The sequence below is a fragment of the Mya arenaria genome, chromosome 16 (assembly GCF_026914265.1).
Source record: "Mya arenaria isolate MELC-2E11 chromosome 16, ASM2691426v1".
Taxonomy (NCBI): domain Eukaryota; kingdom Metazoa; phylum Mollusca; class Bivalvia; order Myida; family Myidae; genus Mya; species Mya arenaria.
Genome location: NC_069137.1, coordinates 50228982 through 50363467, shown reverse-complemented (window position 1 = coordinate 50363467; position 134486 = coordinate 50228982). Strand labels below are relative to the sequence as shown.

At 35.0% G+C, this 134486-nt stretch overlaps 4 protein-coding genes and 1 long non-coding RNA gene across 7 annotated transcripts; all 5 read left to right on the top strand.

The window, feature by feature from the left end:
• Positions 1 to 23725: 23725 nt before the first annotated feature.
• LOC128221167 (uncharacterized) lies at positions 23726 to 40164 on the top strand. Its single transcript, XM_052929642.1, has 15 exons — positions 23726 to 24845; positions 25040 to 25152; positions 28656 to 28811; positions 29737 to 30102; positions 30273 to 30315; positions 31911 to 31982; positions 32613 to 32783; positions 33280 to 33519; positions 33792 to 34055; positions 34434 to 34564; positions 34996 to 35105; positions 35647 to 35776; positions 36472 to 36624; positions 37031 to 37150; positions 37792 to 40164. Exons 1-15 carry the CDS (start codon positions 24410 to 24412, stop codon positions 38293 to 38295), a joined length of 3009 nt encoding a protein of 1002 aa, XP_052785602.1. The 5' UTR covers positions 23726 to 24409; the 3' UTR covers positions 38296 to 40164.
• A 7367-nt stretch (positions 40165 to 47531) lies between these two features.
• LOC128221146 (uncharacterized) lies at positions 47532 to 77774 on the top strand. Its single transcript, XM_052929603.1, has 41 exons — positions 47532 to 48903; positions 49295 to 49407; positions 50046 to 50201; positions 51263 to 51628; positions 51952 to 51994; positions 52295 to 52366; positions 53910 to 54080; positions 54529 to 54768; positions 55042 to 55299; positions 55455 to 55508; positions 55745 to 55801; positions 56079 to 56132; positions 56340 to 56498; positions 57155 to 57317; positions 57504 to 57681; positions 58039 to 58149; positions 58618 to 58782; positions 59269 to 59468; positions 59863 to 60009; positions 60474 to 60629; positions 60880 to 61108; positions 61262 to 61372; positions 62192 to 62319; positions 63177 to 63389; positions 63547 to 63702; positions 63979 to 64064; positions 64408 to 64526; positions 65388 to 65681; positions 65927 to 66037; positions 66400 to 66475; positions 66910 to 67105; positions 67470 to 67605; positions 67918 to 68184; positions 68831 to 69118; positions 69305 to 69367; positions 69724 to 69789; positions 70981 to 71046; positions 71164 to 71232; positions 71673 to 71738; positions 71871 to 72282; positions 74495 to 77774. Exons 1-41 carry the CDS (start codon positions 48465 to 48467, stop codon positions 74680 to 74682), a joined length of 6642 nt encoding a protein of 2213 aa, XP_052785563.1. The 5' UTR covers positions 47532 to 48464; the 3' UTR covers positions 74683 to 77774.
• Positions 77775 to 92152: 14378 nt separating this feature from the next.
• On the top strand, positions 92153 to 101052 carry LOC128221767 (uncharacterized). The gene is made up of 13 exons (XM_052930369.1): positions 92153 to 93528; positions 93970 to 94082; positions 94724 to 94879; positions 95963 to 96328; positions 96653 to 96695; positions 96996 to 97067; positions 98590 to 98760; positions 99214 to 99453; positions 99727 to 99984; positions 100140 to 100193; positions 100430 to 100486; positions 100761 to 100814; positions 101027 to 101052. The coding sequence occupies exons 1-13, from the start codon at positions 93090 to 93092 to the stop codon at positions 101050 to 101052; spliced, it is 2049 nt and encodes a 682-aa protein (XP_052786329.1). The 5' UTR covers positions 92153 to 93089.
• A 1184-nt stretch (positions 101053 to 102236) lies between these two features.
• Positions 102237 to 125506, top strand: LOC128222189 (probable helicase with zinc finger domain). Of its 3 annotated transcripts, XM_052931088.1 has the most exons (26): positions 102237 to 102407; positions 102766 to 102876; positions 103349 to 103513; positions 103995 to 104194; positions 104589 to 104735; positions 105199 to 105354; positions 105605 to 105833; positions 105987 to 106097; positions 106917 to 107044; positions 107728 to 107940; positions 108146 to 108301; positions 108588 to 108673; positions 108928 to 109046; positions 116888 to 117181; positions 117433 to 117543; positions 117920 to 117995; positions 118294 to 118489; positions 118859 to 118994; positions 119291 to 119536; positions 120174 to 120461; positions 120644 to 120706; positions 121195 to 121260; positions 121371 to 121460; positions 122027 to 122092; positions 122478 to 122988; positions 123450 to 125506. In XM_052931088.1, the coding sequence occupies exons 1-26, from the start codon at positions 102366 to 102368 to the stop codon at positions 123656 to 123658; spliced, it is 4215 nt and encodes a 1404-aa protein (XP_052787048.1). In that variant the 5' UTR covers positions 102237 to 102365; the 3' UTR covers positions 123659 to 125506. The 3 variants fall into 3 exon arrangements, with proteins under 3 accessions (XP_052787048.1, XP_052787049.1, XP_052787050.1); XM_052931089.1 differs by lacking the exon at positions 121371 to 121460; XM_052931090.1 differs by lacking the exons at positions 102237 to 102407; positions 102766 to 102876; positions 103349 to 103513; positions 103995 to 104194 and having other exon boundaries at positions 104693 to 104735; positions 105199 to 105265.
• LOC128222190 (uncharacterized) lies at positions 111264 to 115844 on the top strand. The gene is made up of 2 exons (XR_008259096.1): positions 111264 to 111889; positions 112115 to 115844. It is a non-coding gene; the product is annotated as an uncharacterized LOC128222190 (long non-coding RNA).
• Positions 125507 to 134486: the final 8980 nt, after the last annotated feature.

Here is a 134486-nt window from a genome sequence, read left to right as displayed (position 1 = left end):
CAGTAAAAAGAAATGTGTTCAGTTAAGGCTTTACTTCGCTTTTTATCTTGCTTTCAGTGATTTTTGAAATTATCTTTGTATTATGTGTTATTATTGGTTATGCAGTTTGTGTGATAAACTTGTGACACTTGATAATAGTAACGGTGTTGAAGCATAAGTTGAATTGATTATGTACACTCCGATTGGGTCGTTTTATCCTAGATTTGTAGGAGCGGTTGTGTACCTAGGAGGTGAATTTAACCCAGCGGTAGAACTTCTGTTGAACTCTCTTAGGTACAAAATTGCTCCTAGGATTTTCGAAGAAACAACCCTGCAAGGAATATTCTGTCTGTAAGGAATATTCCGTCATTTATTTTACATATAATAAACAGTCATCGAAATTAGTCTTTTGGATAAACAAGCCCAAATTTATACACTTCTGCTTGGCTTAATTTTTTTTAACAAGCCCTGCTGTATAAAACCCAGAATTCGAGCAAGCCACTGAATTTGCCCAGTGAATTAAACGGTAAGCAATACCGTTTCAAACCGTACCAAAATTACATGGGGTCACAAGGCATCACAATTTCACATTATTGACAGTCACTGAATAAAATAAAAAGACCTTCTTGTACATTTGAAACCCTTGGAAAGAAACCACTAAAATTGGAAGCATTTTGATTACTAGATAAATTGAATAATTTATTTACACATATGTATGCGTTTGTCATGTATATCAGCCATGTGGTATTGTCACAGGTTCATTACATAAACTTCATACAAACTATGTGCAATTCTGACTAATTTGAAACAAGTCATGTATTTCTTAGCATTGCATTTAGCTAGTGTTTCAAATATATTCATTTTGTTATAGAATCTTAAAGAATTATAAATGATTAAATCAGTATGTTATGTGTGACATAATTTGTTTTTCATCAGCCAGAAGGGCTTATCAGCATATTAAATCAGTATGTTATGTGTGACATAATTTGTTCTTGATTGGCCAGAAGGGCTTATCAGCATATTAAATCAGTATGTTATGTGTGACATAATTTGTTCTTTATTGGCCAGAAGGGCTTATCAGCATATTAAATCAGTATGTTATGTGTGACATAATTTGTTCTTTATTGGCCAGAAGGGCTTATCAGCGTATTAAATAAGAATGCTGATACACTCTTCTGGCTTTTAATGTCTAACGGACAAATTGTATTGTTAATGGAGTTTTCAAATCAGATGACATTATGGATGCGTGTTGACAGAATGGTTCACACATTTTGTTATATCCATATATGACGTAGTTTCATTTCATTGTCCATTGTTTTCAGATTTTCAACAGCGTTTGTTAGGATGAGTTAAATTTTTAAGTTGTGAATTAAATGTGGCACTGCGTAAAATGGTTTGTTTTGTTACGGTCTTAAGCGCATAATAACGATGATACAGATCTATGGCATCATTTGCTCCCAGGAATCAACAATTATCAGAAATATTGTTTTATTTTACAAGTGAACATGCACATTTTATTTATATACTTTACTTATTAAGTTTATTCTGATATATTTGTATTATTTCTTGATTTCAACATTTGTTGTGATTTTGAATGGTAACAGAATAAATTTTAAGAAATTCAAATTAATGATTACATGATGTATTATAACGGCACTCAATATTTCCGATGGGCTTAGTTAAATATTTATTATTGTTAACTTTTGAAAGTAAAGATGAAATCCAAAGATGTTCTGAAGATCCATTTGTTTATCAATTGTTTCTTCCATTCATAAGCTATGTGTATTTAGCTTGTTCAGTTTGTCAAACAATGGAAATCAATGTATTTGTTTTGGTGGTTGGCGAGTTTATAAAGTGGAAGCATTTGAACCTAAAGAAAAAACCCATCCAAGATATTCAAATGATTTGGTCAACATGTTCTAGAGACAACACACACATGTATAGCAAGACCCATAACTCTGGATTAAATAGTTATTGAGTTATGCTCCTTTCTCAATTGCAATAGTCTGATTTACGACATTTGGATTTAAAGCTGCACTCTCACAGATATACTGTTTCTACGTTTTTATTTTTTGTCTTGGAAGGAGCAAATGTTTGTGTAAATATCTACAAACCAATGATAAAAGATTGCTGACAAAAGACCTCAGATTTTCATATTTCTATTCATAAATTAATGTTTTATAGCTTAAACAGTTACTAACTGTTCAAGTAAAATGTATAAAAAATCAATTTTTGAACTTAAATATAAAAATCTTAAGATTTTGTCAGCAGTCTTGTATAACTGGTTTCCATGCATTTTCGCAAGCATTTGAACCTAAAGAAAAAACCCATCCAAGATATTCAAATGATTTGGTCAACATGTTCTAGAGACAACACACACATGTATAGCAAGACCCATAACTCTGGATTAAATAGTTATTGAGTTATGCTCCTTTCTCAATTGCAATAGTCTGATTTACGACATTTGGATTTAAAGCTGCACTCTCACAGATATACTGTTTCTACGTTTTTATTTTTTGTCTTGGAAGGAGCAAATGTTTGTGTAAATATCTACAAACCAATGATAAAAGATTGCTGACAAAAGACCTCAGATTTTCATATTTCTATTCATAAATTAATGTTTTATAGCTTAAACAGTTACTAACTGTTCAAGTAAAATGTATAAAAAATCAATTTTTGAACTTAAATATAAAAATCTTAAGTTTTTGTCAGCAGTCTTGTATAACTGGTTTCCATGCATTTTCGCAAAAAATGGCTCATTCGAAGACAAAAAATAAAAAAAAAGTTGTCAAAACGTTCAATCTGTGCGAGTGCAGCTTTAAGACTGTTAGTGTAGGTAACCAGTGAAAACATTTGTCCCGTAAATATCTGTGGTATGTTACACAAAGTGTGTGTAGATCTACATAAGATAATTTCTTTACTTCAGTATTTCTAACTATCTCTTGTAAAATGTAACCCAACATTGCTTAATGTGTTGTAAATTAATCTTGCCGAAATTTAAGTATTTCAATTTGCATTGAATTCTTTATACTGTATACATTTCTTTATCTTTAAAGCTGCAATCTCACAGATTGACTGTTTTGACAAAAAAATCTTCGAATGATCCAGTTATTTTGTGAATGTCTGGGAACCAGTGATATAAGACGGTTTACAAAACACAGATCACAGTTTTTCATATTTACGGTTGAAAATTAATGTGTTACTAACGCTTTAAGAAAAATGACTTTGTCAGCATACAACATCAATTTGCGAATATTAATATGAAAAATTGCGATATCATCTTATATCACTGGTTTCCAGATGTTTACACAAAAATTGGCTTATTCAAAGACAAAAATAAAAAAGTTGTCCAAAAGGTCAATCTGTGAGAGTGCAGCTTTAATAGTTGTTTTGTTATGTGACATGTCCACAGTGATGACGTTTACTGTAGGTGACTTAATGTTCATGACATCATATTTGAAAGTAGTGTTTTTACATGTGTGTATTTCAGAATGGAACTAAATATCTAATTTGATTGTGTGTACCTGTTTTGTGAAGCTTTTTTCAACATTTAAATGATGGATGTTTTTTTTTCTTTTGCATATTTCAAAATGAAGTTTATTTGATTTTTTGTATGTGAACGTAAAACCATAGATGTTGGCGTACAGAGTGATTTATATCTCCTGTCATGTATTGCGTTGCTTCAGTCATGTGGTGAATTTGAGCTATAGTTATCATAAAGATAATTTGAAACACATTCTTTTCAAGAGCATTTAACTATTTAAAACTTAAATAAATGAATCTTGTCTGTACATGAATGATACAGTCAATTTATTGATCATTATTATCAGAAGAGCATAAGAATACTGCTATAAATTTGCTACACAAATTAAAGAAACTCTTTTACTATATTATGAGTCATTTGTATTTACTGAATTATGCCAGATTATGATTTATATACAATACGATACAATACAGACATGTTTATTACACTCAAGTTATATGTTCATGACAACATGAGCACAAATAAGCAAACACAGACATGTATAGCAGAAACATATTTTCTGGCATGATATAAGATACATGTACATAATTATGTATGGTTGTTTTTTTCTATGTCAGGCATGGCAGAAGCAATGAAATATTTACCTTACGGGAATAGTGTTGTGCATCTTGTATCTCTTTTGAGGCCCATATTTCACATCCATAACTCGAGTTTATTTTTTAATGAGTTTTTGATAATTCAGTTTAATCCAGATTCTGGATTTGCATAAATCAACAGATTTGTTGAATCAACCTCTGTTAAAGTGATGATATTGAACAACTAGACATATAATTTTAGGATTTTTATGAAATTCAATGACCATTTTACAGGAAAAATACAACTACTTATTAACCCTTTTAACCCTGCATTGGGATCTTATATCGAACATGCAATGTGTTTTCATTGGAATTGAATCATTGTGGCCTATCCAGGATATTGTGATATGCTTTAAAAAAGGATAGGAAAACTGTCAAGTCAATTGGACACTATGGGTGTGAGATATGGGGCTGAAAGTGAAATTTGACAGTATAATGTTAAGTGCTTCATTTCTTCTATGTTTGATCTAAATATTGAGTAATCTTTGTATAATGTTAAAATGCCTAAGTTATATTATATTTGTATAGACTTTTATCATTAAAATATGTTGATAAAGTGCAAACCTTTTTGTTTAATTATTCCACCACCTTTTTATCTAGAATATTCGAAAAATATGTAGAGCTATACTACTCACCCTAAAAGGCGGCGGCGTCACAACTTTGTTAAGGTTTTGCACAAACTATTATTGACAAAACATTGATACGCTACAAAAGCAAAACTGAACAAAGCAGTCTACATCATATTGAACCTGCTAATTAACTAATGACAAAACAATGACTTTAGTGACCTTTAAGTATTTACTCTAGCAAATACATCAAGCTTTGAAACATTCGACATGTGTTCCCAACATTTCTAACCTACTTTATTAATGAAGTAAGAGTTATATTTTTCATATAATGCAAATTGTGGCCCTTTATCTACTGTCGGTATTAGATTTAGAAATTCTGGCGAAGGTGTTGCATGTAAGCACACATTAGTAAATGTCTTAGCAACTACATGATGTATATCAGTGAGACTTTATACGATGGTACCCTACTCTAGGTAAAATACTCAAGTTAAATAACTCTTGTGCATATAATGCAAATCATGGCCCTTATTATTTCTCCGAAGAAATTCTGGTGTTTTCACAATTAAGTTAATCTCTCAGCATCTACTTGATGTATTACATTGATTCTATATGCAGTGGTACTCAACCGCCAATTGTTCTCAAAAAAGCAAGAAAGATGAAAAAACCTTGCTAATAATAAATTATGGCCCTTTATTATTCGACTTATGCCTTCTGGTTAAGGTTTTTCAAGTTTATATCTCACCAAAAACATCATGTATTTTTCATGTTTTTTCAACATACTTCATAATGATAACTCTATCTTCCATATAATACAAATTATGGCTCTTTATTACTAAATAAGTAAATCCGGTTAAGGTTTTCCATGTTAGCACACATAAATTATATCTCAACAACTACGTGATGTATTGCATTGCCACCTTATACAACTGTACGCAACCATCCAACCTACTTAACTACTAGTAATCAGTTAAATAATAACTAGATAACACTTTTATATACAACTGCCAGCCTCTAAGCTCTCCTTTTCAGGGTTATGGCTCTTGAATTGTGAATAATTACCTTGTCTGCTTTTTATCATGAAACATTTTTATCAATCATGAACAAACTTGTTCTAACCCTAATTAGTGTTAATGCTCATGTCTCCGCGAAAAGTAAGAGCATCAAATATTGTTTTGAAGATACATATGCATTTATAAACGTTCTCAGTCGAGTGCCAATCTGTCACTGGGTGTTCCCCCTATCTCGGTACACCCTCTAAATGGTGGGGCAGGTAGTGGTGATCAGTCACTACCTTGTCTACTCTGGCCTCTAAGTCATAGCAAGAGCAAACTGGACGCTGTCTCTGCATCTCCGAAGAGCGTAGACGACGGTCTTTCTGACTCGTCTCTTGATGCCCACAGCTCCCAGCATTTTTCACATTGACCGTGATGGAAACCTCTACATCCAACTTCCACTAGAAAGATCCACGTCTTGGTATTTCTTCTTCTTTAGCTCGTATGCCTCCTCACATCTCTCTCCCCAAGGTACTGTAAGCTCCACCAATACAACCAGCCTTGGGGACCTGGACCAAATAACTTCAACTTTTCCCTCAGGTCTTCAAACATTTCCGAGTTTTGAGATTCTTGCATGATGCCCCTACACGTTGTTGTTGTTGTTGGCTTCTTCTCCCCTTGTCTTACAGCGCTCAACGTATGTCAACATTATTTCAATTGTTTCTTACTTGCAAGAGAAAAAGAAGGAACACATATCAAGACATATCAGCAGTGGTTTAATGTTTCTTATCAGAAAGCCAAAAGTAAGGGCATCATATATATATAAATGTCAACATTATTTCAATTGTTTCTTACTTGCAAGCGAAAAGTATGATCATATATCAGCAGTGGTTTAATGTTTCTTATCAGAATGCCAAAAGTAAGGGCATCATATATATAAAAAAATGTCGACATTATTTCAATTGTTTCTTACTTCCAAGCGAAAAGTATGATCATATATCAGCAGTGGTTTAATGTTTCTTATCAGAAAGCCAAAAGTAAGGGCATCATATATATAAAAAATGTCAACATTATTTCAATTGTTTCTTACTTGCAAGCCAAAAGTATGATCATATATCAGCAGTAGTTTAATGTTTCTTATCAGAAAGCCAAAAGTAAGGGCATCATATATATAAAAAAATGTCAACATTATTTCAATTGTTTCTTACTTGCAAGCGAAAAGTATGATCATATATCAGCAGTGGTTTAATGTTTCTTATCAGAATGCCAAAAGTAAGGGCATCAAATATATATAAAACAATGTCAACATTATTTCAATTGTTTCTTACTTGCAAGCCAAAAGTATGAACATATATCAGCAGTGGTTTAATGTTTCTTATCAGAATGCCAAAAGTAAGGGCATCATATATATAAAAAAATGTCAACATTATTTCAATTGTTTCTTACTTGCAAGCCAAAAGTATGATCATATATCAGCAGTAGTTTAATGTTTCTATCAGAAAGCCAAAAGTAAGGGCATCATATATAAAAAAAATGTCAACATTATTTCAATTGTTTCTTACTTGCAAGCCAAAAGTATGAACATATATCAGCAGTAGTTTAATGTTTCTTATCAGAATGCCAAAAGTAAGGGCATATATAAAAAAAAAATGTCAACATTATTTCAATTGTTTCTTACTTGCAAGCCAAAAGTATGATCATATATCAGCAGTAGTTTAATGTCTCTTATCAGAAAGCCAAAAGTAAGGGCATCATATATATAAAAAAAAATGTCAACATTATTTCAATTGTTTCTTACTTGCAAGCCAAAAGTATGAACATATCAGCAGTAGTTTAATGTTTCTTATCAGAAAGCCAAAAGTAAGGGCATCATATATAAAAAAATGTCAACATTATTTCAATTGTTTCTTACTTGCAAGCCAAAAGTATGATCATATATCAGCAGTAGTTTAATGTCTCTTATCAGAAAGCCAAAAGTAAGGGCATCATATATATAAAAAAATGTCAACATTATTTCAATTGTTTCTTACTTGCAAGCGAAAAGTATGATCATATATCAGCAGTGGTTTAATGTTTCTTATCAGAATGCCAAAAGTAAGGGCATCAAATATATATAAAAAAATGTCAACATTATTTCAATTGTTTCTTACTTGCAAGCCAAAAGTATGAACATATATCAGCAGTGGTTTAATGTTTCTTATCAGAATGCCAAAAGTAAGGGCATCATATATATAAAAAAATGTCAACATTATTTCAATTGTTTCTTACTTGCAAGCCAAAAGTATGATCATATATCAGCAGTAGTTTAATGTTTCTATCAGAAAGCCAAAAGTAAGGGCATCATATATAAAAAAAATGTCAACATTATTTCAATTGTTTCTTACTTGCAAGCCAAAAGTATGAACATATATCAGCAGTAGTTTAATGTTTCTTATCAGAATGCCAAAAGTAAGGGCATATATAAAAAAAAAATGTCAACATTATTTCAATTGTTTCTTACTTGCAAGCCAAAAGTATGATCATATATCAGCAGTAGTTTAATGTCTCTTATCAGAAAGCCAAAAGTAAGGGCATCATATATATAAAAAAAAATGTCAACATTATTTCAATTGTTTCTTACTTGCAAGCCAAAAGTATGAACATATCAGCAGTAGTTTAATGTTTCTTATCAGAAAGCCAAAAGTAAGGGCATCATATATAAAAAAAATGTCAACATTATTTCAATTGTTTCTTACTTGCAAGCCAAAAGTATGATCATATATCAGCAGTAGTTTAATGTTTCTTATCAGAAAGCCAAAAGTAAGGGCATCATATATAAAAAAAATGTCAACATTATTTCAATTGTTTCTTACTTGCAAGCCAAAAGTATGATCATATATCAGCAGTAGTTTAATGTTTCTTATCAGAATGCCAAAAGTAAGGGCATCATATATAAAAATGTCAACATTATTTCAATTGTTTCTTACTTGCAAGCCAAAAGTATGATCATATATCAGCAGTAGTCTAATGTTTCTTATTAGAAAGCCAAAAGTAAGGGCATCATATATAAAAAAATGTCAACATTATTTCAATTGTTTCTTACTTGCAAGCCAAAAGTATGATCATATATCAGCAGTAGTTTAATGTTTCTTATCAGAATGCCAAAAGTAAGGGCATCATATATATAAAAAAATGTCAACATTATTTCAATTGTTTCTTACTTGCAAGCCAAAAGTATGATCATATATCAGCAGTGGTTTAATTGCTTCATATCAGAAAGCCAAAAGTAAGGGCATCATATATAAAAAATGTCAACATTATTTCAATTGTTTCTTACTTGCAAGCCAAAAGTATGAACATATATCAGCAGTAGTTTAATGTTTCTTATCAGAATGCCAAAAGTAAGGGCATATATATAAAAAATGTCAACATTATTTCAATTGTTTCTTACTTGCAAGCCAAAAGTATGATCATATATCAGCAGTAGTTTAATGTTTCTTATCAGAAAGCGAAAAGTAAGGGCATCATATATATAAAAAAAATGTCAACATTATTTCAATTTTTTCTTACTTGCAAGCCAAAAGTATGAACATATCAGCAGTAGTTTAATGTTTCTTATCAGAAAGCCAAAAGTAAGGGCATCATATATAAAAAAATGTCAACATTATTTCAATTGTTTCTTACTTGCAAGCCAAAAGTATGATCATATATCAGCAGTAGTTTAATGTTTCTTATCAGAAAGCCAAAAGTAAGGGCATCATATATAAAAAAATGTCAACATTATTTCAATTGTTTCTTACTTGCAAGCCAAAAGTATGATCATATATCAGCAGTAGTTTAATGTTTCTTATCAGAATGCCAAAAGTAAGGGCATCATATATAAAAATGTCAACATTATTTCAATTGTTTCTTACTTGCAAGCCAAAAGTATGATCATATATCAGCAGTAGTCTAATGTTTCTTATTAGAAAGCCAAAAGTAAGGGCATCATATATAAAAATGTCAACATTATTTCAATTGTTTCTTACTTGCAAGCCAAAAGTATGATCATATATCAGCAGTAGTTTAATGTTTCTTATCAGAATGCCAAAAGTAAGGGCATCATATATAAAAAAATGTCAACATTATTTCAATTGTTTCTTACTTGCAAGCCAAAAGTATGATCATATATCAGCAGTAGTTTAATGTTTCTTATCAGAAAGCCAAAAGTAAGGGCATCATATATAAAAAAATGTCAAAATTATTTCAATTGTTTCTTACTTGCAAGCCAAAAGTATGATCATATATCAGCAGTAGTTTAATGTTTCTTATCAGAAAGCCAAAAGTAAGGGCATCATATAAAAAAAATGTCAACATTATTTCAATTGTTTCTTACTTGCAAGCCAAAAGTATGAACATATATCAGCAGTGGTTTAATGTTTCTTATCAGAATGCCAAAAGTAAGGGCATCATATATATATAAAAAAATGTCAACATTATTTCAAATGTTTCTTACTTGCAAGCCAAAAGTATGATCATATATCAGCAGTGGTTTAATGTTTCTTATCAGAAAGCCAAAAGTAAGGGCATCATATATAAACAATGTCAACATTATTTCAATTGTTTCTTACTTGCAAGCCAAAAGTATGAACATATATCAGCAGTAGTTTAATGTTTCTTATCAGAATGCCAAAAGTAAGGGCATATATATAAAAAATGTCAACATTATTTCAATTGTTTCTTACTTGCAAGCCAAAAGTATGATTATATATCAGCAGTAGTTTAATGTTTCTTATCAGAAAGCCAAAAGTAAGGGCATCATATATATAAAAAAAATGTCAACATTATTTCAATTGTTTCTTACTTGCAAGCCAAAAGTATGAACATATCAGCAGTAGTTAAATGTTTCTTATCAGAAAGCCAAAAGTAAGGGCATCATATATAAAAAATGTCAACATTATTTCAATTGTTTCTTACTTGCAAGCCAAAAGTATGATCATATATCAGCAGTAGTTTAATGTTTCTTATCAGAAAGCCAAAAGTAAGGGCACCATATATAAAAATGTCAACATTATTTCAATTGTTTCTTACTTACAAGCCAAAAGTATGATCATATATCAGCAGTAGTAAAATGTTTCTTATTAGAAAGCCAAAAGTAAGGGCATCATATATAAAAATGTCAACATTATTTCAATTGTTTCTTACTTGCAAGCCAAAAGTATGATCATATATCAGCAGTAGTTTAATGTTTCTTATCAGAATGCCAAAAGTAAGGGCATCATATATAAAAAAAATGTCAACATTATTTCAATTGTTTCTTACTTGCAAGCCAAAAGTATGATCATATATCAGCAGTAGTTTAATGTTTCTTATCAGAAAGCAAAAAGTAAGGGCATCATATATAAAAAAAATGTCAACATTATTTCAATTGTTTCTTACTTGCAAGCCAAAAGTATGATCATATATCAGCAGTAGTTTAATGTTTCTTATCAGAAAGCCAAAAGTAAGGGCATCATATAAAAAAATGTCAACATTATTTCAATTGTTTCTTACTTGCAAGCCAAAAGTATGAACATATATCAGCAGTGGTTTAATGTTTCTTATCAGAATGCCAAAAGTAAGGGCATCATATATATATAAAAAAATGTCAACATTATTTCAAATGTTTCTTACTTGCAAGCCAAAAGTATGAACATATATCAGCAGTAGTTTAATGTTTCTTATCAGAATGCCAAAAGTAAGGGCATCATATATATATAAAAAAAATGTCAACATTATTTCAAATGTTTCTTACTTCCAAGCCTAAAGTATGATCATATATCAGCAGTGGTTTAATGTTTCTTATCAGAATGCCAAAAGTAAGGGCATCATATATATATAAAAAAATGTCGACATTATTTCAATTGTTTCTTACTTGCAAGCGAAAAGTATGAACATATGTCAGCAGTAGTTAAATGCTTCTTACCAGAAAGCCAAAAGTAAGGGCATCATATATATAAAAAATGTCAACATTATTTCAATTGTTTCTTACTTGCAAGCCAAAAGTATGATCATATATCAGCAGTGGTTTAATTGCTTCATATCAGAAAGCCAAAAGTAAGGGCATCATATATAAAAAATGTCAACATTATTTCAATTGTTTCTTACTTGCAAGCCAAAAGTATGAACATATATCAGCAGTAGTTTAATGTTTCTTATCAGAATGCCAAAAGTAAGGGCATATATAAAAAAAAATGTCAACATTATTTCAATTGTTTCTTACTTGCAAGCCAAAAGTATGATCATATATCAGCAGTAGTTTAATGTTTCTTATCAGAAAGCCAAAAGTAAGGGCATCATATATATAAAAGAAATGTCAACATTATTTCAATTGTTTCTTACTTGCAAGCCAAAAGTATGAACATATCAGCAGTAGTTTAATGTTTCTTATCAGAAAGCCAAAAGTAAGGGCATCATATATAAAAAAATGTCAACATTATTTCAATTGTTTCTTACTTGCAAGCCAAAAGTATGATCATATATCAGCAGTAGTTTAATGTTTCTTATCAGAATGCCAAAAGTAAGGGCATCATATATATAAAAAAATGTCAACATTATTTCAATTGTTTCTTACTTGCAAGCCAAAAGTATGATCATATATCAGCAGTAGTTTAATGTTTCTTATCAGAATTCCAAAAGTAAGGGCATCATATATATAAAAAATGTCAACATTATTTCAATTGTTTCTTACTTGCAAGCCAAAAGTAGGATCATATATCAGCAGTAGTTTAATGTTTCTTATCAGAATGCCAAAAGTAAGGGCATCATATATATAAAAAAATGTCAACATTATTTCAATTGTTTCTTACTTGCAAGCCAAAAGTATGATCATATATCAGCAGTGGTTTAATGTTTCTTATCAGAATGCCAAAAGTAAGGGCATCATATATAAAAAAATGTCAACATTATTTCAATTGTTTCTTACTTGCAAGCCAAAAGTATGATCATATATCAGCAGTAGTTTAATGTTTCTTATCAGAAAGCCAAAAGTAAGGGCATCATATATAAAAATGTCAACATTATTTCAATTGTTTCTTATTTGCAAGCCAAAAGTATGATCATATATCAACAGTAGTCTAATGTTTCTTATCAGAAAGCCAAAAGTAAGGGCATCATATATAAAAATGTCAACATTATTTCAATTGTTTCTTACTTGCAAGCCAAAAGTATGATCATATATAAGCAGTAGTTTAATGTTTCTTATCAGAATGCCAAAAGTAAGGCCATCATATATAAAAAAATGTCAACATTATTTCAATTGTTTCTTACTTGCAAGCCAAAAGTATGATCATATATCAGCAGTAGTTTAATGTTTCTTATCAGAAAGCCAAAAGTAAGGGCATCATATATAAAAAAAATGTCAACATTATTTCAATTGTTTCTTACTTGCAAGCCAAAAGTATGATCATATATCAGCAGTAGTTTAATGTTTCTTATCAGAAAGCCAAAAGTAAGGGCATCATATATATAAAAAAATGTCAACATTATTTCAATTGTTTCTTACTTGCAAGCCAAAAGTATGATCACATATCAGCAGTGGTTTAATGTTTCTTATCAGAAAGCCAAAAGTAAGGGCATCATATATAAAAAAAAATGTCAACATTATTTCAATTGTTTCTTACTTGCAAGCCAAAAGTATGATCATATATCAGCAGTAGTTTAATGTTTCTTATCAGAATGCCAAAAGTAAGGGCATCATATATATAAAAAAATGTCAACATTATTTCAATTGTTTCTTACTTGCAAGCCAAAAGTATGATCATATATCAGCAGTAGTTTAATGTTTCTTATCAGAAAGCCAAAAGTAAGGGCATCATATATAAAAATGTCAACATTATTTCAATTGTTTCTTACTTGCAAGCCAAAAGTATGATCATATATCAGCAGTAGTCTAATGTTTCTTATCAGAAAGCCAAAAGTAAGGGCATCATATATAAAAATGTCAACATTATTTCAATTGTTTCTTACTTGCAAGCCAAAAGTATGATCATATATCAGCAGTAGTTTAATGTTTCTTATCAGAAAGCCAAAAGTAAGGGCATCATATATAAAAAAAATGTCAACATTATTTCAATTGTTTCTTACTTGCAAGCCAAAAGTATGATCATATATCAGCAGTAGTTTAATGTTTCTTATCAGAAAGCCAAAAGTAAGGGCATCATATAAAAAAATGTCAACATTATTTCAATTGTTTCTTACTTGCAAGCCAAAAGTATGATCATATATCAGCAGTGGTTTAATGTTTCTTATCAGAAAGCCAAAAGTAAGGGCATCATATATAAACAATGTCAACATTATTTCAATTGTTTCTTACTTGCAAGCCAAAAGTATGAACATATATCAGCAGTAGTTTAATGTTTCTTATCAGAATGCCAAAAGTAAGGGCATCATATATATATAAAAAAATGTCAACATTATTTCAAATGTTTCTTACTTGCAAGCCAAAAGTATGATCATATATCAGCAGTGGTTTAATGTTTCTTATTAGAATGCCAAAAGTAAGGGCATCATATATATATAAAAAAATGTCGACATTATTTCAATTGTTTCTTACTTGCAAGCGAAAAGTATGAACATATGTCAGCAGTAGTTTAATGCTTCTTACCAGAAAGCCAAAAGTAAGGGCATCATACATCAACATTATTTCAATTGTTTCTTACTTGCAAGCGAAAAGTATAAAAAAGTATCGAGACATCCCATCAGTAGTTTAATTGTTGCTTGCAAGCTAAGAGGAAGGACATTAAATACCATAATAAATAATAAAATATTGTCAAGTTTTTTACTAGTTATTTTTTATACAAAGTGAAAAATCATAAAGACAAAAACAAGTATTAACGTACGTCAAACTTGAAAGCGGAAGATAATATAAAATAAGACACTGACGGCTGGAGGTTACTCTTTTCTTATTAATTTCCCTATACATTCAATACAAAGAGACAACAGTTCAGATTGGAAAAATGCCATTTCTAAGGTTTCACTTATATGACAACCATACTTTTCCATTACTTTCAGTTTAAACCTAATTGGTTGTAAAAGTGTCTCCGAAGAAAATTCACTCGATTTGCAGTTTGCAAAGTTATTTTAATGGATTGTTACTCGTCAAACGAGTGTCAAACATTAGTTTTACGTGGTTATCCACGTGGTTTGTAACGTAAAGATCGACATAACTGAGAATGGTATTTATATATTCTAATATAACTTATTATTATATTTGATTAGTCTTTTAATTATTGTTTAACGTATGTTATTCATTAAACACGAAATTCTACAAGATTGTGCAAACAATTGTCAATAACTTTTTAAAGGGAGGTAATATAAACTTCTGAAACATAATTTTCATGTAACCTGTACTTGGTATTAAACAATTTGTCAGATTAAAGTTAATTTAGCACATACAACGTTCTTTTTAGCATTTGCATAACATTTGAATCATATGCTAGACAACTTGTATAAAAAGAACACACAATTCCGCATTGTGTTACAATACTATTAACACTATTATGAATAATCAGGCAAAGGGAGGTAATTTACCATGTTTGCTTGTTTGTTTCTATTAACGATTGGTGTGCGTACCTACTCTTTAACTTGTATGTATATTACAATTTCTAATATTCAAATTGGATTGTTGATACAATAGTCTTCTCGCTTGTGTTGCATAATAACATGGTGTATTAAATACGTGATACCCCCATTACACCGACATGTACCTTTTCATTACGTTCTGAAAAATGTAGCCTAACGGGCTAAAACTGTGCGAACAAAGTGGACGTCGTAGCAACTATTTTACGGCCGTTAAAGGAGCTCCATCACCGTTACGCCTGGCTCAGAATAGGCTTGGGGCGACCAACCCGTCCTGCAATTAGACGGAGTTACAACGTATTACACGAGATGGACTTACTTCGAATTGAATTGCCGTACTTCAATCGTAATAGGGACGTGTTATGATGTGGTTTGGCCAGGCATTGTCAGTACGTGTACCCAACGTCTGTCCATTTGTACCTCGTTCATAGACCGTGCATGCTAATTCGACCGCATTACGTCGTTATTTCCTTTGCAACACGTTTCTAAGCAATTCTGAACGTTCGCAGTTCTTAATACGCTCTACCTCAACTCGTTTTGAGTACTTTTCCTTTTGTAATAAAGCAGCGTCAATTAGGTCAATACCGTATGCAGTTGAAATAAAAACATGCAACCTAAATGTGTTGGGTGTAGTTATAAACTTTTTGTATTTTGGTTATATCGTTTATTTTCGTTTATTCAAGAATTTCCCGAGGTCCCAGCGTCTTCGATATAGCTTACTTTGACTGAATTCACATTTATTTTTGTAAAACGAATAAAATAAAGATGCTCTCTTTTTTTTGTAAGTCTGAGTCTTAGTATTCGTAATCACAGAAGTTTGATGGAAACGTACGTCAGCATTACAGCTCTTTTTAACTGTGCATAGTGTTGGTCAGTGAACTGGATTGCCGTGTTCATATTTTTGGGGAGATTTTTGACCACGCCCCCCCTTTTTTAAAAATCCCAGGCTTATAGCTTTTGGTACTTCCTCGGTGAAACTTATTATAATGTTACACTGAAACAAACGAGTATCACCTATATTGGGTCATCCAACACAACAGACTTATGTGCAGAAAGACTATTATTAATTATGTTATACGAAAATAGTCTTGGCCGTTACCATGCATGCCAAGATGTGTTTTAGCATGTGCTTCTATTTTACATTGGTTACGATCTAATATTGTCTGTGATTAGATTGTGCATTATGTTGTATATGAAAAGTCATGAATCTGATTTCTAATGCCCTATATGTATGTGTAATAAGAGTTCATTTTGGCGATCAACATAGTATGGAGCGAGCGCAGCGAGACCGCAGGCCGACAAATCTCGCTTCGTTATATGTACAACGCCAAAATGAACTCTAACTTATTTGGCGCCCGCGTTTATTTTACTCACTAGCTCTGCCCTCTTTATGTAGTCACGTGGTATTTTGGCGCGAAAGTTAAATTGCTCAAACGTGTATGAGTGTCGTTAGAAGGTAAATTGTCGTGGAATTGTTAATATTTCATAATAGAATATAAAAACAATTTGTGGTTGTACAAAGAAAGATGAACTTTTAGGGTAGAATGAACAAATTGTAGATATTCGTAGTATGATATTTACCTTAGTTCGTTTGCATAGTACAGTAGCTGGAATGATATTTATAATGGTGTTAAACTCTTTCCAATTACGCTTGTTATGTTTGGAGTTATATATAGAGAGAGTCCACACGATACGTGTTGTACTATGCTTTATTCTATTACAACTGCCAGGATGTTACTGTAGTGGCGGGATTACCTGTAAGTTTCTGGGCATGCGCACTGCATACAATATGATCATGTGTAAACATATATAACATTCCGTTTGTTTTGAGAAATTTTTAAATACTGAATATATACTGAAAGGCAATTGATAACTTAAATACGATGGTCGTGATAGTAACATGTGAGCGCTTGTATTTTCACAACACTGTTGATGTTGTTTTGAGGCAACGGATCAAATATTTCCCACATGTTTATCAACATGTCAAATTGCATTTTAACTGAAAAAGTTGACGGTTAAAAAACTGTTCATATGTTGCTGCTATGATTTATTTTACGAGAATGTCAGTCTCTCATACAGCAAGTTTATTTAACCCATTCATTATTTTCGTACACTGTTGGCGACCTGACTTCTCGACCGTTTCTAGTGACATAATGCTGTCTGGGGTGTGGGTGTGGAATTTCAGTGTCTGGTGATTCAACAGGCAGTGGGGTGTACAGGGAAGATTTTGATCAGTCTTTGTACTCAAATGATCAGCTCTGGATTTGTTTATGAATTTTCGATTTCAGCGGTAATTTGTGCCGCCCGCGCTCTGCATTATGTATGATCTGTTATTATACTGGGAAACAACTTTTGCGGGATTCCAGATATCACCCTTTTTAAACATGACGCGGTCACCTGGGTGCAATGTCGGTAAAGGCTTGGCATTTCTGTCATGGTACATTTTTGATTTTTCACGTATTGTTTTCACGCGCTGATTTGATGTCGACCGGTTTGGGGTAAACTGCTCATTAGAAGTTGGCAAAATCGACCTGAGGTGCCGGGACATAAGAAGTTGCGCCGGTGAATATCCGTATGGTAGTGGAGTGTTGCGAAATTCTTACAAAGCGAGGTATGCGTCGGTGTTCGCGTCTTTTGCTTTGCGTAATATACGTTTCGCTAGTTTGACTGCGGATTCTGCATGGCCAATAGAGCTAGCCATTGTAGGACTTGACGTCACGTGTTGACAATTCCACTCTTTCGCGAATCTTTTAAACTCGTCTGATTTAAACTGTTTTGCGTTGTCTGTTTTAATTTACACGGGACTACCGAATCGGCTGAAATGAACTTTCCTTACCACGGTTTTGCTTGAAATGTTTGACAAATGATCTATCTCTATGTGGTGGCTGAAAGCGTCGACCAAAACCATGTATTGTTTGTTTTCAAACATAAAAAGGTCGCAAGAGACATTATGCCAAGGTCGCCGGGAATTTCATGCAGTTGTTATGGTTTCTTAGTGTTTGCGGGGCGATATTTCTCGCAAAGTTGGCACGCTAAAACGTGTTCCGTAATCTGTTTTGTCATGCCTGGCCAGAACATAATGTCGCGAGCGCGGTTTATCGCCTTCTGGCAACCGAGGTGATTTATGTGAACGGCCCTGATCATTTCTAAATGTAATGCCCTTGGTATCACATTTTTTGGACCTCTGAATATGAGCCCATCGTTATAACCTGATTCGTCCATGTGGTTCCAGAACTCGGTGGCTAATGTGTTACACAATTTCCGCTCGCCTGGCAAACCCTTGAGAATAGCCTGCTTAACAGCCTGCAACTGCTCATCATTTTGCGTTTCAATACGGATTTGTTCTATTTTTTCATCGCTAATCGGTAGCGATTTCACCGCATGTATGTAGGCATCCATGTTTGTGAACATTTCTGGGTAGGTTTCTGCCACATAATTTCTCGATAACGCGTCGCCGATCGGGATGTTTGATCCCTTCTTGTGAATGACTTTTATGTCAAATGGTTGTAATTGCATAAATAATTTTTGCAGACGCTGCGGGGCTTCACATAGTGTTTTTTTCAGGATTGAAATAACTGGCTGGCAGTCACTCTCGTCCACGGTCCGCATGCCGTATATGTAGTGTTTGATTTTTTTGCATCCAAACAAAATCGCGGCTGTTTCTTTTTCAATTTGTGCCCCAATTTGTACTTGATTGGCTGTCAAAGTTTTCGACGCGTACGCGGCAGGTTTTCCCCCTTGTAAGCAGACGGCACCGACGCCCTTGGACGATGCGTCCACTTGGAGCGTGACGGGTTTCTCATTTTCAAAGTTGTTAGCACTGGTGCTTGAGTAATGACCTGTTTGACCTGGTCAAACGAGGATACTTGCTCGGCTCCCCAGATAAACTGCACTTCTTTCTTCAAAAGACTACGCATCGGACTCGTGATTTCTGCGAGATTTGGCGAGAACTTTGTTAAGTAGCTCACCATGCCTAGGAGTGTTTCTAATTCATGGCGCGATTGTGGGGTTTTCATGTTTACTATTGCGGTTATTTTGTCCTTGTCTGCGGACAATCCTTTTTCACCGATCACATGACCGAAATAGCTCACTTACGTTGGTCCTTCAACTAGCTTGTCTGGGTTGAATTTGAGGCCCTTCTCTCGCGCGCGGGTGAGCAGGCGTCTAAGGTTTTTGTCATGTTCCGGTTTCGTACGTCCCCAACATAAGACATCGTCTACAATAGATGCAACGCCCGGTAACCCCTCGAGGATCTATTCCATTTTCCGATTGAAAATGTCTTGCGATGATCGGATACCCATTGGCAATCGATTATATTTATATCGACCGAAAGGTGTCGCGAATGTTGTTAGGAGTGATGACTCCTCGGATAGCTGACATGAGTAATAACACTTTGTCGCATCCAGCACGCTAAAATATTTCGCGCCATTTAGCTGTGATGTTTTGTCTGTTATGTCGCGCATGGGGTAATATGGTCTCTTGATGCAATCATTGAGTGTTTTCCGGTCATTGCAAATACGAAGCTTTCCCGAGTTTGGTTTATCAACACATACTAACGCATTAACGCATTTTTCTGCAACGTAATGGGTACTTTACGAACTGGGTACACTACGGGTGTGGCATTGTCTTGCAATTGTATTGAACATGTGCCCTCAAAGGTCCCGATTCCCTTGAAAACGTCGCCAAATTCAAATATGATTGCGTCTTTCTCCTGCGAAACTTGTTTGTTAACCGCATATGTCAATTGAATGAGACCGAGACCAGACGCAGTTTGAAGGTTATTCAATGCGGGGGCGTTTATTTGGTCTACTATGTAAAATTTGGATTTTGTTTGTTTATCTTTGTACGCGCACTGCATGCTGACTTTACCATGAACCGTGAGCTGATCACCTGTGTATGATGTCAATTTAGCATCTGGGGGTAACAGGGGCTCATGCAGACCAATTTGTCTGTATATTCGGTTTGGTAAAATGTTCACCTGACTGCCTGTGTCCATTTTAGCGTTTATTTTTACATTTTTGGGGCCAAATGAAAGTTGAACAACAGCATTGTCATGTCGAGAAGTAAAGCTTCTTACAGTGTAGACGTAAAATTCTGAGTCGCTGGAGCAACTGTCCTCTTTTGAGTAACTGTCATCGTCTTCCACAAAATAGACACTTTTGCTGTCAGCATTTGTTTTGCACATTTTCGCGAAATGATTGAGTTTTGAGCACTTGTTACACACTTGTCCCGTGGCAGGGCATTCTGTCATAGTTTTGTGTTTCGCTCTTCCGCATCTGGCACATTGTTGAAGAATCCTCTGTCTCCCGGCTCGAACATCCGACCTCTATCGCCACTTCCTCTGGCGTTGGTCGTGGCTGGCTTGGCGTTCGTAGTGCTGCAAATTGCCTGTGTGTTTCGGTCTCGCGAGGTGGCCTCGCACAAGATCAACGTCTTTTTTCTGGGGTTTCATCGCGTCCGTTTGTTTTTTTGTTGTACTCGTATGATTGGGCGGTTTGGACTAATTTTTCTAGGGTTAATTCACTACCCTTTTCAATCAGCCTCTCCCTCACCTTGTCTGACGTGCATCCAAACACAATTCTGTCCCTGATCATTTCGTCAGTTTTTTCTGGACCGAAATCACAGTCCTTGGCACCTATTGTTAATCGGGCTACAAATTCATTGATTGAGTCCTCGTTCTGAACTTCGTGGTAGAATTTGTATCGCGCAAAAACTAGGTTTGCCTTAGGTTGCACAAAGTCCTTAAACTTTTGAAGCACTGTTTTTGTAGTTTTGTTTTCTTCCTCCGTAAGTTTCCACGAAAAATGTATTGTTCTTGAGCTGTCTCCGGCCCAGAGCAGTATGTACGCACATTGCTCCTTTCCACCTTTTCCCTTTAAGGGTCCGTCAAACATCAATTTGCAATGACGCTCGAATTTCTGCCATGCGTCTGGTAGATTCGTTGAATCCCATTCCATTTTGGGATATGGTAATCCACTCATTTCCATGGTTGATTTTGTTACACGTTTAATTTATCTCGTTTCCGACACCATGTTATGTTTAGAGTTATATATAGAGAGAGTCCACACGATACGTGTTGTACTATGCTTTATTCTATTACAACTGCCAGGATGTTACTGTAGTGGCGGGATTATCTGTAAGGTTCTGTTATAAATTAAATGAAAATCTTAAAATAATTAGAAGATCTTACGTAAATGCTTTTTTCTTATTTGAAAATTGTCACATAAATTTTTTATACGTTTACAGAATATTTGTCAATACAATTCGATCGCTGATTACAATTATAATTTATATTTTAAATTTGTGTCATGACTTAAGCTTCTACTGCCTCAAGGCAAATGCATCCTTATGTCGCAGTGCCATTTTTAATGCTTTATTGAAATTACGTTTATCGTAAACATTTAAATAAACATTGAATCTATTAATGAGTTTCATATTATCATGTGTCGCATCTTCAATTAAACTTGCAATGCATTCATATACGCATTAGATTATTAATGGGCTGGTATTCTATACTGGTCTTAACTGGATCTAAGAACGATGTAGCTAATCAGATTGCTTGTTATTTATAACTGACCAATAGAGTAAATAAAGTCAATCATGTATGACCATAAGATTGACTTAAGTTACATATTGAATAGCACTCCAGAGAACGTAGTTAAGGTAGTTTATTCCTCTGACAATAGCGTCTCATTCAAACCCATATTTGCGTGCAAGTTAACCCAATAACAGTACCTATACTCCCTCACTGTTTGCGGTTGGTCAAGCGTAGCGAGAGATAAACTCTGCCATTATTCGCTTGACAAAGTGCTTGATAAGCATGATGTACAATATAAAGTTTACATATATATTGCAGGTACGTAATTTCATTTGTTCTACCATTTCATCATTTCAACATTATTGAACCATTTGTGTTTCATGACTTTATATGACATTATATCTACTTTTATTGCCGTCGACTGATTAGTGTATTTATGTATGACCATTATTCGCTTGACCATTGCTTGATAAGCATGACTATATATAGTTTACATATATATTGCAGGCCTTTCCTCTTCTATGAACCCTGAAGCCCATCTGGCAACACTAAGCTATCATTCATAGTTACTTTTCCGCAGAAGGAACAGCGACCTAGGGAAAATAGACGACTGTATCAAAGCGTGTATTCAGTACACATTTGGTGTTCGCACATCTTTGTGGGCATGTAGACCAACATGTTGTATTATCCGTCAAATCTGCTCTACATGGAGCTACTGTAAATAGTGGTAAATCATCGATTGTCATTCTCCCACAGTTATGTGCGAACACTAATTTATAGCATGTGCAGAAATGTATATTTTTGATAACTAGTCTATTATTTCTATATTTTGCTTTTGCATTTGTTATGTTCTCAATTTCTGGAGAAACCAAAAAGGACCTATCTATCTACTTGGAAACTTACCTACCTACATACCGACCTACCTTCTTATCTACCAGAGGTAGATCAAAGATTTTGACGTTAGAGGGGGCGTTATTTAGGGGCGTTATCGTTTGGCTCGCGGCCCTCAGAACTGAAATCTAGTTATTTTGAAGTGTTGACAGTGGGAGGGGACGCTACATTTTTAACAATTGCTAGCTTGAAATTGTGCATTGTGTGCGTATTTTATTCCTTTTTTATTTCTCTTATATTGAAAGGAGGTGCACCCCCCTCCCCCTCCGCTGGATCCGCTAGTGCATACATTCCTTCCTTTCTATCTGTCGATCTAGTGTGTGTTTCACATAGTTTATAACTAGGGTAGGATTCACATTTTTACAAAACCTAATTGTGGGTTCTCGCAACTGACAATGTTTGACCTCTTCATATACATTTATGAATCCGGATTTTAAGAGAATAATTGAATTTGAATTGGAAAGTGATTTTCCACGCACCGTTAAACAAGAGGGCAATTTGGAAAAAAACAACATCGATTAGATATGTTATGATTTGTTGTCAAACTTTAAACCTAATTAAGATATCTGGAAAGTTTTAAGGCAATTTAACGGTTTTTTTTTTATTAGTATAGTGATTTTTACTATTGCAATTGGAGGCTGAATCACAATTACAAGTATTGCAATGGGAGATTCCCTCGTGTAAAGCGAGAGGATTACTTTGAATAAAAACCGAAAATAAACTAAAATAAAAATATCTAAAAACACTAAAAATACTTAATCAGGTCTGCAGTTCATCAAACACACGCTAGATCTACATGATTGCATTTATTGCGGAATACAGCGCGGCGTGTACGAGATGTAAGCAAACTAAATTGAAGTATAGTACTTTAAACATTTACAAGGCTGCACTTAATTGGCAAAGAATACAACCTTAAATCTTAACCGCACTATCTGTATAGCGATGTACACGCGCCAACTGCACAATCAATACAATCTTTTGTTCTAAATATAGCAACTGCCTAAGCTACGAGTACATGCAGTTTGAATTTTTAAAAATGAGTATGTGTCATAGCTTGTTATCAGCCATATTGTAAAAAGGATCAAAATAAAAGAGTGAATTGAATTTTGGTTATACTCTGAAAAACAATATCAAAAACTTGTTAACGCTAACTAAAATAGTGTGTGTTTGCGTGTGATTGTTATAATCAAGGTGTTTTAATATCTGGTGATCTGATATCTCTACAATGGTGAAAGATTGAATAATCGTGTAATGTGAAACTATAAAATGGCGGAAGTGTTTATATTCTCAACGGACGCTCTATTCATTTTGTAATAAACTATATACTTATTCATAAATATATCGACTCTACATATTTATATATAAAACTGTGTTTACACTCAGTTGGAGTTTTTTTAAGCGAACATGGAGTGTTACCTGTGTGCGTCTTTTTCAAGTATATTTATAGTGACATAGTAACATTGTCAAAACGCATTTAAGTCGAATTGAAAATCGCGTGTGTTTCTATTATTAAAAAGTTTTCTGAACAAACCCAGGCACTGTCAAATTGAAATTGACAAGTATTCTTTTATTAAAGTTTTGAATTAGTCTTATGAAAAGAAAACTAAGATACATGTGGTAAAAACTTTAGGTGGTGTGAATACCAAAACATCATAGGTAATTTAAAAACCAACAAGAGCATTTTCTGCAAATTGCCAGTAAAAAATATTGTTGAAACCCTCGATTAAGGGTCCTTTTTAATTAACATGTCGGGCGATGCACGTTCTTATCCACCTTTATTCGAATCTTGGGTGAAAGCATGCATTGGACTACGGTACATTAAAGATGGCACCGAAAGAATGGTCGAGAAGGAAGTTAAATTTCAATATGATACAATAGTCGCTAATGTCGAAGTAAAAATAGGAACGCAGTATGACTGCACAGAATGTACAATCGCCAATTTGCGTCCATATCACGAGACAGCTGAATGCATACTCAAACAGAGAAAAAAGTACTGCCTTTGCGATAAGGAAGATAACCCAGACCGACGACGTTGCCCTCAAGACAGTGCCTGTAGTCAAATTTACGATGCTATATGGGCTGCATATCGAGAGGGTCCGTTCCCAGGGTTTCCAAATAGCAAAGTAAACCAGTGGTCTACCAACTATTGGGAGTTTGGAAAGTGTTTTATTCAAACACAAGGTTAGTTTTAACAGTTTTTGTTGATTTGATTAGTAGATTCACTTTGAACAAACATATAAATTCAATTATCAAATATTATAATTAAGTTGGACTTCATTTTACATATGTACGTGCATTATATTTTATCCAAAGTAAATATTGGTGGATATGATTTGATTTTAAATGCGGTTTTAATTTTTTGTTTAAAACGCTAGGTTACATGAACGTGACATCAGCTGCAGACACAGATGCAGCTGGACTGCTGGCCTTATGCATTCATAACAAAACGCTTTGGGATATGCTCGGAGAATCAAAGTCCATTCAAAAAGTAAGAGATATTCTACCGATTACACACGCTGAGCATTTTTGTATTATGAAAAGAAAAACATTTTAAGCACGAACAATTTTTTAAACAAGATTTCCTCTTGGTGAATGCCTGTTAGGCATTGAGTCGTGAGCATTTAACCAATACCATGGTTAATAGTTGGCACATCCCATATTTCTGTTGTATTACAACGCATTCATGTGTGTTGCGAATCACTTTGAAGGTTAAAGTTTATTGACGTTAAATTTTTACTCACTGAATGAATGAGAATGCTTTATTCCTGAAAAGGAGTAATATATTTTCAGCCGGTACTCAAGGTGCCAGTATATCCCCTTGTGGGTCCAGGGCACAGCCAGGGGCCCTGGGGGGGGGGCAAAGCCCACCCGGAAGCTCCTGGGTTTTAAGGGATTTCAGTACCCGAGACAGGCTTAACATAATAGGTTATAACACTGAACATTTTTCATCCCGATCAATCTTTCAACGTTTAAGTCAGACCGATACTTATATTGCTTTCGTTGGCGAAAGAACCAGCTTAATGATTACACTCAGCTTCCTGTTGTAAGGGATTGCATTTGCTACTGAGAAGGCCTAAAATGGCTTTCTTAGAGTTGCTCAAGATGGTAATAGATTTTCTGGTGCCGGCTGTTGCTCCTACTACTATCACATTATAGTGATTTCATGCTGGTGCGTACATGTTGTAAACATTTTAATACATTCTCAAAAGTTGCTCCACTGTCTGATATGTGAGTGTACACATTCATCCAGTACAGTTACACAATTGACCACTGTTACTGGGAAGAGCATATAAAAACAAAATGATCAACAAAAAAAACAACAACAACATTTTATTATCAGACTGAAAAGTTAAGAGTAAGTTCCTGACCTGGTGGTCAAAAAAACCCAAAATAAATCAGTTAATGCATTACAATTTATTACCTGAACATTCAACTTATCAAAGTCTGTTTTAAAACCGCATTGTTTAGATGTTAAATAATTCAGACAAAAGCATATTTATGTATTTACAATACTTAAAAATACAGACAGATGAAGTTAAATCAAACAACTATGATCAACAACATGTACCCTCTTAGGGACAGAACTTGAGAAATTATATGGCAATTTAGTCCTTTTTGCAACAACATGTTTCATCAGGGCAACTCAATTTTGTTTTTACTCTTTTTTCTCTTTTTCATCAATTTTTATATGCTGCGGCAGCACGGTTTTTGAAATCCTGCGAAACCGGGTTTTTGCCAGAGAGTGAAGAGATGAGGTTTTTTTATTGTCAGCTTTAATGTACAACTGCGGTCGTTCGAGAACCGGCGTTCCCTCGAGGTCGGAGCTTCGTCCCGAACTTTTTTCCTTCTATTTTCATATAAAATATACCTACGCTGATTCGAAACCTAATTATGCCGAGGAGTCGAGCAATATCCTCGGTCCAATATACACAAATCACGCACAAAACCTTATGGCCCCCTCGAGGTCATAAATTCACACTTTTTTCCCGAACGCGTGTTCCAAAATAAACAAACAATAGCTAGGTATTAAAATTTTCGCAAGTTGTAAAAATGTTGAAAGGCAATTTGACAAGGTGTGTTTAACACTGTTAACGCATGACCGGTATCAGTTTATATGGGCATTTTATAAGATGATGATGAGAAGTTAATGACGAGAAGTTAATTGTGAGAAATGTAAATGAGTAGTAAAAATATGAATAAACACTACCAAATCGATCCAACATCGGAATCTCTGAAAATAATTCCTTCTTGTCACTTTGCTTTGCAATATGGCAATTTTGTAAAAATATTTTTTTCTAATTATTCATTTATTGATAATTCTTTAACATTTTATATTAAGTATATATATAGTATACGACAGCCTTTGAAAATATGTGCGATTTCCACAACACAACACATAATCGGTGTCTTAGTAAATGACGACTTCAAACTTAAAATACACTGAAAGATACACAGTGTGGGAAGATATTTCATAACAAATTGGATAATTGAAAATCGGGTCGTTCGAAACATCGGTTCCCTCGAGGTTAAGGCTCTGTCCCCGGCGACCTCGAGCGATCGCAGATTTACTGTACATGTCCTTCTCTTTGAAACCTCACTTTCATCACCCAAAATACACCTTGAAAAACTTTCTGCCTGACTTTTCCAAAGTTAATGGATAGGAGGCTCCTTAGACTCAAACATGGTTTTATAACATTGCAGCATTTAATGTTAACTCTGATTTCACATTCTTTTCAAACAGGCGTTCACGGATTCGACCTTTCCTATTCTTGCCACCAGCTGTCAGTTTCCTCTTTCCAATAGCCTCTGGATTGCTCTTATTTCATTGATGGCTTTTTCTCCTGATGTCATGTCTTTGCTGGGGCACTACATAAATGATTTCGGAGTAGAATGCATGCCCTTCAGTTCTGAATGATAAATAATAGAACACATTTAAAACATCAGACATACGTTTTGTATTTACTGCCACATGATAGCATGATAGCCACCGGTGTGAAACATATCGCTCTGGGATGGTAAATTGCACATCCAAAAGAATCGAGACCTCTTTCATGGTATCTCTTGTGTCTGTCCTCCATTTTACATCATATGCTATGTCAGTGAACAATATATAAGATTCGTGATACCAGTTACCTATAAAATGCATTCCAGATTCAGGCGCTAACAGCTTATCTAGTTATTGTTTGCTAAGTCCACTTAGTAAGTAACATACCAACTGGTTAACTACTGTAAATAAGATTCGTGTTAAATCAGTTCTTTTATTCCCATCAACACAGGAAATGTAACACCAACTCCATTTTGAAAGAAGGCCTAAAACAAAATAGAAGAAAATCGATTTGACAACGAAACTAAAAAACACTATTCCAATGACTGAAATTTATAAAAAGGATTCCTTGGAGTTTAATCACTCAAACTTCTTTTCTTGTGATTTCCATTTGTTATTGAGATAGAATGACTCACTAAATTAAAACGGTAAAACGTCGTTTTGAAGTCACTCACTGTTTTGAATCTTTGCCCCTTTCTGCTGTTTAGCGTGCATATAGCTTTAGAAATCTATGAATGACGTAATTTCTTGAAAGGCAAACGTTATAAGAAATTGCCCGCTTTTGCAATAAAAATCTAATCAGTAGCATTATAAATTGATTTTAAGCATAAACTTAAAATAAAAACTGCTCGTTTCAGTGATATGTCAATTTTATTTCATCTCGTTTTCACATTTAACACTGGCTGCTCCACCCTTGAAAGAAATTTTTCGGTTTTCACCAACTGAAATTTATATCCCTTGAAACAAACAATTGTCTTCTTTATATATGTCTAGAAAATGAAGATAAATGATTGATAGTATGTCAACAACTTATGCCGTACTTATCGACATAAGATAAAGAAAATCACGCGAGACAGTGTGCCTATACGTACTCGAAACTAATAATGTCCTGTTTGGTTTTAATATTGAAAACATAACTTTATTGAATGTAATTAAATGCTTTCTAGGTACGGGAAGCAAGGCATGACATATTTCACTCGGCAAGGTTAGAGGTGTCCAAGGAGAAGTTAGATAAATACTTAGATTCCATGTTGGAACTGCTCAAACTTCCGAAGCTCCAACACGACGACAATGCAAAACACGCCATTGAGAAAATTGAGCAAGTAGGTTTATAAATCATGTTTGAGTAAATATTTATGCGAAAAACTACAGAAAGTTTAAACATAAAACCGGTTTAATGGCACTGGGTTAACGCCAAAGTCATCGAACATAAAAACAAAATATCACAAACAAGAAACATGGAAGAACAGCACAAAACTCCACAAACAGCACAGTGCAGTCATACTGTATATAAAAAACTGGGTATGTTTATCAAGGATTGTTAAAGCTCATTCGCAATCTGATACGACCAAAATTATTCTGTCTAATCCGAAACACATATATGTTTATTAGGTATGTAGTGTCAACGCATAGGATTTATTTTTATAACGACTCCATTCTCTGACTTGTATATAGATGCGTCTTTGCTATAGGGCATACATCCAATTGAGTATTAATTAAACCATGCCATCATTTATGTACAGCCGTTTTTATTACATAGCATTCGTTTTGGAAGACGGTGTTTAATGATATTAAGTATTATGTGTCGTATCGGGGAACATATATAATAATTGCTAACAATGTCAGGTAGGGTAACCAAATGACGCGATCATTAAACAATACATTGAAACAGTGCAACTTTCTCACGACATACAAAAACCTAATTGAATTTACAGCACACTGTAAAGTGTCGGGTAATTTGTTTTCTTGAAAGTAAAAGTTGATATCAGTTTATTGGTTATATGATTCATTGACGTATTAGTTTCAGGTTAAATTAACACTATTATTCGATATCTAACTACGCTACGCCACATGTATAGGCTACGGAACCTGCTATTTTACGGGCCGGTCTAATAATTGAGATTGTTGTTAATACAACAAATACGATACATACGATATACACGTGAAATACTTTTATTGAATATAAAAGTAGCACCCTATGGAATATGCCATTCCTTAACATTTCAATCGCTTGTATCATATTTTCAGCTAAAATCAGACACATTCAAATTATTTCCGGAGGATGTAATGACTGCGCGAAAAGATTCGTTAAAAAGTATTTCAGGGGAAATGTCAGAAATCAAGCATAAAATCGAAGAAGCCAAAAAAGACGACAATCCGCTAGATGAAACAATGGAAAAAGATGATATCATAGACGTGGATCAACTACATCGCGAGCTGGCTACTTTAACCGTTGTTCATAAAGAACATTTGTCGGCAGTAGAAGGGTACATAAAAGAATTGCGAACGCAAGTGACTGGTATTGAGGATCGCATCTTAATGCACGAAGAAGACCTAAAAGCTATTAAAAGTGGTTCAGATATACAACTTGGCTATCTAAAGAATATACAGGAGGTTTGTATCATACCCAGTATTTGTGACATACTTTACATATTCAACATACTTTTTATACTTATTACTCATTTCGTTATGAAGATTAATATATTTAGCTTCTTTCGCAATTGAAATAATTTTACATGCTCGTATATGCCATTTATGTTAATGGTGTGTTTTATTACAACCAGACGCAAGTGGTACAGGGCAAGAAACTCAATGCGATAACTGACGGTAAGTTTTTTCATTTGTGTATAGCATGAGCCCTTACAAATGCACCACCAAACATGCATACTTATTTTTATGACAGTAAAACAGTATTCGGTACATAAACATTGATGATATTTGGCTATATTGAAGTGTGAATACATCCAATGAGGCATCCTTACTTCGATGAATACAAGGAAGATTACTATTCAACGAACTGTGCAGTGTTTAGTATGCATAAGCAAATCAATATATAAATGTTTCTTTATTGATGGTTCTTAGTAGTCAGGTATGCCTAACAAGACTGTAATGCACTCGGTGACCCTTCTTATACTATAAAAATCCGCCATCTTGGACGGAATAGAAAATGAGTAGCTTTTCGGGCGCACTCCGGCGTAACGCTTCCGAATCTAACCGGTCGGTGGCGGTCAGCCTAGCAGACGACTTTAAACCGCCAGAGTCAAAATGTTTATGTTTTACATAACCCGCATCGTTTAAACGAGTCTGTTTGATTTATTTTCACTGTTCCGTCATACCGGTAGCAGACAACAGTGTTTAAATTTTCCGATAGTCCGCCATTATCATATAGCGGAATAACAGTTCGCTGTAATATTGGTTAGCAGACGGCCTTTTTTTTAAACCCGCAATGTGTAAGTTTCACATTTTGTGACTCGTATAGCTGTTTACCTGCTTAGTATAATCATAAACCTCAATATTTAACTATTTCGTTTTAAGTATTCCACCACTTAAACCAATGTAACTTAACACCTGACGAGGTCAGATGAGGTCGACACTCTACGGTCTGTCACACAGGGATGTAAACACTCTTGTTAAATCTGTTTTAGACATGCACCGTTTATATGGGACATGTACGTGAAGGATCTCTTGATGTATTTCGTGTTACAAGGGGTTAATTTCGTGATTAATATATGATTAGGAAATTGTAATATATTGTTGTACTTGTTAAATCTACTACAAGAAAAACAAAAAAAAATACAGTACGATTTTGCTTTTTATTACCACTATTTAGTCAATCATTCATACAAACAACATTTATACTTTACATTTTTACATCTTTGAAATGACATACCAAAAAAACGCAGAAACATATACAGCTTTCATTAAGCATTATACAGTATTCACACAAAATAATATTTGGCTAAATCTTACATATATACACAATAGAATCAACACTATAAACATTATGTTTACAAAACATTTATCACTCCTACCAAATTTTGTGCCAATAACACGCTTGTCAAACACAATTTAGTAGTCTTTACTTTCACGTTTTGTAATAACATGACCAGTAGCGGGATTTCTAGCAATTTTATGTTCATCTACAACAGTGATATGTTCAACATCGCTCTTTTCTGTCACCATGTCTTTGACCGTGTCAAAGTTTATGTCCATTGAGTTTTTAAAATTTAAGGTTATGTCTCGCACTTTACAAATTGATGTGGTGGAAGATGGCGGATTTATATAGAATAAGAAGGGGTCACCGACTGCATTGCAGTCTGGATAGGCATACCTGACTACTGTTCTTCTTATATTGATACGTTCACTTGATTTGAAGCTTTCTAAAATATCACGCTTATATAAGGTTAATGTTACTGTTTTAGATATGAAGAAGCTCTTTAGTGTACTGACTGAATATACCAAGCATCCGATCACCAAAGCCATACCGATACCAGGTATCAATTAAACTGTATTTGTGTTTAAAATCGTCTCCATGTCAAGCTATTGAAATCAGTTTTATATATTTTCAATTTTTAACATCAAACTTTTGTCTTATCACTAAAGTGATCTCCATTCCAGAGTGTATTTACTTTTACATGTGTTGCTGCAAAATTGCACCATGTTTTTCGTCCTTATTGTAGTTATATATACTGCCCCTCGGGTGCTTTATAGGACAACCCATTCCCATATGCCCGTACTTCTGTCTGTCCGCACGAACCTCTAGGATCAAAGTTTTTTCTGCTATAAGGGATAGGTTGTTCTTTTCGAAAAAAAAAAATTAACAACACCTGCTTTTTAAAGAAGTAAATACCTAAATAATTTTTGCACGTACTTCTGTCCGTCCTCATTCTTGACTGTTTTACTTAAAATAATTTAAACCATATGAGTTGTCAACTTTAAACTTCAACATCAACAATTCACTCCCCACGTTGAGTTACATAACTTTAACTGAGATATTGTCAGATTTCTATTTATCACAATTTAAAATGTTGAAAACATGCAACATCATTATATCACATATTTTTCGACACACATTTTTCAAGGAAGATAATATTTCGCTAAATAATTTATCTTTTCAATACCAGAAATCCGGATAGTAATGCTGACGAAAAACATATCCAACAACAAAGAAGCAGCACTTGGGGAGGTATTGGATGAGATAGCCGGAGATGTCGAGGGGAAGGCGAAATTGAAGAACTCAGATTGGGAACCAATCATACAAACATTCAATGAAAGTCTACAGAAAATGATTATAGGTAAATCCAACAAATCTAATTGTTTATATGTCGTAGTTCAAAATGTATAACAATTTGACGATGTACCTTTTGATCCCTGAAAGAATATTAAACAAATCTAAAAGTTACATTCTCTATTTTAAAGAACAACTCGTGCATATTTTATGGGAAGTAAGTATTAATAAATACATATTAGTGAAATAACAACCAAACTAAGGAGTTAAACTATCAACACTATTTGGAGATCTATTACTCACCAAGCTGGCTTCGGAACGACAGTCTATGTGATCGGCGATATAAACTTCGCTAGAGGTGTAGAAAAAAGGTTAACTGAATGTATACCAAAGTATATCAGAAACAGCAACTTCTGTGATGTGTTGATTTCGGTGTAAGATCGTATTATATTTCGCATGTGGTCATCGAAAAACTATATTTCGATCTTTTAATAAAATCAGCAAATATCCTGTATGTTTTATTTTAAACAAATATTAAGACTTATTACAATACTTGTTTTCAGACCACGGAGAAGACCAAAGAGACATTGTAGAGGTAAAAAAAGAATGTATTGCGATATATGTTCAATGCTGGACTTTGCGATCTCTTATTCACTTGTGTGAGCAATGCATTTCCGGAAAGTTGACTGAGATGTTCATTCCATTTGAGAAAGAAATAAAGAGAAGATTACCCTGCTACAGTGCCTTGGAAATTGAACTTGCCATTTTTGAAAAGGATTTGATTCGTTGCATGGATGTCTTTGGTTCGTACATTTTCATAGTTTGTAACAAAATTGTTGAAAAAAGAAGTAATTATTTTTACATTGTTTAGTATCAGGATTGTTTCATTTATTCATAATATAGGTGCACATATGTCACATTTAAAAGTTGAAAGTATCTAGACGTAAACAAGACTTAAGATGTATTTTTTCAGTAAGTGAAATTGTACATCTATTGTTTGTGAATGTATTGCTAGGCCAAATAATATTGTTTTAGAGTATAAATTAATTTCCCTTATGTGTTGTTGTTTCGGTAGGTGGAAGACTTAAACGAACGCTGATATCAGAAAATGCTGATGTGCAAACGCCTTTGGTTACTCTTTCAAATGGTTTCGATGCAGGCGCAAGGCAAACGCAGGACGTTAAAACAATTGATGACGATTTAGTGTTGTGTGGTGAAGATGAAATCAAAAGCACTTTGAAAGAAAACGAAAAGGAATGCGACGTGACTGAAGTACACAATGAAACAATAAATGCTTATAAAGATGAAGAAGCAATAGAAACTGCTTCCGTTTCTCAAGGTAGATGATTCTTTGGCAACACTAATATTTGTAATTTTTAACCAAATGAATTATTCTAGACTTGTGATACATTTTCTATTAAAAAGCGTTGTTGAGTTTAATTGATAAAATGTTGAACAATATACCACTCAAAGAGAGTTCCTGAATTTTTGTAAATAAAGTGGCTCTTTTGACAGACAGTGAATAAGGCTATGTAGCTATGCGTGTTCCAGATTGAATTTGTTTTGCCCGAAATATGCGTTACAGAAAATCAATGATATGTATTCATTGCATGTTAATGTTTGTATTATTTTACTGCGCATTGTGTTTATACGAGTACGAGTTCATAAATTACTCTGTTTTCATTATAACATTACTAAGTATTTCTGTAATTTTCAGGGGTTTGTGAAAAAGATGAATTGAACACAAGCAAACAAGAACATATTTGTCATACAATCCTCTTGGCTGACAGCTTCGAAACGTCTGAAAAGGAAAAGATTGCTGCTAATTTCAGATCATCTGATTTTCCAGTTAGATTTTTTTTTGTGTCTTTTGTATAGTGTCATAACCGATAAGGCCATGAACCTTGTGCCGTTACACAGAACAACCGCAAACGCGGTGTAGTCTCTATAATTTCCATTGAAGTACTTATGATTAATGCCAAAAAATGATTTGAAAATCGATATTCGTACAATTAGTTTCTGTAGTTTCTTTCAGGTGAAAATGTTACTAATACTTTTACAGGTCATATAACACAAACGCAGCAGGAGTTCATTTCCGTTAAACGTGTGCGATCCAATCCACAAAATCATTTTAAAAATTGTTATCACATAAAAGCAGGAGGTGGTTCCCGAATAGAAAGTAACTCTAGAATTTGGTTTGTTGTTAAATGTTTTACCTGCATTTAGCAAACATGAACAGACGTTATTATCAATGACCGAAATACCGCATTACATTGTAGGATCCTGATTGTCTGCCACAGCGTAAAAACAGAGTATCTATACAGACAAGCCCCATGCACTTGCATGGAACAAAAGATAGAGAGAAAGCCCCTCATCTGGAGTTGCAATCGTATGTCTGAAATACTATTTATTGTCAATAATTTTTCGGATCAATGACAATTATATTTAATTGATTTCAAATAGCATCTTTTGTTTTCTTTTAGAACAGATTTCTTTATAGAACGAATCAGGACTGCTGACGTTCAGAATTCCTGAGAACAGAATTGAGAGCTTTTAATTTGAGTCGATAAATATGCTTGTTGGGTCTGTTTTTGCTGAGCATTTGCATACCAAATAGTTAGAAGTACTTTGAAATAGATATTAACATATTTTAAAACATGTTCAATAAAAGTATGACCTAACTTCTCATAATCGATCCCTATATTAAGGATTGAGATTTTATGTCATAAGAGTTATCATTCATGATATTTCCTAATGAAAAGATAATAATTATCACAATGCAATGCTTCACTTAAATAAATTGGCTGACAATGTTCAACAACATCTAATCAACAATCTCTCAAGACTTTGTGGTGATTGCTTCTATTTAAAGAAATATATTTGTTTAAGTGGTATTTAATATTATTTTTTATTCATCATTATTTTTGCAGTATCTGTCTCAATAAGTACCACAAACATATTCGAAAGGCTACTAATGATGGAATGAACGGGCCTCATTTATCATTGATAATTGGCAGTATGGCCAAGATTCCTTTCTCCGGGTTAAGTGAGTTTGCAAAGGTAAGATTAAATAAATTTTCATACACTTTTTATTTTCGAAGAAAACAAAACCAAGGTTATTATATTTGGTTATATCACTGGGCGGAGAAGTTTTGGCCGGTGATTAATCATATCATGATGATGTGTCGCGTAAAACATGTCAACAGGTGAAAGGCCAAGGCTCCACTTACTAGAAGGGTTATATGTCATAAATCATGGTACAATTGTTTGTCCGGGCTCTAAGTTGGCAATGCACTGTCAAATAACATGGCACATATGTTCAACATTAAACATCTATGTCAGATGGTTAGAAGTCATATTTGCACTTTAAGATAAGTGGTAAGGAAATTATGTGTCATTTGGCTGGTCTGGGCTTGGCCATGTATTTGGGGATTTAAAAAAAAATCACCATGAAAAAATAGCGTGTTGCTTGAAAGAATTCGGTCAATAGAACTAATGTCAAGATAATCTTTTTCTCTTCTTATTGTGTTCCAAAACAATGTGCTGGACGTTTTAAAGTGCAGAATTTTTAAAATAATTGAATGAGTGATACCTAGTAACAAATCTCATACTGCTAGAGTTAATAAACACTAATTTTCGGATAAAATGTTTCAATTGGTTTATTTTTATACGGAAAATTAATTATTTTATTTCCAGTGTTTTCTCTGATTTATTTAATTTATTCAAAGATGCTCTAGTTTTGCATCTAATTTAAGGCTGATGCTCACCTTCATAAGATGCAGCTGCCTGTTACGGGTGTCAAGGTACACAACACGGATCAGACCTATTTGATAACGACTGATACGCTCCAACTGGATGCCAATGTTACCATCAACGCCCTGGTCCATGTTCTAAATGAGATTAGTAAAGTAAGCTGATAAAAAAGCATCGAAAATCATATTACACGGGTGTAAAATTTTAAATTATCATTTAATTAGAAATAATAAGGTTTTAAAATGTTATTTTTGGTACATTTAAAAACGCAGTTATTTGAAATACATGTACATACTTCACCCATGCCAATTTAATGTTACAGACTTTAATAATTTGTCGTGCGTTGTTAACGTCTCAGGTAATAAATGTCATTATATAGGTATTAAAGCAAAGGATTATATTTGACAATCGCAACGTCTAATTATCAATAGGTTAACATATTTGATCTAATGTCAAAAGGCAAGTTTTGGCCATTTGATAACTTACAAAATGACCTAATTATACTGTTCCATCTCGTGGAACTGTGTTGTTGTTTATTTTAAAAAAAATGTCTCTTTTCAGGAGACGAACAGACTACCAGAGGTGCTATACATTCAGATGAACAATTCCAGAAGTGTCAGCAAAAACGTCTTCATCATTTTGTTCATGGCGTGGCTGGTCAGGGAGAGAATATTTAGAAAAGTAAAACTAGTACATAGCAACTAAGAACATGAAAAATGCATTGATTGTCTTGTAAGATCTTTTCATTTCATGCTTATGAGAAATGTTAATCAGCAACATAATTCTAAAATTGCATTCCTAAGTGTTTTTTGTGTGTTTTGAAAAATAATTTAAAATTGTATAATGTTTTCTTCTAATGAACCTATCTCAAAACTAGATCAAACAATTTGTAGAGCTTAGTACTTGTTTAATTTGTGATTTCAGAAGATGCATTAAGCCTCACCAATTTACTTTAGTCCGTCTGGTATTTCTTGCTAATAAAACAATATTGATGAAACATGCTATGTGAGGTCGAACCATGAGATTACTTTGTGTCAAAAGAGTCAAGGTCAAGGTTTCCAAGTAACAACTTATTAAGGAATAACAAATAGTGACTAAACTTGATATATGCATGTAGTTTGGGCTTGGCAGAAGAAATACTTAAGAACTGCATCAAGAATCAGTGGTGTCAATGTTGTTGTAATGAAAAAAGCTATGAAACTTGGAAAACAGCCAGCTGATGTGGCGATGTACATTTGCGTTGATGTAGAAATATATACTCATAATTAAAATTTGTCTCATTGGGTTATATCTAGTATTAACGATTTCTTGGTTCTCTTCAGGTAAAGATTGGTTTCCTGATGGCTGGGCAAACCAATGTAGACATACAAAAGGTTTTCTCAAGCGTGTCTAGCCATCTGAGAGGACAGGAGATTCACACTCTGACGAACTTACAAGATGAGATTAGAAAATCTCAAGACCCAGCACCCATCACTGCACACCTAGACAGAGTCTTCGACTACAAGAAGATGATGGAAGGTCAAAGAGGTCTCCTTAAAGGCATCTCGGAGCCGCATCATTTCATAATTTCAGAGGTTGTTGGACGTGTAACGATGCGGTACAGAGACTGGCCTTACTCTCCGGACCAAAACATTGACTTAACAGACAGTATCCCAGGAAGATTTTCTAAAGAGCTGGTGCCGTGTAATCCGAAATTCCATTCTGAAACTGGCATGCAAGCCGACGCACCGACTTTGCCATTTGTCGACAAACTACCGACACAGCAGAAACGTTATATGCATGGCGTTGATCCACCGGGGGTGGTCATCAAAGTGCTTCAAAGCTGAAACTAAGGATTTGTAAATTACTAAGAGTTTAAATTAGTTTCCTTTAAAACGAAACAAATTGTTAGAATAATATCAACCATTTTTGAGTGTATACTTAAAAAAACAAAGACACATACCCGAACTAGCGCAAGTCTGGATTAAATATTGCTTGCGGTTAGAAAAATTCTATGTTTGATTTGAGATGTTGAAAGGAAGTACTTGCTCTTCAAATATAATGAAATTGTTCGTTTTTCATATCAAAGGGTAATTCATGTTTCCATTGTAAATATGTATCATGTGTATAAGCTTTTTTTCTATCAAGTATATGTTTTACAAAGGAAATACGTCTCTAACCAAAATATATGAGGTTTTATTGAAAACTGCTCTATGTTCTTCATCTGTTTTCTCCCAATTACGTCATCAAAAAATATTTAGTGTTCGAAAGCAGATTTTAAGTTATGCTTATCTCCTTTTGAGCAAAACCAATTGATTACACGTAAATATACCAATTCTTTCAACGAGTTTTAAATGAAATCGAATGATCCAGAAATGAAATTACCTGTTTTTGTTTATAAAAAACTTTGTGAAAATGAATGATATAAAGTGTCATTTGTTTGGGGGATGGGGGTGTTCTGTTCTGTTTTAAAACGTCATTTTATCTTTAAATAATATTTATTTTGTTTTGTTACCCATATACTTTAGATTTATTGTTGGTTTTGGTTTCAAAATTGTTTAATTATATATATGAAATTGCATATGTATGAAAAAAAGGTATCTTTCAAAAAAAGAAAAGTGTCATCAGTTTAGTGATACCATCTTATCAATAGTCGATTTGTACGATTGCTCGTTCAAATCGATAGTTCTGTGTTGCAGTATAATGTATATATTTTATACATTATTCTTATATTGTTTCAGTTTTTTAGCGAGAAGCAACAATTAGTGTCAAATATTTGTCAAATTTTGTGGCGATTGCCTTCAAAATGTCAACACAAGCAAGAAACAAAGTGCATACTTCAATTTGATTTTGATAACTGGTTTCTTGTTATAATTATAAGGATAATTCCTTTTTAAAGTCTAGACAATCTTTGATTAAGTTGATATTACTCAAAAGTATGAAAAAAGCCTTAACCTGTTAGGAGTTTTAAGAAATTGGGGCCATGTCATTGCTGAGTTTTGAGAAACTATCACTTTCATAACAAGAGAATGAGGGTTAAATATAAACCAAATTGCAACTTGTGTTAATTTCTTGAATTTCATAATGTTTTTTGTACTGTTATTAAAAAGTACCTCGCAGACGCAATAAGAACATTGAAACTCTAATATAATAAGAATTATGTAAAATAAGAATGTATTGTAATACTTATAATTATAATATTTTATGATCGTAATCATTTATAGACATTTTATGCAAATGTTACTTCATTTCTTTTCATTTTAATTCAATATCAATCCAATGTTTAACGCTTTTCTAGGGTGATTTGTAGATGGAAGAATGTGTTTATGTATCTCTTCATTTAAATTTTAATTACACAGCCTTGCTTAAATCAGGTATAGACAAATATAGGTATGTATTAGACATTTTAAAGATAACTATTCATGAACACATAAATTCATACAAACTTAGATCATTTAAGGTGAGCCTTTTGTCTTGCTTTACGACAAAAAGGTTCAATTCTTTTACATCTAGTAGTTGTTTGAATAAGTTCGTGTGCTTTTTTCTAGGCCTCTAAAGTAAAAACCGGAATTCAAATCAAAAAGGAATTGTGTCAAATGTCACTTCAGGGAGCTGAGTTAATTTAGCACTATTTTATCTATGTATTTGCAAATTAGGCCTTAAAGCTCTCGTATTATTAAATGTACACTGAACATGCAAATAAAGCAAGCACAGATTTTCTTTGTTTTGATAAAAACCATTTGAAAACAAGAGCAATACAGTTAAGTGACAAATGCCCCCTTGTAATACGGATAGCTATTAAAGGAAAAAGGGATGTTTATTAAACATCTTTGCCCCTCTCATGGCAGTCAATAAGAATTTCGCATTGTATGTATGTGGGTAATTTAAGGTCATGACAAACCTCTACCTCTCCTCCAAGTTTGAGGACTGGAGGTCCAAACATTCTGTTTTGTTTAATCGGACAAGGTTTTTATGTTTAAGGTGACTGTGGTCAGGAATTTTAACCTGCTGACCCAAAAATAAATAGGGGCATCTGCAGGTAATGACCAATCTTCATACCAAGTTTAAGGATCATTATCAGAGGCATAAGTATATCCTAGTTATCATTCGAACAAACTATTTTTGCTCATGATCACCGTGACCGTAAACTTTGACCTACTGACATCACAATCAATGGAAGTCTTCTGAAGGTCATGACCAGCATCTCTGCCACGTTAACGGAGCATACGCAAGTTATGAATCGGACAAGGTCTTAGTGTTCAATGTCGCGGTGAACATAACTTTGACCTACTGAACTCAAAATCAATAGGGGCCATATGTTGTGAATGACCAACATTCCAACTAATACAACCGTAAGACCAAGCATAATCCACTTTTCAATATGACATGGTTTTTGCACCTAGGATTGCGCTAATTGGGCCATAACCTTTGATCTACTAACATGGATATCAGGTGTAAGCTGTTTGTCCTGACCAACCTCCCAGCAAAGTTTGAGGACCGTAAGACCAAGCTTACTCTAGTTATCAATCGGACAAGCTTTTGTCTACCGACAAACCGACAGACAGACATGTGCAAAACAACATATTTCCGCTTTTCGAGGCATAACAAACACTTACAATGATTACTTTGATTACATTATATAACAAACAATGGTGTATAGTGCGTACATTTGGTAATAAGATGGATTACAACAATTGTATTTGCCGTTTTTGGTTGGCTTGTTGTTCCCTAAAAAAACAACACAATAAGTGCAAAAATGTTCCCGACAAAATAGTAGGTATTTGCGATTACAAAAATTAACATATAAATGAAAAAGTAAGAATAAAACATTAAACTTCATCCCTTAACTAGAACGGAACAGAAATCCAACTCAATGTATGGTTGCTTAAATATAAAGCGTGCTTACAATATGTATTGTTTGTTTCAGTTTAATATCTAATAAATATCACATTATAAGAGATAAAACATATGTGATATATCTTTTTCCATGAAGTTCCATATATTTCTTCTCTCAGATATTATTCGATCACTAGCCTGAGGCCATAATTATTTTTTCTTTATGCTTCTTATTGACACTTATCAGGATTTTAACTTTTAAATAGCCCACATTGAAAAACAAGGAGCTGACAGCTGTATAACAATCAAAACCAAAATTTTATCACAAGAAAACACCATTTTTTAGCATTTTTCCGGCTGTCAAAATGCAGAAGAATTGCATAACCTTATGGTCACGTCGTAATTCGGCTACAAAAAAAAAACAATTACAATTTACATAATTCTACCAATATTAACACTGGAAACTATCAATGTTTGCAATACGGTGTCAAGTTATGTTAAGTTCTATGCACCGGTTTCTTCTATTTCATTCAATTTTAATAAAATATTGAAGCTTTAACACATGCACTCTTTTTTCTTATGGAGCTGGATCTGATTAATGTGGTATTGAGCGTATTTAAGTAACAGTTTTGACAAAAAAGTAGAAAAACATACTTAAGTTCGATTTCTGGCTAAATACAATAGATTTGCAAGTTTGATAAGAGACTTTTCATTATTCAAAGATTGAGACAAGTATAAGAACAAGTGATTGTTTCGCATGAAGCAGATATAGCCAATTCTGTCAAATGATAAGCCGCAAACCTTTCAACAGCCATTATTTTCTTATGCAATTGACGAATTTGATCAAGTAAAGTTTTCCGTTTAGCTTTTAATGGTAAATATGAAATGAAATTGTTAAACCGGCCAGCCTTTTCATTTTTTCTTTTCTTTTTCTAAACAAAATCAGATGTTGTCGTCTATTAATCGGGTTAGTTTATAACAAGAAATGGCATAGTGTCAAATTGAAATGCTACAATTTGTCTCATTTGTGGTACATTCATAAACAACAGAAGTGATCAGTTAAACAGTTTACAAATTGTTATCTTGTGTTCATATACATTTAAAATACCACACTATGCCTTACTGATTGCTTCTAGAACAAACGGCGCTACAAGAGAAAGAAAAAAAAAATCTGAAAGTTTCATAATAACAGCTAGTCTTTTCATATGTCAGGTGCATAAAATGCACAGAAAACATCACTATGCCCAATTCATTTTTACTTATATAACTGTTTTAATGCTAAATTTGGGAACAATTTAAGAGAACAAGACACTCCCATGCATATCATGGTTTCAGATTGCATGGCCATTTCGCTGAAGACATTCCGCAAATTCTCCCTAAAGCAAAAACTGCGAAAAAGACACAAATCAAAGTTTTGCACAAAATAAAGCTTCAATCTGAAACCATGATATGCAGCTCTGAATCCCATATTTCATGAGAATAAAGATGTTAATCACCCCTATAGGACTTAACTGTTTCAAAACAGTGACATTTTCAGCAAATCAGTTTTAATAAAGCAACAAACAGACAATGGGAATGTCTTGTTTTCTTAAATGTATGCCAAATTCAAATAATCGGGGCTGAGACCAATAATATAGATTTAGGGGTTGAAAAGTCTTCAATATGGTTATAAATAATTCAACTAGGGATTGAAAAGTCTTTGATGTAGGGGTTGAAAAGGCCAAAAAGGTAGGGGTTTAAAAGTCTAAGGGTTGAAAAGTGTTCTTTTTAGAAGGGGTTGAAAAGCCTCTTGGTGTTGAAAGGTCATGCTCTACTGCAGAACAGTGTCTATGTTATAAACTATTTTCTTAGGTATAACATTTCATATGACTCACCATCAATTTATTACATCTTTATTAAAAGTAAAGACAATGGTACATTTTTTGTGTAAAGGTACTGACAACCGAAATGACATTTTCAAGCCTAAAACTGTGATAACTTTTGTCCCAAAATGAATAAATTCTTAGTCATTTGTAACCGTCACATCTTAATCGATTAAAAATGGCGTCTGAGGAGAAGAAACTAGTGTAAAGATATTTAAAAAAGGGAATTTGTGTTACTGGTTGAATCAGAATACTTTTAGGTAATTTTTGATATGATTTATTGCATTATAATTCATTAAATGATGCTTAAATCTTATCACTAAGATATCGGCACAGAAGTGTTAGCCTGGAATTGAAAAAAACTGCAGGAAAGTTAATGAATTAAACGATTTTGAAGATAAAATTCATGTATGTAATCTTATTGGACATTTTGCAGTACGATTTTAATAATTGAAAGGTTAAACACCACTATTAGACTTAGAAGCACATTGGATGAGTCAAAACCACACATGCACAAAATCTATTCTGACTTGGAGACGATATTCCTTTCTTGGAAACCCTTGCCGGTAGGTGGCATGGAATTCCGGACATGACCATTCTATGACCAGCTCAAATTCTGTCCTTGAAAATATATCCAGAGCTGAAGCGACCAGCATAGCTATTGAAATAAACAATGACATTGTGTTTTAGCATTTTTTAGTGTATTTAGGTGTATTTAGGATGTATGGAGGGAAGGGACATCAATCTCCGCTTGCATTGAGAAATTTTAAGTAAAAAACTGAATGAATTAATTAATTCCTTAATATGTATGAATAATTGAATGTGTAGGAATGGATGGATGAAGGAGGTAGCAATTGTTCTATCAAAGACTATCATAGTTATTATTTTTGTTGCTGTGATTGTTGAAGTTGATGTATTTTAGATGAACATCAAATGAACACTTAATAAAACATCATTCTGCATTGTATATGGAACAAAGTTTTGTTTTATTACTTATATAATTTGCATTTAATATAACGCACGCAGAAAAGAGCGAACACAATACGTGAAAAGTTTCAAAACACAGTTAGACAGACTTATGACAAATACATAGAGGTGGTCTTCATCAGCTTCTTAAGAAAATGATATTATCCCAAAGCCGCGACCACAAACGATTGACAAACGGAAAGAAACGAAATTATTTAGGAACGAAGCAAACAGTATAAATTTACTTAAAAAACCAAACTTTCCCACAAAATGCTTTAATTTGGATACATTTTCATACCATGATCTTGACATAATAAAAATATACTGCATGTTGTCGTACAACAATTAAAGCCCCGGCTGGCTGGTATGTCACAATAGCCACTGCCCGGGCCTGTTTAGAATAATTTGAAAGTTATTTATACACATAAGGATAATAAATAGATGCACAGCAATTACCACAACATATAATTAACGCCCTTATGGCGTATGCGAGAGACCCTGTAAACATATCTCTTGCATTTAAGTTTCTACTGATGGTGCAAACCGAAAGCAATCCCCCTCCTCCTTCGCCACCCCAAGCCCCTAGACACACGATATACAGTACACCCAAATGATGAGTTAGACCCACTTTCAATACTCCCCGCAGATTTTCGCTTTCTTGGCTAACACATTGAATTTATAGATTTTGCGTTCCGCGGAGTTTGGATTTTAGGCCCTCTGAGAGTGATCTGTCGACCGCAGAATTAAAAAGGCGAGTTCCTTGCAGGGATTAAATCCGCGAAACTCCGCATACACTTGTTAACTTTCTATGCTAAAATTTATGTTGTCTGAATAAAAAAAATCAATCGATTATGATGGCTACAGTAAATTGCTTATATTCTTTTTAGATCTACTTCCGAGAAACGATTGGATTAACTTTCAAATAGACTACAGATGGTCGTTAATATGGGCCCAGTTACCGCGTGTAAGGATATTTATTTTAAAATAATGTAACATAATTTACTAATCTATTACCAAATTTTGTTTGTAACATGGCAGACAAACAATGGACGGGGGTTATCCTTTCTTGCTGCTGTAATGTTGGTGGAATATAAGCACTAAATAACAGCGTTTGTTATAATGCCATTCCTCAAAACATTAATATGTCAACTGAAAGTTATTTAAAATTTATTCGGTAAGATGAGTTTGTGTTTCCTGTTTTTATGTGTAAGAGTTCATTTTGGCGATCTACAGAATATGGAAATTGAATTATGTTGTTGGAGATCTAAACATATGGATTGAGCGCAGCGAGGCCACAGGCCGACAAAGCTCTCACCATTCTATGTACAACGCCAAAATGCACTCTTGACTTATTGTGTGACCGCGTTTATTTGACTCACTAGCTCCGCTCTCAATATGTAGTGGTATTTTGGCGCGAAAGTTAAATCACCCAGGTGTTAAATACGTGAATAAGTGTCGTGAGATGGTAAATTTTGTTGGCTCTGTAAATATTTCATAGTAGCAATTCAAAACAGTTTGTGATTGTACAAAATACGGACAAACAAAGACAGATGAACTTTTAGGAAATAATGAACAAATTGTAGATATTTGGAGTATCATAATTACCTTAGTGCGTTGCAAAGAACAGAAGCTTGGATGATATTCATAATGGTGTTAAGTTCTTCCCAATCACGCAGTTCTGATCTCTTTCTCATGAGGATAAATATCAACAAAATCACATTTTAGTACTGAAAAGAGCTTGATGTGTTATAAATTAAATGAAAATCTTAAAATAATTAGAAGATCGTACGTAAATTCTTATTTCTTATTTGAAAATTGTCACAAAATCGTTTAAAAAGTGTACTAAATATTTGTCAATACAATTCGATCTCTGATTACACATCTATTTTAAATTCGTGTCATGACGTAAGCTTCTACTGCCTCAGAAAAAGGCATCCCTAGCTGTCAATCATAGTTTTTTTCCCGCAAGTGCAGAGGCGGCCTAGGGAAAATAGACGACTGTACCAAATCGTGTATTCAGTACATATTTGGTGTTCGCACATATTTGTGGGCCAAATCATGTAGACCGACTAAATACTCCCTACGAAAAAACATGTTGTATTAATCGTCAAATATACTCTACTTGATATGGAGCAGCAGTGAATGGGGTAAATCATTGATTATCTTTTGTTCACAAATATGTGCGAACACAAATGTATAGCATGTGCTGAAATGTATATATTTGATTACTAGTATATAATTTGTATATTTTGCTTTTGTATTTGTTATGCGCGCCATTTCTGTAGAAATAAGGAGAACCTACCCACCTACCTACCTACCAGAGGTGGATCCAGGATTTGACGTTAGAGGGGGCGTTACTTCTGGGTGTTATCGTTGGACTCGCGACCCTCCATAAGAACTGAATTTTACTTAGTTGAAAGCGTTGGCGGGGTGATGGGGTGGGGTTTGCTCCCTCTAGATTTTTCTTTACAATTTTTTAGTCCGGAATGGTACATTGTGTGCGTATTGTTTTACTTTTTTCTCCTAAATTGAAAGGAGGTGAGCCCCCCCCCCCCCCGCATGATTAGCTATTGCCTACCTTCCTACCTTTCTATTTGTCGATCTAGTGTGTGTTTCACATAGTATATAAATAGGGTAAGATTCCGTTTTTTACAAATACGTTTGTTTGGATCTCGCCAGTGGCAATGTTTTACCTTTTAATATATATTCGAAATCCGGATTTTAAGATAAATATTGAATTTGAATTGGATATGAATTTTCCATGCACCGTGAAACAAAAGGGCAATTTGGAAATAAAACACATCGATAATATATGTTAATATTCACAGTTGTCAAACTTTGAACCTAAATAAGATATCCGAAAAGTTTTAAGGCAATTTAACAGTTTTTTTTTTAATTTGTAAAGTGCTTTTTTACTTTTACTGTTGCAGGTGCAGGCTGAATCACAACTACAAATATTGCAGTGGGAAACTTCCTAACAAAATACACTTTTAAAAACGTTTTAATTTTTGGCTGTGTAAAGAGAGACGATTTAAATGAAAAACCGAAAATAAACTAAAACCAAAATATCTAAAAAAAATCAACTGAATTAGGTCTCGAGTTCATTAAACATACGCTAGATCTACATGAATGCATTTACTGCAGAATGCAGCGCTACCGAACTAAATCGAAATATAGTAGTTTAAACATTTTCAAGGTTGCACTTAATTGTTTTAACAGACTGAAACAATGAATAGAACCATGTAAATAAATATGAACAAAGCGATATTAAACGTACAATCTGTACAGTGATTAATGTGCGTCAATTGCACAATCAATACAATCTTTTCTGCTTTATATAGCAACTAGGTAAGCTACATGCAGTTTCGTTTTCTGAAAATGAATGCATATCGAGCGCAGTCATAGCTTGTTATCAGCCATATTGTAAACGGGATCAAAACAAGACAGTGAATTGAGCTGTGATTAAACTTTCAAAAACAATATCATAAACATTTTTACGCTAACTTGACTATTGTGTTTAGCGAGTGATTTTTGTCATAAACTTGATTTAATTATATCTGGTGATCTAATAGTTTTACAATCATCGGAAATCGTGTAATATATCATGAAACCATAAAATGGCGGAATTGTTAACTCTCTTAGCGGACGCTCCATTCATATTATAACATACTGTATAATAACAGTTATACCAGCTGTGTATGTGAATACATGTATATATAACACTGTGTTTATACGTAGTTGGACTATTCTTAAGCAAACAGGAAGTTTTACCTATGTATATGCGTCTGTGACATGTCTTTTCAAAGTGTCATTGTTCATTTTAGTCTGCACAAGATTTTTTTTAACATTTAAAGATAAAAATAACTTTACGATATATACATCTAGAGTTATACGACAGTGTGGTTATCGTTTATTATATAGCGTGTAATTAAAATCTAAAATACAGCATATTTCACATCAATATATAAAAGCAGCTAAAAGAAGCCCCTGTCATATTCCTCTATAATGGATTTAATCGGACGTATGTGCTTATGACGGATATATCATTTTAACTGTAACGATTTATGACAATGAAACGAATGTACAAATGAAAACCTAGTTAGTTTGAAAAAAATCTATTACTTAAATGTTTTCAAAACAAAAGCAGGTTTTGGGAAACTGAAACTGATAAGTTTACTTCTAGTGTTATGAATCAGTCATTTAAAAAGCAAATACACATGCGGAAAACAGACGCTAGTGGCGTGAATAACTAAAATTCAAAGGTACTTGTACCTTAATGAATATTTTCTCGTTATTGCTAGTGAGAAGAATGCTGGTGACACCCTCGACTAAGAATCGTGTTGAAATCTAACATGTCAGGCGGTACAAATTTAAATCGACCCTTATTCAAATCTTGGGTGAAAGCATGTATTGGTCTACGGTACATGCAAGATGGATGCGAAAAATGCGTAGAGGACGAAATTAAATATCAACATTCAACAATTGTCGCAAAGATCGAAAGTAGAAGCCGGACCCCGGGCTACAAGTATGACTGCAGTGCTTGTACCATCGACAATTTGCGTCCAATTCACAAGAAAGAAAGCTGCCGGTACATAAAGAAAAAATGCCTTTGCGCAAGGGAATGTAGCCCCACCCGACGACATTGCCCTCAACACAGCGCCTGTAGCCGATTTCACGACTATGTGTGGGATGAATATCAGGAAGGCTCATGCCCAACGTTTCTCAATAGCAATGTGGAACAGTGGTCTAGCAACTTTTGGGAGTTTGGAAAATGTTTTATTCAAACACAAGGTTTGTTAAAAACATATGTTTTATATGTTTTATTTACTCGGTCGGTTTATTTTAATTGATACAAATATATGCATGCTAAATTAAGTAAGCATATAATAGAAATAATTTCTTTTAGCTCAATGGTGACGAAAGCTGATAACCTATAGTATCAATCTTGAGTACGTTTCTTTGGTAGAAATCAGTACTGGTGTCCAATTAACAAATATTATATATAATGATTAGGTTTAGTTATTTTCATACTGGATATTATCCAATTTCTTTATATTGAAGGTAAAATTCGCGCTTGGTTCGAATTTTTCAAAGCTCGAGGTGTTTATGCTGGTCCTTGGAAGTTCGAGCCAACGGGGTTCGACTGTATAATACGAGATTATATGTGTTTATATCGTTGAAGGCTACAAGGCGGTGACATCAGCTGCAAACACAGATGCCGCTGGACTTCTTAGCATCTGTATTCATAACAGGACTCTATGGAACATGTTCGGACAATCACAGATAATTAAAGACGTAAGACATACTAAAACAATTATAATGTGCACTATTCTATTAAAGATGCACTCGTACTCCCAAATTAGATTTACCAAAAAAATACAATTGTTTTACTATACCAAAAAGGATGAATACATGTTGAAAACAATGGTTCTTATGAAGGATACCGTGTTTAATTTGAAAGATGGTGCAAAAACACGGTATTTCTACCTTATGAGACAATAGTAGATCACAGTAAAACTTTAGAACTCACCAATTATTTAATATGTTTGCGTTTTCAGCTATTAACAGCAGGGGCCAATATCCTGTTTATTTGTTTATTTGTTAATTGGCATAGGGACATTAAGGGTCAATTTCTATAATAAAACCCCCAAAATTGCAAAGCAGGATATTCAGATCGGAAATCTGATAAGACAATTGGGCAATTCGATTAAGATTAATACACAGAGGTTGTGTTCAATACACGTTTTTTGTTGTTATTTTGTTTGGGGTGGATGGGGGGGGGGGGCAGGGGGCACTTATAGAAGGATTAAACTTTAAGTGATGAAATAACTTCATAAGTGTGTTATGAATACCGTCCCATGTCTCGTCCGTTTCGTTTGCACTGCTTTTTATGATAACTTGAATGAAATACATTGACCTTTATTGTGTTTTAGGCACGGAATACAAGGAATGCAATTCTTCACTCAGGGAGGTTAGACGTTCCCAAGGAAAAGTTAGAGGAATATTTAGACTCCATGGTGAAAATGCTCAGCCTCCCGAAACTTCAAAACGACGACAATGCAAAACGCGCCATTGAGAACATTGAGAAAGTAGGTTTGCATTGTTTTTTTTCCTTATTATTCCTTGCAAATTAGGGAAGAAAGTCGACTTCGGGAAAAATACAAAGTCAGGCCAAAATAGCTTATATAATGGCAAAAACACACCTTTTCACTTTTTAAGCTAACAAAATGATGTGAAGAGTAAGTCTTGTCAAGATTTGGTTTATTTTTCAAAAAATTCATTGCTTTCTCATTTAAAATAGTATTCTGCAATTATCATATCGGGAAAATATAAGTATTTGGGAAAATGGACATTTTTTCACAGGTGAAACAGCCTTGAGAAAGCAGTGAATTTCACCTAAAACACTGGTTTGATACCGGTTGTGATACGAATGATAGTTTTAGTTTTGTAATTATTCATGCATGTTGAGACAAGTGTAAGGTTATTGCCATACAAAAATGTATGATCCCCCAAGTAGACTCGTGTTCGAGTGAACTCGTACTCAACACCGACCGCTCCAAGGCAGTTATCTCATTATTTATCGGTTAAGCTATTTCTTTCTACACTGAAAAACATGTTTGCACAATTCGCAAAACTTCTCTGACCAACCAGCTGGTAATATTTGAGCGAGACCGCTTAATGTTTTACCACATTTACTAAAGTCAACGAACAAAATGTGTTGGAAATGAGATTTCTGTCTAGTTAAAGCTTAAAGTCCTTCGCGATGTTGTTATTGTTTGTGTATGTATGGTTCGTAATGTTAATGAACATATTTAATTAATAAAACTTATTCTATCGCGTGTCTGTTAGTGGGTATTCGTCCCATTATTTTAGTGGCCAACAAACTTGAAATGAGTTTCATCCGGGTACCCCCCCCCTCTCCCCCACTACACAAGATCACACTATTGCATAAAGTCGTGCCATAAGCGATTAATATAATGTTGTAATAGCTTGTTTCACAATTCTTGTGAAAAGATTAACCTTATTTTCATAATAAAAACGCATAAGCAAATACCGTTTACTCTCGTGTTTTTAACATGTCCTTTGTTTTGAAAAAGTGGGAACTGCAAATTAGCCCCATACGTTTCAAACGCGTACATTTTTTCTTCAGCTTAAAACAGAAAACCTCGAAATAACAACAGAGGATGAATTGACTGCGCGGAAATCAGCTTTGAAAGCTGTTTCAAAAAAGATATCAGAAATCAATCAAATACTTGACGAGACAGAAAACAACGCAGATCAAGCAAAAGACGAATCGAATAGAGATGATATCACAAATGTGGACCAGCTACACGCTGAGTTGGCTACGTTAACCGTTGTACAAAGTGAACATCATGGAAGAATCGAAGGGTACATACGCGAATTGCAAACGCAAGTGACAGGTATTCAAGAGTCTATCAAAACGCATCAGGAAGACCTAAAAGCTATAGCAAATGGGTTAGATATAAACCATAGCCTACTAAAGGAAATACAGGAGGTGTGTATTATACCATAGTAATCGAAATTAAACTTAAGAATAAACAAGTAACATGTTGACTCCGGTGTATAATAAATGCTTTTTATTGAGAAAATTTAATTGTTCGTTCATGTATGACTCATGTAAAAAGACAAAACGTCATTTCCACCTAAATACTTAATACAGGTGAAGTTGTAGTGACTGGCTCAGTAACTAGGAAGATTACACAATAAAATGAAGACCACTAAAATCATACCGGCGTCATATGAAACCATTCATTTTTGTTCTAACATACTAACATTTTTAACAGTACATTATGCTAAGGTTTTGTTTTTTCAATTCAGACGCAAGTGGTACAAGGGTTGACCATTACTGAGATAAAAGACGGTATGTTGGTTTTTATCCTTCTGTGTCGATAATGTTATAATACCGCAAGCTCTTGAAAACGCACCACTTATCAAGCCGATGTAATATCGTGGTAGCATGTATACTTAATTTTCAGTTATAAGAAGTGAAGACATTTCTCTATACTGAAGTGAACAAATATAAAAGATGGTAACTTTGCCTCAAGAAAAAAAATGAAGTCAAAAGAAATATAAATGTTTCTATGATTATGATTCAGCATATATAAAGCGACCACAGGGTTTGAACTTTTGTCTTATAACATATTTCATTGTATTGTTTTAGATGTAAAGCAGGTTTTGGGTCAATTCATCGAAATGAGGAACAATGGGATGGCCAATGGCATTCCAATACCAGGTAACAATAAAACAGTATTGGTGTTTATAGCTGTACTCTCACAGATTGGTTGTTTTGACAACTTTTCTATTTGTTTGTCTTTGAATGAGCCAATTTTTGCGTAACTGTCTTGAAACCAGACTTAAAGGGGAAATTTCGGCAAATAACCAAACAAATGAAATCCGTTCTAGTATGAGTTACCTTATATGACTGAATTGAAGGCACTGATGCCAAAATGAGCGGATTCTGACCCCAAAACAGAAATAAAAGGTAACAACTGTCAATTTGTTAAAGTGAAGGCTTTAAATCGTCGACATTTAAAGTGATTGTAATAAATTATATATATTTTCTGCATTTGTATACTAACTAAAGTGATCTCCCTACCTTAGTATGTTTACTTTTCACTGTGTGTGTTCTTCCTGGAAAAGGTCACCCGTTACTTCTTCCAAAGTTATATAGCATGCCCCCCCCCACGGGGATTCACCATTTCCGTCTCTTCAAAGCTTCAAATATCTTTATTTAACCTTGTGGTATTTAAACATTATTAAGTCATGATATCTTGACGACGGGGTCAAGCAAACAATGGGCACAGCCAAACACCATCATGAACGCTTACAGCAAGATTCAAGACCCATAACTCTTTAACCAATTCCCCTTTGTTTGAAATGCGTTATCATAGGAATTGTTAAAATCGGAATTTGATCTTGTATGGATCTTTATTTGTACGCATTGTCAATTACAAAAAAGAACTGGTTTAAACCACAACTTAAAAATATTTGGCAGGAAGTTTATCAATCACATTGAAACATTTAGGTTATATAAAAACCATAACTATGACCCGTTGATAAGTGATATTCTCATTTGATATGACAACAATGTTAATTCTCTATAATTATATTGACGAAAGATAATGAGAACTGAAAGGTTGATTAATAACACACAAACCCATCCAGAAGAGCATAGGCCTTAGTGATATACAATACATTACAAAGAAAATGCTGTAATTCTTAAGTTTTTATTTTCATTTTTCTAAAACAAATTTATACATAATTCACCATAATACTTCAAATAAAGAGCCATAATTTTGTGACCAAATGCTTCCAAACTGAATTCATTTCTATGGAGTTAATCAATTTGGAAGGTTTTGGATGTAACTGAATGACAGTTGAAGGTGAATGTCTTCTTACACTATTAGAACAAATTTAAATTCTGACCTGATACTCTAACTGCCTTCTTTGACAAGAAATATGATATTTGAAAATGGTTGATTACAATACATGTATATATGTCTGTGCCAAATTTAAAACTGAATATTTTACCATGATAGAAATGAAAGGCTAAGTCATGTTGGTTGGCTTTATGTTGCTCGAGACTGTGGTGTTGAGGAGCTATGACAGGAAACATTGTAAACCGATATGACTTTAAGAGTACTTCAAATTGCTCCTGCTGTCATACATACTATCATATTGTGATAACCCCTTAGTTTTATCGTCCTTTAACTATTGTTTTATACATATTTTAAGAAAGACCGTATTTTTCTAAATAGTTTCACTTTCAATATCAGTCATCCGGTTAGTATTGCTGACGAAGAACATATCCAACAATAAAGAACGAGTTCTTGGGGAGGTGATAGTTGAGGTAGGCGGACATGTCAAGGGAAAGGCGATATTGAACGACGCGCAGTGGGCTCCAATAAAACAAATGGCCGAAGACTGTCTACAGAAAATGACCATTGGTAAATCCTACGACCGTACTCGTATATACGTCAAACTTCAAATGACGATTTCTGAATTATTTTAAACATCTTAAAATGAATGAGATTCTTTATTTCAAAAGAAACGAAAACAACTCGTCGTGCTTATGTAATCGGAAGTAAGTTATATTAAATACATCAATGAAATAACAGCAGTGAAATGTTCACTGCAAACTAAGGAGTTGAAATTTCAACACTATTTGGAGAACAATTTCTTCGCACGAGGGGCATCCCATGGGAAGAAAATGAGTTTTCCAAGAGGGGATATTTAGAAAATTAAAATTTGTTGAATTTCAGTGTTGATCGCATTTTATTTCACTCGTGATCATAGAAAAACTTCAAAACGATCCTACACTGAAATCAGCAAAAACCATCCATGTATTTATTGTAGACAAAAGACGTCTTAGTATAATTACTATATTGTTTTCAGACCACGGGGAGGACCAAAGAGACATTTTTGAGGTCAAAAACGAATGCATTGCGATATATGTTCAATGTTGGACTTTGCGATCGCTTATACACTTGTGTGAACAATGCATGTCCGGAAAGTTGACTGAGTTTTTCCGTCCATTGGAGGAAGAAATAAAGAGATGGCTACCACATTACAGTGACCTTGAACTTGAGGTTGCCATTTTTGAAAAGGATTTGACTCGCTGCATGGATGTCTTTGGTGCGTATATTATCATATTTTGTAACATGATTGCAGATAAAATTGAGGAAACAAACTAATTAATTCTACATTGTTGAATAGCAGAATACTTTATTATATTATAGTTGCATATACGACGCATCTAAATGTACAATGTTGACGTTTAAAATGAATAAAGATGTTAATACGTAAAATAATGCATAAGGAATGCGAATAAATTGTTATAATAATTTATGGGTTTTTAACTCGTGAATGGATTATTTCCACTAAATTGTGCACTTTAATTTTAAATAGTTGGGAGAGTAAAACGAAAGCTGATGTCAGAACATGCTGGTGTACAAATGGCTATAGTTACTCTGCCAAATGGTTTAGACGTCCGCCCCAGGCATACGCTGAACAATGAAACTCATCAAGATGAGTTGTGTGGTGGAGGTGAAACCAATAGCAATTTGGAAGAAATCGGAACGGATTTGGACGAGACTAAAGTACACAATGAAACAATTGATGCTGAAAAAGATACAGAAATAATAGAAAACGCTTCCGTTTCTCAAGGTAGTAAAGTTTTCTCCATTGAAATATTTATAATTTTGAACAAATTTAACATTTCTAAGCATTTAATATGTTTTGCAATTCAATTACGATGTTCAATGTAATTGATAAAATATTGGAAATACTAATACTCAAAGTGTGTTCATGAATTGTTGTAGATGAAGAGGTTCTTTTGACAGACAAACAATCAGGCGATATCGCTATGCGTGCAGGTACAAATTTACATTTGTAAGATTACCTTTTTCGCCTTAAAGACTTTTAAAAGTGATGATCCAAATTAAATGCACATGTGTGATTAAAGTGTTCGAAAGGTGCATATCAGAAATTAATGCAATCTGTACTTAGCAAGTTTTTTTTTATTGGACTGCGCATTTGTTCATCACAAGTAAGCACATTGTTTTGTTGGCATTTCAACACTAGTTAGTATGTCTGTTATTTTCGATCCTAGAAAAAGTTGGAAAGGAGATTGCAACATCCAGTATGGGAATAGATTTACGGAAGGAAGGTAACGTGAATACTAAATCAGCAATCGTGTTTACAAATATATTTGAAAAGGAATACAAATAGTTGATGCCCATAAAACTAAAAAGTAAATAATAGAAATATCCTCCATTTCTCAGTGTGGCTAACTTTTCGTAATTGAACTATTTGTAATCCTTATTAATTAATTTACTGTTCTAAGAATGTTATAAATTTGATATTGAATAAAGTAATTAAATTTAATTGATAAAATATAGGAAAAGTTTACATTAAAAGTGTAAAGAGTGTTTGATTTCTTATAGATAGAGGGGTTTCTTCGACAGACAGTGAATCAGGCGATGTCGCCATGCGTGAAGGTACAAATTTAACTTTACATTTTCAAATATTTTGAAGTTTCAACTGTAATGCACAGGCGTGTTTTAAGTGTCTTAGTCTGAAATTCGATGCAATATACTTGCACAATAATGTTGTATTGTTTTACTGCAGTATTTTTCCTACGAGTAATTACATTGTCCTATTTTCCTTACTGCATGTTAAAGTACTTCTGTAATTTGCGATCCTAGAAAAGAGTGGACACGACATTGCAGCATCTAATCAGAGAACACATTTATCTGGAAAGACGGAAGGTAACACGAATAAAGATGAAGAAGTAATAGAAATTTCTTCCGACATCGATATTGCAACATCCTATCAGAAAACAGATTTATCCGGCAGGAAAAAAGGTAAAATTGCACATTCGGCATTAATATTTACAAATTTAATAAAATAACTGAATAAGTGTTTCATTTGGCGATTCAAAAGTGTTTACGAGGTTAATGTGACATGAGTAAGATAAAAATATTTCAACTTTGGGTCAATACAATACCAAAGTGTTTAAATCGTAATACAAAGGCTACCGGTCCAAAATACAAGTATACAGTGTTCAATGAGTTATGTCTTTTAACAAAAAAAAAATCAAGAATAATGTACAAAAATACGTCTCTCGACATGCTTCATGCTTCAGGCTGAAATATTAACTGCAAGTTTTTTTATACTGAAGCAATAGAATCTTCATTCATAATTTTTACAATATTTTCTGTGTCTTGAAATCATGAGCTCCAGCCACACTCGTTTTCTTGGGCACTATAAAATGACACCAACATTTGTTTTCACTCAGGAAGGGGATACTAGAAAGGTTCCTGTATCAGCTTATGTCTTTTCACATGTTAACGTTTATATTATAAACCAATTTTAAAATGACACATTTATACTCTCAAATGGGACATGTTGGCACCAGTGATGCATAAGCAAGTAAATGCCATAAGTTAGACAAGGCCGCTAAAACAGAACGATTTGGTTCCACTCAACACTCATTTAATGATATAGTTATATATTTCAGACCTCACATGTTCAGTATGTAATCTGGGGTTTGCGAAAAAAGAGGACTTCAAACTACATCTTGCTCACCCCTCACATGCACTGAGACTCACTACACCATTGAGAAAATCATCAAGTTTCCGTGAACCCCCGAAGGGACCAGCAGAATATAAACTGTGCCCAAGGTCGGTACCAGATAAAGTATTTACTTTTTTTTAAAGATCTTTAAAGATATGTTGTCGGTTGATTATTTTTAGTTGATGTTGTCAATTGAACATTGCTTTGCGATCAAAAATAATTATAAGTAATGTACAGATAGTTTTTAATCGTGTATGGTAACCTTTCATAAGCGTTATGTACATTGAATTTAGGTTTGAAAAACATCAAAGATGTTCTGTTTGTTGTACGGATGCACATGGAAAAGATGAACTAGATGAATGGAATGCAATCAGACGAGAACATATCGATAATATAAACGTCGTGGGTGTCAACTTGGAAACGCCAGAAATGGAAAAGGTTGCTGCTAATTTCCCTCCGTTTGATTTGCCAGTAAGTATGGTTTACGTAAAACCTTTCTGTCTTGAATATGAGTGTGTGTGTGTCTTTTGATGAGTTTCTTACACGATTAGGCCATGAACGTTTTTTCGTTATATGATATTATCTTAAATACTTTGGATGTGCGGGCTTGTTCCTACATTCAGCATTGTTATACATGTATCAAATGCAAAAAATAAAATACAATCTGAAAAAAATGAAAATGGAGTCTAGTACAACTTGTTCCTGTAGTTTTCAATGTATTAATCGTTATATGTCATAACGCCGGTTTGTTGTTAAGGACATTATTATGACCATATATTTGAAAACAAATATCGTAAAAACAAAAGATATAATGAGCATTCATACTAGGTCACGGTGGAAAGTGTGCAGTATGCAACCATCAACCAGACCTCAGATCTTAGCATCAGTCTACCGAAAAAACCACTAACTCATAAGTGGGTGTTTGAAATACAAAGTAGCGTAAGTATGCATTTTGATATACATAATAATAAATTATGAGGAACAAGCAAACAATGTATTATTTAAAACATTTCAATTGCATGGAAAATATCGATATAGAGTGTATAATTATACTTGATAGTTTAAGCCTGCTTTAAGTGACCCCCCAGCCCCCTAATCCGGGGTAAAGCAAAAGGTTGTATATTTGTCTATTCCGTTTGGTGCCTGCTGTCAACGTTCAGGGTTAAGATCTTTCAAAGCATTGCCGTTGCAGCCCTTGTTCTTTGGATGCAGCCCTAACTGGCAATTAGCCTATAAACAATAAGCATGAAACTTGGCACACTGCTGTGACATCAGGATAATATACAGAGGATGCATAGATTGGGATTTCTAAGACAATCATTTCTTAAACTAGGCCAAATCTAAAACTTCACAGTAACATAAAATGTCATCATCTTCGTACTTATTCATTTTTTTATTGTGTTAAAGATATTTCTTCGAAGAGTGACGCTAGCCAACGATAGTGCAATCGACGTGTTTTTGATCCATCGTGTCTTTGACAAAACGGAAGACACCATCGTTTATCCTACTTCACTTGACTGGGAAAACAAAAACAAATCCAGGAAAAGAGATTCATTTCAGTACGAAATTGAGGTAAATATGGTATATTAATATTAAAAAGTTCAGCGATTGTTAGATATTTAGTACATACAATGACGATTTTTTTTATTAATGGTAAGCTTTGAAAACAGTATTGCAAAAAACAAGCTACGGGGGCAGTTACTGCAGGTAAGTCGATACTTTTAATTCCGTCACTACCCATGTAATTGACCCTACGTAAAATTTATGAGTGGGTAATATTCAGTGCTGGATACAAGTCATTGTTGAATAATAATCATTGCTGGGTAGTTGCTTGGTAATTGCAAGGTATGGTCTTTGCTAAATAATTTTTATTGCTAGTTGATAGATATTGCTGGATAATTGCTGGGTAATAGTGATAAGGAAATATAATTATAAATAAACACATTTCCTTACATATATTTTAGTAAATAACGTAAAATAATGTATTCCGGAAATATTGAGTAGATAACATAACTTACTTAATGTTTCTTGATATTCTTATGTACCTTTTGCCTTCAGGTGGATTTTTCTTCAGAGGTGTACGGTTGTTTCCGTGGGAGGGTTATCTTTGATTTTGGCCATACGCCTGTTGTTTCCAAGCAGCTAACCGTAAGGACAACAGAAAGCACCGATGTCAGGGCACCAAAACGTTCACAAAGTAAAGATCAACATACGCGTTGGCAGGCAAAAGACGTCAAGGTTGTTGAGTTTCAACTAAGGTTAGTGTAACAAGCAGATTATAGTGTGATACAATTCTATTAGCAGGGACTAAATTTTAACCCGATCGCTTTACCAAATCATAAGTCAGAGATCACAGGGCTGGAAGACAATTTCAACGACGTCGTTTTCGACATAACGTTAAGTTCGCAAAAATATAAGTAACGCTTATCTGAAAAACAAAAATGAACTGCTATTTAACATTCCTTTAAGGCACATAATAAAAAAGATGATATTTTAATCAGTGTAAGATCGCAATAATACTTACCTGGGGAATACCAGCAGAAAATATTGGCAACGTATGTCGTGAAATATAGCTTTTGGTGCTTTCTCGGTGATATATATTTAGATTTCAGTGTGAAAAACGCACTAATCCTCTAGTTAAACATGTTGCAGAAACCAGGAAGAAAGACAGCTGATAGAGGAGTATTCGATTGATAAATTTGATGAAGGTACATACCCGTCTACGCCATCGCCAACTAAACGTGATTACACAAACCTAAAAAGAGCCATGGAGATTTCATCACCTGAAATATTCTCCAAGTAAGATTTAAAAATGTAAAACTCTCTTAATGATATACTTACCAGTTCATTTTTCTTACTTTTAATAATTGCTAGTAAGTCTACAAAACTCAATTCACAAATTTTAGGCATTGCATTTTGCATGGGCAAATGTCATAAAGAGATTTATATCATTAATATACGCCATCATAAAAATAACTTTATACTCATTATTATATGTTAGATATATATAATAAGCGTTATATGTTTTGACATGACGTTATTTATGTGAACATCATTGTAAATTGCGTGCGTTATAGAGCGACGTTTAATAAAGTTTCCGTGATAAATTAATACGTATTATATAGATGGTTGTCATTTAAATCGAACATTATCAAGCTCCTATACGGAAATCGGTATACCAACTAGACTCATTTGATACATTATTTATTGTTTGATAAGTTATTTGATTTAAAAGATAAACATTTCAACATAATTCGTTTTAGAACGGACGACGAAAAGACGGATTCAAAAACGTCCAATACTGGAGAAGATTACGAACAGACACGTGGGGTAAATAGACCAACCTTGAGTGAATACAAACGGCGCATGCATAAACTCCTGTACTTCGAAGAGAAAACGCAACTCTCTGTCATTTCAAAGTATGTTGAATAGTAAGGCTAAAATTAAGTTATTATCACTATATGTTGGGGTTTACCTATCATCCGAGTAATTTGAATAATTATATTAAGCTTATATTATTTTCAGCACGTGCTGCTATGTTTTTACTCCAGATTGAACCAAGGAAAACATGTACAAATTAAGGATGTGTTCCATCTTTGATGTATTAAGATGAATTAACATTTTACACATCCACCTATGATTTAAGATGTGTTCCATTAATTTATTCAGATTTGATGGGAAAAGAGAAATGACATTTGAAAACGAGTTGCCACCTGTGATTGAAATTAGCTCAGATGCAATTTACGCAACAAACGGCGCTTTGTTCACAAGTATTGAGCTGAAAGATGAGCTGTCCGAAGATACCACTGCTGGGAGATTAGTCCTCCGAAACTCTGATTCTGTTTGGTTGACCCCTGTCTTTGAACATGCCGTTGGATCACGAAAAATACCCGAAAAGGTACGTTTAACATATAGAATGTGAATATAATTTGATATAAACTTGTTTCAACATGTGCTTTCCAAAACGTCGGTATAGGTTTTCATGAAGCTGCTGTAGTTTATTGTTACCAGAGAAGAAAAATCAATTTCTTAATATAATCTGTTCTACTAGGTATATGAAGCCGGTGTGCATCATCGTCAAAGGAATTTCCTAGACTTTGAGCTATCCCCGGTGTGTGTTTCTGAACTTGGTTTAAAGGCGAAACAGACGAGGAATTTTGAGGTACCGTTTTTTTCTCATTTAGATCAGTGATAATACTTTCTGACCTATTATATGGTATTCTTACTCGGTATTAAGTTTAACATTTTCTTTAAAGCTAATCATGTGTGTTAGGTATTGACTGAAAATGAACTAAACCCAATTTGGTTTGTGAAATAAAAAGAATACGAAAGGATTATAAACCCATTTTAACGGCTCCGTCCAAACCGACTGAAAAAGTTTACAACGAACATTCGAAAGATGGCGTGTCTAACTGGAAGAGTGCGTCGCTCACAAAATAAATTCATATGAAACTATGAATAAACGGCATTGGGAATGTAACGGTATTAACAAGTTTTGATCGCTCAAATTGCCGACTTTACTACAATCTGAACACCACTGCAATTTTTCATCAAAACAGCCTCGGATGTACATGGAAGGTTTACAATGTCAAAATTCTTCACATTAATATACGCTACCAGCAGAACGCTTAGTGATTTTGATTTTGCATCAGTTAAGCCAAAGGACTTAACTCTTAGAAATCTTTATGATTTATGCAATAATACACTTCACTGGGAATCATTTTGAACTTAGTAGAATAGAATACCCGATAAAACACTACAACTAAATAACATCAATATTATTAATTTTACACACTACTTTAACTTCCAACCGGCATACTCGTCGTATGCCGGAGATGATGTTCCGAGTGGCCTATTTGACGAAAGAAGGCCATCTTCTACCTGCACAGCAGGTTGAGAACAATCAATGTTTGAAATATACGTATGGTAAGTTTTCATTATAAGATGTTCACTTTATTAATAATCAACACGTATCGTTTAGGTGCAGCTTCAACTGAATAGAATACGGTTATGCGAAATGCACAAGGCAGTGGATGAACTCCAAAACCTCGAGATTGTCTTTCCAAATTCCGTCTCGAGCTGTGATGTTGACACCTGTATTACTGATAAGTATGTCTTAATAGGATAACCATATCATTTCATAGTATGACTTTAATCAATACATGAACTTACAAAGTACAGTCTATCTACATAGGCCAAATAAATGGTTTGGGTTATCCGAACCTACCTTCGATATAGGCGAGGACCCTAACGATTTTACAGACCGTTGGTTCTTTTTAATAAAGTACGTGTTTTAATATGTAGTTTTTTAAAAACGTTTACAGCTTTATATAGACGATAACTTTGACGCCATTAACCTATGATGACAATAACATTCTGATATAAAGCATAATAAAATAACCTACATGACCTGTTTTGAAAGGGATGTAACTCTAACTAAACCATATTTTGGCCTTAGCCATATTTCTAAGGCACGAATACTGAAAAGGATAAATATCGTAGTGCCAATGGTATGCACCAGTCAATTGTAACCACAGCCCCGTCAGTTGTAACCACCGCCCCTCCCCCTTTCTTGTTTTCCTAGCTGAGATTGAAAGATCCCAGCGCTAAGTATATTGAGCGGAAAGATAAATTGCATCTGCTAGATATTTTAAAAATGGCGATGCTTTGTTGACAGATCAATATGAATTTGTGTTTGCCTATAATGTTGTCCTGTGATTAGAGTGTCATTAAACAAGTAGGAAATACTGCTCTGAGATATGTGTCTCATATGGGGCGTAGGCAGTGTAACTTACCTTTACTATAAACGAATAGCATACGCTAGATCGGTAGATGTAGTTGTGTCGAAGGATTACACTTCCACAATATATTTGATTCAATAACTTCTTTTGATATATGGAAGCAGTTTAGTAGACTTTAAACACAGTATAGTTTGATTATTATTGAATAGTGTTTGTCCTTTTTAGTGATCATTTACGAAAAGATTTGTCGCTGAAAACGTGCAACGATAACCAATACAAAGCAATAATAAAAGCTGCAAGTGTGCCGAAAGAACTGTCTCCACCCCTGCTCCTTGTTGGTCCGTTTGGAACGGGTAAAACATTCACACTCGCCCAGGCAGCAAAGGTCGTTATCCAGCAAGATGGCACACGTGTACTCATATGTACGCATTCGAACAGGTATCAACATGTTTTTTAACATTTATTTATGGTTGAAAAAGTAATGAAATCAATCCAAATATGTTGTTAACGACACATTCTAGACTGAATAATTGAATGTATATATATGGTTTTAGAAAGGATATGGCATAAAATATATATGATGAATATTTTATAGTGAAGCCGACATATATGTTGAAGACTACTTTCATCCCTACTGCGAAGACAATCACCAAGAAGCAAAACCTCTCCGTATCTACTATCAACACAGATGGCCAAATACCGTGTCTGGAACAGTCCGACAATACTGTCTACAGGAAGGCCATTCATTTAGGTAAATATATAATTTACAAACAAATGAGAAGCAAACACGACCAAGGAAATATACATCACATTATAATCACAGTAAAGAAATAGCCGCCTCAGCAGGAATCGAAATCGGGTCGATTGATTTCCGGGTAGGTTTGAATAACGTTTACCGAATAACAACTTGAGTATTGAACACTTTATGACATTGACCAGGACCATAGTGTGTTTTATGTGACAAGGCTCGTCGCTATCGTTTATTGTTTTGTTTTTGTTGTTAATAATCTGCATTTATAACGTCCAGAAAGCCAAGAAGGGAGGATATATTGCGTCACAGAATCGTTGTTACTACATTCAGCAGCGCTAAAATGCTAACGGAATTTCCGGAAGGTAAAACTAGTACTTATCGAAAAGTGAACGGTACAGGATAAGCCATTTACGAAGTAGTGTATGTTTTCTTAATTTTAAAAGGCTTCATTGTGCTATTGCTAAAATGGTTATATCTGATAATTAAAATCACAAACTTTTCAATTTATGAATGATAGAAATAGCTATTATTTACATAAAGCATTACTTATATAAAGCAAGGTACATAATATCATAGCTTTTGTAGCTTATTTTCTCTTATAAAATAATGCACATGGATATACACTGTGCCACTGTTGTTATAGATATTAGTAATTTTATTTATGATTATATTTATTCTGTAAAGTCCAATGTTTTCCCTATTCAGATTTGTTCACACACATATACCTTGACGAGGCAGCGCAGGTGTTGGAATGCGAGGCACTAATTCCTCTATCTAAGGCAACAAAGTCCACTAGGGTTGTGTTAGCAGGAGACCAAATGCAGGTACAAATATATATATATTCATGTATCTGCACTAAGTGACCAAGATAAGAATCTAGTTCTGTTCACTATGTAGGCGTTTTAATTGATACTCTGACAAGGGACCGCAGCATGATGACCAAAATATAGCTTAAATTGTTTAAGGTCCTTGAACGCGTGCGGTTAAAAGTGATGACACAGCGAAGACAACTTTCCAATGTATTACATGTAGTGATCTTCCGATGATCGATCGTAATCGAAAAATTAATTAGTTGGGCCTGACTGAATTTGGCGACAATCGATTGTATTTGGTCATTATCGATCATGTATTCAACCGGCGAATTATTTTTCTTCTTTCCTTTCATTAATTGCGTTTGGTTGATTTCCGCCAATTTTCTTTGAGTTCGTTTATACATCTGGAAGTGTTCAGTTGTTATCATTAACAATATGACCGAAAGCAACGACAAAATAGCTTCAAACATACGGATATCAAAGGCATTCTTAAGGATTATGAGTTATTGTACAATAATAAAACTGCAATTAAGTTATTGTCAAAAACCGATTTTACTATCGATAATCGGTTACTTGAATGGAACCGATTATCGATAGTAAACCTTGAACCGATTCCCAACACTAATTACAAGTATTGAGAAGTTCGGAACTATCCTTCAAGCTCAAACCCAGGGACTCACTGGAACGATTTTCATATCGTCTTTGGTATGACACGACCAATGTTAAGTCGTCCTACCTTCGATGATGGTGAATATATTTAAAATTATATAGTACTTTATTAATAATTTCAGTCCATATCTTAACGATACTTTTGATAAGTATTGAAATAGAAATTGTGGTTATAGAGATATATCTCAATCATCTCTTTGTTAGATGAGTCCTGAGATATATTCATTAGAAGGGAAAAAAGAAGGATTTCAGAAGTCATTACTAGAGAGACTAAATGACCTTTATCCGGACGATTGCGGATACAAAGTCAGGTTGCACGAGAACTACAGAACTCATGACGTCATTTTGAGGTTCACATCTAACCTTTTCTATGACTACAAATTGTCATGCGCAATGCCACAGGAAGGACATCCCGAGTTTTACCCTCTGGCGTTTTACACCGTGTTAGGCGAGGACGAGCCGTGCGGTCTGAAAGAAGGATTTTGCAACAAAGCAGAGGCATTTAGTCGTTTAATATTACTTAACTTGCATTAAACTAATTAAACTTTATAATATAGAAGAGAAATACAGACATCACAGTATCAAACGTTCTCCTGATTCAATATAACATTTAGAGGCAGAAATAGGATCTGGTTTAGGCCTTAGTCTAGTTCCTTTACATTTGGTCTTCGTTAATTTGGTAACTTCTTGGCCCGTATCTGTAGTTTTCAAAAAGAAATTGATAACATTATCTTTGTTGTTAGGTATGCGAAGTTGTTGACCAAGTTGCACAGTTGAAAGAGAATTGGCCTTCAAAACATTGGGGTGAATTCAGTTCAAAGAGCATAGGCGTTGTTGCACCGTATAGAATGCAGGTACTATATTAAAGTTGTTTTATCGTCACTAGCTAAGAAATGTATGGGGTCAGGCAGGAGATCGAATCCAAATTACTTTTTTCGTCAATCAACTGACCTAACTCGCCCGGAGAAAGAACTCGATTACTTTCTGATATGTACGAGTCAGTACCCAGACCGAATAATAAATTGACATGCCAACATCGATAACTAATACAGATTATCCTATCTAAAACTTCATTGAGAGTGTTGTACTTTCTATTATTGTCAATAAACAACCCCAATCAATCCGAATGCCTCTATCATGCATCGTGTGGTGCATATATGTACTATGATCAAATGAAAATGAATCCTTGTCAGAATTTTTGAGTATTTTTGTTAAGGTAAAGCTAATCCGAGATGGTCTGCGTAAAAGAAACATCAAAGACGTTTCCGTAGAAAGGGTTGCCAACGTGCAAGGTAAACACTCTAAACTAAATATGTTCTTAAGATTAAAAAAAAATATATCAGTAAGTGAATGCTAGCAAACTCGACATACGGTTTTTCGGGGAGTGCCATTTTCTAATGTTGCCATAACTTGTGGCCCAACCCAATTGTACAATAATATTGTTTGTCGAAAATATGTATACCACGTGTGTTTATTATTTACAATAAAATACGATTAAACTGAACATACGGTTTACGTGATTTCAGAATATATCTTATTAAATCTAGTCGGTTTTATATACAAAGGGAATACAATTATCATTACAATATTTATGCAGGTTCATGCACGAATTGTACCATTGTCAAGTGAAAACGTGCGATCGATTGAAATGATATCTTGCTTGAAAATGGTAAAACCAAAAACCAAACCGAGCGCGTTTAGTACATGTCCTAACTTTTTGTTACAGGAAAGGAGTTTCGAGTTGTTATCATGAGCACAGTCAGGACAAAGGAAACATGTACAGAAGGCTATGAGGAGACTGATCAATTCGACTTTGGGTTTCTTTCAAACGTGAAGTTCTTGACCACAGTTATAACAAGAGCCAAATCGCTTGTGATGACTATCGGGGACCCAATTGCACTGTGTTTGGTGGGACAATGTCGGTTAGAAATTATATTTTATAGGTGTAATTGTGTTTAAAGATCAATACCCGAATCGGGATAATTTGCATGTCGAGTATTTAGCCCAAATACAGTACCAATTACGTGAAGCAGGTAGCTAGTTACTCACACAATAATTCCAGACAATACTTTAGGTACTCTGTTCAAATTCACACGTGATGTTCATTATCACTTAACGAGACATAAGGCTGTTCCGGGTCTGCGTCAATCTAGCAGTATCAAAAGTGTGTATCATGTTTGGCCCCACATATAAAATTTATTCAAGGACAAAAACAGTCGACTTATGTGGAGCCAATTTGTTGAATGGCATGTCATGTAACTTCTGCATTATATTTTTATCAAACAGAAAGGTGTGGGAAACGTACCTTAACGACTGCAACACACATGGAAGTTTCTATGGACTAAAATGGGAGCAATACCTTAAGATGAGAAATATAGAGCTGACCACTCTAAACCCAATGGCGGATGAATTCTACCCGAAGGTAAGTACATTGTTTATATATGTTTTTACTTACAAGTGAATTGCATTTTCTGTCTACGTATCTATAAGGAAAGCATACATTAATATGCTTGAAAAGCGGAAAAACGTTTTTAGTGTGTCATTCAAGTAAACGAACTTCAAACAGTTGTGTAGTAAACACGTATGTCTTTGTGTTCCTTCGAGACAATCGATTTTTCGATTTTGTTCGTTCAATTCCTGATATGTTTGTCTAACGTAATACGAAACGATTATACTTACGATATAGAGGAATGTTTTGAAGACTGCTCTATCATCATTTCGATTTATGTGACAGGCAACACCTGCTTCGGTAGAGGAAGCAAAAAATAATAATAAAGCAGAACTTAAAACTGCAAACGATTCCTCTAAAAGTTCACCGAAGTTACCACATGTGACATTCGAACAAGAACAGTTTAGAACAAGCGAGTTGCCAAATACAAAGGAGGAAACTAGTATACCAATTAATGGAACTTTGTTGGACAGTGCCAAATCCGGTGTTTTACAAAGTGCTATAGAGATTGAACACGCTGACAATTGTCTGGACGCAACAAAAGCAGTAGAGGTATAAACGGCTCCTATTGTAAAATTACTTTTAAAAGTTGTAATTATATCCATATGATCTTCATATATATTAGTATATTTATCCCGAAAATACAATAATGGTTAGTGACCACTTTTCGCCCGTACCAATTACTCGCCAAACGTCTAAAGTTGTTGTTCAGCAACTTCATTATAATTGTTTTTTACACAAATGATACTTTGTGTTCAAATGAAGTTTCAAAATAGGAAAACATGTATTTTTCTCTTAAAATTATTTATTAACAATGTTGCAATTGCAACATATTTCTTCCAACAGAATTTACGATTTTTCCACTCAACAAAATAGGAAATAGTTCACCCCGTCAGTGCTCGTTTTAACAGAGCAACATGTTAAGAGTTTATAGAAAAGGGATTATTTTTAAATAATGAATTTTTAAAATGGCCGAATTGTTGGTACATTTCACTGTCTAGGAGCCTAGGTGTCTCTCTGTGAAACTTCAAATGAAATTTAGTATTTCTCAAGTTATTCAAGAAAAAACTTCTATTTCCTGGCGAAAAGGGTTCCCTAACCAGTATGTGAATATAGTTGATATATACATTGATAGCTCCTTTGAATTTGGTAAACATTAATCCCATGGATTCGATAAAATGCTGTAACGACATTACAGGCTTTAACACTCCATGACAGTCATTTAAATGCAGACAGTTGCAAATCATTACACCAGCCAAACGGACAAAAAGAGAATGTATCCTTGACTGGTACCAGCACTGTTCTAGACTTTAAATATACCCACGAAAAGGAAGATAACCCATCCGCTTACCAAGGATCAATGAAACACCATTGTCCGTCGATAGTCAGTTTAGGAGAAAGTTCAGAAACCGGTTATTGTAGTTCAATTGGAATCGAGTCCGACGACATCTCTCCGGAATTAAAACAGTCTATATCAACAGTAACTGTAAGTAACCTACAAAACAGTGATAAAACTATTCAATCTACTACGTGCAGTTTCAACATGAAATAAATTGGACAAAAATCATTATATTTAATATATGTTTTGAAATTATTTTCATTAATAAAACGTCGCGAAAGTGTGTGTACACACATGTTTTCGATAAATAAAAAAGGCATAGTTCATTTACAGCATAAAGTTGACGATCATTCATTGAAAAGGTTGACTCTCGACCCGATTTCACCTGAAAGCAAGGTAATGTTTTTTTGAATGAGTATCTTCATTCGGTTTCAAACCAAAGTGATTAAAGTACGTCAGTAATAATTTTACATCAATAACCTTCTAACCGAAATATAAGGTGTGAAGTTAATGTTCAACATGATCGAAATAATTAAATTTGACTTACTTCAAGTGATTCTCAAACCGGTTTAGAAAAAAACCATTGGATACATGTTGACCAATCAATAAACATTTCGGAAAACTTTGACCAAACCAAAAAGATATCCGGTTTTATACAATTGGCCACTGGACTTTAATTCTTAAACAGCATGTTGAAAAAAAAGCATATTTGAGCCTGGTAAAACTTCTCCTTGTATATATTCGTGTCACAGAGCGATGAAACCGGCAAGTCATCCAAAAATAGCAGGAAGATAAAGACGAAAATACAACATCCGGAGGTGAGTCTTTATGAACGTTTGTTGACATTTAATGTAATTGTAAAACAGAAACAGTTTCAATTTATTTATTTCAACCTATACTACAGACTACATGTTACCGTTTTTTATTAACTAATTATATAAATTTAATACAATAAATACAATTCATTTTGAGGTTTATACTGCAACTGTACATCGACTGTAATGATAAAGTCAACGCACCCCTACTCTGACTAGACATCAGGCGTAGACATTAACTGATATCGAAGGGCCCGAGGAAATATAGCTTAACGGATTACGAATTGTTGAAGCCGCCTCGCAGCTTTAAATCCTTTAAAAAAATGTTTACGAAAGGTCATAAATGTTGCTCATGGGCGTTGCCGTTGATGCACATTTCTTGCTGTCCATAAAAGGGTTTTCTTCAATGTACATACCCTGGATATTGTATTTTCTTTAAAAGAATGGTCGGTCCGTATATCACTGTATTTTAGTAAAAAGTTTCATTGACGTCAGGGGTCCATTAAACCGTAAAAAAAATAATCTTAAAATATGTTACGGACCGCTGACGTCAGGCAACTGTTGAGAGTGGCTTGGCAATTTTCCCAACGACGAATGAAATCGTCGCAAGTAAACATAAACATTTTGAATGGTTATACATGTAAATAATGTTTGAAAAATGGAAAAAATACAACACACCATTTCTGGCCATATGATTTTATAAGGACCGGTCCGTCAGTCTCCGAAGGTAAATCGAACTCGGATAGTTTATTTATACTATCAATTAGCTGGTAGTTAGTAAAATAATGTTGTTTTTATCTTAATTTTACTGTTGCTCTAAATTGACTCACAACGATTCAGAAATATTGCCATTTTGTATACTAACACAACGGTTTGTCTCATCCTTGCAACAAGGAAAATGTAACAAATAAACGGCATCCTAAAATAGCATTTAAGGTAAGCGTTCACATAACTCGAATCAGTAAGTGTAGCTGCATTTATTTTTTTATGTTTATGAGCAATGAATATGGACAAGCACACTCGTCAAAAATTCAAATAGGTTAAGAGGCAAGGCAAGGGGCCCAAACGACGCTAAACGAAAGACATCAATGCACAAACTTACTACACACATACCACACATGCATCACAATTATAGCCTAATCAATAATTAATGGTACAACCGCCTGTTATTGAATAACTACAAACGTGTTCCAGGTCGATGAGTCCAGAAAGTTTTCCATAACTACTAGCAAAAAGAAGACGAAACGGCCACAACCGAAAGTGAGACATTATGAACGTTTGTTGACATTTAATGTAATTATAAAACCGGAACAGTTTTAATTTATTTATTTCAACCTATACCACAGACTACATGTTTGACATATTCTCGTTTTATAGGTCGCTAATGTCAAACCTCAGCCATTTTCAGAGTCGCAACCAAAGATGGAAACCTGTACAGCACAGATGGTACATGTACATTTTACTAATACACACACCGTTGGTGACCTTTTTTATTAACTAATTATATAAATTTCATACAATTAAAACAATTTGTTTTGAGATTGAGCTTTCTTAACTATCTCATATGTTGTCGCTTGTCGTTCCATGCCGTAAACTTGAAATATGTCTTGATGGTTATATGGAAGTATGTTTGCGCGTGTATGTGTACGTAAGCGCGTATGTGCAGGCGTGCGTTCGGTTCCCGTGCATACTGTGTTACAAAATAAGTATTTTAGTTTCAAATCAGCTCTTTAAGATTGAACACTTTAAATGCCATTTACATGTTTGTAACTGTTTAACACATATGCTGAGGAAATATTTTCATGTGTTCCCCATTGAAGATTACAGACGCTACATAACTAAATAACTTTTCTTTACGTGTTTACACTTCAATATTTGTATTATAGGTCGACCAAGCACGGTTTGATCAAGAAATAAGTACAAATGAACAGAAGGAGGGGCTACAGCCTACGGTACGAACAAACTACTAGAATTTAGGGTGAAATTATGTTTAGACTGACCAATAATATGTGCTTTAAAATTCTGTTTGACCATTTTTGTTATTTTACGATCATGAAATATAAATAAAGGCATCACTGTTACAGGAAGCTATCCCGTCACTGGAACATTTAGCTAGAACCTATGATTGGAGAAAGTTTATGATGCAAAAGTCTACAGTAGCGAACTTGAAATCGCGTTTTAAAATGCCTGCTTTGCAACCAACTGTTGAAGAACACAGCAATGATAGACTAGATGTGTCGGACGTTCTCAAACTTGACGGGAAAAGCAACCCTAGAACAAGTGTCAAAGATACATCGGACCCCAGTCAAAAACAACACATTTCTTACAAAATCTCCACTGGCAACGTACGTACCAAGTCTAGCCCAGGAAAGAAAAAGACTAAACAGCAGAAAATAATAAGCCTATGTGACTTCTCTGGACCTTGGCAACCCACAATGCCTCGGCGTTCAGTGCAGCCAGAAATATCTTTTGCTGATGCTGTAAGATCCGAACCTGGTAAGCAAGTTATTATTGTTAATATAGTTGCATGATCTGCCATTTTTCCAGAAATATAATGATATTATGCCATTATATATTTTTGGCTGCAAATTTCACACAGATTAAAAAGCTAACATTTCTTTTTATCGATGTAAATAACACGTAGGTATGTTTTATTTATTCACGAAATGGGAATTTAGAAATTAAAAACTCAATAGTTACATTTATTTATGTCTTAAATATCTTCATTTTAAGCGTTCAATGTCAATACATTTGGCTAAGAATGGTTCAATGTCAATACATTTTTGCTAAGAATGATATTCAACAGCACTTAAAACATCCAAAATATGAAAAACACAGTCTTGACTGTATTGCAACTGTACATTGATTGTAATGATAATGTAAACGCGACCTTACTCCGGGTAGACATCACGCCTAGACATTCATTGATCTCGAAGGGCCCGAGAAAATATAGCTTAACGGATTACGAATTGTTGAAGCCGCCTCACAGCTTTAAATCCTTTAAAAATATATTTTGTTCACGAAAGTTCATAAATGTTGCTCATGGGCGTTGCCGTTGATGCACTTATCTTGCTGTCCAAAAAAAAAAGGTTTTCTTCAATGTACATACCCTGGATATCGTCTTTTTTTAAAGAATGGATGGTCCGTATATCACTGTATCTTAGTAAAAAGTTTCATGACGTCAGGGGTCCATTAAACCTTAAAATAAAAAAAAATATGTTACGGACTGCTGACGTCAGGCAACTGTTGAGGGTGGCTTGGCATTTTTCCCAATGACAAATGAAATTGTCGCAACTAAACATAAACATTTTGAATGGTTATACATGTATATAATGTTTAAAAAATGGAAAAATACAACACACCATTTCTGGCCGTATGATTTTATAAGGACAGGTACGTCAGTCTCCGAAGGTAAATCGAACTCGGCTAACGCCTCGGTCAATACACACCTTCGAGGTCAGAATGATTCATCCTTATAAGGGGCTGACTGGCATGCCATTATAAGGGCTGACTGGCTTGTCCTTATAGGGGACGGACTAGTATATCCTTATAAGGGGGCTGACTGGCACGTCCTTATAAGGGACTTACTGGCATGTCCTTATAGGGACTGACTGTCATGTCCTTATAAGGGACTGACTGGCATGTCCTTATAGCGGGTTGCCTGGCATGTCCTTATAAGGGACTGACAGGCATGTCCCTATAAGGGGGCTGACTGGCATGTCCATAAAGGGACTTACTGGCATGTCCTTATAGGGACTGACTGTCATGTCCTTATAGAGGGCTGACTGGCTTGTCCTTATAGGGGGCTGACTAGCATGTCCTTATAAGGGGCTGACTGGCATGTCCCTATAGGGGGCTGACTGGCATGTACGTATAGGGGGCTGATTAGCATGTCCTTATAGGAGGCTGACTGGCTTGTCCTTATAGGGGACTGACTGGCATGTTATCATAAGCTGCTGCCTGGCATGTCCACATAACGGGGCTGACTGGCATGTCCTTATAAGGGGGCTGACTGGCATGTCCTTATCAGGGGCTGACTGCATGTCCTTACAGGGGGCTGACTGACATGTCCCTAAAAGGGGGCTGACTGGCATGTCCTTATACGTTGCTGACTGGCATGTCCTTATAGCGGGGTGCCTGGCATGTCCTTATAAGCGGCTGACTGGCATGTCCATATAGGGACTTACTGGCATGTCCTTATAGAGGGCTGACTGGCATGGCCTCATATATAAGGGGCTGACTTGCATGTCCTTAGAGAGGGCTGAATGGCGTGTCCTTATAGCGGACTGACTGGCATTTCCTTATAGTGGCTGACTGGCATGTCCATATAAGGGGCTGACTGGCATGTCCTGATACAGGGCTGACTGGCATGTCCTTATAAGGGGCTGACTGGCATGTCCTTTATACGGGGCTGACTGACATGTCCTTATTAAGGGGCTGACTGCATGTCCTTCATACGGGACTGACTGGCATGTCTTTATAAGGGGGTGACTGGCATGTCCTTAAAGGGGCTGACTACATGTCTTTATAGGGGGCTGACTGGCATGTCCATATTAGGTGGCTGACTGGCATGTCCTTATAAGGGGCTGACTGCATGTCCTTATAGGGGGATGACTGGCATGTCCTTATAGGGGCTGACAGGCATGTCCTTATAATATCATATGAATCTCTGTGGTGTTTAACATTTCTCAATGACGTCTTTTTCCAGCAAAGGATCAAGAAATCCTTATACCGGCGACGTATAACGATGATCCTAAATACACTCAATCCCGGTTAGATGAAGGTCAAAGATACTCAAGCGATGGCAATTCACGGAGGAATGATTACTCTCACCCTTTCCACAACCAATATATGGATCCAGCTAGGCGAAAACCAGATGGATTCGGGCCGTTTTAAAAATGGTTTTAAGACATTTTATTTATAAATATGTTTTGTAATTTCTGTTTGAGTTGAAGATTTCTATGAACGTTCCTATAGTGACAATTTTATTATTAAAAAAGTCAAACATTATGGACATGTAATTGTTGATAAATGTTGGAAAAAGTCCGAGGTTATGAGCTAAGCTTACTGAGCCCGTGTTTTACTGACCGTTCCAAGGCGGTAATATGATCATTTATCGTATTTCTATATCGTTTTCGTTCTAGTGAGGTGGATGTTTGGTCTGTTTGTGGTGTGTATATGTGTAAGTGGTGTTTACCAACTTGTGCATCTAGCTCATTGTCGTTTTGGCGCTTGTCGTATGCTTCTCACCAGCGTAATTTAAGACTCCGGCTGCATGGCTTGCCATTGTAGTTACCATTGTATTAGTGTGTTATACTTAGGGTTTTAGAAGCATCTAAAAAAACAGCGAACAGCTATACCTCAACATAGTTGATTTAGCAATTGCCAACAACTGGTGTATGTGATCCTTTGACCGATTGATCCGAAAGCTGCTAAAGCTACTTATGTCAATGAAATGTTATCTTGGGCATGTTTGGGCATGTTTGTTACGCCTTGCAAAATAAAAATAATGCAAGTTTGATACACTTAGACCCCAACTGTTTTATTGGCCATTTTATGAACCTTTCCTTTTTTAAAAAAGGGATAAGACCGTAATATAAGACTAGATGTATTTAAATAAACAGGTTAAAATCCCAATTCATTCTGGCAATAGCTTAGCTGTCGAATGAATTTCCTTAATTATCGATAGTTGGTCTTGCGCTTATTGATAAGGACAATTAATGTTTAATATCGTGTAGACACAGTCAACGCTAATGTGTTTGAATTATGTTTGTAAATTTACACTTTTTATGTTATGTAAATATTAGAGATTTAAATAATGTATGAAGTGAGATGCTGGCTTCGAACAATTTTGACCAAACTTGAGTTGAATAAATTGAAGTAATTTACACGTTGTAGACTAAAGTATTGAAAGTCATTGAAAAGGGTGCGTGCATATTATATGCTATTTATATAATTGTGTTTATATACTTTGTTTGTATAAAAAACATCACTCTCCTTGTACTTTTTTCTGCAACCATTACCGATGAGAACTGATCCTCTGTCAAAACTTTCTGTTATAATTTGTACATTTTTGATAGAGCGTCACATATTTTACATTTTGTTCGAGCGTAAATTGTTGTACATTTCTCTTAGAGCGTTTCAGGTGTACATTTTTGTTAGAACATTGTATGTTTTTTATATATGTTATAATGTAATATGGTGAATGTATTTGATAGAGCTATTTATGCTGTACCCATAAGTTACAGCGTTAAATCTTGAACTTATTAGTTAGAGGGTTATATGTTGTACTATGTGGTAGAGCGTTAAATGTTGTACCCTATATGTAACAGCGTTATATATTGTACATTTTTAATACTTTTTTAATCATTCTATATTTACAAATATTATATCACGAAGGACAATGAAAACACATGTTAACACATCATTTAAACATGTACAAAGGTACGTGTTATTTGTATATTTTAATACATTTTGTTTAATATTAATATCTGAATGATACCCCATGTAAAATTCATTGTACAATATTGTCTATTTTGATGGCTACCAAAGCAGGTAGCCTTTTATTTAATCTTCCATTACTAACGTGTTTTATACATATAAATAGATGTTTTATAATTGTTGTAATCACTTTTTACAAGCTATTTTTGATCGACATTGTTTTGTAAACGTGTACATACTTTACATTCGAATTTGAATTTAGGTTTGTTGTATGGTTTCAATAGACGACCGCCCAATTGATTTCAAACTGCATTCTTTGTTCAGTTTAGCGATCTAATGGCTAACTAGTATGATACTTTAAATCATAATACTTTGCACAATAAAATTTCTGTACAAAATGCTTTGAAACGATCCTAAATATGGCGTCTATGATGAGCTAAATTCCTATAACAATCGTAAATATCATGTTTTGTTTCTTTAGTTAAATAACCGTATGGATTTTGATTTAATGTATCATGATAATAATATAATATCTTCCTTTTTTCTTTATCATTTGTCCTCGTTGTGAAGATAAAATGTACTACTTTGTAGTATTCGTGGTTTTTGAAGATGATTTCCTGAAACAAAATATAGGGTTGAATATAGCATCCTAACATAACTAACCTTTTGGTCCTTTGATTTTTTGAAAATTTTGCAAATTCATGTTATCTTTAAAACCGTCTTTGGCTGACTCTACTAAGCTTTAAATCCTCTGATTTTATAAAATATTTGCAGATTCATGTTATTTTTAAACGGACTTTGGCTGGCTTGGAATGTTTGGCATGTGGCGTCATTTTCTTCAAATATTTTACATAGGTAATCATTTGGAAGAAAAGATTAGCTAATATATGTCGCTTTTAGTTTTAATAATGTTTTCTTTATTTGTTCCCAGTTTTAGTTCAATGATGCTTTTTATAATGAAACTCTATGATCACACAGTTTTAAACATTTCATTTTATAAGGCAGACTGTGTGTGATGCTCATAGTTTCAAACAATGACTGCATCGTATCTTTAAATAGTTTTTGCATTAGGTGCTCTGAATTGTATTCCTCCGTCTGCAGATAGAGTTGGGATCTCTAATCATAGAAGTACATGGGGTTTAGTTTATTAGTATTTGTTTTATTATTAAGTTTCCTCAAATTGTTGCATACTTTAATAAGATTTACCTTTTACGTTTTCTTTATTCAGGATTGTTGGGATCAGAGCGAGGTTTGTGCACGTCCTTGATAAACATACCTAGTTTTGCTATAAAGTATATATGCAATGTGCAGTTTGTGGAGTTTTAGGCTGTTGTTCCATGCTTCTTGTTTGTGATTTTTTGTTTTTGTTTATGTCTTTGACGCTTACCCAGTGCCATTAAACGGGGTTTATGTTTAAACATTTGGTTACTGAGCTTTTTTCTGTAGTTTTTCACAAAAGTATTAGAGTCGTTTTAGTTTATAAGGTTTCCTGTCTTGCTGACTGATTTGAATGTAATCATATCAAAATTATCTTTAGTTGCATTAAAAGTATGCTTCTGTATTACCGTTTTCATTTATGTACTCCTGCGCGGTACACCCGCCGAAGTAAATCGAAATTACCGAAAATTATAAATGCAAAACACACTACTCGAAGGAATAACGTCTATTTAGTGTACTTGTACGTTTTCTTTGGCAATAAAAGCAAACGGTATTTGAACACTTTGACGCGCAACTCCGGATCTGAACGTTTCAGTCCTGTATTCGATGGTTTTATTGTGATCTGGTTGTTATTAATACCTCTCAAAGAACCACATATGTGTGCTTGAATCGAAGTAAATTGAAGAAATCCACATAAACACTCTCTTGAATGCCATGTGTGACTGAACCATGTGTGTATAAATACGCTATTTTAGCCGTGCTTAATTTTAATGCAGACATCACATAATCACATTTTTCCAGGCACGTGTCATTTCATGTGAAATTCAGTAATAAAACAAAAAATGAACATTATGATTTAAGAAGTGGTGTTAATATGTTGTGTCTCTAGTTCATTTTTGAATGTTCAGCTAATGGGATGGTCCCTGTAGTTGTCATTATATTTTACATATTTTTGTTTCTTTTATTATTTACACATGCATAGAGCGACTCAAAACAATATGTTTTATATCAAACAAATCGGTAAGGAATTAAGATAACAATCCTCTATCATCGTATTTTACACACATGCTCATTCATTTCCTAATACGAATTTACAATTTATTCATACATCAAGATTATAAAATATATAGGCCATGGATTGAATTTCATTCATTTATTTACATCATAGGAACTTGGCGAATACATAGGCATAAAATCAAACATGACGATAATCAATAATGATAATAATATCCTCTATATCAACAAAGAACACATGTACATAATTATATAAAGGAAAAACATAGACCAAAACATAAATCAAAGTATTTGATTTTAACTTTTATCTTGTAAAAAATATCACAAGATATATCACGGGAAACAACACCAGTATAACCACAGCATGCGATTAACGAGACGGCAACAGAGTCTAGTGGAGTTTCTGACGCAATGCAATATCATCGGTCTGTAAAAAGAAATCACATATTGATGAATATTTGTTATAAAGACACGTTGTTGGCGACAATTGCATTGTTTATGCGTACTTTCGAAAAATATGTCCTCATTTTAAGCACAAAATGTTTGATCCTTTAAAAAACATAATTGAGTTGTTGATTTTTGTTCCTCGGGGTTTCTGGGGCCAAAGTCTTGGTGGACTTGACCTCCATTCGGCCATTTCTAGAGGTAATACCATAAATAAAACATTCCCTTAAATAAAATAACAATTTTCTTTGAGTTTTATTTTACTAACATTATAATTATACTAGTGCAAGCTGACTCTGCACTGCACATTGCCAAACAGGTTAAGTTCAGAAATGGCGCTTGTTTGTTTGGATTACCTTATACGTATGCTATTCCCGCCGATAAGTTGTTATGCAACCTAAAAACAGAAACATAAAACATTAAACAGCTGATTGATTTTATAGGATGTTGTTAATGTTTCATTTTGGTAGTACATGCAACGATCAATATGTTATTTAACGTGATTATGGTTACGATTTAACATTCCACAGCATGTTTGTAATTTACTGTAAAACAGGGTATTACCATTAAAAAAAGTGTATGGGTCGCCCGAGGGTTGACGCTTTATACATGATGAATCACAAGCGAGATGTCCACGGCAAACCACACAAAATAGGTCCAAAAACCAACGCTTTGTATTTGTACACTGTAATTGATTTTGAGATGGACATGACTCTCTGCAACACCCATGTACTTTTTTATTAAAAATTAACATGCGGAATTTGATGCATGCTTTTTCCAACTTTCCTATTGTATTTATTTTTTCCCTCAAAACCTTGTTCTGTCGGCTATTTATTATAAGATTAAAACATGTAATCGGGTTGCACACATGTTTAGCTGATTCTCATGCAGTGTATATAAGCTTTCCTTCCGAGGTATTTCATGATAGTTCCCCTCTTCTGAGCATCCACACTTTGCAATCTTTTTTCGTGGACTGATTTTGCGATTGACCAATATTTCCTTGCGGTGTTAAATGCGTGACAAGAATGTGTAGATTTTTTCCAAGCGCCAGGGGAACTGATGTTTTAAACTTGTTGGCAAATACAATTTGATTTCGTCCTGTGATATTTTCTCTTCAGTTCTCTACAACTGTTTGAGTCAACCGTACTTCTATCTTTCGACTTTAGTACGCCTGGTAATTCCTGAGATACCCCATGACACACAAACATTTTAATTCCTCTTTTTGCGGGCTTGTTAGGAACACCAAAGATTCTTGAATGGTGACCGTGACATTCGATCATTGCTTCATCAACAGATATGTATCGATGCATGTTGTATTAAATCATGCTACTTTCCCATACAGCTTCTACAAGAGGGGTCACTGTGAATCCAATGTAACCTTGATAGCGACCGAGTGATATTTGTCCGGTTGGTTTATTTTCTATTGCAGTGATTTCCATGACATATGTGTAGCTTTTTTGCTATAGATGTTCTGTTGATATATTTGCAGTCACTATGGTTTCCATGATAACTTTATAGCGATCAGGTAAAAGATGGCCGGTTGGGTTTAAAAGAATGCTATAGCTTACATTTCAACAGTTAAAAGGAGCATAAATAACTAGCGTTAAATGACCTTCAAATGCAACTCCATTCGCCTTTGTATTGGTTGTGTTATGTTGATTACGTATTATGTTTATACCGGAAATACCGCTGCGTAGTTTTGCATACATCTAGATTCGAGAATGCGTCTAAAGTACATTTAAGTGACTGATTATAGTTTAATTCAATCATGAAATGTCTACCTTATCGCAGTTAACATGACGCGGCCTGTCAGTCAAACTCGCCGGACTATACTCGACTGACCAATCAGCGTCCAGTTAAGGCGGGGCTTATCATTTGCCCGTTGCTATCCGCCATGACCTCCGACAATCTGCACTTACCAACATTAGTGTATTTACTCTGTGTTCTATATATTAAACACAAAATAGTTTTTTTTAAATAACTGAGAGATAGTAAAGACAAGGAAATTTATAATACTGACATTTTCACTTATTGCTGCTCAAATTATGCAAAATATGCATTTTTAATGTGAACGTACATATGATAATATACGTATCTTCTTCGTTAGTCATAAAACACGAAATATCCTTATGAGTATTAGTGTATAATATTGACGTCATCTCGCGATTTTTTTTTGATTTTTTTTTTTGAATTTTTTCTCCTTCTTGTGCTTAAATATTTAAATCCGAAGCACATTTATAGATTTGCTTTTAAATTTGTTTGTACAAACTGTTCATATAGCTAAAGGTCACAAAACGTATATACGTATCTATAGATAAGACAAAATCATCTTCGTAAATGACGCAAATCAATGTATAAACCTGTACATTTATAATGACTATGATCACTTCTAACTCCTACATGTAAGTTTCTTGTAAGAACAGTTTCGCATTTCATTTAATACGGATATTAATTCATTGAGAGAAATATAACGGTAGTTAAATCAATAATAATAATTCACTAAACTTGTATAAAAGGTGTTTTTATTATGGAGAAAGGAAGAAAAACATCAAAATCCATTTGATCACAATAGCAAATTTTTTGTTGACTTTCGAAAGGAAATTAATACATGTTTGATTTCCCTAAATTTTATGGTTACATTACTACTGAAACAAATTCCGATGTTTTTTAGAAATTAATTATTTAAAAGTTTAGACATTAGATTATTTCTACCTGAATCAAGCATTGAATTTAATTAATTATAATAATTAACTGATTTAATGTTATACTTGCTTTAAGTGGCTGCATAGACCGCATACTTCGTTGTGAACCTGATAATGGCTGCATTGGCTGCATACTTCGTTGTGAATCTGATAGTGGCTGCATAGGCCGCCTACTTCGTTATGAATCTGATAGTGGTTGCATAGGCCGCCTACTTCGTTGTGAATCTGATAGTGGCTGCATAGGCCGCCTACTTCGTTATGAATCTGATAGTGGCTGCATAGGCCGCCTACTTCATTATGAATCTGATAGTGGTTGCATAGGCCGCCTACTTCGTTGTGAATCTGATAGTGGCTGCATAGGCCGCCTACTTCGTTATGAATCTGATAGTGGCTGCATAGGCCGCCTACTTCGTTATAAATCTGATAGTGGCTGCATAGGCCGCCTACTTCGTTATGAATCTGATAGTGGCTGAACAGGCCGCCTACTTCGTTATGAATCTGATAGTGGCTGCATAGGCCGCCTACTTCGTTATGAATCTGATAGTGGCTGCATAGGCCGCCTACTTCGTTATGAATCTGATAGTGGCTGCATAGGCCGCCTACTTCGTTATGAATCTGATAGTGGCTGCATAGGCCGCCTACTTCGTTGTGAATTAGGCGGCTTCGTTGTGAATCTGATAGTGGCTGCATAGGCCGCCTACTTCGTTGTGAATCTAATAGTGGCTGCATAGGCCGCCTACTTCGTTGTGAATCTGATAGTGGCTGCATAGGCCGCCTACTTCGTTGTGAATCTGATAGTGGCTGCATAGGCCGCCTACTTCGTTGTGAATCTGATAGTGGCTGCATAGGCCGCCTACTTCGTTGTGAATCTGATAGTGGCTGCATAGGCCGCCTACTTCGTTGTGAATCTGATAGTGGCTGCATAGGCCGCCTACTTCGTTGTGAATCTGATAGTGGCTGCATAGGCCGCCTTCTTCGTTGTGAATCTGATAGTGGCTGCATAGGCCGCCTACTTCGTTGTGAATCTGATAGTGGCTGCATAGGCCGCCTACTTCGTTGTGAATCTGATAGTGGCTGCATAGGCCGCCTACTTCGTTGTGAATCTGATAGTGGCTGCATAGGCCGCCTACTTCGTTGTGAATCTGATAGTGGCTGCATAGGCCGCCTACTTCGTTGTGAATCTGATAGTGGCTGCATAGGCCGCCTACTTCGTTGTGAATCTGATAGTGGCTGCATAGGCCGCCTACTTCGTTGTGAATCTGATAGTGGCTGCATAGGCCGCCTACTTCGTTGTGAATCTGATAGTGGCTGCATAGGCCGCCTACTTCGTTGTGAATCTGATAGTGGCTGCATAGGCCGCCTACTTCGTTGTGAATCTGATAGTGGCTGCATAGGCCGCCTACTTCGTTGTGAATCTGAGATTGGCTGCATAGGCCGCCTACTTCGTTGTGAATCTGATAGTGGCTGCATAGGCCGCCTACTTCGTTGTGAATCTGATAGTGGCTGCATAGGCCGCCTACTTCGTTGTGAATCTAATAGTGGCTGCATAGGCCGCCTAATTCGTTGTGAATCTGATAGTGGCTGCATAGGCCGCCTACTTCGTTTTGAATCTGATAGTGGCTGCATAGGCCGCCTACTTCGTTGTGAATCTGATAGTGGCTGCATAGGCCGCCTACTTCGTTTTGAATCTGATAGTGGCTTCATAGGCCGCCTACTTCGTTGCGAATCTGATAGTGGTTGCATAGGCCGCCTACTTCGTTTTGAATCTGATAGTGGCTGCATAGGCCGCCTACTTCGTTTTGTATCCGATAGTGGCTGCATAGGCCGCCTACTTCGTTTTGAATCCGATAGTGGCTGCATAGGCCGCCTATTTCGTTTTGAATCCGATAGTGGCTGCATAGGCCGCCTACTTCGTTGTGAATCCGATAGTGGCTGCATAGGCCGCCTACTTCGTTGTGAATCTGATAGTGGCTGCATAGGCCGCCTACTTCGTTGTGAATCTGAGAGTGGCTGCATAGGCCGCCTACTTCGTTGTGAATCTGATAGTGGCTGCATAGGCCGCCTACTTCGTTGTGAATCTGACAGTGGCTGCATAGGCCGCCTACTTCGTTGTGAATCTGATAGTGGCTGCATAGGCCGCCTACTTCGTTATGAATCTGATAGTGGCTGCATAGGCCGCCTACTTCGTTATAAATCTGATAGTGGCTGCATAGGCCGCCTACTTCGTTATGAATCTGATAGTGGCTGAACAGGCCGCCTACTTCGTTATGAATCTGATAGTGGCTGCATAGGCCGCCTACTTCGTTATGAATCTGACAGTGGCTGCATAGGCCGCCTACTTCGTTATGAATCTGATAGTGGCTGCATAGGCCGCCTACTTCGTTATGAATCTGATAGTGGCTGCATAGGCCGCCTACTTCGTTGTGAATTAGGCGGCTTCGTTGTGAATCTGATAGTGGCTGCATAGGCCGCCTACTTCGTTGTGAATCTGAAAGTGGCTGCATAGGCCGCCTACTTCGTTGTGAATCTGACAGTGGTTGCATAGGCCGCCTACTTCGTTGTGAATCTGATAGTGGCTGCATAGGCCGCCTACTTCGTTATGAATCTGATAGTGGCTGCATAGGCCGCCTACTTCGTTATAAATCTGATAGTGGCTGCATAGGCCGCCTACTTCGTTATGAATCTGATAGTGGCTGAACAGGCCGCCTACTTCGTTATGAATCTGATAGTGGCTGCATAGGCCGCCTACTTCGTTATGAATCTGATAGTGGCTGCATAGGCCGCCTACTTCGTTATGAATCTGATAGTGGCTGCATAGGCCGCCTACTTCGTTATGAATCTGATAGTGGCTGCATAGGCCGCCTACTTCGTTGTGAATTAGGCGGCTTCGTTGTGAATCTGATAGTGGCTGCATAGGCCGCCTACTTCGTTGTGAATCTAATAGTGGCTGCATAGGCCGCCTACTTCGTTGTGAATCTGATAGTGGCTGCATAGGCCGCCTACTTCTCTGTGAATTAGGCGGCTTCGTTGTGAATCTGATAGTGGCTGCATAGGCCGCCTACTTCGTTGTGAATCTAATAGTGGCTGCATAGGCCGCCTACTTCGTTGTGAATCTGATAGTGGCTGCATAGGCCGCCTACTTCGTTGTGAATCTGATAGTGGCTGCATAGGCCGCCTACTTCGTTGTGAATCTGATAGTGGCTGCATAGGCCGCCTACTTCGTTGTGAATCTGATAGTGGCTGCATAGGCCGCCTACTTCGTTGTGAATCTGATAGTGGCTGCATAGGCCGCCTACTTCGTTGTGAATCTGATAGTGGCTGCATAGGCCGCCTTCTTCGTTGTGAATCTGATAGTGGCTGCATAGGCCGCCTACTTCGTTGTGAATCTGATAGTGGCTGCATAGGCCGCCTACTTCGTTGTGAATCTGATAGTGGCTGCATAGGCCGCCTACTTCGTTGTGAATCTGATAGTGGCTGCATAGGCCGCCTACTTCGTTGTGAATCTGATAGTGGCTGCATAGGCCGCCTACTTCGTTGTGAATCTGATAGTGGCTGCATAGGCCGCCTACTTCGTTGTGAATCTGATAGTGGCTGCATAGGCCGCCTACTTCGTTGTGAATCTGATAGTGGCTGCATAGGCCGCCTACTTCGTTGTGAATCTGATAGTGGCTGCATAGGCCGCCTACTTCGTTGTGAATCTGATAGTGGCTGCATAGGCCGCCTACTTCGTTGTGAATCTGATAGTGGCTGCATAGGCCGCCTACTTCGTTGTGAATCTGATAGTGGCTGCATAGGCCGCCTACTTCGTTGTGAATCTGAGATTGGCTGCATAGGCCGCCTACTTCGTTGTGAATCTGATAGTGGCTGCATAGGCCGCCTACTTCGTTGTGAATCTGATAGTGGCTGCATAGGCCGCCTACTTCGTTGTGAATCTGATAGTGGCTGCATAGGCCGCCTAATTCGTTGTGAATCTGATAGTGGCTGCATAGGCCGCCTACTTCGTTTTGAATCTGATAGTGGCTGCATAGGCCGCCTACTTCGTTGTGAATCTGATAGTGGCTGCATAGGCCGCCTACTTCGTTTTGAATCTGATAGTGGCTTCATAGGCCGCCTACTTCGTTGCGAATCTGATAGTGGTTGCATAGGCCGCCTACTTCGTTTTGAATCTGATAGTGGCTGCATAGGCCGCCTACTTCGTTTTGTATCCGATAGTGGCTGCATAGGCCGCCTACTTCGTTTTGAATCTGATAGTGGCTGCATAGGCCGCCTATTTCGTTTTGAATCCGATAGTGGCTGCATAGGCCGCCTACTTCGTTGTGAATCCGATAGTGGCTGCATAGGCCGCCTACTTCGTTGTGAATCTGATAGTGGCTGCATAGGCCGCCTACTTCGTTGTGAATCTGATAGTGGCTGCATAGGCCGCCTACTTCGTTGTGAATCTGATAGTGGCTGCATAGGCCGCCTACTTCGTTGTGAATCTGACAGTGGCTGCATAGGCCGCCTACTTCGTTGTGAATCTGATAGTGGCTGCATAGGCCGCCTACTTCGTTGTGAATCTGATAGTGGTTGCATAGGCCGCCTACTTCGTTTTGAATCTGATAGTGGCTGCATAGGCCGCCTACTTCGTTGCGAATCTGATAGTGGTTGCATAGGCCGCCTACTTCGTTTTGAATCTGATAGTGGCTGCATAGACCGCCTACTTCGTTTTGAATCCGATAGTGGCTGCATAGGCCGCCTATTTCGTTTTGAATCTGATAGTGACTGCATAGGCCGCCTACTTCGTTTTGAATCCGATAGTGGCTGCATAGGCCGCCTACTTCGTTGTGAATCTGATAGTTGCTGCATAGGCCGCCTACTTCGTTGTGAATCTGATAGTGGCTGCATAGGCCGCCTACTTCGTTGTGAATCTGATAGTGGCTGCATAGGCCGCCTACTTCGTTGTGAATCTGATAGTGGCTGCATAGGCCGCCTACTTCGTTGTGAATCTGATAGTGGTTGCATAGGCCGCCTACTTCGTTGCGAATCTGATAGTGGCTGCATAGACCGCCTACTTCGTTGCGAATCTGATAGTGGTTGCATAGGCCGCCTACTTCGTTGCGAATCTGATAGTGGTTGCATAGGCCGCCTACTTCGTTATGAATCCGATAGTGGCTGCATAGGCCGCCTACTTCGTTGTGAATCTGATAGTGGCTGCATAGGCCGCCTACTTCGTTGCGAATCTGATAGTGGTTGCATAGGCCGCCTACTTCGTTGCGAATCTGATAGTGGTTGCATAGGCCGCCTACTTCGTTGTGAATCCGATAGTGGCTGCATAGGCCGCCTACTTCGTTGTGAATCTGATAGTGGCTGCATAGGCCGCCTACTTCGTTGTGAATCTGATAGTGGCTGCATAGGCCGCCTACTTCGTTGTGAATCTGATAGTGGTTGCATAGGCCGCCTACTTCGTTGCGAATCTGATAGTGGCTGCATAGACCGCCTACTTCGTTGCGAATCTGATAGTGGTTGCATAGGCCGCCTACTTCGTTATGAATCCGATAGTGGCTGCATAGACCGCCTACTTCGTTATGAATCCGATAGTGGCTGCATAGACCGCCTACTTCGTTATGAATCCGATAGTGGCTGCATAGGCCGCCTACTTCGTTGTGAATCCGATAGTGGCTGCTTAAGCCGCCTACTTCGTTGTGAATCCGATAGTGGCTGCTTAGGCCGCCTACTTCGTTGTGAATCCGATAGTGGCTGCATAGGCCGCCTACTTCGTTGTGAATCTGATAGTGGCTGCATAGGCCGCCTACTTCGTTGTGAATCTGATAGTGGCTGCATAGGCCGCCTACTTCGTTGTGAATCTGATAGTGGCTGCATAGGCCGCCTACTTCGTTGTGAATCTGATAGTGGCTGCTTAGGCCGCCTACTTCGTTGTGAATCTGATAGTGGCTGCATAGCCCGCCTACTTCGTTGTGAATCTGATAGTGGCTGCATAGCCCGCCTACTTCGTTGTGAATCTGATAGTGGTTGCATAGGCCGCCTTCTTCGTTATGAATCTGATAGTGGCTGCATAGGCCGCCTTCTTCGTTGTGAATCTGATAGTGGCTGCATAGGCCGCCTACTTCGTTGTGAATCTGATAGTGGCTGCATAGGCCGCCTACTTCGTTGTGAATCTGATAGTGGCTGCAAAGGCCGCCTACTTCGTTGTGAATCTGATAGTGGCTGCATAGGCCGCCTACTTCGTTATGAATCTGATAGTGGTTGCATAGGCCGCCTACTTCGTTGTGAATCTGATAGTGGCTGCATAGGCCACCTACTTCGTTGTGAATCTGATAGTGGTTGCATAGGCCGCCTACTTCGTTGTGGTTTTAAGCGAAACAATTTGCAGGTAGTTCTGTTGAAGGATTTCACAACTCTTTCATGCGAGAATAAGGCAGATTTGCCATGAACGCGGGGCGCGTGGTCTTCGTTCGTATTCATGTCAATCTGCGCGACGTTAAACAAATAATTGAAGAATTATTTGCCAGATTCTTTTTCATAGTTGTTTGTGGGTGGTCGATTTTTGGCGATAGTCGACAAATTGACAGTAATGTGCTTGTTGAATGTTGGTAAAAATTACTACATAAGTTATAAAAATCATCAATGTTACATTTCTTTATTGTTTTTATTTTATTTTTAAGCCATGCAATAAATGTGATTTTATTAACCAGTAACTACGTATTAAATCGATTAATTTATCGTTCTGTCTGTCCGATTATCCGATAATGAAAATCCAGGCGATTGTCTATCTCAAATATATTTGACCTAATTTCTTTTTTTGTATTCGTGGTAATTCAGGCAAAAATATGCGATTTGCCCGGAAACAGTACACTTGCGGAAAAAATGCATTAACTTGAAGTCATATTGGAAATGTGTGACTTTTGACTTGTAATAGTTTTATTTCATGTTATTTGCAAAACACGTAAATATCATGAACTTTTACATGTCTTCTTTGATCAAATTGAATGTGTAGGAAAACAACTCACAAAAACTCCTTTACGTACTAATACTCACTTGTTATATTATAATCGCGGTTGACTTAAGGACATTTATCGAAATGACCCATACAAACAGCGGAAACTGGTACGGACTTATGCAACACCCTCACTCGTTCCGCGTCCTTTACACTATACCGTTCAATCGTTTATTTACAAAGTCCAAACAACCACGTATGATGAAACAGTTTATTGTTAGCAACTATTTATTTCTTAATTGTCAATTATTTTTGTCCTATTATTCGAGAGAAAAACTTACCCTCAGATGTGAACCAGGTATTCTATCAGAATCCTAAACAGAAGCAGACTACTCATCGAACTCCCAAAATGAAGTGTTATACTCCCCTGTTGGCCCCGACTGCAGTTGACCATTCAGAAATGTTTCCTAATTCGCTCTTAATAGTTAACCGATATCATGTGATACCTTTAATCTCACGTGACAATAATCAAGGTATTTTACTGAATATCACCACAAAAAGGAGCTTGTCAATCAATAGTTTCGGTGACGTAAAAATAACAAGACCAAACCCCTTTAATAGACTTTTAGTAAACAAGGTTATTAAACTTATTTCTGAAAAGTACTCAAACTAGCCATTAGCGGTTGAGCTTAGCCGAAGCCGATTGATCTTCGATGAAACAATTTAAGATATGAGTTTAGCAAATAGCAGATCCTTTGATAATTAGTATTCAAGTGTTAGTGCCATTCTTACATTATATATTTTACAACGATTGTGAAGGAAGCTATGATAGCTTATACTAAGTCACTCTCGTTGGCACGATGTTGCGCCAGAGTGTGGTCTTGTGTTGTGGGGGAAACCGGTGTACCCGGAGAAAACCCACTTGTCCGGCTTGGTGACCACTAACCAAACTCACATGCGCCCAGGCCGGGAATCGAACCCGGGTCGCTTTTGTGAGAAGCCAGTGCGCTAACCACTGCGCTAACCGGACAACCTACTGCGCTAACCGGGCAACCTAGTGCCATTCTTAACATATGCTTAGCGATTAACTGTTCCAACTATTCTCAGAATATCTAATCGACACCTTCTGGGTAACGGTAAAAATGCTCCAATGAAAACAAACGCTATGGACTTTGACCACTTGAAAAGTGACTGGTCGGTGACTAATTTTCGACCGACCACCGACCGAATCATAATATAATACATGTAAAACGGTGCTTTAAGAATCAAATAATTACTTTGTGAGTAATCAAGATATTTATAGCAGAACAACTCCATTTGCTGCGCGAGACTGAAATTAATGGTTGTTTTGAATTTTAAGCCAACTCTCAAGCACAAATCAAACGTACTCGCGCACACGACTAGGACATGTGTTCAACGGAGTCCTTTCTGAAATGACGCCCTATTTGCATACAATTTTACACGCTTTTTCTGAAAATATACAATTAACAGACATTTTATATAATATGCATTACATGTTTTAGTGTATGATCGCAATATATTTCACCTCATGAACACTAAAGTAAATATTGTGTTCGTGCAGTATAGCTTATGGTGCTCAATCGCTTAAATAAATTGTTATCATACACTTAATCAATTTTTTTTTTCTTAAATATGTAGTTTTAATCGCCCTGGCGTTATACTTTAATGAAATTAGTGAATAAGTGTCATGCGATGTTAAATTGTCGTGGCTCTCTGAATATTTTATAATAGCAAATAAAAACAATTTCTGGTGGTACAAATACGGTACAAAAAAGAAAGAGGAACTAATTAGGGTAGAATGTACAATTTGTAGATATTTCAAGCATCATATTTACCTAAGTGCGTTTGTATAATTCATTAGCTAGGATGATGTTTATAAATGTTATATTAATAATGGTGTTAAGCTCTTTTTAATCACGCTGTTCTTATCCCTTTCGTATCAATATGAATATTAAAAAAGCACATTTTGGCATTGAATATTGTGCTTACTGTGTTATAAATTAAATGAAAATCTTAAAGTAATCAGAAGATCTTACGTAAATGCTTATTTCTTATTTGAAAATTGTTTAAAAACGTGTACTAAATATTTGTCAATACAATTCGATCGCTGATTACACATCTTTTTTAAATTCGTGTCATGACGTTAGCTTCTACTGCCTCAAGACAACGACACCCCTAGCTGTCAATCATAGTTACTTTCCCGCAAGTGCAGATGAAACAGCAACCTAGACAAAATTTAAGACTGTACCAAATCGTGTATTCAGTACACATATGGTTTTCGCACATATTTGTGGGCCATGTAGACCAAAAAATACTCTCTTCGAAAATACATGTTGTAATAACCGTCAAATCTGCTCTACATGATATGGAGCAGCAGTGAATGGGCTTAATCATCGACTGTCATTCGCCCACAAATATGTGCGAGCACAAATGTAAAGCATGTGCTAAAATGTATATATTTTATACTAGTATATATTTTATATATTTTGCTTTTGCTTTTGCATTTGCTATGTTCTCCATTTCTGGAGAAATAAGAAGAACCTAACTACCTACCTAACTACCTACCATAGGTGGATCCAGGATTTGACGTTAGAGGGGGCGTTACTTCTGGGTGTTATCGTTTGAATCGAACCCCTCCCTAAGAACTGAATTATACTTAGTTTAAAGCGCTGGCGGGGTGATGGGGGTGGGGGTTGCCCTCTTAGATTTTTCGTAACAATTTTAGTCCGGAATGGTACATTTTGTGCGTATTGTTCTACTTTTTTCTCCTAAATTGAAAGGAGGTGCGCCCAGCCCCCCCCCCCCCGCATGATTGGCTAGTGCCTACCTTCCTACCTTTCCATCTGTCGAAATAGTGTGTGTTTCACATAGTGTATAAATAGGGTTAGATTCTCTTTTTTACAAATACGTTTGTTTGGATCTTGCCAGTGACAATGTTTTACCTTTTAATATATATTCGAAATCCGGATTTTAAGATAAAAATTGAATTTGAATCGGATATGAATTTTCCATGCACCATGAAACAAAAGGGCAATTTGGAAATAAAACACATCGATAATATATGTTAATATTCAGAGTTGTCAAACTTTGAACCTAAACAAGATATCCGGAAAGGCAATTTAACAGTTTTTTTTTTTATTTGTAAAGTGCTTTTTTACTTTTACTATTGCAAGTGCAGGCTGAATCACAACTACTAATATTGCAATTGGAAACTTCCTAACAAAATACACTTTTAAGAAAAATATTGGCCGTGTAAAGCGAGACGATTTAAATGAAAAACCGAAAATAAACTAAAATCAAAATATCTAAAAAAAAATCAACTGAATTAGGTCTCGAGTTCATTAAACATACGCTAGATCTACATGAATGCATTTACTGCAGAATGCAGCGCCAGCAAACTAAATCGAAATCTAGTAGTTTAAACATTTTCAAGGTTGCACTTAATTGTTTTAACAGACTGAAACAATGAATAGAACCATGTAAATAAATATGAACTAAGCGATCTTAAACGTACTATACAGCGATAAATGTGCGCCAATTGCACAATCAATACAATCTTTTGTGCTATATATAGCAACTAGGTAAGCTACATGCAGTTTCGTTTTCTGAAAATGAATGCATATCGAGCGCAGTCATAGCTTGTTATCAGCCATATTGTAAACGGGATCAAAACAAAACAGTGAATTGAGCTGTGATTAAACTTTCAAAAACAATATCATAAACATTTTTACGCTAACTTGACTATTGTGTTTAGCGAGTGATTTTTGTCATAAACTTGATTTAATTATATCTGGTGATCTAATAGTTCTACAATCATCGGAATATCGTGTAATATATCATGAAACCATAAAATGGCGGAATTGTTAACTCTCTCAGCGGACGCTCCATTCATATTATAACATACTGTATAATAACAGTTATACCAGCTGTGTATGTGAATACATGTATATATAACACTGTGTTTATACGTAGTTGGACTATTCTTAAGCAAACAGGAAGTTTTACCTATGTATATGCGTCTGTGACAGGTCGTTTCAAAGTTTCATTGTTCATTTTAGTCTGCACAAGTTGTTTTTACATTTAAAGATAAAAATAACTTTACGATATTTTGCATCTAGAGTTATACGAGAGTGTGATTTGATATCGTTTATTATACAGCGTGTAATTATAAACTTAAATACAGCATATTTCACATGTATAAATAAAAGCAGCTAAAAGAATAGCCCCTGTCATATTCCTCTATAATGGATTTAATCAGACATATCTGCTTCTGACGGATATATCATTTTACTGTAACAATTTATGATAATGAAACGAATGCACAAATGAAAATCGAGTAAGTTTGAATTATTTCTATTATTTAGATGTTTTCTGAACAAAAGCAGATTTTTGGCAAACTGAAACTGATAACTTTACTTTTAGAGTTATAAATCAGTCATTTAAAAAGAAAACAAAGATACATGCGGAAAAAAGATGCTAGTGGCGTGAATAACTAAAATTCACGTGTAGTTTAATGATTATTTTCTCGTTATTGCTAGTGAGAAGAATGCTTGTGACACCCTCGGCTAAGAATCTAGTTGAATTTTAACATGTCAGGCGATACAAATTTAAATCGACCTCCATTCAAATCTTGGGTGAAAGCATGTATTGGTCTACGGTACATGCAAGATGGATGCGAAAAATGTGTAGAGGACGAAATAAAATATCAGCATGCAACAATTGTCGCAAAGGTCGAAAGTAGAACCCGGACCCCGGGCTACAAGTATGACTGCAGTGCTTGTACCATCGACAATTTGCGTCCAATTCACCGGAAAGAAAACTGCCCGTACACAAAGAAAAAATGCATTTGCGCAAGGGAATGTAGCCCCACCCGACGACATTGCCCTCAATACAGCGCCTGTAGCCGATTTCATGACTATGTGTGGGATGAATATCAGGAAGGCTCATGCCCAACGTTTTTCAATAGCAATGTGGAACAGTGGTCTAGCAACTTTTGGGAGTTTGGAAAATGTTTTATTCAAACACAAGGTTTGTTAAAAACATATGTTTTATTTACTCGGTCGGTTCATTTTAATTGATACAAATATATGCATGCTAAATTAAGTAAGCATATAATAGAAATAATTTCTTTTAGCTCAATGGTGACGAAAGCTGATAACCTATAGTATCAATCTTGAGTACGTTTCCTTGGTAGAAAACAGTACTGGTGTCAAATTAACAAATATTATATATAATGATTAGGTTTAGTTATTTTCATACTGGATGTTATCCACGTAAAAGGATAATGTACAGTCGACCCCATTGGCTTGAATTCGCTGGATGACTGGATGTAAAGGACCAATTTCTTTATATTGAAGGTAAAAATTCGCGCTTTTTCAAAGCTCGAGGTGTTTATGCTGGTCCTTGGAAGTTCGAGCCAACGGGGTTCGACTGTATAATACGAGATTATATGTGTTTATATCGTTGAAGGCTACAAGGCGGTGACATCAGCTGCAAACACAGATGCTGCTGGGTTTCTTAGCATCTGTATTCATAACAGGACTCTATGGAACATGTTCGGACAATCACAGATAATTAAAGACGTAAGACATTCTAAAACAATTATAATGTGCACTATTTTATTAAAGATGCACTCGTACTCCCAAATTAGATTTACCAAAATAATACAATTGTTTTACTATACCAAAAAGGATGAATACATGTTGAAAATAATGGTTCTTATGAAGGATACCGTGTTTAATTTGAAAGATGGTGCAAAAACACGGTATTTCTACCTTATGAGACAATAGTAGATCACAGTAAAACTTTAGAACTCACCAATTATTTAATATGTTTGCGTTTTCAGCTATTAACAGCAGGGGCCAATATCCTGTTTATTTGTTTACTTGTTAATTGGCATAGGGCCATTTAGGGTCAATTTCAATAATAAAACCCCCAAAATTGCACAGCAGGATATTCAGATCGGAAATCTGATAAGACAATTGGGCAATTCGATTAAGATTAAAACACAGAGGTTCTGTTCAATACACGTTTTTTGTTGTTATTTTGTTTGGGGTGGATGGGGGGGGGGGGTGGGCAGGGGGCACTTATAGAAGGATTAAACTTTAAGTAATGAAACAACTTCATAAGTGTTATGAATACCGTCCCATGTCTCGTCCGTTTCGTTTGTACTGCTTTTTTATGATAACTTGAATGAAATACATTGACCTTTATTGTGTTTTAGGCACGGAATACAAGGAATGCAATTCTTCACTCAGGGAGGTTAGACGTTTCCAAGGAAAAGTTAGAGGAATATTTAGACTCCATGGTGAAAATGCTCAGCCTCCCGAAACTTCAAAACGACGACAATGCAAAACGCGCCATTGAGAACATTGAGAAAGTAGGTTTGCATTGGGGTTTTTTCCTAATTATTCCTTGCAAATTAGGGAAGAAAGTCGACTTCGGGGAAAATACAAAGTCAGGCCAAAATAGCTTATATAATGGCAAAAACACACCTTTTCACTTTTTTAAGCTAACAAAATGATGTGAAGAGTAAGTCTTGTCAAGATTTGGTTTATTTTTCAAAAAATTCCTTGCTTTCTCATTTAAAATAGTTTTCTGCAATTATCATATCGCGAAAATAAAAGTATTTGGGAAAATGGACATTTTTTCACAGGTGAAACAGCCTTGAGAAAGCAGTGAATTTCACCTAAAACACTGGTTTGATACCGGTTGTGATACGAATGATAGTTTTAGTTTTGTAATTATTGATGCATTATGAGACAAGTGTAAGGTTATTGCCATACAAAAATGTATGATCCCCCAAGTAGACTCGTGTTCGAGTGAACTCGTACTCAACACCGACCGCTCCAAGGCAGTTATCTCATTATTTATCGGTTAAGCTATTTATTTCTACACTGAAAAACATGTTTGCACAATTTGCAAAACTTCTCTGACCAACCAGCTGGTAAAATTTGAGCGAGACCGCTTAATGTTTTACCACATTTACTAAAGTCAACGAACAAAATGTGTTGGAAATGAGATTTCTGTCGAGTTAAAGCTTACAGTCCTTCGCGATGTTGTTATTGTTTGTGTATGTATGGTTCGTAATGTTAATGAAAATATTTCATTAATAAAACTTATTTTATCGAGTGTCTGTTATTGGGTATTCATCCCATTATTTTAGTGGCCAACAAACTTGAAATGAGTTTCATCCGGGTATCCCCCCTCTCCCCCACTACACAAGATCAAACTATTGCATAATGTCGTGCCAATAAGCGATTAATATAATGTTGTAATAGCTTGTTTCACATTTCTTGTGAAATGATTAACCTTATTTTTCATAATAAAAACGCATAAGCAAATACCGTTTACTCTCGTGTTTTTAACATGTCCTTTGTTTTTAAAGTCAAAACATGTTCTTGAAAAAGTGTGAACTGCAAATTAGCCCCATACGTTTCAAACGCGTACATTTTTTCTTTAGCTTAAAACAGAAAACCTCGAAATAACAACAGAGGATGAATTGACTGCGCGGAAGTCAGCTTTGAAAGCTGTTTCAAAAAAGATATCAGAAATCATTGAAAAACTTGACGAGACAGAAAACAACGCAGATCAAGCAAAAGACGAATCGAATAGAGATGATATCACAAATGTGGACCAGCTACACGCTGAGTTGGCTACGTTAACCGTTGTACAAAGTGAACATCATGGAAGAATCGAAGGGTACATACGCGAATTGCAAACGCAAGTGACAGGTATTCAAGAGTCTATTAAAATGCACCAGGAAGACCTAAAAGCTATAGTAAATGGGTTAGATATAAACCATAGCCTACTAAAGGAAATACAGGAGGTGTGTATTATACCATAGTAATCGAAATTAAACTTAAGAATAAACAAGTTACATGTTGACTCCGGTGTATAATAAATGCTTTTTATTGAGAAAAGTTAATTGGTTCGTTCATGTATGACTCATGTAAAAAGACAAAACGTTATTTCCACCTAAATACTTAATACAGGTGAAGTTGTAGTGACTGGCTCAGTAACTAGGAAGATTACACAATAAAAAAAAGACCACTAAAATCATACCGGCGTCATATGAAACCATTCATTTTTGTTCTAACATACTAACATTTTTATCAGTACATTATGCTAAGGTTTTGTTTTTTCAATTCAGACGCAAGTGGTACAAGGGTTGACCATTACTGAGATAAAAGACGGTATGTTGGTTTTTATCCTTCTGTGTCGATAATGTTATAATACCGCAAGCTCTTGAAAACGCACCACTTATCAAGCCGATGTAATATCGTGGTAGCATGTATACTTAATTTTCAGTTATAAGAAGTGAAGACATTTCTCTATACTGAAGTGAACAAATATAAAAGATGGTAACTTTGCCTCAAAAAAAAAAATGAAGTCAAAAGAAATATAAATGTTTCTATGATTATGATTCAGCATATATAAAGCGACCACAGGGTTTGAACTTTTGTCTTATAACATATTTCATTGTATTGTTTTAGATGTAAAGCAGGTTTTGGGTCAATTCATCGAAATGAGGAACAATGGGATGGCCAATGGCATTCCAATACCAGGTAACAATAAAACAGTATTGGTGTTTATAGCTGTACTCTCACAGATTGGTTGTTTTGACAACTTTTCTATTTGTTTGTCTTTGAATGAACCAATATTTGCGTAACTGTCTTGAAACCAGTTTAAAAAGACTTAAAAAGGAAAATTTCGGCAATTAACCAAACAAATGAAATCCGTTCTTTTATGAGTTACCTTATATGACTGAATTGAAGGCACTGATGCCAAAATGAGCGGATTCTGACACAAAAACAGAAATAAAAGGTAACAACTGTCAATTTGTTAGGGTGCAGCCTTTAAATCGTCGCCACTTAAAGTGATTGCAATCAATTATATATATTTTCTGCATTTGTATACTAACTAAAGTGATCTCCTTTCCTTAGTATGTTTACTTTTCACTGTGTGTGTCTCCTGAAAAGGTCACGCGTTACTTCTTCCAAAGTTATATAGCATGCCCCCTCGAGAAATTACCATTTCCGTCTCTTCAAAGCTTCAAATATCTTTATTTAACCGTGGGACATTTAATCATTATTTAAGTCGTAATATCTTCCCGACGGGGTCAAGCGGTCAATAGGCACAGCCAAACACTATCACAAACTTACAGCATGATTCAAGACCCATAACTCTTCAGCCAATTCTCCTTTGTGTCAACGTGTTATCATATGATTATGTTTTTAATCGGAATTTGAACATTTATGGACCTTTTTGTACGCATTGTCAATTGCAACAAATTGGCTTCTTTTTAACCACAATTTAAAAAGATTTGGCAGGAAGTTTATCAATCACATTGAAACCTTTATGTTATATAAAAACCATAATTATGATCAATTGATAAGTGATATTCTCATTTGATATGACAACAATGTTAATTCTCTATAATTATATTGACAGAAGAGAATGATAATTGAAAGGTTGATTACAAGTATAAGCTCGTATATCTGTAATTCATGCACACTTTAAGAGCAATAATTATGTGACCAAATTCTTCCAAACTGCATGTCTTTGTATGAAGTAAATCAACTTGGAAGGTTTTGTATGTAACTGAATGGAAGTTGAAGGTGAATATCTTCAAACACTTTTAAAATAAATTTATATTCTGACCTGATACTCTAACTGCCTTCTTTGACAAGCAATATGAAATTTGAAAATGGTTGATTGCAATACATATATATATATATATATATATATATATATATATATATATATATATATATATATATATATATATTGACTTAAATTTTCCATAATTATATGTCTGTGCCAAATTTAAAACTGAATATTTACAATGTTATAAATGAAACGCTAAGTCACTCTGATTGGCACTATGTTGCCCGAGACTGTGGAGTTGAGTAGCTATGACAGGAAACATGGTAAACTGACTTAACTTTTAAAGTACTTCAATTTGCTCCTGCTGTCATATATACTATCATTTTGTGATGGCTCTAGTTTTATTGTCCTCTAGCTATTGTTTTATACATATTTTAAGACCGAACGTATTTTGCTAAATAGTTTTACTTTCAATATCAGTCATCCGGTTAGTATTGCTGACGAAGAACATATCCAACAATAAAGAACGAGTTCTTGGGGAGGTGCTAGTTGAGGTAGGCGGAAATGTCAAGGGAAAGGCGATATTGAAGGACGCGCAGTGGGCTCCAATTAAACAAATGGCCGAAGACTGTCTACAGAAAATGACCATTGGTAAATTACACTAACGTACTCGAATATATGTCAAAGTATAAATGACAATTTGCCTTTTGATTCCTAAAATAATTTTTAAATCTTAAAGTGACTGAAATTCTTTATTTTAAAGAAAAGAAAACAACTCGTCGTGCTTATGTTATCGGAAGTATGTTAAATACATCAGTGAAATAACAATCGGGGAATGTCCACTGTAAACTAAGGAGTTAAAACATCAACAGTATTTGGAGAACAATTTCTTCGCACGATGGGCATCCCATGGGAAGAAAACGAGTTTTTCAAGAGGGGATATTTAGAAAAAAATTGTTGTTGAATTCCATTGTTGATCGCATTTTAATTCACTCGTGATCATAAAGAAACTTCATAACGTTCCTACACTGAAATCAGCAAAAACCATCCATGTATTTTTTCTTGACAAAAAACTCCTTAGTATAATTACTATATTGTTTTCAGACCACGGGGAGGACCAAAGAGACATTTTAGAGGTCAAAAACGAATGTATTGCGATATATGTTCAATGTTGGACTTTGCGATCACTTATACATTTGTGTGAACAATGCATGTCCGGAAAGTTGACTGAGTTTTTCCGTCCATTGGAGGAAGAAATAAAGAGAAGGCTACCACATTACAGTGACCTTGAACATGAGGTTGCCATTTTTGAAAAAGATTTGACTCGCTGCATGGATGTCTTTGGTGCGTATATTATCATATTTTGTAACATTATTGTAGATAAAATAGAGGAAACAAACTAATTAATTCTACATTGTTGAATAGCAGAATACTTTATTATATTATAGTTGCATATACGACGCATCTAAATGTACAATGTTGACGTTTAAAATGAATAAAGATGTTAATACGTAAAATAATGCATAAGGAATGCGAATAAATTGTTATAATAATTTATGGGGTTTTAACTCGTGGATGGATTATTTCCACTAAATTGTGCACTTTAATTTTAAAAAGTTAGGAGAGTAAAACGAAAGCTGATGTCAGAGCATGCTGATGTACAAATGGCTATAGTTACTCTGCCAAATGGTTTAGACGTCCGCCCCAGGCATACGCTGAACAATGAAACTCATCAAGATGAGTTGTGTGGTGGAGGTGAAACTAATAGCAATTTGGAAGAAATCGGAACGGATTTGGACGAGACTAAAGTACACAATGAAACAATTGATGCTGAAAAAGATACAGAAATAATAGAAAACGCTTCCGTTTCTCAAGGTAGTAAAGTTTTCTCCATTGAAATATTTATAATTTTGAACAATTTTAACATTTCTAAGCATTTAATATGTTTTGCAATTCAATTACATTGTTCAATGTAATTGATAAAATATTGGAAATACTAATACTCAAAGTGTGTTCATGAATTGTTGTAGATGAAGAGGTTCTTTTGACAGACAAAGAATCAGGCGATATCGCTATGCGTGCAGGTACAAATTTACATTTGTAAGATTACCCTTTTCGCCTTAAATACTTTTAAAAGTGATGATCCAAATTAAATGCACATGTGTGATTAAAGTGTTCGAAAGGTGCATATCAGAAATTAATGCAATCTGTACTTAGCAAGTTTTTTTTTATTGGACTGCGCATTTGTTCATCACAAGTAAGCACATTGTTTTGTTGGCATTTCAACACTAGTTAGTATGTCTGTTATTTTCGATCCTAGAAAGAGTTGGAAAGGAGATTGCAACATCCAGTATGGGAATAGATTTACGGAAGGAAGGTAACGTGAATACTAACTCAGCAATCGTGTTTACAAATATATTTGAAAAGGAATACAAATAGTTGATGCCCATAAAACTAAAAAGTAAATAATAGAAATATCCTCCATTTCTCAGTGTGGCTAACTTTTCGTAATTGAACTATTTGTAATCCTTAATTAATTTACTGTTCTAAGAATGTTATATATTTGATATTGAATAAAGCAATTAAATTTAATTGATAAAATATAGGAAAAGTTTACATTAAAAGTGTAAAGAGTGTTTGATTTCTTATAGAAAGAGGGGTTTCTTCGACAGACAGTGAATCAGGCGATGTCGCCATGCGTGAAGGTACAAATTTACCTTTAAATTTTCAAATATTTTGATGTTTCAACTGTAATGCACAGGCGTGTTTTAAGTGTCTTAGTCTGAAATTCGATGCAATATACTTGCACAATAATGTTTTATTGTTTTACTGCAGTATTTTTCCTACGAGTAATTACATTGTCCTATTTTCCTTACTACATGTTAAAGTACTTCTGTAATTTGCGATCCTAGAAAAGCTTGGACACGACATTGCAGCATCTAATCAGGGAACACATTTATCTGGAAAGACGGGAGGTAACACGAATACTGATGAAGAAGTAAAAGAAATTTCTTCCGACATCGACATTGTAACATCCAATCAGAATACAGATTTATCCGTTAGGAATAAGGATAATACAATTACACATTTAGCAATAATATTTACAAATTTAATTAAATAGCTGAATAAGTGTTCCATTTGGCGATTCAAAAGTGTTTTAGGAGGTTAATTTGACATGACTAAGATAAAAATATTTCCACTTTGGGTAAATACAATACCAAACGGTTAAAATTGTAATACAAAGGCTACCGGCCCAAAATACAAGTCTACAGTTTTCAATGAGTGATGTCTTTTTAAAAAAAACCTCAATAATGATTTACAATAATACGTCTCTTGACATGCTTTATGAAAGCAATACACTAAGCAATAAAATAGCATAGTGGTTAGGTATCATTACCCCCCCCCCCCCCCCCCCCCCCGGAATGCTGAAATATTAACTTCAAGTTTTTTGATACTGAATCAATCTGAAAGAATCTTCATCCATAATTTTTACAATATGTTCTGCTGTCTTGAAATCATGAGCTCCAGCCACACTCGTTTTCTTGTGCACTAAAATGACACCAAAGTTTGTTTTCACTCAGGAACGGGACACTAGAAAGGCTCCTGTATCAGCTTATGTCTTTTCACATGTTAACATTTATATTATAAACCAATTTTAACATGACACATTTATACTCTTAAATGGGACATGTTGGCACCAGTGATGCTTAGACAAGGCTGCTTAAACAGAACGATTTGGTTCCACTCAACACTCATTTAATGATATAGTTAAATATTTCAGACATCACATGTTCAGTGTGTAATCTGGGGTTTGCAAAAAAGGAGGACTTCAAATTACATCTTGCTCACCCCTCACATGCACTGAGACTCACTTCACCATTGAGACAATCATCGAGTTTCCGTGAACCCCCGAAGGGACCAGCAGAATATAAACTGTGCCTAAGGTCGGTACCAGATAAAGTATTGACTTTTTTTTAAAGATATGTTTTTGGTTGATTATCTTTAGTTGATGTTGTCAATTAAACATTACTTTGCGATGAAAAAGAATTAAAATTAATGTAAAATTAGTCCTTTAATCGTGTATGGTAACCTTTAATAAGCGTTATGTACATTGAATTTAGGTTTGAAAAACATCAAAGATGTTCTGTTTGTTGTACGGATGCACATGGAAAAGATGAATTAGATGAATGGAACGCAATCAGACGAGAATATATCGATAATATAAACGTCTTGGGTGTCAATTGGAAACGCCAGAAATGGAAAAGGTTGCTGCTAATTTCCCTCCGTTTGATTTGCCAGTAAGTATGGCTTACGTAAGACCTTTCTGTCTTGAATATGAGTGTATGTGTGTCTTTTGATGAGTTTCTTACACGATTATGCCATGAACGTTTTTTCGTTAGATGAAATCATCTCAAACACTTTGTATGTGCGGACTTGTTCCTACATTCATCATTGTTATACATGTATTAAATGCAAAAAATAAAATACAATCTGAAAAACAATGAAAATGAATACTAGTACAACTTGTTCCTGTAGTTTTCAATGTATTAATCATTATATGTCATAACGCCGGTTTGTTGATAAGGACATTATTATGACCATATATTTGAAAACAAATATCGTAAAAACAAAAGATATAATGAGCATTCAAACTAGGACACGGTGGAAAGTGTGCAGTATGCAACCATCAACCAGACCTCAGATCTTAACATCAGTCTACCGAAAAAACCACTAACTCATAAGTGGGTGTTTGAAATACAAAGTAGCGTAAGTATGCATTTTGATATACATAATAATAAATTATGAGGAACAAGCAAACAATGTATTATTTAAAACATTTCAATTGCATAGAAAATGTCGATATAGAGTGTATAATTATACTTGATAGTTTAAGCCTGATTTAAGTGACCCCACAGCCCCCTAATCCGGGGTAAAGCAAAAGGTTGTATATTTGTCAATTCCGTTTGGTGCATGCTGTCAACGTTCAGGGTTAAGATCTTTCAAAGCATTGCCGTTGCAGCCCTTGTTCTTTGGATGCAGCCCTAACTGGCAATTAGCCTATAAACAATAAGCATGAAATTTGGCACACTGCTGTGACATCAGGATAATATACAGAGGATGCATAGATTGGGATTTCTAAGACAATCATTTCTTAAACTAGGCCAAATTTAAAGCTTCACAGTAACATAAAATGTAATGCATCATCTTCGTACTTATTCATTTTTTTATTGTGTTAAAGATATTTCTTCGAAGAGTGACGCTAGCCAACGATAGTGCAATCGACGTGTTTTTGATCCATCGTGTCTTTGACAAAACGGAAGACACCATCGTTTATCCTACTTCACTTGACTGGGAAAACAAAAACAAATCCAGGAAAAGAGATTCATTTCAATACGAAATTGAGGTAAATATGGTATATTAATATTAAAAAATTCAGCGATTGTTAGATATTTAGTACATACAATGACGATTTTTTTATTAATGGTAAGCTTTGAAAACAGTATTGCAAAAAACAAGCTACGGGGACAGTTACTGCAGGTAAGTCGATACTTTTAATTCCGTCACTACCCATGTAATTGACCCTACGTAAAATCTATGAGTGGGTAATATTCAGTGCTGGATACAAGTCATTGTTGAATAATAATCATTGCTGGGTAGTTGCTTGGTAATTGCAAGGTATGGTCTTTGCTGAATATTTTTTATTGCTAGTTGATATATATTGCTTGATAATTGCTTGGTAATAGTGATAAGGAAATATATAAATAAACACATTTCCTTACATATATTTTAGTTAATAACGTAAAATAATGTATTCCGGAAATATTGAGTAGATAACATAACTTACTTAATGTTTCTTGATATTCTTATGTACCTTTTGCCTTCAGGTGGCTTTTTCTTCAGAGGTGTACGGTTGTTTCCGTGGGAGGGTTATCTTTGATTTTGGCCATACGCCTGTTGTTTTCAAGCAGCTAACCGTAAGGACAACAGAAAGCACCGATGTCAGGGCACCAAAACGTTCACAAAGTAAAGATCAACATACGCGTTGGCAGGCAAAAGACGTCAAGGTTGTTGAGTTTCAACTAAGGTTAGTGTAACAAGCAGATTATAGTGTGATACAATTCTATTAGCAGGGACTAAATTTTAACCCGATCGCTTTACCAAATCATAAGTCAGAGATCACAGGGCTGGAAGACAATTTCAACGACGTCGTTTTCGACATAACGTTAAGTTCGCAAAAATATAAGTAACGCTTATCTGAAAAACAAAAATGAACTGCTATTTAACATTCCTTTAAGGCACATAATAAAAAAGATGATATTTTAATCAGTGTAAGATCGCAATAATACTTACCTGGGGAATACCAGCAGAAAATATTGGCAACGTATGTCGTGAAATATAGCTTTTGGTGCTTTCTGGGTGATATATATTTAGATTTCAGTGTGAAAAACGCACTAATCCTCTAGTTAAACATGTTGCAGAAACCAGGAAGAAAGACAGCTGATAGAGGAGTATTCGATTGATAAATTTGATGAAGGTACATACCCGTCTACGCCATCGCCAACTAAACGTGATTACACAAACCTAAAAAGAGCCATGGAGATTTCATCACCTGAAATATTCTCCAAGTAAGATTTAAAAATGTAAAACTCTCTTAATGATATACTTACCAGTTCATTTTTCTTACTTTTAATAATTGCTAGTAAGTCTACAAAACTCAATTCACAAATTTTAGGCATTGCATTTTGCATGGGCAAATGTCATAAAGAGATTTATATCATTAATATACGCCATCATAAAATAACTTTATACTCATTATTATATGTTAGATATATATAATAAGCGTTATATGTTTTGACATGACGTTATTTATGTGAACATCATTGTAAATTGCGTGCGTTATAGAGCGACGTTTAATAAAGTTTCCGTGATAAATTAATACGTATTATATAGATGGTTGTCATTTAAATCGAACATTATCAAGCTCCTATACGGAAATCGGTATACCAACTAGACTCATTTGATACATTATTTATTGTTTGATAAGTTATTTGATTTAAAAGATAGACATTTCAACATAATTTGTTTTAGAACGGACGACGAAAAGACGGATTCAAAAACGTCCAATACTGGAGAAGATTACGAACAGACACGTGGGGTAAATAGACCAACCTTGAGTGAATACAAACGGCGCATGCATAAACTCCTGTACTTCGAAGAGAAAACGCAACTCTCTGTCATTTCAAAGTATGTTGAATAGAAAGGCTAAAATTAAGTTATTATCACTATATGTTGGGGTTTACCTATCATCCAAGTAATTTGAATAATTATATTAAGCTTACATTATTTTCAGCACGTGCTGCTATGTTTTTACTCCAGATTGAACCAAGGAAAACATGTACAAATTAAGGATATGTTCCATCTTTGATGTATTAAGATGAATTAACATTTTACACATCCACCTATGATTTAAGATGTGTTCCATTAATTTATTCAGATTTGATGGGAAAAGAGAAATGACAATTGAAAACGAGTTGCCACCTGTGATTGAAATTAGCTCAGATGCAATTTACGCAACAAACGGCGCTTTGTTCACAAGTATTGAGCTGAAAGATGAGCTGTCCGAAGATACCACTGCTGGGAGATTAGTCCTCCGAAATTCTGATTCTGTTTGGTTGACCCCTGTCTTTGAACATGCCGTTGGATCACGAAAAATACCCGAAAAGGTACGTTTAACATATAGAATGTGAATATAATTTGATATAAACTTGTTTCAACATGTGCTTTCCAAAACGTCGGTATAGGTTTTCATGAAGCTGCTGTAGTTTATTGTTACCAGAGAAGAAAAATCAATTTCTTAATATAATCTGTTCTACTAGGTATATGAAGCCGGTGTGCATCATCGTCAAAGGAATTTCCTAGACTTTGAGCTATCCCCGGTGTGTGTTTCCGAACTTGGTTTAGAGACGAAACAGACGAGGAATTTTGAGGTACCGTTTTTGTCTCATTTAGATCAGTGATAATACTTTCTGACCTATTATATGGTATTCTTACTCGGTATTAAGTTTAACATTTTCTTTAAAGCTAATCATGTGTGTTAGGTATTGACTGATAATGAACTAAACCCAATTTGGTTTGTGAAATAAAAAGAATACGAAAGGATTATAAACCCATTTTAACGGCTCCTTCCAAACCGACTGAAAAAGTTTACAACGAACATTCGAAAGATGGCGTGTCTAACTGGAAGAGTGCGTCGCTCACAAAATAAATTCATATGATACTATGAATAAACGGCCTTGGGAATGTAACGGTATTAACAAGTTTTGATCGCCCAAATTGCCGACTTTAATACAATCTGAACACCACTGCAATTTTTCATCAAAACAGCCTCGGATGTACATGGAAGGTTTACAATGTCAAAATTCTTCACATTAAACTATGCTACCAGCAGAACGCTTAGTGATTTTGATTTTGCATCAGTTAAGCCAAAGGACTTAACTCTTAGAAATCTTTATGATTTATGCAATAATACACTTCACTGAGAATCATTTTGAACTTAGTAGAATAGAATACCCGATAAAACACTACAACTAAATAACATCAATATTATTAATTTTACACACTACTTTAACTTCCAACCGGCATACTCGTCGTATGCCGGAGATGATGTTCCGAGTGGCCTATTTGACGAAAGAAGGCCATCTTCTACCTGCACAGCAGGTTGAGAACAATCAATGTTTGAAATATACTTATGGTAAGTTTTCATTATAAGATGTTCACTTTATTAATAATCAACACGTGTCGTTTAGGTGCAGCTTCAACTGAATAGAATATGGTTATGCGAAATGCACAAGGCAGTGGATGAACTCCAAAACCTCGAGATTGTCTTTCCAAATTCCGTCTCGAGCTGTGATGTTGACACCAGTATTACTGATAAGTATGTCTTAATAGGATAACCATATCATTTCATAGTATGACTTTAATCAATACATGAACTTACAAAGTACAGTCTATCTACATAGGCCAAATAAATGGTTCGGGTTATCCGAACCTACCTACGATATAGGCGCCGACCTTAACGATTTTATAGGCCATTGGTACCTTTAAATATAGTACGTATTTTAGTATGTAGTTTTAAAAAACGTTTACAACTTTATATAGACTTTGACGCCATTACCCTATGATGACAATAACATTCTGATATAAAGCATAATAAAAAAACCTACATGACCTGTTTTGAAAGGGATGTAACTCTAACTAAACCATATTTTGGCCTTAGCCTTTTTAAGGCACGAATACTGAAACGGATAAATATCGTAGTGCCAGTGGTATTCGTTTGCCTGTAATGTTGTGCTGAGAATAGAGTGTCATTAAACAAGTAGGAAATACTGCTCTGAGTTATGTGTCTCATATGGGGCATAGGCAGTGTATCTTACCTTTACTATTAATGAATAGCATACGCCAGAACGCTAGATGTAGTTGTACTTCCGAAGGATTTCACTTCTACAATGAATCGCTTAATTTTGATTCAATAACTTTTTTTATATATATTGAAGCAGTTTAGGACAATTTTAACACGGTATAGTTTGATTATTATTAAATAGTGCTTGTCCTTTTTAGTGATCATTTTCAAAATGATTTGTCGCTGAAAACGTGCAACGATAACCAATACATAGCAATAATAAAAGCTGCAAGTGTGCCGAAAGTACTGTCTCCACCCCTGCTCCTTGTTGGTCCGTTTGGAACGGGTAAAACATTCACACTCGCCCAGGCAGCAAAGGTCGTTATCCAGAAAGATTGCACACGCGTACTCATATGTACGCATTCGAACAGGTATCAACATGTTTTTTAACATTTATTTATGATTAAAAATTAATGAAAACAATCCAAATATGTTATTTACGACACATTCTACACTGAATAATTAAATGTATATATTTATATTACTATTAAATATACCTGTCTACCCAACCATTCAAAGTATCTCATGTTGTTAGAAAGGATATGGCATAACATATATTTTATAAATATTTTATAGCGAAGCCGACATATATGTTGAAGACTACTTTCATCCCTACTGCAAAGACAATCACCCAGAAGCAAAACCTCTCCGTATCTACTATCAACACAGATGGCCAAATACCGTGTCTAAAACTGTCCGACAATACTGTCTACAGGAAGGCCATTCATTTAGGTAAATGTATAATATACAAACAAATGAGAAGCAAACACGACCAAGAAAATATACATCACATTATAATCATAATAAAGAAATAGCCGCCTCAGCAGGAATCGAAATCGGAAATCGGGTCGATTGATTTTCGGGTAGGTTTGCATAATGTTTACCGAATTACAACATGAATATTGAACACTTTATAGCATTGATGAGGACCATACTATGTTTTAGGCGACAAGGCTCGTCGCTATAGTTTATTATTTAGTTACTGTTGTTAATAATCATCTGCATTTATAACGTTTAGAAAGCCAAGAAGGGAGGATATATTGCGTCACAGAATCGTTGTAACTACATTCAGCACCGCTAAAATGCTAACGAAATTTCCGGAAGGTAAAACTAGTACTTATCAAAAAGTGATATCACTTATTTACCGACTTTTCAATTGATGAATTATTGAAATAGCTATTATTAACATAAAGCCTTGCTTATATAAAGCAAGGTGCATATTATCATAGCTTTTGTAGCTTATTTTCTCTTATAAAATAATGCACATAGATATACACTGTGTCACTGCAATTATATTATTAGTAATTTTAGTTATGATTATATTTATTCTGTAATGTCCAATGTTTTTCCCTATTCAGATATGTTCACACACATATACCTTGACGAGGCAGCACAGGTGTTGGAATGCGAGGCACTCATACCTCTATCTAAGGCAACGCAGTCCACTAGGGTTGTGTTAGCAGGAGACCAAATGCAGGTACGAATATATTTATTCACGTCCTTATTTAAGTTAAAAACGAAAAATTGTTACCACACATAGAAGCGTACTATTGTGTTATGCCTTTGTCGAACAATGTATGTGCACTCAGTGACCAAAATAAGAATCCAGTTCTGTTCACCATGTAGGCGTTTTAATTGATCCTCTGACAAGGGACCGCAGCATGGTGACCAAAATAGAGCTTAAATTGTTGAAGGTCATTGAACGCGTCAGGTTTAAAGTGATGGCACACTGAAGACAACAATATATTACAAGTAGTCGGCAAATAGCTATTCATAGGTGATGGTTTTCTCTGTTACGTCATACCGTCTGAAAAAAAAAATGATTTGATTTGAGTTGTGATATTCCGATTATCGGTTAAAGTCGATAAAAGACTGGTTGGGCCTGAATTTGGCGACAATCGATTGTATTTGGTCATAATCGATCATTCATTCAACCGGCGAATTGTTTTCCTCTTTTCTCTCATTTATTGCGTTTGGTTAATTTCTGCCAATTTTCTCCTTTGAGTTCGTTTATGCATCTGGACGTGTTCAGTTGTTATCATTAACATTATGACCGAAAGCAACGACACAATAGCTTCAAACATACGCCTAGCAAATGCATTCTTAAGGATTATGAGTTATTGTACAATTATAAAACTGCAATGAAGTTATTGTCAAAAACCGATTGTACTATCGATAATCGGTTACTTGAATGGAACCGATTATCGATAGTCAACCTTGAACCAATTGCCAACACTAATTGGCGCCGCACTGAAGTGCGCGCCTATTATGTAATTGGAATTTATTTTAGTAAGTGGTAGGAGCGGTTTTTAAGTTGGTTGACAGTTGGGTTTTACTGTTATTTTATAATGATTAAAAAATGCAAATGGGTGGCGATTGCATGGGTGTTAAAAATGCTTTTTTTGGTTGAATAGATAGTCTTCAATTTATCTTCAAAACATTATTTCGGAAGAACGACAAATAAGTTTAATAACTGTTCCCGATTCGTTTACGTTTTCCGATTGGTTACCTGAAATATCTGAAATATCATGTGCCGGAAATGCAAAATGTGTGGACCGGTAATTATGTGAATGGGAATAATTATGTTTCATGTTGTTTTGTTATGTTTACTGCATTGATAAACCATGAGGTAATCTTTTTTCTTTAATCTAATCGATATTGGAATTAAATGTCCACCTAACTTTATTTGTTAATGTGTTGAAGGTGACATTAGTAAAATTTTATTACGATTGTCCCCGAGTTGTAACACTTACCGGATGTTGCTATTTTTAGAACCAGAAGGTATTTCCCCGCTATTCATAGGTCAATAATGGAATTTCTACATCGTAGTAGGTGGAAACTCGGGTGATGATTTTATCATGAATATACGTTTAAAATAAGTAAACACTTAAAGTGCAAACTGACAGTTGATTATGATACATCTAACAATTTGAGTCATTACAGTAAAACATGGATTATAAGTGAATTATACGCGTAAGTGAAGATTTTCTATCGAAAAAACGAATTTCAACAATCGGCATTGAACTGGGATATTCGTATCAAAGGGCTATGTATGTAAGTATCTTTGAGTAGTTTTGTACGTTGATGTGTTCAAAAATGTTAGTTTTTTTAATTTATCTTCAATGGAATTCTTCAATCATTTTTATTTGCTAAATGTTAAGACAGCGTGTTAATATTTTTACATACATGTACTACCTGGTATAATTATATATTATTATAAATATACATGTTACATCTACTTATGCACCAGTCAATTGTAACCACGCCCCCCCCCCCCAGTTTGGTGGTATACCGGGGATAGCGGGGGGAAAGGACCGTGTTTTTACCTTCGAGGTGTCCCGGCAGTGCCGGGTGCATGCGGTGGTGGGGCGTGGTTACAATTGACTGGTGCATTATGCACCAGTCAATTGTAACCACGCCCCCAGGTCATGGGAATAGCCGGGACTTTGACTTTCGGTCCAGCCAGCCACAGGTAAAATCCTTGTCCTGCAAGGACGAACTGATGGTCAAATCCCTGCCATATGCCCCCGCACCCCAGGGAGCCTAGGTAAGGCATATTCCCCGCTATATTTTGCTCGAAGACAAAACCACCGCATTCACCCGGCACTGCAGGGCCACCTGAAAGGTAAAAACACAGCCCGTTTTCCCGGCTATCCCCGGCATAACCCCGGACCTGGGGCCATGGTTACAATTGACTGGTGCATTATATTTTTTAATGTACTTATGCACATTATTTATGTATATGCTATGAGTATGTAATCTTTTATTTGATTGTTTTATCTTAGAAAAATATTAGACTTAAAATTTTGTTTAAAAATGATGTGTTTTGATATGTGACCTATTTTTAACATACCATAATACATGAACATATCCATTATTTGTTTACAAACTGCATATTTTCAAAATAAACCTGTAAGAAAAGACGTACATGGTTTCGGGCTGGAGGCCACGACAGCTTTGACACTAGCGACATTCATTTGCTTGGTGTAGGTCTCGTTAAAACCCCGTACTGTTGTGAATCATTAGCAACCATATGCACAACAACTACACATTTGTGCTTACCAACTTACTCTTGGCTAAAACGGATATTAGTGCAGAATGTATAATTGATACATGTGCATTTGTCTTTCACAGTTGTAGTTTCTGCCGGTTGATAATCAGAAGTCTAATTTCTTTCAGGTAGGAAAATGACTGAATATTACTATGTCAACAAATTGGGGTTATGAAGAATTCCAGCCTGCATTAAATATTATGTTGGATCATTGAGACAGATTTGACATCCATATCATCCACAAGGCAGTCACATCTCATAGAGATGATGTGAGTATTTCATATAAAACATATTTGAGTTGGTGTTTGTTGTTTTATAACCTCACTGTATTCAATAATCAAGTGGTGGTGGTGGTGGTGGTGGTGATTGTTTTTTTTAAATAATGTCGAGAAATATTATACTGTTTATATTTTATTTTGTATATGTATGGCAGTATTATTATCTATACTTATAAGTTAGAAAGGCTTTTAAAGTACATTTTTTTTCCTTTACAGCACTCAACATTCTAGATGGGTAAAGTACCTGAAGGGGCATAAAAACCAAATCAGCATTGACTCAGCATTGAGTAATTATCATCTGTGCACACACTACAAGTACAAACGCATGGGAACAGACCAAACTTCAAATGTTGAAGAGTGAAGACTTATTGTGAAAAATTCTAAATGTAAGAATACCATTGACAAAATAAAACAAATAGACATCGATTACCTACAGAGACTATTTACATGTTATAATATTAAACAGACAAATTAGTTGAGAACTTTCACTCTGACATGTTTGGAGGGGCATTACCGCCTACATGTACATAGTGTTCTTGTTTCTTTACATATTTTAATTTGAAAGTACATTCATTGTTTTTTCAATCTGAATTCTGAGTTAGTATCACACGTAAAATCCATTTATTTGAATGATTACATTTTATGAATAAGTCCAATAAAGCTTTATCAATTTTTACAAGAAAAGGGTTGATTTTTAAGCATTTTATTAGCTATAAAATGTATGGTTACATGACAGTATGTATATTTTTTCAAAAGTGAACGGTAAACTACGGGGTATCATTAATTGTCTTTTAAATTGTTCATGAGACATCATAGAAAATATTTAAAATGATTTCAGCAGGTTGTCTTATTATTAATTATTTTTTTTATGAATTGATAAAACTCCTTTATATTTTCAAACATCGAAATACTGCTCTGTTCAGAAGACTCACAAGATCTCAAAATGATTTTTTGCATGAGTATCAATAATGCTGTTCGGTTGAACTTATGTTTTCTGTTAACTGAAGTTTATTTCACCAGAAACTGTTGTGTTTATTTCAAGCTCTGATAATGAGAAACAAACATCAAATATAGGCAAAATATTTACTTGTCGCTCTTTGTAGCCCTTGGAGTTTGGGGTTGGGTGTAATGAAACTTAAACAACTTTTTTAATTCACGGTAAAATATCTTCAAAATTTGGATAAAAGTCCCATAGTGTATCTTGATAATAACTATGTTGTCAGTGAAAGCTTTTCTTAAAGTGTGTATTACTTAAATACCTTAATTCAGTTTAAATAATTATGGCCTTTGATGATTTTTGTTTTTATATAGATTTTCTGTTATATTGAGCTTTGTCAATTTTGCTGTTGTTTTGTATTATGTACAATTACTACTTCTATTTCCTAACTTAAATTTTTTGTCCCATTTGTCAAATTGAATTGGTACATATTTCATATAAAGTGAAAAACACACACACTATTTTTAAAGATGCGCTCTTACTCCCAAACAAGACTGATCACAATTAATATTATTGTTTTGATTTTTCAAAATGGGTTGATAGATGTCAACAACAATGTTTCTAATGAAGGATTTTGAGTTCGATTTGGTAATAAGAATGAATATAAAACATGGTATTTCTGCCTTGTGATACCATAGTAGACCACAGTCAATATTTTAGCAATCACCAATCATTTAATATTTGTCATGCTTTCTGCTATTATAAACAGGGTCACAAGCTTGTTATAAATCAGTAAACAATTTCAGTAAATGCATTATTTAGTAAGTAGTTATTGTTTTATCAGTCAATTTGATGTGTGTTATAAATACAATTATATGCAGGGCTTCCATTAAAGTATATTACTCCTTAGAAATGGGTTAAAACTTTCAAAATTGATTTCTAGAAAGTACAAAAACTTCCATAATTTTGAAGAAAAACACCAAAGTAGAAAGCTTGGAAGTTCAAAATATTCAAACCTTGTGTCAATATTACTTTTATGGTCTTAAGATAAAATGATTTATTATAATATAAGTCTTTGAATCTGGCAAGTTAAAGTTACAAATTACTTGATTTTAACATTCTAATTGAAAAATAGTGGAAAAAGATACTGTATTCGGGAGATTTTAACTTCCACATATCAGTGTAAAACTTCCAAAATTGATGGACAGGAAGTTGATACTTCCAGTTTCGAATTCTTAATGGAAGCCCTGTTATATGTATTGATTTCAAATAAGAGTTTCACTTTAAAGATGCTCATTTAAAGATAATGAACAGACACACAAAAACTAGACACATTTGATACTAATTATATGAATGATTATTGTTTAGGGGACCTCTGATTTGTTTTGGAGATATTCATAAATGGGTGTTATTCTTTGTTGTCTTCAGTTTCTTATACATTTAAGGATTTTTATAATTCCTTTTCTGGTATATATTAATTTAATGCAAATGAAAACACACTTTAAAGTAGACACATTTGATACTAATTATATAAATGCACGTACTCTGATTTGTTATGAAGATATTCATAAAGGGGTGTTCTTCATGTTATTATACATTTTGGACTTGATTTAGTATTGCTTTTCTGGTATATATTTATTTTAATGCACAAAGAAATTATTTTAAGTGTTCAGTATCACTTTCACACATTGTTTACTATTATTTTGTGCATATTTGGCCTATTTATGCTTATATGTGCATTGTTGTATTTCAAAACCTTTGTGAAAAATAGAAACAGTATTATTTCTTTCATGCATAGTCTGATACATATTCAGTTTGTATGCATTATTTTTATCATATTTAAAAAAAATGCCATTGTCCTATAAGACATATGCTATTTTTGTATTAATATCACTATCAACTAAAACATCCATTTTAAACTCTTCTTTACCATGTAAATGGAGAAGTTAACATTATAACTCCATTGACCAGTTTTTAGCTCTACTGGCCAAAGGCCAGAAGAGCTTATGCGATGGTAATGTGTACGTAGAATGTGCATCTGTGCGTCCGTGCGTCCGTGCGGTCGTGCGTCTGTAAACAATTGGTTGTAAACACGATACAGTCTTCAATTTTGATTGTATCTCGATGAAACTTGTACAGTATCTAGATATCCATTAAGAGCTCGGTTCCTTTAGAAAACCAGCCAGATCCGCCCATAAATGCCTAGATTATGGGCCATGAAAATTTTAAAGAGATGCTTTCTATTTTTAGCCAGGTCTGCATGAGCGAATTCTATTTTTAGCCAAGTTTACATGTACATGTAAATTCAAGTCTAGAGTTAAGGGAGACAATTTGCAAGTCTAGGATTTGAGAGACAATTTGCTATTGCTTCTGCAGTTGATTTTGTGAATTACTCTGCCTTGTTCTTGTTGAAAGCCCAAAGGCCATTTTTAGCTTTAAGTTCTTTAGTTTGCGCATTCATTTTAACAAAATTGGTTGTGAATGTTTAAGTTATGCACCTGGTGTTATTACTGGCCACACCCAGGGTTCACAGGTTTGGTAAACATAAATCTGGAAAGGTTTGAAAATCTTTTTGTGTGTTGTGCATCCATCTCAGCACAATTGATTGTGAATGTTTGTTCAAATTGATCAATGTTGTCCTAGGATGCCCTTGACTTTGACCTTTTGACCAACTATTTAACTTTTAAAACTACATAATTTTTTACTATGAGTACAGTTTTGAAAGCATTGTTTTGTCAGATGACTTTTACTTGGCACATATTAAAATAGTTCATGCAACTTATCTGCTTACAATACTTTCTGGGCTCAGATGTTGAACGTGCTACGTTTTCAGGTAACCCAAACACAAAACATAAACTATATGTCTGTTGCCTTTTACCCATACATACATGCTGTAGATTTATATGACCACAAAAGCCATGCCAGTAGAGCATAGGCCCTTTTGGGCCTCTGGTTTATGCAATTTGTCCAATTTCATACATTTTAGTATTATTAAACAGCTAAAAACAAGGCATGTTATGTTATAAATGCATTTCAACTAGTAAACAATGTTCTATTTTTATATAACAGTTCAATAATCATGTTCTATTTATCTTTGTGACTTAATACGAAATGATAATGTTTATTAAAGTACTACAAAAATTGTTATTTCATGTCACTTCTTCATGATGAATTCACCATATAATCTGGAAACTTATTCTTCCCTTCAAGTTGTCATTCCAGCATGGTGACTTTGCCCCCTCCCCCTAAATGATTAGAACTGCAGTGTACAAGAACAATAACTCTATTTCAGCGAATTGCAAGAGTTATTCCCTTTGTTCCTTTTCCTGTCCGTAGCATAACAAGAAAACTACTTTTTGGAATTTCATTAAACATCATTCAATGGTAAAGCACAACAAGAGGAAGTGCAGTGCACAATGTCTATATCTGTATTTCAGCTAATTACAGAATTATTGCCCTTTGCCTCTTTTTCTTGACCAGAGCATTACTTTCAAAATACTCATGGTATTGAAATAAAACTTGGTATATGGATAGGTGGCAATGACAAAAAGTACAGTGCACAAGCACCCTAATTCTGTCGTGTTCACTAATGTACCACACCCCTAATGAAATGTTCAACTTGAAACTCTTCTATTTCAATGCTTTAGCCTATGTTGTTAAGCAGAATACTACAAATATTTTGAGAATGTCATGGATGCGGTTCGATGCATTGTAATATGCCTGTTGGCCTTGACACTCCTTATTTTTCAACATATAACAAATGTATAGACTATCAAACGGTGCCTTTGATGCTTTGCATCAATGGTCTTTCTTGTTACAAGTATTGAGAAGTCCAGAACTATCCTCCAGGGTCAAACCCAGGGAGTCACTGGAACGATTTTCATATCGTCTTTGTTATGACGCGACCAATGTTTACTCGTCCTACCTTCCATGATGGTGAAGATATTTAGAATTACATTAATTAATAATTTCAGTCCATATCTTTACGATACTCCAAAGTATTAAAATAGAAATTGTGCTTATAGCGGTATACCTCAATTATCTCGTTTAAGATGAGTCCTGAGATATATTCATTAGAAGGGAAAAAAGAAGGATTTCAGAAGTCATTACTAGAGAGATTAAATGACCTTTATCCGGACGATTGCGGATACAAAGTCATGTTGCACGTAAACTACAGAACTCATGACGTCATTTTGAAGTTCACATCTAACCTTTTCTATGACTACAAATTGTCATGCGCAATGCCACAGAAGGGACATCCCGAACTTTACCCTCTGGCGTTTTACACCGTGTTAGGCGAGGACGAGCTGTGCGGTCTGAAAGAAGGATTTTGCAACAAAGCAGAGGCATTTAGTCATTTAATATTACCTAAATTGCATTAAACTAATTAAACTTTATAGTATAAAAGCGAAATACAGACTTCATAATATCAAACTTTTTCCTGATTTAATATAACGTTTAGTGCCAGAATTAAGATCTGGTTTAGGCCTTAATCTAGTGCCTTTAGACTTGGTCTTTGTTAATTGGGTAGCTTCTTGACCCGTACCTGTAGTTTTCAAAACAAAAGGAAGTTTGATATTATTCTCTTTGTTGTTAGGTATGCGAAGTTGTTGACCAAGTTGCACTGCTAAAAGAGAAATGGCCTTCAAACCACTGGGGTGAATTCAGTTCAAAGAGTATAGGCGTTGTTGCACCGTATAGAATGCAGGTACTATATTAAAGTTGTTTTTATCGTCACTAGTTAAGAAATGTATGGGGCCAGACAGGGGATCGAATCCAGGAAACCTTTTTCGGCAAATCAGATGCTCAATCAACTGACCTAACTCGCCCGGAGAACTCGATTACTTTTTGATTTGTTCGAGTCAGTACCCAGACCGAATAAGAAAGTGACATGCCGACATCGATAACTAATATAACGTAGAATATACTATTTTAAACTTCATTGACAGTGTTGTACTTTCTATTACTGTCAATAAACAACCTCAATCAATCCGACTGCCTTTATCATGCAACGTGTGTTGCATATATGTACTATGATCAAATGAAAATGAATCCATGTCAGAACATTCGTGTATTTTTGCAAGGTGAAGCTAATCCGAGATGGACTGCGAAAAATAAACATCAAAGACGTTTCCGTAGAAAGGGTTGCTAACGTGCAAGGTAAACACTCTAAACTAAATATATTCTTCTTATTTATGAAAAATATAGTAAGTGAATGTTAGCAAACTCGACATACGGTTAACGTGATTTCAGAATATATTTTATTAAGTCTAATTGGTTTTATATACGAAGGTAATACAATTATTATTATTACAATAATCATGTAGGTTCATGCACGAAGTGTATACCAATGTCAAGTGGTATTGTGTGATCGATTGAAATGATATCTTGCTTGAAAATGGTAAAACCAAAAACCAAAACGAGTGCGTTTAGTACATGTCCTTACTTAATGTTACAGGAAAGGAGTTTCGAGTTGTTATAATGAGCACAGTCAGGACAAAGGAAACATGTACAGAGGGCTATGAGGAGACTGATCAAGTCGACTTTGGGTTTCTTTCAAACGTGAAGTTCCTGACAACAGTAATAACAAGAGCGAAATCGCTTGTGATGACTATCGGAGACCCAATTACACTGTGTTTGGTGGGACAATGTCGGTTAGAAATTATATTTTTATAGGTGTAATTGTGTTTAAAGATCTATACCCAAATCGGGATGATTTGCATGTCGAGTATTTAGCCAAAATACTGTACCATTCACGTGACGCAGGTAGCTAGTTACTCACACAATAATTGCAGACAATACTTTAGGTACTCTGTCGTACTTTATTCAAATTCAGTCATGATTATTATCGCTTAACGGGACATCAAGCTCTTCCGGGACTGCGTCAATCTAGCAGTATCAAAAGTGTGTATCATGTTTGGCCTCACATATAAAATTCATATAAGGACAAACACAGTCGACTTATGTAAAGACAACATGTTGAATGAAATGTATTGTAACTTTTGCATATTTTTATCAAACAGAAAGGTGTGGGAAACGTACCTTAACGACTGCAACACACATGGAAGTTTCTATGGACTAAAATGGGAGCAATACCTTAAGATGAGAAATATAGAGCTGACCACTCTTAATCCAATGGCGGACGAATTCTACCCGAAGGTATATACAATGTTATGAAAAAATTCTCACAAATGAATTGCATTTTCTGTCTACGTATCTATAAGAAAAGCATACATTATGTTTGAAAAGCGGAGACACGTGTTTAGTGTGTGATTCAAGCTTAAAAGAAAGTTGTGTAGTAAAGGCGTATGTCTTTGTGTTTCTTCGAGACAATCGATTTTTCGAATTTGGTCGTTCAATTCCTGATATGTTTCGTTCGTCTAACGTTATACAAAACAATTATACTTATGATATATATGAGGACTCTTCTATCATCATTACGATTTATGTGACAGGTACCACCTGCTTCGGTAGAGGAAGCAAAAAATGAAAATAAAGCAGAACCTAAAAGTTCAACGAAGTCATCACATGTGACATTCGAACAAGAACAGTTTAGAACAAGCGAGTTGCCAAATACAAAGGAGGAAACTAGTATACCAATTAATGGAACTTTGATGGACAGTGCCAAGTCCGGTGTTTTACAAAGTGCTATAGAGATTGAACATGCTGACAATTGTCTTGACGCAACAAAAGCAGTAGAGGTATAAAGGGCTCCTATTGTAGTATAAGTTTCAAAAGATGCAATTATATCCATATGGTCTTTATATATATATAAGCATATTAATCCCTAAAAACAATAATGGTTAGTGACCGCTTTTCGCCCGTACCAATTATTCGCCAAATATGTAAAGTTGTTGTTTAGCAATTTCATTATGATTAATGTTTATACAAATGATACTTTGTGTTCAAATGAAGCTTTAAAATAGGAACACAAGTATTTTCTCTGAAAGTTATCTATTAGCAATATTGAAATTGCAACTTATTTCTTCTAACAGGATTTACGATTTTTCCACTCAACAAAATAGGAAATAGTACACCCCCAAAATATTCGTTTTAACAGAGCAACATGTTAAGAGTTTATAGAAAAGAGATTTTTTTAAATAATGATATGTTTAAAGTGGGCGAATTATTGGTACCTTACACTGTCTAGGAGCCTAGCTTTCTCCCTGTGAAATTTCATTAAATGAAATTCAGTTTTTCTCAAGTTAACACTTCTATTTCCTGGCGAAGAGGGTTCCCTAACCAGTATGTTAATTATAGTTGATATATACATTGATATCTCCTTTGAATTTGGGAAACATTAATACCATGAATTTGATAAAATGTTGTACATTTCAGGCTTTAACACACCACGACAGTCATTTAAATGCAGATAGTTGCAAATCATTACACCAGTCAGACGGACAAAAAGAGAATGTATCCATGACTGGTACCAGCACTGTTCCAAGCTTTAAATATATCTACGAAAAGGAAGATAACCCATCTGCTTACCAAGGATCAATGAAATACCACTGTCCTTCGATAGTGAGTTTAGGGGAAAGTATAGAAACCGGTTATGGTAGTGGGATTGGAATCGAGTCCGACGACATCTCTCCGGAATTAAAACAGTGTATTTCAACAGACACTGTAAGTAACCTACAAAACAGTTAGATAACTATTCAATCTACTACGTGCAGTTTCAACGTTAAATAAATTTGACAAAAAACATTATACTTAATATATATTTTGAAATTAATAAAACGTCGCGACAGTATGTGTACACACATGTTTGCAATAAATACCGTAAAATTGGCATAGTTCATTTACAGCATAAAGTTGACGACCATCCGGTGAAAAGGTTGACTGTCGACTCGATTTCCCCTGAAAGCAAGGTAAATGTTTTTGAATGATTTCTTCATTCGGTTTTAAACCAAAGTGATTTAAGTACTTCAGTAATTAATTGTACATCAATTATCTTCTAACCGAAATATAAGGTGTAAAGTAAATGTTCAACATGATCGAAATAATTAAATTTGACTTACTTCAACTGACTCTCAAAACGGTTTAGAAATATTAGCCATGTGTATAATAATATCTTTCTAATAAATGACCTGCAGCCAATTGTATAAAACTCGGATAAGTTGTCCACTGGTTATTTTTCAGCTGGTGAACACTTTTCAATGACTTAATTGGTTAGAAAAAAAACACTGGATAAATATTGACCAATCAATTAACATTTCGGATAACTTTGACCAAACCAAAAAGATAACCGGTTTTATACAATTAACTACTGGACTAAAATTCTTAAACAACATGTTGCAAAACAACAGCATAATTGAGCCTATGTTAAAATTTCTCCCTGTATATATTCGTGTCACAGAGCGATGAAACCGGCAAATCATCCAAAAATAGTAGGAAGATAAAGACGAAAAGACCACAACCGGAGGTGAGACATTATTTAAGTGTATTTCTATTGAAAGCGAATGAATGAAAATAAAATAGATAACATTGCATGTATCGCAGCTTGCATGCAACTTTACATATTTTCTTTCGCAGGTCACTGAAATTAAACAGCAGCCAGTTTTTGAACCTAAAGTTGCAAGCTGTACAGAGGAGAATTTACATTCTAAACAAAAGATTTATAACGTGGGTAAACCTCTTGTAAACAATTTTATAAATTAAACTTTACGCAATGAACGACCACCCCCTATGAATGTATCAATACTTTCGCTGATTGCTCGCTGGTCATACCCAAAACATGTGTTGCTAAGCTACATTTTGTTATATTTATATATAACACAACATGTATACATGATTTGATAATACGGTAATGCAGTTGTTTCACTAAATATGAAATAGCGTAGTTTACTATACATTTTGATGTATAATTCATTTATACGTTGAATTTATGCCCCTTTCGGGAACCGTAACTCTGTTGCTGGCTGTCCTCAAGATGCCTCCATGACATGAAGAACCTTTAGCAACCGAATTTCCTTTTAAAATTGTTTTAGGCACGAATGAAAATTGGATATTGGTTGATTGGCGTTAGTGTGTGTATTACATTTACAGAAAATAAAACAACCTTCCTTTAATATTATTTTTGAGCTTTAAAATATTGGGCTAAAATGAAAGCTGGTTATGGATTTCGTTGACTATAACATATCTCGATGGCTTGCATTATGCAGTAATGTTTGCTGATACATATATTTCAGATCGAGCAAGAAAGGATCGGTCAAGGAAAGGGCGCAAGAAAAAAGAAGGGAAAACTTCAATCAACGGTAAGATTTTCCTTATATCTATCCTGGCGCGGTATATTTGTATTATTAAAGCCCATATAACACATAGTAAAGAAAATGTTTGCGATATATCATAATTTAAATTGAGTATGTCTTCTTAAGAATGTTGCACACAACTTACTTTGAGACCATCTTAGCCAATGTCACAACATCAGTTTACCTCAGAAAACCTTAAGGGTTTTTTTGTGTGTGAACACGACCCCAGTTAGCTTTATTCTGAATATAGATATCGGTGAAATCATTTAATTTTACAATCTCAGTCTCAACTCAGTTTACCACATATTCATTATATAATGTATTATATGTTTCTACATGCTATATATGTTTTATAATCATGATATATACTAAATGGACATTACTATTACAGGAAACTGTTTCACCACTGAAAGAAATAGCTGAAATCCCCGATTGGAGAAAATTAGCGATGCCGAAAGCAAACTTTGAGTCTCGCTTCAAAGAGCCTGTCTTGAGCAAAACTGAACAAGCTGACAGTAAAAATAAGGAGGAGGCGATACGTATTTCGAATTATTTTGAACTTAGCAGTAAAAATAAACCAAATGAAAGCGAAAACGATTTATCATTTCCCCGTGCAGAAAAACATACTTCAAATAAAACCTCGGCTGGTAAAGACGAAACAAAAACAACCACAGGAAAGAAAAAGACAAAACGGCCGAAATTTGTTTCATTACATGAATTTTACAAAGCCCCTCAAACCGAAAGGACACTTCGGCCACCGGCGTGGGTAAATCCAGCTCCTGCAGATGTTCCGAATTGGGAAAGTGTTTGGGATCCTGAACCATATTCATTTGAGGATGAACGACCATATCGTCCTGTAAATACAGGTCTATCCTTTGCTGACGCTACAAAATCTGCACCAGGTTAACTAATATTATAATTGATATCGTTCACATGACAAAAGTTCAATATTAAATACAAATAGAAAACCACTGAAGGGTGGGTGTCGACAGTTAATTTAAAGAGGCATAATATCCCTTCAAAGGAGTGCTCTTTCAATCTGCATTAATCTTTAATTTAATTACATGGCTTCTAAACGCCAGCTCCACCACGTATTGGTGGTAAAAGAAAATGAGTTGTCGACACTTCCGTGGTGCAGCTCTGCCTTGTGTTTACTTCTAAGTAAACACAAGGTACTACTGCACTACGGAAATGTCGACAGGTCTTTGTCTGCCCCACCGATAAACGTTGGGGCTGACATACCAAGGTGTTTAGTTCTCAAATGTCGAAATTTGAAAAAAAATAACATTATTTGAGCTAAAACGCTCAACTTATATGAATCTTATAAAATTGTTCAAGGCTGTAAGGTTATTTTCTTTTCCAGCGAGGCATCAAGGGATCCTTACACCGGTCACCTATACCGAGGAACGTTCTTTGGCCTCTTATCTATGGCCAGAACAAGATCAGGTTTACATGAATCGAGGTCCTTCGCAGGGGAATAATCATAATTACTCATCCTTGCTCTACAATCAAAGTATAGGTCCCTCACGCGGTCCGTCGAGTGGATACGGAGTGTTTGGAAGACGTAAATAAAAACATTGTGTGCATGGTTTATGCATTCAGATCACAATTATTGATTTTACCATACTATTTTGTACGATAGAACTGTCCAATGTGCCATCAACTAAACAATTAATAGTGAAGTGGCTTCTAATAAGATACCATTATGATTTACATGATCCATGCCCATTTCGCTAGAGCCTTTTAGCTCGCCTTCAATAATCAAATAATAAATTAGTATATTTATGTCGTTTTAAGCACAGCCATATTATTATCCAACGCATTTATCGTATACAGTCTTTTGTTATTCGTTACGAAAGTCCATATGCATACTCTACGGTATATATTTTGGCCACAGCCATGATTTTGCTTTTGCTCAAACCTGCATGAAAACCAACACTCAAAACAATGTGCCAGGGATAAGCGAAATAGTTCTACCCTGTGTGAGATGTTATAGAATTATATTGCTTTGGGTAATTCAGTAAATACGGGAATTGAATTATTCAAATGAAAAACTCAGATTACTAAAAATAACGATATAACTAACTAGGGAGATTTATTGCATGAGTCCTATAATATACATGGTATAGATTTCATATTGAAATTTTGGTTGAATTTTAAACCTTTCGAAAAGGATCTGCAAAAAAGGCACATTCAAATAAAATGTCATTGATTTGTATTTCATATTATTATAATACATAAAATTCATCATGTGTGTAGGTGGTGTATGTTTTAATTAATTGTTGTCGGTGTGAAAAGCAATTGAAAGTAACATTTTTATTAATCATTCATTTTTGTTTTTATATATCATTTATTCTTGTAACGCAGACCTGAAACGTTGTCGATTTTTGCCCATATTTTCTTTACGTTTAACGTATTTCTGTATCCATTTATCAGAATGTTTAGATTTCTTCACAAAAACCATATTGTTTAAATCGATACTTATCTAGCCTGTCGACCAGGACAGCTGTATCTACAACGGATTTAACTTTAATGGAGTACACTGCATTGGCATCAATTTTCATTAATGATTCATTTATGATTCAAATCCACAATGGCATGCATGCTTGTTATGAAGGGTACATTCCGAATCGCTCAATTTTAAGTCCTTGTTTTTCTCTTTACTCCATTTCGATTGATAAGAAATTTCAACAGTATAATGTCTTTTCGGGTTCTTAAAGCTGCACTCTCACATATATACTATTTTTACAACTTTTTATTTTATTTTTTGTCTTGGAAAGAGCAAATTCTTACGTAAATATCTGCAAACCAATGATATATGATTGCTGACAAAATCAGATCGTAGATTTTCATATTTCCGTTCGAAAATTAATGTTTTATGGCTAACAGTTTAAGAAAATGCATGAAACATCAATTTTTGAACTTAAATATAAAAATCTGCGATCTAATTTTTTGTCAGCAGTCTTACATACCTGGTTTCCATGGATATTTGCAAAAATTGGCTCGTTCCAAGACAAAAAATAAAAAAAAAGTTATCAAGCGTTCAATCTGTGAGAGTGCAGCTTTAAAAAGGAGCCAAATATATTTTTTAAAACATACGTTTTGTTTAAAATATCAGTCGTGATAATCAAGCTCAAATGACTGTGGTCTGGAATCAGCAAGCATATGTATTGTAACCGAACAGAGTCTTACTTATGCTCCGTCCGTTGTTCTTTGGCAATTTACTGTGGTGTCTTTTATCCATGTTATGAACACGTACTATGTGTATTGTAACAGAACGGAACCTTACTTTTGTTCCAATCGTTCTTCTTTTTTAAATAATTGTTTTATCATTTAAAGATTTCATAAAAATGATTATCGGTGATGTTAATGGTAATGTAATTTGTAACTTTTTATATAGTGATTATTTGTACAGCATTTGAACACGTCTTTCGAGTGAGGAAAGAGTTTGCTAGAGGTCCAGTGCGAACCCTTCACAGGAACCTTATCCTGCCTTTGTCTGGCATTCCACTTCTTGCACCTCTTCGTTCCCCTGATTCACAGGGATCTGTCTGGCTCGATGTAACCGACGATACAGATTGTTCTGCAATATAAGTGAGGCTCAGCAAGCGTTACCGCAGAGTCATTGTCACCTACTGCAGCTGTAGCTAATACTGCCGTCAAGGCGACAACTTACCGGATATGACACATGCGGATATATTACCTAGTTTGTCAAACGCCATCGCCAAGGTATGTGATACCACAGCGGAGGACGAGAGGCATCACTCAGCGCCCTGCTTGGATGCAGAGTGACACGTGGGTCACATAGTCACCATTTACCGTTACACCAACAATGAAATAAAATAGTGACATCAAAGTATTCACATCATTTACATTAAGAGTTTTTTTGTGCGGATTGAGATGTTTAATACACTTGAAGAAATTTTGGTAAAATTTTCTAACAAGATTTTCCGTGATATGTTTTATACAGCTTTTGTGCCAGTTGTATAATATATGATGAAAACATAATGTGCATCATTCTGTTTAAGACATGAGCATGTCTTAATTCAGACTACGCCATAAAGGCAGGGTCTGGTATTGCATGGAAATAGGCCTATTTCAGTTGTTTTTTTGTATGATTATTTAGTTTGTATGTATATGTGTAGCTAGTGTTTAACAGTGCACTTAAGTATAGAATGTAGTAGTAGTTACTGTATGGAATGTAAGGTATTCATTTAGCTTGCAGTTGCTAATTACGGTAAACCTAAGTAGACAAGCTTGTGCTCTGACAGCATTGTTTTCATGTTAGTAACTATGGACAGTAAACTATGTACTGAATTGAAATGTCGGGACGCCATTTACCCGAAGGGGGAGGGGTGTCGCGGGGTCAATTTGCCCTGCTCTATATGTTTGTGTTAGTGTCATATGTCTACATGTATGTTTATCCAGTACACGTACTTTCCAAGTCCATTTCTTTTGATAATCCATTTTCCTATTCTTCCATTCCTTCAGTCATTCCTATCATTCACTAATTCATATACTAATTTCACTTTCATTTTCGCTTCACTTTCTATATTTATTAAAGTAGTTCGCCTCGTGCACAGCTGGTGGCGGTATTTTCCTCGTGCACAGCGCACTCATATTTGTCTATGGAGACGTAAAACATCGTTGGATAAATTTGGAAACTTTATTGTTTCATTTCTTTATAAAGTGTATTTGGATAATTCCAGTCGCCCTGAGAGACGAACCATTTCATTCGCGACAATTAGGTGCAACTCCATTTTTTCAATTTACATCGCGCCGTTTCGTAATTTTTCACCCAAATGAAGTAAGTCAAACTGTACTGGCTTGCTCACACTCAATTTCATGGTCAAGTATGTTACAATGCACCAGTCAATTGTAACCACCACCACCCCCAACCCCCAACCCCCCACCCCCAGGTCCGGGGAATAGTGGGGACTTTGACATTTGGTCCAGCCAACCCTGGCTAAAATCCCCACCCTGTGGGGACGAACAGATGGTAAGTCCCGCCAAATGCCATTGCACCCCAGGGACCCTAGGTAAGGCCCATTCCCCGCTATATTTAAAGGGAAGACAAAACCACTGCATTCACCCGGCACTGCGGGCCACCTGAAAGGTAAACACACGGCCCATTTCCCCGTCTATCCCTGTATACCCCCAGACCTGGGGGGCGTGGTTACAATTGACTGGTGCATAAGACCCAGCTTCTCGATAAATCTTAAGCGTAACAGACTTAAAAAAGCTTGAACCTGTTATAAAATATTTCCATAAATTGGGGCAAAGAAACATGACATACAAAATAAAAAGTCATGTACATACAGTGTACTAATGTTCAATAGCAATATGTTGGTCATAAAGAAGTTGTGTTACTATAGTTTAGATTTCAGTGTAAATCACTTGTAAATGGGATATGTAAGATTAGCACAAATTACATACTTTTTTGTATTTCAGAATGCATCCATGCCACCTGGTTTTTGACATTACTGCTGTGGACAGATTTTCAGCAATGCAGGTATTGCCATGTTATGTATTACTGGAGGCAATAAGTTTGGAAATAAACCAGACTTTTGTCAAGGTTTCCCTGAAATAAATTGCCAGTATGTTTCTTGCTCTTTGATATTAACATTCGCTTGTTATGACATCATGATCAGTGTTTATTTCAATAGCTCATTGATGAACTGTTCTTTCCGAATTGAATTTCTTTCATGCCGTTTTGTTGCGGCTTTGAGATAATATCATTTTCTAATAAAACTGCTGACCTTCATTGGTCTTTGGACTGTATTGTGCATCTATTCGCACATTTTGTTTGCTCTTTAAGCAAACATTGTTTTAATTGCAAACAAGTATCACAACTTACTACACATGATGCAGAATTATGTTTCATTTAGTGTACATATGATTTTAAGCTTATGAACATGAAAAACATTTCTTAAACAATCACAGCAACACAATGTGATCCCTATCTAAAGAAATATTGCTACTTTTCATTCATCATACTGTCAATTGTTCATGAATATATTCATTTACTTGAAGTTAATACATTGAAAAAATTAACATCTCTGATGGCAAAAGCAATAAAAATTGAGCAGGGGATTGAGATAAGTACCTTTTCCCTTTATGTATTAAAGAAAAAAACCTAAATACACTCAAAATGCCTTAAAGGGTACACCAGATTGGCACCAAAAAGATTATTTTCTGTAGCGAATTTCGATACAATTGTTTCATAAAATTTGATCAAAACGTTCAATCTGTGAGAGTGCAGCTTTAATAAATTAAAACACTAATTTATTGTTCATTTAATATAGCCATCCTGGTTGCTGAAGCCACAGATATATTTTCAAGGACAAAAAACCAATGCTGATCAAAACTAGTGATGGAATTTCATACCCGTTCTTGGCAAGGATTTTTAGAAAGGAATATTGTCTGCAAGTAAGAAAGATTTCTAAGAAAGTCTGGTTTAAAGGCTTTTTCAAAATGCATCTGGGTACTCGATTAGTAAAGATTAACCTTTAAGTTGTTAAAAAAAGTTATTGCAAATCGTCCAAAAGACTATATATTCAATATTTTTCGTCATAAGTTTTTTGAAATTAATGAACTTTTCTGCACATTATCGCATTAATGCACCAGTCAATTGTAACCGTGAACCCTCCAGGTCCAGTGGTAAACCGGGGATAGCGGGAAAAAGGGCTGTGTTTTTACCATTCAGGTGTCCCTGCAGTGCCGGGTGAATGCGGTGGTTTTGTCTTGGTACAAAATATAGCAGTGCAGGGGCATTTGGTGGGTATTTTAACATCATTTCTTCCCGGCAGGGCGGGGATTTTACCCTGGGTTGCCTGGACTGAAAGTCAAAGTCCCCGCTATTCCCCGGGCTTGGGTGGTGTTTACAATTGACTGGAGCATAATTCCTACGTAAAAGGTTATGTATGTCTCAAATGAGTGTTTACAGGCATTTTCATACTTTTACAGTAAAAGAAGATAGTCTTATTCTGTGTCAAACATTGATTTCGTGTCTTGCTTGCAGAATATGATGTGCCAATAAGCTCCAGTTTGCTGCGTCTTGTCGCCTATGGCAGTGGTCCTGCAATCTAGATCCAGGAGTTGCAGCTCTGAATCTAATATTTCAGAATGAAGATGTAAGTTAACTTTGTAGTCCTTGTTTATGTGTAAATGATTCCAAAGAGTGAGATTTATACTAATCAGGTGTAAATAAGCAACTTATAGACACTGGTTAAGAACTGTAATCTTAATTTTAAGGCAAATCTAGCCTTCAAAACAGATACTTTAAGCTTTTATTTTTAAATTCAGCATTATTATGCTATCACTGCATTTTCTACATCATGTAGCCATCTCATACATGAAAACACTAGCAGTTGTCATGAATCTTCAGTTTTTGTGGGGTTTTTTGCCATTTCCTTTGCTGCGCCATTTGTCCCTGGAAGCATTTCAGTTTGGCTCTATGTCTTTTCTTATATAAACGCTAAGCTGATAAAGTGGAAAAATCTTATTTTGCTTTGAAAAAATCTTAATAGAGTAGGCATGCCATTTTTATGGTGCTGTCTTATATATATATATATATATATATATATATATATATATATAATATATATATATATATATATATATATATATATATATATACAAATTCAACCTTTGGGATATTTTGCCAATTTGAACAACCTTTGGAAGACATTATCATTAAATGCTATATATCCTATAAAAAATATATCCTTTGCATTTTCCTTCATAAAATATGCATAAATAAATGTAGTAAAGCATTATTAATGATGCTTTTTTTCAAAAATACTAGCCATCGAGAATATACAATTTTTGACTGTCGCCTAAAGGTTAAGCGCCGGATGTTCATGAAAAAGTACAACCTTTGGGTTAAGTACCCCAAAGGTTGTACTGTATATGTCGGCAAAAGGTTCAATAATATATAATGTAACTTAACTACTTAACTCAGTCGGTAGAGAGGTCTGAATGTCTCGCGGCAGACCCTGTTCGGATTAAAGCGGTAAATATCGGTTAACCTAATACTTTAGTCCTACTGACAACGTTAAAATACTTTAGTCCTACTGACAACGTTAAGATGCCAGTTCGGTAACCATGATTTATGTAGCCATCTCATCAATCCTTTCAATATATTGTCAAATTATTATTCCTTGCATTTTGTTTGCTGTGTTCATGATAATATTTGAAGTTAATTTTAATTCAAAGTCGGGCTAGGTTGTGATCTTACCCTCACACTAGGACGAAGGTTTATGAACGTTAATAAACAATAACAACATAATCTATGTCATTATTATTAAACCACATACATGTTGCTTGTCCAATGGCATACTCTATTGCCGTTTTCATCATTGTACTCTTGTAAAAAGCAGCATTGTTTGCAATTATGACGGGGTTGCTGAATTGCTTCAACCACCCGTTGGTGTGTAAGCTTCTTTACACTCACACTCGGGCCTTGCCCATTCGACGAGTGCTCTGGTAAGAGTGTTAGTTATTTAAAATATTTCGAGAATGGTGCACAGACACAATACAGCCCTGGTTTGAGCCAATCCAATTCTTTGACGTGCCGCAAAGTATAGCACTGTCACACGGGACCCCGATTAACGTCAATCCCGGAAGATGATTAGTATATTAGTGTTGCGGTTGGGAATCGAAACTGCTGTCCCTCGATTGACTAGTGTGACACAAGACCACGGAACCACCCGGAAAACGTTGACAAGCTAGTAACCTTGTATTTCGGTATTTTATCCCTATATATGCCGATACCGGTGAGCAATGATATGGTTGTCGGAATACATCATCCGGCGGGATTATGTATGTCAAAAACGTGTCCCCTGTATCCAAAAGCGTAGTTAGCAGCTAGCCTTTTTCATTTTCGTGTGCTGGAAGAACATCAATAATGATGAAATGGGTATAAAAAATACAAGTTATTATGACTATATGCACATTGCAGCATGAATGACTCATTTAAGTAATAGTTTAATACGAAAAGTTGAAATTGTTGTATATGATGCTTTAATCCTGTTATGCCAATGCAAAACGAATTGTCTGATCGAGGCGCGGACATCGACGACCCTATACTTAGAGGAAGAATTGGCGATTGGATTATATTATATATATATATATGTCTCTGGTGTAATGTCGTCTGCGATTTCATACGTTTTCTTCTTAACTTAAACAGACGTGTTGTTACAAACCAACTGTTCCTGTACTTTCAATAACAAATAGAAACTACTCTTTGCTAATATCTACCGTTATGGCATTCCTTAAAGTACAAGGGACACACGTAGTGCACGTGCGTTTTCAAAATCATTTCAGAACTGAAATAAGAGTGAAATATAATACAATGTTAACTTATTATGTTTTTAATTTAAAAAGCTGAAATGCTATGAAAATATGTACATATTCATTATAATTAGATTTCACTCGTATCTGTTTGATTGTTAAACCATTCGAATTAATTATATGAGGCTTTTTCTAAGAAAATAATGCTGCAAAACAAATCAGTAACGTATTATTTCACTTGAGAAACAACCACCAGGAACCATACATTAAAATTACACTTAGAAAAATGATTTGTTTGAATGAATGTAGTGCAGTTAATCTCTCCAAAAAAAATTAAAGGTGCACTTGACAATTATAATTGAATATTTGATACTGTAAAAAAGCGGTAACAGCAGGTGAGAAAATGCACAATAAACGATAAGAAGGTACAACAACCCGGCGCGAGCCCAAGACTGTCTACACATCATCTTTCCGCGTATCTATAGCCCATATAAACAAAGCGACACACGAACCTTCCCTAGATTGAATAGCAAATTGATATTGCCGTTGTTTTCTTGATTCCATCGTGTATGCGGTTGAACAACTTCTTCCATGTGTCGATCTCTTTGTGGTTGATAAAGGAGTTAGGTTGCCCCTCTTTCCCATTTCTAACCTACGCCCCTTAAAAAGGGTTTACATACTTGATTATTATACGGCTCCAGATATTAATTAAGTAGAGTCCGAAAAATTAAACCGTGGCGTATTAAACAGCAAACCGTTTTAAAACAGTGTTGTTGTATTTTTTTACTTTGGCATAACACATGTAAATGTGGGGTAGACGATGTATAACAAATATAAGATATTTTGAACATTACGTTTGAGATTCAAAGATTCGTTTAAATATGTATCAAAATGAATCTAGGAACATTTTAATTCATTTAAAAGTAGTTTTCCCATCAATTTATAAAAAGTATTTCAATTACAAATCGAACTTCAGTATTTCAGACATACTCATTCGTTTTACGATGTCTCTCCCAGAGGATGTGTTCATTGGTAGCACGACACCTAGTTTAGTTTCAACTCTTTTTACTATCTGTGGAATTATATTGTTATAAAGTGGGGGTTGATGTTTTCACTTAAACACAGGTGATGGTTACACGATAGAAGTCAAGACAACCGTTGAAGTATAAAAACCCCGAAAGGAATGAGGTCACAGAAGCGGAATTTTAAACGGGATAATGAGGCTTAAATTGAAATTGATTCGATTATGTTTTTTATTGAAATCCCGATAACGGAAAAAGATTTATCACAAGTTTAGAAAACCTATTGACTATTTGACATAATATTTTGTTTAATTTTGACTGACGAAGAGGTGTATCACTGTTATATTATTAAAAGGCATTTACTGCATGTTTTAAAGACAAATTAACACAATCATAACAAACACTTTGCAAACACATCCTAGCAGTAAATGCACAGTTGTGTTTATGTAAGGTTTATTCGTGTTTCTTAACATGACTTTTACCTCAATTATACACCAATGATATATCTGAATCAATACGTTGAATAAATAACTGAGTCGGAAATAAAAACGTATGTTTTATAATTATCAAGGTTTAAACAAAATCCTTATTAAATTTACATGGGAAAGAGAATTCATATGAAATACGTTTAAGCGACATACAATATACATTGATTTTTATTCTTCAGGAAGGATCGCTTAAGATCATATCGTTATTTACATGAAGCTTACAAAGGCAATTTTTTCCTGCAAAAACAATAGAGGGAAGAACAGAACAATAACACTAACATAATTTTACGGAATATTCACATTTGTTTGAATTTTATTCATAATTTACACTGAGCAGAGATTATCGATTGAAAATTTAAAAAAAATGCACTTTTGGGACATATAAATTTTCATAGGTCTTTAAGTACGAATGTCCTGAAAATCTTGTGACAAGCATATCATCAACTTTTATGTATTTACATCAATCTTTGATTTCGCATAACTTGACGTAAGAACGTGAAGGATTCTGTATTTAAGACACAACCGTTTCATTCATTGGCAGGTATATTGTCCTTAAGTCTATAATAAATTCATATAGTGTACTAGATGCCATTTTTTTCTAAATCGAACAACTTATAGAATATTCAGTGTTTCACATATATTTTACTGTTTGAAATTATGGAATAAAACGAAAAGGACTTTATGGACTTATGCATGGCATAAAGAATGATATATTAATCAACTTTTAACCCTACCGAGCCCGGTAAACAAACACTTACTATTACAATTATTTTGATGATGTATTATCCACGTTGTGGTGACAAAACTTTTCTTTTTCTGTTCTGATTTCGTTTTTACATGAAAGGATGAGCATGATTTTACATATCAGTCTCACAATCAACTATTAAATACATGTTACCACAAAAACATAACGTCAAACGAACGAACGCATCAAGAAAGAAAATATCGGAAAAAATGTATATGTTATAAACAATTTTTAAATTCTTCTCATTTAAAGCTTGTACACAACCATTGTACTAATAGAAGTCCAGAATGATACATGGTGTATGCTATGCAGGTTGATGGTGTTATTTTGATAAAGCTTCGGTTCCAAGTACATTGTAGGTTTTTGACCCACACCTAGTTCATTCATTAACAGATATTCAAATATAGAAAATAAATTGTATCCAGTGAAAAAGAGCATACACTGGACAAGGGGCGACATGTTTATGTCTAGATAGTCCAGTATGGGTAATAATTATCTCGTTCTTGAATACTTAATTGGAAAACAATCGAACGCGGGCCGTTTGAAAAACAAAACCAAACAAAAAACCAAACACAAACAACATAAATATGTAGATAAACATTTGAAAAAACAATCAGAAAAATAAATCAATAAGAAATGTCAACATATTCTTTAGTATTGAAGAAGTTTTAGAATTCAGATAGTAGTGAGGCAACTGGGAATTCAACAACAAAGGGGTCAGTTCACATTATTATATATGTATGCACACTAGACGAAATGTCCTAATCTCAGAACACTCTCTTGCCAATAAACTGTCCACGAGTCTTACTCATCCTTTAAAAATATCAAAGTTACAGTACTCTAGGTTTTAG

Excerpts from the sequence above, each read along its gene's own strand:
- LOC128222189 (XM_052931088.1), top strand. The coding sequence starts at position 102,366 with ATGGAAAAGGTTGCTGCTAATTTCCCTCCGTTTGATTTGCCA. Across the intron at positions 121,461-122,026 it reads CTAAACAAAAGATTTATAAC|ATCGAGCAAGAAAGGATCGG; the intron begins GTGGGTAAACCT and ends CATATATTTCAG. Across the intron at positions 122,093-122,477 it reads AGGGAAAACTTCAATCAACG|GAAACTGTTTCACCACTGAA; the intron begins GTAAGATTTTCC and ends TTACTATTACAG.
- LOC128221767 (XM_052930369.1), top strand. The coding sequence starts at position 93,090 with ATGTCAGGCGATACAAATTTAAATCGACCTCCATTCAAATCTTGGGTG. Across the intron at positions 100,194-100,429 it reads CGATATCGCTATGCGTGCAG|AAAGAGTTGGAAAGGAGATT; the intron begins GTACAAATTTAC and ends TTTCGATCCTAG. Across the intron at positions 100,487-100,760 it reads AATAGATTTACGGAAGGAAG|AAAGAGGGGTTTCTTCGACA; the intron begins GTAACGTGAATA and ends GATTTCTTATAG.
- LOC128221167 (XM_052929642.1), top strand. The coding sequence starts at position 24,410 with ATGTCGGGCGATGCACGTTCTTATCCACCTTTATTCGAATCTTGGGTG. Across the intron at positions 32,784-33,279 it reads TCTACAGAAAATGATTATAG|ACCACGGAGAAGACCAAAGA; the intron begins GTAAATCCAACA and ends ACTTGTTTTCAG. Across the intron at positions 33,520-33,791 it reads TCGTTGCATGGATGTCTTTG|GTGGAAGACTTAAACGAACG; the intron begins GTTCGTACATTT and ends TTGTTTCGGTAG.
- LOC128221146 (XM_052929603.1), top strand. The coding sequence starts at position 48,465 with ATGTCAGGCGGTACAAATTTAAATCGACCCTTATTCAAATCTTGGGTG. Across the intron at positions 66,038-66,399 it reads TTGCACCGTATAGAATGCAG|GTAAAGCTAATCCGAGATGG; the intron begins GTACTATATTAA and ends ATTTTTGTTAAG. Across the intron at positions 67,106-67,469 it reads TGTTTGGTGGGACAATGTCG|AAAGGTGTGGGAAACGTACC; the intron begins GTTAGAAATTAT and ends TTTATCAAACAG.